The sequence below is a fragment of the Micropterus dolomieu genome, linkage group LG21, assembly GCF_021292245.1.
Source record: "Micropterus dolomieu isolate WLL.071019.BEF.003 ecotype Adirondacks linkage group LG21, ASM2129224v1, whole genome shotgun sequence".
In the NCBI taxonomy this organism is placed as follows: Eukaryota; Metazoa; Chordata; class Actinopteri; order Centrarchiformes; family Centrarchidae; genus Micropterus; species Micropterus dolomieu.
Genome location: NC_060170.1, coordinates 8,410,988 through 8,555,166, shown reverse-complemented (window position 1 = coordinate 8,555,166; position 144,179 = coordinate 8,410,988). Strand labels below are relative to the sequence as shown.

The 144,179-nt window shown below is 40.2% G+C and overlaps 2 protein-coding genes across 3 annotated transcripts in view; one reads left to right on the top strand and one right to left on the bottom strand.

Annotated features, from left to right (window-relative positions):
* Positions 1 to 2,453, bottom strand: part of prdm8b (PR domain containing 8b) — a 5,994-nt gene extending 3,541 nt beyond the window's left edge. Inside the window, exon 1 of the mRNA XM_046035616.1 lies at positions 2,158 to 2,453. The gene's annotated coding sequence lies outside the window, so the exon portion shown is untranslated. The remainder of the gene's footprint in view (positions 1 to 2,157) is intronic.
* Positions 2,454 to 40,978: 38,525 nt separating this feature from the next.
* antxr2a (ANTXR cell adhesion molecule 2a) lies at positions 40,979 to 119,571 on the top strand. 2 transcript variants are annotated; one of them, XM_046035283.1, is made up of 17 exons: positions 40,979 to 41,478; positions 45,942 to 46,013; positions 50,690 to 50,761; positions 52,023 to 52,104; positions 52,222 to 52,326; positions 52,688 to 52,756; positions 54,167 to 54,247; positions 57,626 to 57,686; positions 58,675 to 58,770; positions 61,273 to 61,342; positions 67,760 to 67,838; positions 68,635 to 68,730; positions 73,961 to 74,011; positions 75,012 to 75,101; positions 77,128 to 77,298; positions 77,744 to 77,824; positions 116,867 to 119,571. In XM_046035283.1, exons 1-17 carry the CDS (start codon positions 41,306 to 41,308, stop codon positions 116,903 to 116,905), a joined length of 1,488 nt encoding a protein of 495 aa, XP_045891239.1. In that variant the 5' UTR covers positions 40,979 to 41,305; the 3' UTR covers positions 116,906 to 119,571. The 2 variants fall into 2 exon arrangements, with proteins under 2 accessions (XP_045891239.1, XP_045891238.1); XM_046035282.1 differs by lacking the exon at positions 116,867 to 119,571 and adding an exon at positions 87,518 to 87,679.
* The last annotated feature ends 24,608 nt before the right edge of the window (positions 119,572 to 144,179 follow it).

The window sequence follows — 144,179 nt, the reverse complement described above, 5'->3', positions numbered from 1 at the left end:
ATGAAAATATAATAATATCAAAAACTGTATTTTTTTCATTAATATTAGATGGTTAGACGGTTGATTACCATATAATTAGCTTGTATTTTCCATTATTATACTGAGTATTGGCACTAGTATTAATATTATTAATAATATTAGCATTAGTAGGCCTATACGGGCTCCACTTGCTCTTGTCTGTTCAGCTGTAATTATAATGATTGGCGGCATTCAGAACGAAAAAAATCCATAATATTGTGGTCTCCGAGAGCTATTTACTTTAGCTTTATCGTGCTTTAGGGTATGTTTTTATTATTGTATCTTCTATCATTTTAATAGGCTATTACTCTTATATTAAGGGTTTATGGGTTTGCTGTGACATGTTCATTTGTCTAAAATCGTATTATAGAATTACTACAGGAGCTTTATTCTTTTTTGGGGGGGGTGGGGGAGAATTTAAGAAACCCTCTCAGGAGGAGCTGCTGAGGTCCGTGCATGTCCAATGGAGAGAGCATGTCCAATTGGTTTCAAGCGGACTGTCAAAGTCAGTGATTTCATGTCAACCAACCATTCTCTCCTTTCTACAAGCGGCAGCGTATGCCGCCTCATTACCATAATCCACCACGTTCCCCTCTGAGACTGTAATTAAAGCAGCACGACCAGTTAATTATTTCTTTTCTCCCTTTTCTAACCTCTGAATGTGTGTGTTTAGACGGCTGCGGCTCTTTCACTCTCCTCCCTGTGCTGTTGAATACAGTAGGAACTGTGCGCAGGAAACCTGCACCTGATACACTTGTTCGGCCGTAAATGAGGCTCACAGGACAGTCGTATAACATAAAAATAATAGAGAATAACAATAATGACCAGAAGGCTCTGCTGTAAATGCGAAGAAAACGCATTCCTTAAAAAAGTCATTCCTAAATAGCTGAAATAATCATATTCTAGTCTGTGGGGTAAATTATTGTGGCACCAAATGTTTTTGACATTGAACATTACGAAATAATAAATCACAACTCTTTACTGTTGCTTTTGGGGCCTATTGTGCGAGTTTTGTGTATTATTTCAGCCGCTGCACTATTTTTCTGATAATTTTAAATTTAAAGTTAAATTCTGCTACATTTTAAATATAACATTTATTAACCTAAATCGACGAACCACTCAAAGAACTTCTACCGTGACACAGCTTGTGCAATATAAAGTAACCTAGTAATTGGAAAAATAAATTAAATTAAAGAAATCCACAGTCGGGTCAACAGTTTGTTCCTTTCTGCGCAAAAATCGCTAAGCAACCTGCAATTTGCGCATCTGAACCAATTCAGAAATAAATGCACTCATATTAACAACTGCACTCATGACAAGTAGGCTAGTAGGAACAGATGAGCAGCCTTCTTCCATCTAATATCGGCTGTTGCTGAGTGGCTGCACGCGCAGGAAAAGCGAGGCTCTCCTTTGCTTCTGGTTCTGTTTTTCCTTTCTGATTTTTTAAATACAAAAGAGGGGAATCTGATTAAATAACCAGAGACGCTCATTAATAAAAGTCTTCTTGTTCAATCCCACTGAATTGGAGCATTGCATACCTCCATAAGAAGCTCTACAGCAACAGAAAGCTTCTGTGCAACATTTTGCGCACGGTGCAACAGAGAGCCTTTCCAAAGTGGCTCTTTGCGCTGCCAGGCTAAAGAATTCGTTTCCGGTACCTTACAGAATTATGTTCGGATGATCACAAACTGTCGCTTCACATGGAAGAAAAACACAAAAACTATTAGACGAATGATGTGTATCACGGCCAGGCTCAAATAGGAGATAAGAGATAGGCTAAAGAGCGGAATGTTTGCACATCCATAAACTGGGGGAAAGCAGCCTTCCTCTCATGCAAACCCACTGCGGGTGAGGTAGGGGCGAGAAGAGACGGGGGGTGGTGTGGGGGGGGTGTTTAACCCATCTGCTAAAGCCGTGCCAGCCGGAAAACTGTCCTAAATCAGCGCTGTGACTGAATTGCGGGGTTTGAGCGCGGCGCTGAAACATCTGCGTTTGGCTTAATTTATTTATTTTCATCTCTCTGCGCCGCTTTGCAGGATTTGTGGCTGCATGTGCCGCGCAAAACAAACCCAGAAACCGTCCCCTCGCCTCCTCTGAAACTATCCAAACCACACACAGCTTTGCATTGCACAAACCTACCTTTCCGTCGATGAGGAGGAACAATAATCCACAAACGAATTGCGAGCGATGCTGCGAATCAAAACCCGTGTGCACCCCCGGCTAAAAATAAGGGGAAAAGCCCGAAAACAAGCAGGGGGGTGCGGTGACGGTGATGGAGGTGATGGAGATGGTGATGCGCTCCCGGTCTGGTCCGTTGTGTCAGTACATTTCCCCCCTGGTGTGGTGAAAGTGACAGTGCTGCTGCAGATTCTCGCCGACACTGGAAGTGACCGGGCGGGGTAGAGAGAGCTGGACGGATAAAGGGAGACAGAGAGAGAGAGAGGAGTGCAGATGGGGCCCGATGCTCTGGCTGACTGGCACACCGACACACACTTTTTGTTTGCGGCACATAATCTACCCAATGAGGCGTGTCACTCTCCGTCTCCTCCCTTTAACTCTTCACTGGCCGACTGTCATTTGATGCGATTTATGGACGAGCAGAGGGATAAAGCCCCCCCCCCCCGCGCCCCAACCCACTCCTATTGTTATTGTAATTCTAATCACCATAGTTGGTGGTTGTATTTAGAATAAAGTGGCATTTAAGGAGTCAGATTGTGGAGAAAAGTGGGAATTTTTTGTGGATTTTCAGCTGGATGAGAGTCAAAGCACACCAATGTTTCCACGTCATTATTAGCGTATTATTATAACTACTATACTATTATTATTGTTTGTCATAAAGCTTCACTTTAAACTCCCAAAAGTTGGGGTGACACTCAAGATGTATTTAAATATATGTTAATTAAATGGACTTCCTTTGTGGCTTCAACCTGCACTTGAAGTAGCTACTTTTTGGACTGGGACATGCCGTGGGCTCCCTCCGGTGCCTCCCCGCCGTGCCAGCCGGCTTTCTATGCGGCTAGAGCCGGTCTGCTTCCAGGGTAGTCTCACCGCCGCCGCCGCTGCTGCTGCTGCTGCTGTATGTACTGTGTCCAGGCTCATTTAGGGGGCGCCAGTGGATAATTTGCACTGAGTGAGAGGCTGAAATTTTGATGGAAAGCCTCAGGTCAGGTGCAGGACTGATGTTTGGACTTTTTGTTTAACTACTTTTGTCTTCACAAGGAGGCATACTGAAATGTAGCTAAAAGAAGGTACTTATATTCTTAATACCTAACTCTATGCTTAATTATCATAATTGTGATCTTTTAATTATTAACTTTCATGTATCTGGATGGTAACTTAGATGATTTTAAGACTAAAAATAACGATTTTAAAGATGTTAGCAAGTAGCTACTCTCAAAAAGGGTGCTGTTAAATTGGAATTACCTTTAGCTCCCTATGGATATGGTTACTAACCACAAACGTGTTTTGAGTCAATTTACAATAGGACATATTTGCACCTTTTTTGATGTTATGGATTCTTCATACATGCAATTGTGGGCAAATGATTACCAGGTCTTTTGATGTAAAAAAAAAAAAATTTAAAAAAAATCAATATCGATATTATCAATATGATGTCCCCAATCTCAAATTGCCTAACCACCTTCCTGCGTTAGTTCAGATTGAGCTTTTTATTTCTAAAAAGTTTAGATTTTTGTTTTGACAAATGAACTGCCAGGAAAAGCTAAACACACAAGAAAAGACTTCTAAATAATTTTTATCAGTTATTATGTTCAACTAAGCAGCATGTGCCAACATCGGAATGGACTTAATGTGTCAAGTGTGTGAATCTGTGACACAACTATTTCACCATCATTTCTGCCACAAACGGCACTTGTAATTCTTAAGATCGAGAAATCCAGTTTCAAAAGACAATTGTTAATTTGATAGAAGACTTGTGATGTAATACATGATAAGGGGATGTCAAAGGTCACTGCCAGCTACACAACAGCAATCCTGTAACAGGGATGCAGACAGTGACCTGCTTAAGGGCGTCTCAGAAGGGAAGAAATGAAAGAATGGAAAGTGGTGTGGGCCTAACTGCTCCCCTTCAAATTACACTCTGTTTCACCACTATCTCTTGATCATGGCTGTAAGTCACTTAGCAGCGACAGATGACACTAGACCTGAGCTCATTAAAAGTCATAAAATGGGGCAGCAGCAGGATAGACGAAGTGAAAGTGGTTGGGACGCTCATGGGGCATCAAACAAATCACTTCCTCCTCACTTCCCTCTGCTGAAAGTAAAAACATGCTGAATGATGAACCTTGACACCAAGTGATAGTCCTCAAATGTTAAATTATTTCACAACCTAACCCCCAAAAGACAAAAGTTAAGATAAAATATTTAATATACTGTGTATATTACATTCAGGTTCAGGTCCAGCTGGGCAGATTCACTAAGAGATGTCTTTGTTTTGACACTCTGAAAATGTCTTGTCTGCTTCTTTTGCGTTGCCTTTATTCTGAGACTCCATCCGCAGACAGGGATCCTTAACCTCCCACACTGCCTGGTTGCAAAGAAAAAGACATTTTGCAGATGCTGCGAGATCACGGAAATACTGGTAAATTTGAGGTAAAGTGCAGATTAGCTGAAGCATCCTGTCATAAAGTGAATGATCAGTAGAGCACCAAACATTTTTGGAGATGGAATACATTCACGCAAACACACTCACAATGCAAACCCATGAATGATGAAAGACAGTTGTCACAGCTTGCTGAGAGCTGCCGGTTTCTGGTCTCGCACAGTGTGTTTGTGAAAGATTGTACACTCTTACTTGTTCAGGGTTTTCATCTAGTTTGGCAAAGTAATTAAAAAAAAAATATGTGCAGGCACGTCCATGCAAAATCAAGGAAGTGGTAAGATGCTTTGTAAAATAATAGTCAAAATCATTGGCTCCTTCTTGCCTGTGAAAATGGTTGAAGAGAAAAAATTGCTACAGAATATTTTTAGTTTTTCCCATTTCAAGGCATTTTCTTGAACACTTCTTGAAAGAATTCTAGAAACCTGATTTTACCAGAAAGAAATGTTCATGCAATGTGAACGCGAAAAAGTGTGAAGTGGAAATACACAGAAAAAGAAATACGTTTGATTGATTTAGAGCATTTCTTATTCAAGAACTCAAATTACGGCATAATCAGCTTCCAGTTTTTTTTTTATTCTGATAAATGTAGCCATTTGTGATTATCTGGTCATTATAGATTTTGTATTGAAGTTTTGTTTTTGACCTGGAATATTGAGAAAGAAGAGGAAAAAAATACAATACAAACTGTGCAGTTTCAACAGACATGTTAAAAATGAGAGGATAGATGTGTGTGAGAGTGTGTGTTTAGAGAGAGAGAGGGAGTTTCTTATGTTGCTGGGAGGGTTTGTGTGTGTGCGTGTGTATGTGTGTGTATTTAAGTACAGAAATCAGTTGAGGGAGTAGTGTGACTGTGAATCATCTGGATAATCTGACAGCTGTATTGTTTCCTGAACACGACTCCCTTCAGTCCACATTCAGATTTTAGGCCAATTCCAGTCAAAGACTATGAATTCAATACTCATATTTCATTACTGAGGAATTTGTTCAGATAAAGATGGGAAACCGCAAGAGAGAGGGGCAAAGAACGGCAGAGCGATATATAACAGTCAGATGAAGGTTTTCAGTATAAAACAAATTAAATGCCTTCATTGTGATGATTGAGAATTATTGGATGGAGAGTTTAAAAGAGAAATACTCAAACCATGGAAAGCGACACGTCTAACTGTTTGCACACAGCTTTCATTAGCTGTACCCACACCTTAATCTTAGCTAGATGCTAATGGTACTGCTACCATTTGGATGTTGGCATGTACACGTTAAGAATTACTGGATGATAAAAAAAAGTGGGTATTTAGCTTGTAGTGACTAGCATTTTAGCAGGATAACATCTGGTAGATAACATTAATTTTAAAGTAACATTTTAACACGTTACAATTTAGAATATTAGTGTGAAAGTTTGCACACTCATATTAGCATTACCATTTGAATGGTAGCATGTTAAGGATGTACGAGGTAATAATTCCATCTTGAATCAGTCCCTGATATCTACAGCTTAGACCTCTAAACCGCTGCCCACATCTCCAGTTTTTTCATTGATTCAGGTCTAGTGTCCTGTCTGTTCTCTAAGGTGGAGAAAGAAGAAAGAATCGAGCCAATAAGAGACCTGCAGGATAAAGAATGTGAACATCGTCGTCCTGTGCCAGAGCTCAAATTAATAAACAATTGCCAAGAACATTGCCTTAAGTGTGCTTGAGATCAATATTGTACTTCACAAATTACCTCCAGGGGTGATGTTCAGTGCCACTGCCGGAAGTAGCGCTCCCTTTATTTAGCGTGGCAAAAAGTAAGGGTGTGGATGGACACGTAGCACATGTGATTTTCATGCATCCTGCTATTAATTTTCACCTTCTGAACCTTCATGCAGTGATTTAGTTGTCTAACCCATACCATAACCATAAAGATTGTCGCGAATTTGCATCACACATCTTCCTTTCAGACTGCAAGCCAAGATAGCGCATGGATTCCCCCAATACCTGTTTGTGTATATTCGATACGTACCTAGGAACCTTTTGCAAGCACTGGTTTCTCATTTATGCCTGTTGTCGCTAATTTGCATCATACCTACATCATACCTGAATTTATATATTTTCTCTGTTCTATAGACGAATTATCAATTTTCACTTAACTTACATCAGCTTGAAAGCAAATGAAAACACAAATCTTTTTTTATTTAATTGTAAAAAAATTCAGGCGTCAAGGGGTTAACTGTACCGTAGCTGCCATGAGCAAATTTGAGAAGAATTACATATACAAACAACAATGTCATGAAACGTAACCCAAGGATTTGATCAATTGTCCAACATCGACTCTCTTGTCTGTTGATAGTGATATATGTCTACAAAAATTACTTCAAATCACAGAAATAACAACTCTTACATATTTCATCCATTGTCGTGACAAAAATTAAGTTAACTGCTCCGAGCAGCCAGTAAAACTGTGAACTGTTTCATGTGAAAGTGACTGACGCAGAAGCAGCAGGGACAATGGAAAGAAGAGGTCCAACCAGGACAATGAACACAAAATGTAAAGATGAACACTAACAGTATCAACAGTTGTTCCTGCGTCAACTGTGCAAGTGAAGTTCCCATCAGGTCAAATGACCTGTTGAATGAATACTGTATGAGGAAAGCAGGTTGCCCACACCATGATTAATTCACAGTCATCATGCAACATTTTGTGGGAACAACCTTGTGCTTATTAATGCCCAGCCATCAATAATAGAGAGAGTTTCTGACAAGATCATATTTTTATAATGGATCAACAGGCGTTGAATATCTCCTCACAGAAACCTAAACAACTTCTAAACTAAACTTTATCTTTAATCTTCTTCTTGTGATGCAAAATTCTGATACGTTAATTCCCCTCCTTTTCATTCAACATATCACTGAAACGACAACAAAAGCTTTTCCAAATGGATTTCAGAAGACAGACACTGGCAGTGCTGCGTCCCGGACGTACTGTCACCGCGTCTCATCAAATATTAGGCATGTTTTGTGCTTCGGACGGGGGAAAAAAAGCAGCTCTGGAGACTAATGCATTGATCTTGATGGGTAAACACATCACAGGAAAAACACAGTTATTCACCCAGACGTCAAAGTCCTCAGCTGTGAACATGTTGACAGTTATTGTTTCTTACACAGCTGTTTAATAAATCTCACTCCACTTTGAAACGTGGAGTGAAATATGTTTTTTTACCTGTCCAACATGCACACACACACACACACACACGCACATAAATAAAATAAAATGAAAATAAGCCATTTCTTTTATAAAACAGCCTAAGTACTTACATCAAACTCTTTTTTTTTGCCTGTAATTGGTGCTGGTTTTAATGCCAAGGATCTTCCTCACCTACTGCTACCGAGGGGCCTTTTAGCAAGGTAAACCCCAGGTGAGTCAGTAAAAGTCTGTAGTTCTACATGTAGCCCCCACTGTGTCTGTGTCAAGCAGAGCATTTCTGTATAAGTAGAGTATAATCAAAATCAAATTCATATATTGTTTGTTGTCTTATATTGTTATCAGGATATTGTATTCATTTAGGGACATTCCTTCCGTATTAACTTTATTTGTCTTATTTGTTATGGACTGTATCAGGTTTTATGTGTCAGAAATGTAGGATATGTAGAAAAGGGTTATCTGTCTACATCAAATTCCCTCCATTTCTTTTTTGTTCAACATTTTATAACTGTGCTTGTAATGTGTCGTACCAAAGCTATTTAAGCGTAACTTACTTATATATTTTACTTGTTGAAGGGAAATCATCACAGTGTAAATGTCTTGCAGGAAATTATTTGTCACCTAGTGTACTATAATTGTGTTCTGCCATTTTATTTAAATGTGGTGCCTTTAGCGTGTACTCTTCTTTTTGCAAATGAATGCTTTGTCTTTGATGAGTGTGAGACTGCTGACTGCTGCTGATATGATGCAAATATGTACTATTTGTTTTTTTTTTTGTAGTAATTTAAGTTTTAAAAGTGCTATTGTTCAATTTTGTGTCTTTTTACATTGTCGGACCGTGTTGGAAATAAGTAATACAATGTGTTTCTAGACCCATAAAAAAATCATATTAAAACCATTTATACAGTGTGATGGTAGATGTGAGGAAAGTCTTGATTTATTGCTACCTATAGAATAAACCAGTGTAGTCATCATATCCAGCAGACACCCACCCAATGGTCAGAATATTAATTTAAGAGGTTGCAAGATTGTACAGGTTTTGTCAGACTTTTATTTTAAATCTTTGCATTTTTACTTGTAAAATGTATTTTACACAATTATTGTCTCTTAGTGCCTCTAAACATTATTCAAGTGGCAGCAATCTGAGAAGGAAACATCACTGTGGTTGTCCTGCTCACAGCGCATAACCTATGATCGCTTTCATTTAACGGGTCATAAATCAAAAAGTTTGGGAGCCCACTGCCAATTACTGACTGTTTGTTAACAGTATGTAGTGAACGAGTGAACGCGGGAGTGATTTTGGACGCAGCCCATCAATCTTCTGATTATCTGTTAGTGACATCATCATTGCTCAGATGAATCAGTGAGGCCCTCGCTCTGAGTGGATATGTCGTAAACACACTCCAGATGCAATGAAGAAGAGTTACAGAAGAGAAATAAAAAAAAACCAAGTCACTAACTGACACGGTGATGGACGAGCAGCAGCTCTGAGACAGGACTGTGAATGAAGGAGTCAGCGTAGACCTTCCTGTGTCTTTCCAATGGAGGGCAGAAGAGGAGAGGGAAGAGAGAAGCAGTGACTGAGAGACAAAAGCAAAGAGGAAGTGAGGGCTGTTTGCGTGAATGTCAAAGAAAGACAGAGAGACACATGAGGAGACAATTACTCTGATAGCGGACGAGGAATGTGAAAGCTGTTCGTGTGGGACAGAGAAGAAAGCACAGGCAGTGGTGAAAAGAGTTGTTGGCTCATTTACTAATAAAAAAAAGTTTATATAAATAAAATTCTATCGTGTTACTCAACCCCAGTTGTATGTAACACAACAGTGACGCAACCTTCAGCCAGTTCAGAGTAGCTCTATAATTAACTGTTTAAATTCTCCTCTGTCACACAGGAAGCAGTGTGGTTTTGGATCATGTGACACACTCAAGAAGAACTGGGTGGTTAAGTAAGAGCCAGACCAACAAACAAAGATTTAAAAAACATTATGTTAAAGCACTGCCCACATTGTTTGACTGCAAGTGGATAACACAAAACTAAACGCCAGAACCTGACAGAGGAGCATTTGAAACTACGAGGCTGGTGATATAGATTGATAGTGTGCTTTTATCTTTTCTTTTTATCAGCAAGTCCCACGAAAAACACCAAAACCAACAATGAATGTATCCTACTAACAAGTATTGTCTGTGTCCAAAGCCTGATGTATCATATTCCTCTGTGGCGTAGAGCTCCATTGTTGTCCAAAAACTATTAAAAACACATCAATGAGCCGCACTGTTGCGCTGGGAGACATGTTCCTTCATCTCCACGAACACACTCACTGTAGTTAATTTTGACTTAATCCCACATACACCGCCCTGCTGCCAGAGACACTCACCAGAGCACCATTTTATTAATCCTCCACTGAAAATAATTCCCTAGAAATAGACTATTTAGTCCTGTGTGAACAATGTTTTCTAAAAACTGCACTGACCAGGTATAAATTATTGATAAAAAAAATTAAGCGACATGTTTGTGAGCTGTTTTATATCTTTAGTAGGAATTGATGGACTTGGAGCTGAAAGGGAATAGAAATCAAAAACACATTGTTGATTCTGGTCTTTTTGTGGCGATTTGTCGGCAATCGAAAAATATAGAAGAACCCTAGACCTGTCCTTTAACGAATGATTCATGTTGGCTAAACCCTGCGAGGTGAATCACTTCAAGAAAAATTATAAAATTATTTTCTTTCCAGCCATCAAATGTCACAAGAGTTGCGATTTGTTGTCAGAATAAACAAATTAAGTTCTGATGTAAAGCATTTAAAACCTAATTTGTGCTGTCATGGTGCAGAATACAAACAACATTAATGCATGAAGATGGACTTCCGCATTGGCTGTAATCCCCATATTTAGCTTTGAATTAACCAAATGCTTTAATCCCCACTCTGCACATTAAATTGACTTGTCGTTCCTGTCTTCATAGACATCAAATGGTTCTGGGGGGAAAAAATGAAGGAAAATGAGAAAAAACACAGAGGGGAACTGAAAAAGAAAAAAAACTGGGAAGGAATGAATTAATAATGAGCCACTTTTATACCGGATCCAGCGATTATACAAATGGGGGAAACGGCCAAAAAATATTCTGTATGGCATATGGCACTTCAGCTGCCATATGTGCCAGTTTTCACAAAAATTGGCAATGACGTTCATGATGGTCAGTAGTAACTGCCAAAAACACAGCAAGGCCTGAACAGAGGGAGAGAGAGCGAGAGAGAGAGAGAGAGAGAGAGAGAGAGAGGGTGAGGGAAGGGAGGAGGGGGGAGTAATGCTTCAATAGCTTTGCTGGCTGGCTTGGACTCTTCTCTCCACAGCTTCTGGTGCTCTAACTACAAAGAGAAAGAGACAGAGAGAGAGAAGGAAGAGGGGAAGAAAGTGCGAGAGACAAAGAGAAAGACTGCGTTCAGATCAGGGAACATTTTCTACCTCTGTTCGGTTTGTTTGGTCGAGTGTGAACAATGCCACTCGCTTCCATAGCCTCCAAGCCTCTGAGTGGGCGGGCTGGTGTATGTGTTTGATTGACAGCTGAGCTGGCAGGGGCAGTGAGCCACAATTGTCCCTTTTCGAACGAATAGTTGTAGGTACTACAGACCCACAGGAACTAAAGTCAGGAGCTAAATCGGGAACTCAGATTCACTGCTGCCCATTTCCATTTGTGTTTCACCACATCTGGAGAGCAGTGAAAATAAGGCAAATAATTATGATAATTATTTTTTTTAAATGACAGTATTGTTTAAGTTAAGCAAGAAAAAGAGTGTCCTTTACTGTTGCACAGCTTGGATGTTTGAATGGTTGTATTGAATGGATTTACATGCAGAGGTGGAAATGCAAACTGAGAACACCAGAGTGTTTTTGTCACCGCCCCCCCCACCCACACCCACACACACACCCACACCACCTTAGCCCTTTTACTGATACTAACGAGTTGAATGGCTGTTGTTTCCTCTCCATTTTAATTTGGCGCAAAACAGCACATATCTCTGATGCCAACTTGAAATGACGGCTTTGTTCGGCCACTAAATAAAATATCACATGTACCAACAGCATTGTAATAAACACATCACTGTTGTTAGCTGCTGAATTGAAATGAAAAAGTTTCTGTACTATCACTAAAAAGATCAAAGTAATGTTTTCCACAGCATCCCTCTGCTGCTGTTTGATTATTAGTTGATTCAACATCACAGATGCCACCTTTTTAGTGCACTCCATTTAAGTGAGTTTGGGTGACTGTGCTCAGTTTGGCCGTGCCATTGTGCCGCTTACTACGTATAAACAAAATAGCACAGCCAAACCGAGTGCAGTCACCCAGTGCTACATGAAGGTGTTTTGGGGAACGGTCATATATGTCATTGTACTTTCCAACGGTCTTGTATGTCCTTTTGGGACATTTGAAAATCAACAATTAGTTGTTTAGCTATGTGGACGTGTTGGTACGCAATTTGTAGCAGCCAGTTTGTGTTTGACCATTGAGTGAGAAAGTCCCGAAAGTTCCATTGGAAAGTACAACCACCAGAGATTGGACTTTTGGGGGGCCCAGAACTATAGCTAAGGAGCCTAATTTAAACCCTGCGGTTCCTGTGGTCAAAACACAAGTAAGGTTCCTGAATTCTTTAAATGTTTGGTGGACCAAGGACAGGCCACATTTTGCTGACGCTGACATTGACGGATAACGATCACATCTTGACTTAAGTGCACTCTAAAACCTTAGGCTCAACTGTTAAATGTGCTCCATTCTTACCTGTCGATAAAGATAGAGATATTAGCCTGAGAGCTAACGCCAGGATTCCACTCACTCCGGCTACGGGTACGTTACGGCTGCGCCACGGTTCACGGTTCGGCGTCAAAGTTCACTGGAAGGGTCTCAGAGGCATTTACTTGTTATTAATTTGTCATTTTTGTGCTTCTTCACTGCTACCTTCTCCACAGCTATAAGTGACCCTGTTTTGTTCCGTCAACTTCAGGCTGCATTTCCCACAAGGAGCATTTCAGAATCAGAGCGTTTTGCCTGCCTGATTTTGCTGACATGTTTAGATTTTTTTGATTTGGTTATCAGTGTTTACATTTTGTGCTTCTGCTATGATTAAGTAGGCTACGTAGTTAAATTATTTCTTTTTGTGTCTGTTTTAACCATGTTTATTGTTCTTTTACGATAGGGAGTCTCCACAGGTTGTTTTATTTTTAAAATTGACCGGATTCTCTGTGCCGTTCTGCGTCTGACTTCCTGCCTGGTTCGATCTGCTCTGTACTGCTTGACGCGACTTTAGTCAAAAATAGACATGCTACCTATTCTCTGCCGCGGCGCAGCCATAACGCGCCTTAGCCAGAGTTAGGGGATTTTAGGGGTTAGGATCTTGTTGTGTTGTATATATCAGTATATCAGTAACTCTTATGGGTCTCTAAATGATTTTGTTCTCAAGCTCTGGTTAGCTTTTGAGAATCTAAATGAATCAAACACACACATAACAAAGTCAAGTCTTCCAACAAAATAAAGTGTAGTTGTAATGGCTCTCTAAGGGCGTTTTCACACTCTGGCTGACTGAAAGCTGACAATGTCTTGGTTGGTGAGGATTTCTTTATTGTTATCTCTCCCGATTCTCTAATAAAACAAGTCTCTCATACATCTCCAGTTTGTACCATGAAGCACACAAACACAGTGCCGACCTAGCTTCCTTTTGAAGATTTTCTGTCATGTAAATCCTGTTTGCTTGTTGCTTTTCAGCTCAATTCCCAGGAGCCAAGAACAACCTGGCGCCTGCTCCAATGGTGATTATTTTGTGATGTTTTCAAAGGGACGGTGACACATTTTCTGTGTGCATCGTACAAACTGTCCAGTTGCTGAACACGACCTGGTAATTTGCATCCATCTTCCAAAATGTTTTAATTTTTGCTTCTCTCTGATCTGGATGAACACGCTCAAACAAAGGCCACATAGGCCAACTATCCCTTCTGTGGTGGACGTGATTCCAAAAATAATGTGACTAAAACCTTTCCACTGCCTCGGAAAGAGAGTGGGGTTGTGTGTCCCAGAAGAGTGAAGAGGAGCGAGCTAAGGGGCCTTATCCAAACCTGTGCCACCCCCCCTGCCACCTCTACCCCAGGCAATCTGCCAGAGCAGCTCAAGGCTCAGAGCTGTGTTGAGCCGCCATGGCAAGGCTTAATGTTCCAGGTTCCTCTGCCCTCAGGGCGTCCTCCCATATACAACCCAGCAAACAAAAACACACTTTGGGAAGAGAGCTGCATGTCTGCCTCAGTCTGAGCAGGGCAATGTCCTCCAAACTCTTCAAAGGCACCACTTGGCTTTGCTCTTCTTGTCTCCCAAACTGGGATAATTCAAACAGACTGAATTCAGGTGTGATGTGAGTGTAAATTCCTAATAATATTACAACAGCTCTGTTGTACATAGGACTTTTATTACATGGTTTCGACCACAAATGGTTTCCTCACGTGTCCAGCCATTGTAATAATGACAGAATCACTCAAATCTGTTATCTGTCAAATGAAAATTCTTGCAGTTTTCTTTTCATATACTGGTGCAACCAAATCTGTTTGCAATTACTGTAAAAACAATGAAATTCTGAGAGTAAAATTCTAAAAGATCTTCAACTTTCAATAATGCTTAAAGGAAAAATAGATTGTATGAGCTGTTTGATTTGAAAGTGGAAATCTATTACCATGTTTTTGTATTGGATGTAAAATCTGAAATATTCTAGTGAAAGACTGCAATTAACAATTATAGGTGGTTGTTAGTTTGATGTGTTAAACTTTTCTAACTTTGTTTTGAATTGGACTTATTAGTAAATAACTAAAAATATTTTCTATGTGGCCCCAGTACTGTTTCATAGACAGATGTCCCTTGATGTTAAGTATTTAAATCGCATATTAAAATCTTTACTTTTGTTAGCTTACACTCTTGTAACCCAGGCTCACACTTTTCAGTAAATTCCATTACTCTGTGCACATGCATCATTGAGCACAGGCGTTTGTAGGATAATGTATGAATTGCATGAGGTCTCCACATCATGGCAGTCCTGTGTGAATAAAGCTCTTGTCACTAATTTTAATGATAAACCTCTGTTTGAAAAAAAGTTTGTTCTCTATTTTGATGTAGCAGAGACCAAAAAATAAAAAATAAATGTGTGAGATGAAGATGAAAAATGATGTGGAATGCCTTGAGGAGGGGCTGTCAGCACCACCAACGCCAACCTCCCCCCACACACACACCCATCTCCATCCCTCAGAACCTGCAGTGGCCCGGGACGGCTGCAGGACTGCTGCACAAAACAGCAAATCAAAGCCAGCGGCAGCAAACACACAGCCGGGTCCCTGCGGGCGTCAGCAGGCAGATGCGTGTGTGTGGAGGGGAGGGGCTTCCTTTAAAGCAAACAGTAGGACACAGCTGCTGAGTAGAGGGCATCCGAGGAGTGTGTAGATGTGTGTGTTTGGGGGTGTGTGGCCCCTCTCAGATTCCCTGCACAGGGAGAGCTCTGTGTTCCATAAGTGCATCAAAGTTTCATCTGAGAGAAACAAAAGCACACAGAGACAGAAAAGAGAATGAGAATCCACCCGGGTAGAGAGCTGGCTGACAGACTAAAAAAAAAAACTGAATTAAAAACAAAAACTGAAAACCCATGCAGACTCAGAAGACAGGGTTTTGACAGTGACATGAAAGAGGCCTCACTGAGCAGGACCTCCATCGCGGACATTCAGCAAGTGCAGAGTTGTCATGGAAAACGCACGTGACCACAGAGACGTGCAGCACACATGCAGCTGTGGTAGAAGTGACAATTAATTTGATTTGGGATAAAATAAGATCTGCTTGTTTTTAAGCAGCTGGAAGTTTCCAGAAACTGACTGATAACAAATGAAAAAAAACATCAAGACATAAAATGAGATTACATTGCATCAGCAAACACTAAAAATCCTTATCATGTTATTTTTTAAAACATAATGTTTAACATATTACACATTCTAAAAAGCCGTAAAAACTTTTATAAAAGTAATGATTTTTAGTTAGAGTAATTTTACTTGAAGCCTAAATGCTGCAAATGCTTTTTTTTATCACACAAAAAACTTTTATTACTACATTTGAGCATAATATTTTATATGTATGTATTTTTCCATGTCTTATATTTAATTTTATAACTCTGGAGCATGGGGTGAGATCCAGAATAAGAACCTAACTCACTCCTCTCTTTCAATGATTTGTATGGTGGTATTAATGAAAGAGAAAATAAATCCCTCTGGACTTCCAGTGAAACCTCACAGGGAGCTGGGGGTTGCCATCCTGGGACATGCGGGCAGTCACCAGGGATCCTTTAACTTCTGACCCTGGTAGACATGGATAACCATGTCTGACCATAATCACTTTGAAGCCCCCCTCTCCTTCAAGAAATTTAAGCTGCGGGAAGGATCATGCCCTTAATAAGTGACCCCTGGTTTTAACAAAGCACTCCATCGCCCCCGGCACCTTATTCCCTGGACTTACACGGGGGTCATGCTCTCGGGGTTCATCGACCTCATTCTTGTCACGTTAGGGCTAAGCAGACGGAGTTGTCCTCCGCACTTTCTACATGGGGGAGATTTCACAGCAGATTTACCTCATAACTACCATCATCCTCCCCTCTGCTCTCTGGGGAATCCCCTAATTCCCACTGTGATCTCCTTTGTCTTTGTTGTTGCGTGTCTGAGCCTGGCACTCACCCCGAGCCACCAGTCCCTGTTTGTCTTATGTGGTTTTGGGAAATGGGGCGGGGAGAGCAAGGCTTACTGGAGCAAAGAATGTGCAACGTGTTACCAGGACGCCTGCCAGGAGAGAGGATGGTTGTAGGATCCTGCTCCGAGTTTTAATTGGTCTCATATTCTTGGCCTCAAGCGTGCAGAGATTTAAAGAGAATGTGCGAAAGACAAAAAAGCAGTGTGTGTGGAAGGGGATGTAACACAACCCAGTTCAAATCCTGATTGTTTTGTAAGAGAAATGCAGTTGGCACAAAGGCTTTCGATTAAACCCGACAGATTATCTGGTAAAACAATTATAAAATGTTGACAAATGTCAAAATCAGAGAGGGAGTCCGTCGCTAAATGTGGGGCAAAAAAAACTCCCGCAGAGTAGCTGTTACACAGGCACAAGAGGCTTCCTAATTTCATGTGCAAATTAGGCAATCTGCTGTAATTGCAGCAGGGATGAATGAGTCCCAGGTTATTTAACTCTAGAGTTTAGAAAACTGAAGTGGCACTCAGGTGTATCCACTCAAACTGCCTGAGGAAGTTGGAGCGAAAGACTTTGGGAAGCAGCAAATGTTTCACTGCTAAGCCAAGTATGTGACCCATTGAAATGTTTGGCCTCTGTTCGAGTCTAAGCTTCTAACTGAGTGTCTCACACACACACACACACACACACACGTACACACACCTCCCCACCCCCTTGTACTTGAGTGGCGTTTGGTGTTAAGCTAACATGACTTGAGGCTCAGGCACTGCAGCTCAACGTCCGGCTAAATATTGCAGAGATTGGCCCGAGTTTACTGGTATTGTAACTGCGCCCATTTAATCCCGCAGCCTCGGACCACACATCCGCAACGCTCATTACTGTCACAGCCCTTTAATATTAGATCAGTGACCCTTTGGAAATTAGAGGATGACCAGAGAAGGAGGCTGGAGTGATTGCCAGGAGGGATGTGCAGGGGTATTTGCCCACCATCCATCCAAACCTCTTATGTTCGCTTTGGGAAAACGGACGCCGTGGCCTGGACTCATGTCATCCTATGTGGCCGGTAATCGCATTAAAAGTTCACACAGTAGTCGGAGATGAAAAAACTGTGCTGCGTTGTGGTTGTCCTCAAAGGGATCCCATGTGAAGGGAGATGATGCGGCTCTCTGGTGGACATTACAAAAACATGACTCCAGGCTGAGATGGAGCTTGTTAGCTGATGGTCCTATGAATACTCACAGAGTGATGTAAAGACACTGAGAGGACATTAACAGAAGATACAGCTGCCCGTTGAACTGAAAATGTATCTGACAGCGTCAAAGTTTGAAAATAGGTTTCACTTTCTTTTTCAACTTGGTTCATCGAATGCTGATAAACTAAAATTTGAATTTGAACTCATTTAATACCACACCAATCAATTACAAGTTGAGAAGAATAGACACAATATGATATTTTAAAAAGATATAGTAACATTTTTGTCAAATCTGCTCTTTAGACCTGTTTGAAGTTGTTCTAACTTAACTGAACATAGGTTAGTTCGTTTTTCAAGAGTGAAGGTTATACACAGCATGAACTAGTCTAGTGTTGAGACTCGCAAGTGAGAAAAACCTTTGAGTTTTACGCTTGAATTAATGTTAATACTTTCTATCAGAGCACAACTTTAACATTCAACGTCATTATCGGACAGACGATTTCAGCAACATATATACTTGCTACTAGGTCAGGATACCAATTCAGTGATTAGCCTGCCATCACTATACTATAGTTACTGACAGCTGCTTGTGATAGATGATATTAAAGCTAGGGCAGGCAAGCTATTTCAGAAGCATTTCTAGTTGCATTTGTGTAAATTCTCTTTTCATCCTGGCAGCAATTAATAAATCAAAGGCTCTGACACAAAAATGAAAGAAAGTTGCAAGACTGTTATAAGCATCCAGGCAACTTGCGGAGGCGCTGCAAAGAAGCACTGGACGGATGGATGTTTTGTTTTGTCAATCAAACATGTGACTTACTCTAAATAAAAGTGTTTTCATAGTAATGAGAACCAGGATAGTTACCAATCTTGATTTCACACAAAGCTGATCTTACTGACCTACGCACAAACATGAGAGTGGTATAAATTTTCTAATCTGACTCTTGGACAGAAAGTGCAAAAACATATTTCCCAAAGTTGGAAACTTGTCCTTTTACCAGCGTATGGACCAGGCAGAAGAAGTCCCAGTTTGCAGCAAGAGTCTTTAAAGGTGCAATATGTAAGAATTTTAGTTTGAAAGGGTCAAATTATGTCAAAGATATCTATGTACTGGGTTGCAGAGATATCTACTAAGGATAATACGTCCTCTGATGTTATATTAAGCATGCGTCTGCCAGAACGCATGCTGTCATAAATTGACCCATTTTCCAGTGTTAATTCACAATTTTTAGATATTGGTCATTTTTAACTATATACTTTAACTGGATGAAGGATTCTAGTCATCGGACATCTGGATTGCTGACCAAATTTCGAAAACATTTGTTGTTAGCATTACTGTCTTGTTTTCAGCATAGGACCTAGCTAGCCAACGGGAACTGTCGAAGCGGATGTCCAGATGATGCCATATAAAATAAACTTGCCCTGCCTTACAGAAGTTAGTATGCTAACCTGCTAGCCCCGGCCCATCCTGTGTTGTGATTATGCCTCGAGAGGCACTGTAGCGTCCAGTCTGTCCTCAGTCCAACTTGACAGGACAAAGAAGTAGTGTTAGGTTTGGGGAAGGTAACTTACAGCCCCTGGTTAGTATCACAGAAACACAAAGATGCTCTTGGCAAGCGACCTTTATCACTATCCCAACCACCCGCTCCTGGGAAGAAACCACGTTCCGGGGAAAAGAAAAGAAGTGATATAAAAAGAATCAAAACAAATAAGTAAATATTGTCGTGGTTTTCCACCGTTGGAGATGTGAGTAAAGAGATGCGGTCTGATGCTCAACTTGCAACGTTTCTTTTAGACTGGTAAGTAACCAATGACATTCCGAAACATTGGTAATCTTGTAGAGTGGTGCTCACAGAACAATCTACTGCTCAACGTCAGCAAAACCAAGGAGCTGATCATTGATTTTAGGAAAAAGGAGATAAAGACACACACTCCTGTCAAAATCAGTGGAGCTGAGGTGGAGCAGGTGAATAGTTTCAGGTTCCTGAGAATCAGCATCACAGAGAACCTGACATGGTCATCTCACATCTCCAGGCTGGTGAAGAAAGCTCAGACACGACTTGTCAGTTTTTACAGAGGAGCAATAGAAAGCATCACAAACTGGCATGGGATGTGCACGGGCCAGGACCAGAGGGCTCTGCAGCGGCTGATTAAGTGGCTGCTCAGAAGATCATTGGTACCCATCTCGCGAGCATCAGTGATATCGGTGAGGTGAGGTGTCTACGCAGAGCCCAAAGGATACTAAAGGACAGTACCCACCCCAGCTACAGCCTGTTCACCCTGCTGCCTTCTGGGAAGATATAGAAGTTTCTGCTGCCGCACCACCAGACTGCAAAGCAGCTTTTCCCCCAATATATCAGACTCTTAAACTCTAATTCATCCTCAGCACAGCTCGACAGAATATAGTCTATTTCTGTTTACCATTTTTATAATTGCTTCTACATTAATGTATATTGTCTGCTACGTAGCAGAAGGAAGTTACAAAATCAATTTCACTTTACAACCTGTTGCAAGGTGACAAATAAATCTACCTTGTACCTTGTATAACGTAACTGAATGCCCTGCTGTTAGTTAGTTAGTAGTTGGCTTTTTTTTAAAAATAATTGATCACTGTAAATAGAGATTTTATGACCCAGTAGTCGACTGACAACACGACTGAAAAATGTTGATCAAGCCATATTGTAACCACTTAGATTACTTGCATTACTGTTATGAGATGAGATGAGGCAAGACTGGAAGTTTGGAGCGTTCGCTATACATTTTTGAGGGCATTGCATGGTTTATGGAGCGTGCTCAACTGTAGACAATCTTGAAAAGTGTCATGTGTGCAATTAGCAAATCATGCAATTTTGCACAAGGTGAAATGCCTGTCCCCTATGGAGCATGTGACCAGGAATTACACAGTGTACCTTTAAGACATTTGGTCAGGTCAACACTTTATAAGACATCTAATCAACTACTGGCCAGACTGCCATTACATTTGGCAAGCTGACCAGAGGAAGCATCCTCTGGGAAACCATCAACAGAGGATGTTTTCTTATGATTTTGGTGACCTCTGACCTTCTGCAGAACACCACTGTTAGTTCAAAATTTCAACCTGTCCATCAGTTTGGACAATGGGAAGGTAAGTCTTCGGCTGGAATTCCATGAAATCTTGACATTTTGGACAGTCTTTGTGACATACTGGCTATTCTTCTAATGTCATCATCAGGTCAAAATGAAATAGCTTGCACTTTGTAACACTGAACACATGGCATAGATTCAAAAGATGAAAAATAACTTTAACAACGGCTAATATATATAGGAGCCCAATAAACTGTGAGACCAGATTCTGAGTGGTTTCCTGAAGATCCAGAGAACCCATGGTGAATTCAAGACAGGAATAACAATTTGAAGCTAAAATAAAACAAAAAGCTCCCCAAAGAAACGAACAAGATGATTCCATTCACGCTGCCTCCTCCAAAAGTCTCCAGACGAGGGAAGGTAGAGTTTGTCATTGTGTTTTCTGTTTGTTTAGCTGCTTTCTAGGTTACAAGAGTTGACGTTGGATGAACGTTGTGTTCTCTGTCCTCCAAACAATAAGTTTCCTAAACAACGGCTGAATTCACTTATGCAGCCTGGCCGTGCATGAATTCATGAAGGCTCCGATACTTCTACAATACCTAACATGTGTTTTCTCTCTCTCAGGCTTGGCAAAGAGGGAATGTGCTGATGTTATTGATTACATTTCTGAAACTGCAGGGAGCAGAGATTCACTTGTGTCCCAGCCAGTGTATCTTAGCTCATGTGAGTAGTGACTCTCCTAATCAACACTGTCAGTTTGTCTCAGCAGGGGAATTTTCTGTCAAATTTTGTCCAAGATTACTCTCAGTTCTCAGCTTGGTCTTTTACTTTTGAAAATTGGAATTGAAAATAGAGGAACAAATAGATATTTCCTTTCCAAACTGTATGTTTCCAGCACATTCATCAATTAGACACATCTGTTGCATCGCTTCTTGATCCATGTATAGTTAATCTGCCTTCTTACCAGTCAGGTCGCTTAACTATGGCAGAGGAACCAAACTGTGAAACTTTATTTCCACCAAAGAAACGGCAGAAGTCGGCAGTTTGGGACTACACCCTCTCCTATTTCTCACACACACATGGTAGCTATCCAGTCAACAAGAATGCATTCCTTCACACTATTTATAAAGCATGCTTCCGCCGCAACTTTTTCCTTTATTATTTTCCTTTATTATTTTCCTTCCTAAATTTGTGCTACCTCAAGTTTGTAGGTATTTAATGAGAGGCTACTTCGGACATCGTTCGTCAACACATGTATCGAGAGGTAACTTATTACAATTAAATTTTTATTCTACAAGCTCCCAGTTCCTTTGAACAGACCCGAAAATTCACCTAGTGCCTTTCCAGGATTTGCGGCCCATCTAAGATCGCCTTCAAGGACTTTTGTCCAGATCTGCGGCGTCCTAATCCTTATATTACCTTTTTCCTTATCCTTTTATAATTTTCTTCCTTATCCTTATTAATTTTATTCAAACCAAATGACCCTGCAGGGTTATCTTCCTTTCCTTATTAATTTTATTCAAACCAAATGACCCTGGCCAGGGTTATACTCTCTCTTTCCCTTAATCCAATTTCACTATTCCTTAAAGCCTAGTTTCACGCGACAGTAGTTTCCATCCCACATGACTTACGTTTATAAGAATCTGAGGGCCCATATTCTTGATTTTTGCAAAGTTATGAAAGCTCACTTTCCGTTACTCGTAGGCTATTCCTTTTTCTTCCTTTTATATCTATCTATCTTTCTTCATTATATTCACACACACCCCTTATTGCACCCAACGCAAACAAAATTTAGAACGGAGTCCTCTCACACATCCAACCGCAAACACTCACACAGGATCGAACCGGTGTACCCTTTAACGCACACACAGACACACGAACTGACCAGTGCCCACAGTTTATGAGAAAACTCACCATATATGCTAGCTTGTGGAACGGGAGTCAGCTCGACGGAGCCCGTGATGGAACAATGAATTTAGGCACAACACGGTCCCATCTGGGGTGCCAATTTCTGTGGTGTCCGAACAATAATGCTGTGATGATGTGTTGAGAAGAAACCCGCTCGACACTGTTCTTGATCATAAAAGTTTATTAAATCAAAGAGTTCAGCATCAATTACAAGCTCTGCAGCAGCTTGGAGAGTGACCCAGCCCGATGACCACTCTGTCTCTCTGTACATCAAACATAGCTTATATAGGATATGTTTAGGTATCTGTTAGGTACCATAGAGGGGTTTGAGTCTGCAAAATAAAAGGTCAAACCCATAGAAGGGTACAGTACTATTTTGAAGTAACAAAACAAGGGGTTAGAGGTCAAATTCTATAGAAGGGTTCACTCCCTACTTAACCACCATTCATTGCTCTCCCCGTAGAAGGTCACTGACCCTCTGTCCTGCTGCAACAGTGCTATTTTGTTATGAGTCAAATGCATAAATATTGGATACTACAGGAGCATTTCGGGTTCACCAAGATATATGTTACTGACGATGACAGATCACCTGTTCAAAAACTTGCCGATAAAAGGTTGCTGCTAAAGGAGCAAATAACTACATTAAACTTGATGCAGCACCTGCGGGATCACCACCCAGCTTTGCACACCCAAGTAAATGTACTGAGTTAAATAATGGGGGATGTTGGTAGGGAATTAAATATAAACGTGTCGATGCCGTAGTGGTGAGAGTCCAGCTTTCAGTGCAACATGCACAAACAAAGCAGCATGTAACCTTTCAGACCCACCGCAACAAAAGCACCGCTGCGCTATGAGGCCCATTCTATTCAATGACTTGTGCCACGCCAGGGCATCATCACTTGGCGAGCTTTATGGAGGACAGAACGTAGTCCTCTCAAGACCTTTAATCACTGAACATTTAACGTTACATGCTGTTGGCTCCTCCTGTCTGTGTTGAGAAAATGTTGTCAGGTGTAAAACACTAACATAACATCAGGAGCTTATAGATTTCCAGGACTATACCAATTAACTGCATTTCAGTTATTATCATTTTCACTAAAACTTATGGATGAGAGTTGATGACAATTACAGTTCAGTTCATTCCCCTCCTTAAAACCTATTTCCCCTGGGGGATAAATACAGTTAATATTCGTCTTATATTTATAATGTTACTTAAATATTATAGATGTATAATTTTATCATCCCTAGCCTTGACACAAGGCAGGAGCAGCCGGCTAACGTACTTAAGCATGGCTCTACCACTGTTTGCTTCGTAATGTTCAATTTAGATCTACTGTCGTTTTACCGATATTCAGGTACACAGCTTCTCCACCGTCTCAGTAGTTGTAACTTAACCCTCATAATATACAATAATGCAACATAACTGTGCAGAACAACTGTAGAAGAACCATTCACTACAGTAACGTTAATTACTGTGGTCTAACTGACAGAACAATCTCATTTATACTATTCAGTCTAGCTCACTAACTAACTTATGAATCTGCTTCATGCAACGTACAAAAAGGAGGAGGAAAATAACAGCGCTAAGTGAAAAGAGTTTCTGGTGAACACAAACACATAGACACTGTTGGTCTGGTCAGTGCTAGCTTGCTTACAGCTAACATATAGTTGGTACGTCAGCTGTTTGATGCAAATAAACACAAACAGTCCAGATTCTCCTGAATGATACTTAGTTTTCGGTCTGAACACACATAAAGTTTTAAATTTGAAACTCCATGACAATTGAGAAAATGCCATCAAATGAGGAAGAACTGAAAGCTCCAGAAGAGCAACTGAATGAACCTTGTGGGGTGTAGTTTCTTTTCTTCACTCTGAATATGTGTTAATAGAATTCAGTTTCTTTGAACTCAATTAGAAAGCCCATATCAGTATGAATTTGAGGAGGAATGCGTTCACGTTCATAACATAGGCTAGAAATCGGACATACATGTAATTAGGACTGACCCCCAATAGTCGAAGATTCGATGCTTCGATGGGCAGAGCCTGATTTGACTGTCAATCTCACAGTCGAAGCTTCGCAACAAAACAACAAGTATGTCTGATTTTACATAGATCTACCAGTTTTCTCCCGATAAGTTAATATACAGCCTCTTACAATACACATTTCAACGTTTAATGCTGTAAATAAATATGTAAAAAGAAAAAAAAACTTCCAATAAATAAATCCAAAATTGTAACCCCCAACACTGGGTTGTCAGTGCGCATGTGTAGGCGTAGCGTGTATGTGTGTAGCAGTGGGAGGAAAACTTGCTGAAGAGCTCCACCTTCAGTGTTATGCTGAGTTTTCCACACCTCACGGGACTTTTGGATAATTTATCACCGTTGATGAACCACACAAAGAATTTGATATTGTTTTTAAATAGCCGCTACTTGAAATAGACCTATGAGGAACCGCGACGTGCATGCAGTTGTAGACCGGTGACTATAGTCGACTATAGGCAGGGCTTGACGATTCTGATTCGACTATGTAAATCCTTAGTCGGGGACAGCCCTACATGTAATACAGCATGATAAAAATGTATATAAAAACTTTTCTTCTGCTGTAATATCAGGTTTAGATTTGACAAAAGACATGCACTGTTGCATTTCACTTCTGTAGTCACACAGCTTTTTAATCTCGGCGCCAACCATCATATTAGCATCTATTCAGCATCAGGTAGAACATCCTCTCCATCTTAGCCTCATTTCTTACTCTGCACAAAGTTCAGGATGTTTTTCCTTTCAGTTTTCTATCTTCTCCAGCTATCACTCGGGGGTCGGGCGGAGGCCTGCTGGCCCTCAAGCCCATGTTGCTAATCTCTGGCGACACTGCGGCAACTCCCTCCACTGTCTCCAGTCTGCGCTCTGGAAACCTGAGCTGCAAAAGGCAGCGAGAAAGCAAAGTTGATGGGGACTTGGCAGTCGACTGGCTACAAGGGCGAAGCACGGTACTGAAAATGGCAGCTGTCAAGAGATGTGACGCTGAGGGGCAGCAGGCGAGGTCCGATCCCCCCGCCGCCACCCTGGTCTGTCTGAGGACTTTGTCACATGCGTTAGATACTCCTGGTCGTCAGAGTAAATGCAGACCGGCAAGGTTGTCAAGTTGAGTGAGGAGGTATGTCCGTATGTGAACTCAAGTGTGACTGCTTAGGTAAATCCATTAAAGCACCGAGAACAGGGGGGGATTTCTTCATTGATTCAGCCAAAGCCAGGGGAGCAGATGATCCGAATATCTCATCACATTTAACATCACACTGCATCTATGATATTGTCCAGATTACAAATAAAATAAATTTGCAGACTTGGCAAAAACAGTCTGCCTGCTCTTTCAAACAGCCCCTGTTTGAAAGGTGATTTTTGAAGAAGATGGAAGGCAGATAACTGAGGTCAGAATCTGAGCAATCGTAAAGCAGCATCAGAGACACAAACGATGTAAAATGAGCACACATTTGTGGCTCAACAACAAAATAACACCATTAGAAGAATGTACAGAGTGGTAAAGTCACGAAAGAAAAACATGCATACATACACCAAGACGTATTTCTCTAAAAGTGTTATTTTAATAATACAACATATTTATAATTAGTGGATCTGCATCAAATGCACACAGTAATAAAAATTCATGGAAATCTCCCATGTAGTCCATGTGAAACTAGCAGAAATGCTTAACTGTTAGCCTATGAAATCCCGGGGTTTGCAGCAAAATCAAACCACTTCTTCTTTTTACATATAATAATATAAACTGTATTACCATAAGGTCAAATTTAGTAGCTATTCTGGAGCTTTCAATTACATCACACCATCGTCATCAGAAGATGGGGTTCAAATTTTCGTTTTCTTGTTCATGTTTCAGTTCTATAAGGGGGCTTTCACACCTACCTCGTTTGGTCTGGACTTTCGGACTTTTCAGTTTGGTCCAAATGGTGGCATATATACAAATGTTAAAATTTTCTTTCATTCTTGTCAAAGATACCCACTGTTTAATAAATCAATCAATGTCAAGTATAGGGAGACGCAGCCCACATAGATGATTACGACTAAACGAATGTATCAAAATGTATCAAAACATGAACTTTGGTTCGGACCTTGGTGCGGACTTTCAGGTGTGAAAGCCCCCTAAATTTAATTTAAAGCAAAAAACACCAACAAGATTTTTAGACATTCGAAGTCAGTGAAAATAAATCTTTCCCGCTGAATGTAAAAACTGCTATTTGCTATTCTAGATCAGCAACAAAATGAGCAAAACCAAGCAAAAGGGCTAGAGAAAAGAAAATTCAGTTCAAGATCCAGATTTGCATTCAGATAAACAATAAAAATGATGGCATACATATAGCAGATTTTTAATAATCCAAGTACTCGTACTTCTGCTGCCAAACAAACAAATTGGACTGAAAATATAATCTCTGTGCAAAGAGGAAAAATGGATGATAATCTTACATTTCTAACAATGCAAACTACTCAAAGAAAGAGGACCATGGACGATACAATATGACACAATCCTCAAAAATAAAGGACAGAAGAGAAACTAACATGTTGTTTGGTCACACTGGAAGGTTATGCTCGATCAAAAGGCCTACTATGTTTCCATACTTGAGCCATGCATGCAATCTTTATTGTACACACATTTAACTAATGTAAAGTTTTAATGCAACCATTCATACAGCATGTTGTGCTGCAACACATTCATCAAAGCACATGTCCCTCTGCAAGGTCATGTGAGCTCAAACCCTCTCCTGAGCAACGACAAAACAACAATGTGCCAGCAAGTTTTCTTCTAACGCTGGAAAAGTGCAAAGACTCCCATGACAGGCTGGAAAAAACATCGGCAAGATGAACTGTGAACACAGCGATTGTTCTTCGCTGTCTTGTTCCAAGCGCCCGGGGCTGTTTGAACCGGGGCTGGTGGAACAAAGAGGGGAGAGAATTGTGGGTCACGCTGGAGGTGACGAGGTTGGACGGATTATTTGCTGGCAACTTAAGCGACAGCAAGGCTCATGGACTTCCCTCTTCTTTAAAAAGTGTTTTCCCCCCGAGGGACAGGGTGCTATGGGACAATCATTAAGCTGTAAAGGGATGGCTCTCACCAATCAGCCTCCGTCAGTGTTCAGCAACGCCACAGCCTGACATGCGAAGCAACAGCTAATCGAAAGCCTTGTCCACTTTGGATTCACATCAGCGGCTGCGTTCTTGCTGTTCGTTCTCTTTGTCTTTCTTCGTTCCACTCACTGTTTCTCTTATGTACTCATTCAGTCGAACACACACTTGGAAATTTGTGAAGTAACCCTAATTTTCCAATGACTACTTTTTCTGAACTCACATAGCAACAAACTCTACACATTCCCAGCATGAACCTTCATTTCAGTCATAGTTTTGACTTTGAATCCAAAGAGGCAGCAGCAAGATATTTTCTGCACTATAGTAACAAAACAACATTGAAATTGATCCTCATGGGGAATGTTTTGCACCAATTTCAGGGTTTCAGTGTCGATTTTCCAGCCTGTACTCTCCTTTGGAACACAACAAAAAATATACATAGGTCCATAGGTCCTGCCAATGGAGACTTACATCAGAGAAAATTTTAGTCTCTCACGGTGTTTACCAATAGAAGCTGATAAAGGTCATACATTACTCATTTTACTGTGACCTCAGACTTGTCTAATATGGTGTTTCTCATTATTTAAAGAAGTGAAGCCTATAAATCCACACCAATACAAACACACAATCATCATCCATACAGTTGGGACCAGTGTGAGCCAAACGTACACCAGCAGCTCTTGAAGGAACTTAAAAGTTGAGGAACTACAAATTCTGCCTGAGTGTATTTCTATTTTGTTTTCCCACCACATCTCAAGGACTGTGACGTAGGAGTGAGTGCAACTATTGTCATCACTGTGGTCTTTATTACTGTTTTTTGGAATTTCTTATGACAGTCTAGACCTAATGACTGCTAAATGTGAAGACGTGTTTCAAAGATAACTCAACAAGACAAATCAAGCTTGTACCTCTGTGCATACACCTTAAAATCAGGCCATCTGTCTGTCTATGTTTTCATTTATTTCAGCCCTTCCTCGCTTTTGAACAGTCAGGGACGTTCAGCACTGCTAACCCCACTTGTTCACAAAGACTTCCTTTGGAGTGGGAATGTGGTACAATTCCTGAGTTCTTGAAAAGGTTTGCATCCAACCATTCTGTGCAATATCCTCTAATATCCTAACGACTAAAAGTAAAAGCAGTCTTTTTCTTTTCAACTTCTGGTAGTCTTCTATAGACCTCATTCTGTTTAAATTATTACACTACCAAGGCACTGAGATGCTTATGCCTTCATACCTTTGTAAATGAGGAGGTTTTTCAAGGATAAAAAATTCAACTAAAAGCCCAATATGAATTTTTTTTTTTTATTCTATTTTTGCCAAAAGAAAGACCTTCATCAGGTATTTTACACAAGTGTTCCTGGAGTTCTGACCTTTTCAGACTACTTTTGCTGTCCATGCACCGTGGAAGTAGGTGAAGTTCTGTCAAAAAGAATCGCTCCGATTATGTGCAAAAACGAAGATGCACTTTTATCTCTGATTTGTTACTTTATATATTGATAGAGAAGTTTGATTTCACAAGTCTTGTACCTGGAAGTTCACAGGATGGACTCTGCAATAATAAGCAGTGTGTCAGTCTTGCAACATTACAAAATGTCCTTTAGCAAGACTCTGAATTCTCACACACTAGTGCAAAGAGTCTCAACAAAATACTAATGAAACTCAATGATGAAATTCTGTGTGCATGCCTCAGGATGTCGAGCTGACCTGACACACAGGCGGCCCGTCAGCCTGGGAGACATTTCATCAGAATGGGAAAAATAGGTGGTGAGGGCGAAACGCTGCTGACACTCATCTGCAGCCCTCTGGACTGGAAGGTGAACAAACAATCACCAGGAGCAGGTGCCTTTTGATGGACAAAGCTGCCAGCGCGAAGCATGCATGTCAGCCATGTAAATAAAACACTGAGAAGGGGGAGGAGGGTGGGATGGAAAGGGGAGGCCAGTGGGAGTGTGAGACAGAGGAACGAGATGGATGCAAACTGATTGTTGTGTTTTTTATAGACTAGGGGAGGGGTCTGAACTGAGAGAAGTAGTATATATTCACTTGTTTGTCTGTTTTTGGGGAAAACGGGTTTGAAACCAAGGTGTTGTGGGTAATAATATCTATCAAAATGAAAACATTTACAATTAGAAGATTGTACTCCTTAGAGTGCCAGGTATGTCGGGGGTGATGCACGGATCGGCTCTGACATCATCTAAATCCGCATAGTATAAAAGTAAAAATAAAATGATGGGTTCTATGAAAGAAAATGCACTGAATTTATTTTACCCAAATATACTGTTTCAACAGGAAATACTTCAAATTTTGGCAAATTACATTTTGCCATTGCCTAACAGACAACATCATTTTGCGTCTATCCTGCATTAACTAAAACAACTGGTATCTGGGACAGTTGGGAGTTTTAGAGAATGTCTCTGTTGTTACAATACTCCTAACTTTTCTATATAGTAGGACCAAATTCACATACTGTATCACCAAACGTTGGCTGTTTGTAAGTTCAAATAGCTGGAAAACCTGATTACTTATTCCCCCCCAGATGGTTATTCCAGCATGGAGCCAAAGTGTAGCCAGTTAAACCATCTAACACTGTGATGGGAACCAGGAGTATCATTTGTATTGTTTGACTATGCAATCTGTCCAATATGTTTGGTCTGGCCCTGACCATGAATTCCTGTTTTCAGTCGTGGTCTTTGGAAACTCTGGAAATCTGCTGCCCAACTCTTGTGGTTTTCTGAATCCGCTGAGGAAACAACTCATGTTAAGTATATAAATGCTTTTGCTGCTGCCACAACAATCAATCTACAGTAAATATTTTGAAGTCATTGTTTGCTTTTTTCCTTCCAAAATTATGAAAAATATTCATACCCCCCCAAGACATTTTCCAGGACAGAATGTGTTTATGCATATATGAATAAATTTAAGTTAGATGACATGTATACATTGACGTGAACCCAGTCTAGTAGAGCAATAAACTGCCCTCAAACCTGGATTCCTTTACTTCCTTTTTTTTCTCCCTTCCTTCTTTTCATCTTTTCTTTTTTCTTTAACCCGAACAGGACGAGAGAGAAAAGACTGTCGCTCCATTTTGGCCTTAATAAAGCCTTGATTTCATCTGTCACAGCCAGACAGACATGGAAATAAAAGCCGCAGACGTCATTACCAACAGTGTGTGGGACGAGATCAATAAAATTAATATAATATAAAACCATACATTCATATTTCATCCATCCATCCATCCATCGTCAACCGCTTATCCTGCGTACAGGGTCGCGCGGGGGCTGGAGCCAATCCCAGCTGACATCGGGCGCAAGGCAGGGTACACCCTGGACAGGTCGCAAGTAGATTCATATTTCATTTGCATTTATTTATTTTACCAGTTTATTTAACACAGACATTAATATGAAATTTGATGTGGAGAATGAGAGTTGCCACAGGACACTAATGTTTCTTTTCTTCTGGTAAATGATTATTGTTACATTTATGATGACATAATTACACGTATTTTGCGATCTTGAGGCATGAAAAAGTACAGTGAGCATGCACGCGGGAAGCCTCCCAATCAGGCATAATAAAAAACAACAGTTAATAAAAAACTTGGGTAAAATGGGTTTACTGGGGTAAAATGGGGCAAATCTGCTAACTAGGTGTTGCTCTAAAACTGGAGGGGACTGCAGATTAGAGAGAGTGAGAGCTCACATGGACGAGTGAGGGAGATGGAGCATGTGAACATGGACAGAAGTGGAGACAAGAAAAAAAAACTTAATTTGATCATCTAGCCTACTGTATCTCTAGTTTATAAGTGAAGTATGTGAGCTACACTTCAGACCGTAGTCTCTGCTAACAGTGACGAACAGAGTGAAGGCTGTCTCAAATAAATGGTTGAATGCGCATCAGTATCCAAGTATCTTCACTGCTCTGCATTATTATAAACTTGTGTGATGAACTGGTCTTATGCCGCATCTTTTGCCCGTGTGCATGCAATGTCTTACTTCACTCATCATCTTGTTGCAGTTTTCATGCTTGACTTCACGATTCGTGACTGTATTTGCTATGGCTGCTTTGACATCCAGTTTGCTTTCTGTTCTACTGGAAAATGTACTACAACTGTTGTTGTAGTGAACTATTAGATAAGACGTCATTATTTAGACTCTCTCAGCACCTCCAACTCTGACTTGCAGCTTCCCTGGTTTTTCAAAAGGCAGTTCATAGCTTTGGTGTGATAAATCAACTACACTGAGAAAGTCTGTAACACCTACAGTGGGACATCAGCAAATGTGTCTTCTTTTAAAAACAGTAAAGTTAAGGTCCAGCCAACATAACAGCTGTTTATCATTGAAGGTTTCAATGATTGTCTTAAATGAAAAGTCACAAAAATGTTTTAGAGTTCTATCTTTACCGCATTTTCTTTTAAATCCATCAAAACTAGGGAATTTAAAAGAACCTTGCACTGTCCAATCCCAACTGCTGAACATCAGGAAACCACATAATGCTCCTACTTTGACATTAATCGCTTCAGCCTAATGTTTCCAGAAATTAATCCCTGCGCCCTCACAAAGGCTTTCACTTCTTCCCATGATACTCCACGCCAAAGAAATCCTTGACGTCTCAACAGCACAGTAAAAGAAGTTGAAAGGGTAATTCTGAAACGACTTCATCACCTGTTTTTCCCTCATCTAGCCCTCCCCGACGTCCCGTCTGAGAGTGTATTTATCCCGATTTCCCTCTAATCCAATTAAACATGGGAGCAGAGGTGCTGTCACTGCCAAACATGTTTCTGCAGGAGCCAACTGAAAAAAAGCCTCGAGACAGATTAAGGCAAGGAAGATCCTTCATTTGTTAATCACTGAATTCTGCTGTCACTGATAGGGGGAACGAGCACGTCTTCGTACACGGCCTTGATATGAGTGGGGAGTCAAGCGTGAAACACAAAGGGGGAATCAAGAACAATTACCGGGAGACAATGAGAGGATCAAACGTGGATTTATTTCATTATCTGGACGATGCTGCCTGTCCTTTCCTAAATGCTAACGTCTGCCTCCGAGAGGCATAGAGTCAGTGCAGATGTGTGCTTTAACTGAGGCCCACTGAGCAGGGATGTAGTGGAGGAGGAACCCACAATAAGTCAGTTCAAGCAAACATCTTCATAACGTGAATTTGCAATTAGACACATAGTCTTCAAACTGTTGATCATGATGTCTGGGTCTGATAAGTAAATCAGATAATCAAAGATTATAAATAACCATAATCAAAGCTGGAACATGTAGGCCTTGCATGGCCACACACATTGAACATTTGAATATTAGGTCTAAGCAGTTTTAGTTCAAAATTTCAGCAAAATCTAGTTTGTATCTTCATCCTTGTAAACGGGATTATGGTTATTGCTGGAGTCCCAACAACAAATCAGACTACCAGTAAGTATCCCTCTGCCACCACACAGCAGGGAAACAGAGAGGGAATTCTGAATTAAAAGGACTACTAACTTTGGAAGGCATCCTCTGTGACTGCTGCATCCTGATACTTTTTGTCCCCCATCACTTACAGAATAAACACGCTTTGAAGGGATCACTTCATGTCCAGTATAAACAGGAGGGATGATTATAGCTCCTAGTAGCTTTTTCAACACACACATAGTCTGTAAGTATTGTATTAATTAAAAACACAATACAAAGCTGTCATTGTAGGCATTCAAAGACTTAGTAGAGTAGTAGAGTAGTTTGGCCTGAAAATTGGTGAAGACATGAGAGTTGACTTGGACCTACCCTGAAGGACTTTAAAACAGATATAAGATTCTGTCTACCATCCCATCTAACCATATATCTTCCTGTAATGGGTTGAGTCATATAGCCTCTGAGCTTGTTTTGCCTTTGTCTTTGTTGTCTGGTTAAAGGATGTCTCTTGCAAACATTTGGTGTGGCCAACCTACAAAGTTACCTTGTGCAACTTTCAAAACTTTCAACTGCTTTTTCAAAAATAAAACAGGTCTTTGTTGATAATGGGTTTTGCTAAATTATGTAACACTACATCGCTGCCACAATCAATTGCAAAGGACAAACCACGACGTTCAAAGACTGAGGAAATCTGATCCTGTGTATTTCACAATTTGAATGCAGCCATTTTAGTTGGGATCTTCCAACATGGCGGCGTGTCTTCCATTAACACCAGTAACAGATGAAGCTGATGTGGAGCAGCTGATGAGTTTGCATGTTGCTATGAAACGAAAAAAAAATGGCTTGTTAAAAACAACTAAAGATGGTGACTGTGTTTATAATAACCATTTATACATATCAGGCTGGTGGAGGACCTGTCTAACTCCCACACACACTACATTCATTACACACACACACACACACTTTTGGCTTTTGTGTGTTCTGACACTTGGCCTCAAGTCATGATTGATAGATGCTGTTTACTTGTGGGCAAGGCACTCAATTTCAACTTAAGTTGCCATTAGTGACAAACAATGCCTTCTCAAAGGAGGAAAAACAAGCTAAAATAACAGTTATTAAGGTAATTATGAGTTATAGATGCTATTAGGGCTCGATGGATCTTTGTTATTGTGACTAATATTTCTTTGGTTGGCGCTTTGATTTTCTGACGCCTCTCCAATTATCGATAACCTGTTTTTCTTCTCTTGATGAAGCATCACGAGCATGCAGCAGTTCTGAACTTGAAGGACCTTCAGAGCGTGAAGCAGTACAATCAGCAAAAGCAAAGAAATATTTACTGTACACTAAACCACTCTGAGTAACAGAGAGCAGGAAGCTGATCCAGTTATGCACTCCTCTTGTCTTTCTCTCTTCCTTGTGTGCATGTTGTCCTTTTCTATTCCTCCCTCTATGTGTTTGTTTCCTTTCTGTGTGAATGATGAGCTTGAGCTTTGCCTCTTGTAGTGTTTTTGTAGTCTTTCCAGGTCTCCATTGTGGAGTGGAGGTCATGTGGCTCAGATCTTATTTGTTCGGCGACAGCAGAAGTTGCTCAACATCCTCTCGGATACAAATTCTTCATATATGTTTAAAATCTATCAATAATTTAGTTTTCTGTATACTTCAATTCAATTTTAATTAACCTAACCTAATTAACCTAACAAATGTTATCTCAGAGCACTTTTTATATACAGCAGGTCTAGACCGTACTCTTTATAACTCAAAATTCCCACCATGAGCAAGCAGTTGGTGAAAGTGGCAAGGACAAACTCAGTTTTAACAGGTCGGCCGGTTGCCTCGACATACAATGGTCCATATTTGTATAGCACCTTTAGCATAAGCATAATTTGTATAAAACCAAATTGACAAGTGGTAAATGGACTGTACTTGCAGTCTTCCGACCATTCAAAGTGCTTGACAGTACATGTCACATTCACCCCAGTCACATACTGAGGGCAGAAGCTGTACAAGGTGCCTCTGCCATCAGAAAGAAACCAATCATTTTTCAGTCACAGCCTTTAGGAAGAATTTGGGGTTCAATATCTTGTCCATGGACGCTTCAACAAGCGGGCTACAGGGTCTGGGACCAAACTGCCGATCTTCCGATTAGTGGGTGAGCCGCTCTGCCTCTAAGCCACAGAAGAGATGGAGGAAAAGGAGAGACGCAAAAAAAATACAACAACTCCTCCTACTACAGAAAACACATCACTTTTATCCGCTGTGCTTCTGGAATGATCGCTGGCTTAAAAGTTAAATATCCGTCGAAAAATATCCATAACCATTATAAACAATTGAAAGGATTTTCAACTGCAATATTTTGATAGAGGTAACAAACTACTTCTAAATCCCTAAGATCCTTTACGTTTGAGGGTAAACTATTAACAGATCTTTTGCTAGGCTTCTTTCTTAACTATTAAATATTTGTTTATTCTTGTACTTTTGCATTTTGTCACGGGTTTATCTCTTGATTAGCTTCAACACTTGACTGCTTACATAAATTAGTGTTGCTGTTTTAACTGTCACTTTTGATTTCTCCTCCAGCTAAAAAGCTCTGTGAAAAATTGATGCACTGCAACTATTTTCTCAAGCCACTGCATTCTCATAAACATGTACATTTGCCAAATAATGAGAAATACATGCTTTCTTGTTCTCTTTGTTTCATGGAGCCCTGCTCAGGATACACCAAGTTAAGTAGTATATACTGAAACCAAATGGCGTGCAAAAGAATTAACATTCTAATTAAAATCTAATTAGACTTTGATTTGCCAGATAATTATACTCGTGTGTCGCTGTTCTCTGGACTATTCAGATTTGATGAGGTGTGTTAGTGGTAATTACCTCGCTGTTATGGAGTTGTTTGACAGCACAGCTTTCACACTGAAGCACAACAAAAGAAAATAGATTTAGTTCTTTTGTATAATCCGTGTTTTAGAAGCAGTGGTTTCAGTAATTGGCTCTGACACGTACTTCCTGAAAGAAGAGTAAAATAACAGCTTAAAGCAGCCAGGATTTAAACAAACCGCAGTTTTAGAGGCACATGTGGACACCAATGTTTTTGTCTTAATGTTGTCTATTACCAGTTTTTAATATTCATTATTTCATTTTAAGGTTTTCATGACAAAAATGTGCACACGCATTACTCACAGTACATGTTTCTACAACAGTACTTAGGCCATTTTTGTGCACCAAAGCTCTCCGATGACACACATACAATTCGTCTTTGAAGTTTAAAGGTATGGAGTGCAAGAATTGAGACCATTTTTTCCACCTGTCGAATTCATACTCCAAAAAATAGATGCCAGCATATCACATTTCAGATCATAACTGCAGTTAACTGCCATTAGCGAGTTAGCTCTGTTTGCCGTACAGCTAATGTAGCTGGGTCCTGTAAGCTGACTGAGCAGCCTCCCAGTGAGCCGGGACCGAACACAGCTTCCGAGACCGATGGTGGCCAGTTTGACAACAGGGAATACGGTACAGAGGTGATTTATGATAACGGCTCCGACCAGGACTCTGACTCTGAAGGTGACGATCAACATGGCGGGTTCAGGCGGGGACGAGAGGGATCAAGCAGAAGAGGAAGGAGAGGGAGGTCGGGCATCAGGGAGGCAACGGCAGTGTAGAGCGGGAAAATTTCCGCATCTAACTCTGTGAATTAATGGTCTATTTTGAACAAAACAGTGTTGGTGAATGTTGGATCAGTGGAAAGACTAACCAGGAAAGTTTGGGTGAGTTTTATTTCGTTTCTATTGAATTCATCCAAGCAATCTGTTGGTTTGAATAAAGTGTGTTTCACGATGAGTGAACAAGGCAATTTGTTCTATGAAAGAGAGAAACTTGAATTCAGAAGGTGTAAGGTTGTAATTTTCTGTAGGAAAATAGGTGTAAGGATATTTCCTTTCTTTACATCGCCTCTTGAGCTAAAATTGGTCTTACAAGACAGGTCTCATCTGAATAGAAACTTTATAGTCATCTTTAAATTTGTTGGAATAATACATTCATAAAATCATCTTGAGACCATCTTTGGCTCACAGCTGTCTACTGTATTTTAAGAACGATGTGCAGGAGGAGGACAAGTTCAATGTCAAGCAGACCAAAGTGCGGACTTGAGTCCCATGAATTTGATGACTTTAGACAAAATTAAAAAAGACTTGGAACATGACTTTAACACTAATGACTTGTGACTTCACTTTGAACGTTTAACCGTCCTGTTGTTTTCATTTCATGTTAATTAGTTTTGTGTTCCCAGTCAAAAATGACCGCCCCATTATAGTTGATTGTAAATCCATAATAATACATTTATCATCACCTAATGTTGTTATAGATGTTTTTTTTTTTATCAGCTTAGGGTTTTGTGCACATTACATGTTTTAAACTTCTATTGGCTATTTATGGCCTGTAGGGTCAATGACCTGAGCTCATATAAGTTGTTTTTGAGTAAATCAAAAACAATAATACATAGATAGGCTCTATTAAACATTCAGATAAAACATATTGTTCTATTTATCACAGATATTCTTTCTTAATGTCCAAGTTTTAAAAAAAATGTATTGTTTAATTAATGTGGTAAATCAAAGTGTGCAGCAAATCAACTCTTCTTTTATCTGAATACATACTTGAATCTTGTTTGTATACAGACAGAGAAGTACCTTGCAAAACCAGCAAATATGTCACTTACAGAAATTGCAATAAATATAAAAACCCCTTAAACTCTACCTTAATTGAGAACTTTTGTTGTCAGTAGTTTTACCTAATTCAATAGCCTGAAGTCAAATCTACACACACCTTGTTCAAACAAGAGGCATGAGTCATTCGATAAAACCAAACCTGGAATTTCCTGTATGTCCTGGAAAATACCACTTGAAGAAAGGGATCTTCAGCATTTATTGTTACCTGAGGGAAGGTAGTCAGATATGAAATGTAATTACTCATCTAGAGTCAACAGACACAAACATTTGCATCATCCTTCTTAGTATTCCCTTACAGACTTCTGGTTTTAGAATGCCTTATGGCCACATGTTCATATAGCATTTGGTTAAATGGTGCAGTGTAGCTCAGTGGCTGGAGCATGGCAGCAATAAGATGAGGAAGGCTTCAGTTTTATGCATACAGCTCCATTGTGCATTGCCAGCTTTAGAGGTTCAGCTCCCTGTGTAGATCAATGAGTAGAGAAACGCACACAAGTCTGCCAGGTTTGGTTTTGGGATTTAAACCACACAATGAGCCATCCGTGCCGAAGAGGCACCTGCAGTTTCCACAGTGTGCCTTGAATAAATAAGCAAATTTAATTAAATGTTAAACAGAAAATTTGTTATGCTCCTCTTGCACCGTCACATGTAATATATATGTATTCCACAATGCTTCCAAGGAGGTATACTGTGTTACAATAGCAATTGAAAATCCATGTTTCTAATTGCATAGCAGCAGTGAAAACGTACATCAAGATATAACTCATCAGCTGCTCATGCACTTTTTTCTCCTGCTTAATACAATTTTACCAGTTAGCTTTAAAGCAACATTATGTGAGATATTGCACCCCTTTCAGAGTTTAATTCACCAGGGAAAGCTGTACACATGCATTTGTTATGATTACATTACTTAGGATCAAAAACTGAGCAAGTGGGACAGCACAGCGAGCCAAGCTAAAAATTTATTACTTTCTATTCCATCAGCAAGGAGGCCAGCTAGTCTGTCTTGCCTCCTTTCAGCTCTTTTAGCTCACGCCAGGGGGTAAAAGCCAGTCTGATATTTACTCGTGTCCTGTCTTTCGCTCTGTCACTCTCTTTTTTTCTACCTCGCCTCCTCCTAAAACATCTTCTTCGGTCTCTTCGCAGCCTCTGCCGTGATATCCATACTGAGAATACAGAGCTAGCTTCTTCCAAAGAACTTACACCGCACATTATATATTTTTTGCTTCTTCTTATAGCTTGCTTGCTGAAGAGTCGTGTTGGTGCTGTAAAGCATTACTGCCTGGGATTCCAATGTATATAGCGCAGTAGTAGACACTGTGAGCCTGGAGTGCTAATAAATAAAATAAATAAATAAAATTATTTTGAAGCTGTTAAGATAAAATGACTACATAATGCTGGAAGGAGTTCGTTCAACATTTTCTCAACAGTTTTAGTGTGCTGGGGTCTGTTTCTGTTGTGAGTTATTAATGGAGCACAGGGCAAAGTTATACTTGGGTATTAACTAAAAAAAGGAAAAAATGAACACAAACTGGATTAGAAAAGAAACACAGAGAGGCTTGCAAAAACATGTTCCACCCTCCAAAGGTTTTTTTTTCATGAATACTTTACTGCTACACTTCGGCATTTGTCCTTATGCAACATCTTTTTTTTGTCTGAATCATTTTTTGATTTCACAGACCTCACATCTGCAGCCTCTTCCTGTTCTCTTTTTGCCAACAGACTTTTTTGTTTCCTTGAGAGAGTCACTGTTCTCTCTTCACTGGGAAAAGTGTTTTGGATGCCTGGTTTGTTTGCCACGTGTTCATACTGTTGTAAATGAAGTGTTCTGCAGACATAGTGCAAAGCAAGCTGATACTTATGGTTCAATGAGAGGGTCTCAACCTGCAGTTGTGAAATTATGAGAAAAGAAGACGATACATATTCCCATACCTGAGCAGCTTGTGTGGTTCTTTCAGATTTCAGCAGTCATGCATGAGCCCACTGGAAATCAAAGCCCCAACCCCTGCAATGCAAGTGCCCCATTAAATCTGTACAGTCTGAAGAAAAAAAAACAATACTAAACCCAGGTATCTGACCTCAGCTCTGACCTGTGTGAATCTTGTTAAGCAACATTATTAAGTAGCCTTGTAGAAAAGACGACACAGATGTTGTTGGGTGTGTGCACTGGGACCTTCAGAAGTCTAACAGCTGGAGGCACCTCGGACATGCGCACTGGAAAGGAAACAGATGAGGCCTTTCAGTGCCGTCGGACAATTTGGGTTGAAACGTGGGCAAACATGAAGAGCCAAATAAATTGTGAACACTGTGTCACTTCTTTCGTGATACACTTAGGGACACGTGTTTAGGGCACTGAACATCTGAGCCGCCACTTGGCTTGATGGTGAAGGGATGGGAGGCAGCAGGATGGCCAAGTGGGGCTGACCCTGTGTGCCCCATCAGATAACCCTTTCCCCCTTTTTTCATTATTTATGTGATGCATATCAGACTTACATCATAGCTAACATTAAAGGTGGAAATAAGTTACGAGATACTTGAGTATGTTTATGTTGTGCAACTTAGGGTACATCCTGGACAGGTCGCCAGTCAGTTAAGCTACTTTGTGGTTAAAATTTCATTTAAAAAATATGACCTCATAAAATATGATTCATTGCTTTAGATTAAATTATCTTGAACGACATAAAATACTTCGCCCTAACAAAAAAAAAATGCTGATTACACATTAATGCATCAGTAATTTGACACTCTGAAATGGGCTGTTATTCACAACTAGATACTTAAGTAGGCCTGCATAGCCTATTATACAGCTTTTTAAAATTGATCCAGTAAAACAAATTACCAACAATTCTGGAGTTTTATGCACCAGCATTTATCAAAAAAACACAAGGCATTAAAGTGGTATATTTCATATTAGAACCAGTTGAAACAACGAGAAACGCAGTGGTCAGAAAAACGAGCTGTGGAGGAGCACTTTAAAGCAGCCTAACTTTTCTCCTGAGTGTGGACTTTCAGCGCGAAGAAGTTTTGGCTACTATATTAGTAGTGCTTTAGGTTATCTTCTAATAAACAGAGTGAGTCTTGAGTTTTCTTGAGGATGTGAGTGTGAGAACGGTGAGTCAGGAAGATGAAGAAACTACAAAGTGGATGACGTCGGCGCCGTGATTTCCTTTACTTCACAAGTGAACCAATTAAGTCTGTGTGTTTTGGAGGAACTTTGACATGTAGTTTACCCACACTGCGGCATGTGCACGTCGTCTCCGGTCGTCTCTGCGCTCTGCAAGACTCCATAAAGGTTATTAATTATTTGACACCAGGCTTGACTCTAGCTATTGTGGCAAATATGTTTGAAAAGTTGGCCCGATATTTCACCACGGAGGGTGAACTTTTTGACGGAAAGAGTCGGTGGACTTCGGCGGCGCTTGCTGTGCTCCTCCTGGGTTTGTTTGCTTCGTCTTGCTGCTCAGAGGAAGCGTCCTGTCACGGAGCTTACGACCTCTACTTTGTTTTGGACAAGTAAGTAAGAAAAAAAAAAAAAGTGTTTGTTTCAGACCACTGTCTGCTCTTATTGAGGCTAACCAGGGAAATAATGCTGCCGCTGCACTCGGCAAGAGAAGATAGCATCTTGAAATGTAGCTATTTTTTTATATTTTATAAACTGTTGAGTTTGCCTGTGGAGGGAGAAGATTAAGATGGGAGGGGGGACGCTTGGTCGCAGGACACCGTTTTCTGTGACCCGATTAGTACACGTCTTTGCATGATCACATACTGTATGTTGACAGCTGCTACCAACAATGGGGACATCATAGTATTAGCTTGGGTAACAACCTTGGTCAAAAGTATGTGGACACCCCTCTCCACATATGGCAACCAGGGGTGTCCACATGCTTTTAACCCAAAGAGCCTTTTCTGAATGCTACACTATGACACAACACATGGTAGTGGCTTGGGGAAGGCCCTTTCCTGTTTCAGCATGACGGCATCTAAGTGAACAAAGCCAGGTCCATAAAGAAATGCTTTCCCCCAGTTGGTGTGGTTCCTGACTGGCCTGCACAGAGATCTGATCCAAACAGCACTTTTAGGATGAACTGGAACACCGACTGTGAGCCAGACCTGATCATCCGGCATCAGCTTTGGACCTCACTGATGCTCTTGTGGCTGATATGGGAGCAAATCCCTGCAGCCAGGTTAAAAAATCTGGTGGAAAGACTGAAACCAGAAGACTGGAATAACATGTTCAACGGTCATAAAAAAATATAATAAAAAGTTTGGCTCCCAACATACAGTTTTAGTGTAGCAGATAGTAACATCTAGTGGCTATGTCTGTGAAGGTTGAGTCAGAACTGAAGAAGTCTCTTGGTTGGGGGATGAAACGTTTTCTAGTTTCTTCAACCAAGTCCAGTTTCCCTTGACCTCAACCTATTTTGGATAACTAATGGCCAATTTGTGTCAGTCTGTCTATGGAGGCCTTCCACTCAGTATTTCTTTCCATAGTTGAATGTCTTGTGTTACAAAGGGGTCAGATTTCAGTGTAACATGTCCTGTCTGGGCTTAAGACTGGGTTCACACTATATATATATATATATATATATAATCACTATAGCTTGCTTTTGCAATTTGCAATACAGAGAAGACATATGCAATACACTAAGCACGACGGAGTATAAAATGACTTCAAATGTTTTCATTAATGGTCCCACCACAGTGGATATCTGAATAAGAAGGCAACCACTGGTTTCAGTTCATTTAATTTTGGCATGAAAAGCATCTATGTGAAAGTTATGTTATCCTTCTGTTTTAATGCAGTACAGACCTTTCAGATCTCTCTGCAGCTACAGCAAATTTGGCTAAATAAAAACAGACTCTCATGAAGATGCATAACCAAACACTGTTGAAGGTTTTTAAGTCTCTGAAAGATTTCTTGCAGTTAGTTGGCAACAGTGCCTGCCTAAAACCAAAACACCTGTACAGTCCCTCAAAGTTGGAAAAAGGTTTGCATGTTCATGCCTTACTCGGACAGCTAAAACTTTCTGAAACTTCTCAGGTTGAACCTGGGTTGATCTGGTCCAGAATCCGTCGTACTTGTGACTACTCAGATCTGATGCATAACTGAGGCCTGTCCCGGATTGGCTGGAGTCATGCAATGCTCAGTAGTTACAAATGAAGAGAGCACTACAAACCTCAAGGAACCACACAAGTCTAACCATGACCGCAGCCTTTCTGTAATCCTAACCAAATAGTTTTATCTGCCTAATGTTAACCAGGCCTTAACTACACTGTCTCTAAGAAGCGGTGTTAGTCACACGGCATCATGAGGTTTGTCCGTATATTGTTTCCCATACATGGGACATGCTGACAATGTCTGGGAGTGACCATGAAAGAGGAAGAATGCAGCTTTGTCACCTCTTCCTCCCTCACAATAACTGACCCTAACCCAAACCAGAAGATGCATACTACTTGAAATACTTTTATTAACAATTTCTATGTTGTGAACGGTTACATCATTTCAACATTTATGGAGATGGACGTAGCCATTATCTGTCCTATAGGATCCACTTGCACTTGGAATTTTAGTCACATATTACCTTTAACATGTCACAAAAATAAGACCTTAAACATAATTAGGAAGTCCTTGAATGTTGTGTGTTAATCATGCTTTGCAACTAGCAATAATGAATTGCGCCAATGTTTGGAACAGACTTTGGCAGTGTGCCACTTCCTTTCAAAGTGCTGCTTCAGGTGTCAGACGTACTCGTACTCCACAGCCAGATTCAGTCAGTTCAGCAAAACTTTGCAGCGCTGCAGTAGCGTCATGCAAAAAGGCTTTTAATATATTATGGAGAGTTTACAGCCTTGACAGCAACTGTTTTTTATCCTGTCCTCCCACGGCTTGGAAACGTGCCATTACTCAGGGCCGTTGAGTTGAAACACTGCTCCCCTGACCCATTTTCAAACTACCCCACCCTCATCTTAATTGCAAAATTGCAGGATGATGACTGAGATTGTTGACACAAGTTTTACTAAGTGCATAGATCTTAGTTAATTTTTTTTTTGTATACATTTGTAGGTTATGTGTCTGTTTGATTTACATATGCATGTTTATATTTGTGAAACACAAAAGCCTAATAATATGTGGTGATTGCTCCATCATGAGTTTGTCAGCGTGAAACTGTTGCGTGTCTCTTTGAAGGAAGTTTACTTTTGTCCTTGAAGATAAGTCAGATTTCCTGATTGTACTGATAAGACTGAGGCCCTAATGTCAGCACTTTGTGCTGCAATATTTTTTGCAGCAGTGAACACAAATGCAACACAAAGAACTGTCCATTTTGGTGTTCTAACACCAAGTGATTGTGTTTCAGTCTGAGGCAAATTCATGAATGCTTTGGTTTTCTCTACACTCAGGTAGCTCTTTCCGTAGAAACATCCTGTGAAGTGATGCTGCTAAAGTCACTGAGCAATATTTATTTTCAGTTTCGCTGAGAGCCAAGCTCCATTTTCAGGCTGATCACACACACGTGCACACACACACACTCAGTGACACACATTCACACACCGAGCTGCAGTTGGGCCTTGCTCAAGAGCACCTCAGTGGTGTTAGTGAGGGAGGGTGAAGAATTGCTCTTGCACTCCTTACACCCAGATTTATCCTGCCGGTCCATGGATCTCACTGGCGACATCCAGACACAATAAAGTCTTCTAACGTGGTACAGAATATTTAATATCACAAAAGTAATATACATTTTTACTTTGAAAATTAAATTGAGAAACTGGCATAGATCAAATAATCACATGGACTTTATCACTCAGTGATATCGGCAAACCCAAGTATTGTTATATTTTACAATAAATACCTCAATCAATATAAAGTGTTTCAGTATAATGAGGGTATCACTATTGGTGCCTTTGGAAACACTATCAAAATAATATATGTTGTAATTATGATGAGCAAACAAGTAGAATTATTCCCTCTTCATTTAATTGACCTAGAGCTCTCAAAAAGGCTATCAAAGTTAAATTTAACACCACCACTGCTAATTACACGCCGACACTCCAGTATTGTCAAAGTGCAGCAGAACTTTCCTTTACCCTCACAGTCGTCTCTTCCCTCCTCTGTGTGACCTTGTCTTTGGGCAGCAGGGAGGAGAGAGAGGTGGCATGAAAGATGAGCCTCCTAATGGTCAAACTCTTCTGTTTTATGTTCCCCGCACATACATTGAATTGTAATTATTGGTTTAATTACCTCTTTGTCGTTACATCAAGGGCAGATTTTACACACTGTGTTCATTGTGGTCAGATTGACTTACCGCGGGGTGAGAAGGGCTGCAGGTTGACACCCACCTATCCAACATTGGTTTGTCCTTGGTTACAGTGAGAAATATATGCATCGTCATCGACATCGACAATTACCAAGTCTTAGTTAGCTTTAATGAGACGAAAGACCATGGTGGAAGAAATCCTCAGTGCTTTTACTCAAATAAAGCAATATCTTACAGGAAAAGCCCTCATTTCATTTTTCATGATTTCATACTAGCTGAAGAAAGGAAAGAAGGATTTAAGGAAGAACACATGGAAGGACAGAAGGGAGAAAGGAAAAATAAGATTTAAAAGTTACAAAAATATGAAAGAAAGATAGACAAGAAAGAAGGCCTTTTATTTTCCCTAAATAATATTTCTCAAAAGTCTCACCCCTGTGCGGTTATGTCATATCACTTCGGTGATTTTTCTACCCTTTTTAAAATAAATTCCATCTGTACCAGCCAACTAGATTTGTAGAAAGGCAAAGCTCCTGTGAACATTTGAGGGTTCTAACAGCTGAAGTGGCTGCTATGTAACACAGACTTATCAGCACAATTATCCAGCATGTGGCTGGTGTTAATGTCCAACTGTGGTTGTGGTACAAAGCACAAATACTGTACAGTGTTTTACTCCCCAGCACACAATCTGCTGCCACTGACGAGCTGCTTGTTTTCTTGTTTCAGGTCTGGAAGTGTCTCTGCTGACTGGTTTGAGATTTACTCGTTTGTGAAGAACCTTACTGACAGATTTGTGAGGTGAGTACGATGTCATACATTTTCCTTGGAAACAAACAAACAAAAAGTTTTGATTTGTGTGTAATCACAGCTACAGTCAGGCGGGTTTCATAATAATTATATTTTGAAATAAGAAAAACATGAGATGAAATTATGCTTCCAACACTTGACTGACAATCATATAAGAAGAATATTCTTCTTTAAAATGATATCTGCACTGACTGGATAACTGACACCAGAAAATGAAGTCAACTGAGCTGATTGGTTGGGGAAATAGTTTAGTCCAATCCTTTTATTTTACCTCTGTTCAATGTTATCATGGTTGTTTTGTCAGAAAAGTGTAGAGCTTACGACATTAGTTGCAGCCTGTTGCTCAGATTGAAAGCACTTCCCACCTGTTTTAAAAAACTATCAAATTGCAAAATCAATGACATCCTTTTTGCACATAATTCATTAAAACCACAGAAACCGGCTTGAAACGTTCAGCTTGCATAACGTTTGAGTCAAACGGCGCCTGCCAGCACAGTACAGACGGTAGCGACCCAGCCAGAATGAAGTGGTTGGTTGAAGAAAATAGCAAAGGCACCAGGTGGGAGTGGGTGGCAGAGAGGAGCAGTCTTCTGGGCTGTGAGAATGGCCATTTGCACCGGGGGGGTCCGGCTCCACACTTATCCCCTGCTTCCACCACAGAATGGCTGACAGGCAGACAATGTACAGTAAAGCAAAAGAACACTGGAAGGCGACAAGGACAATCTGCTAAACAATGCTCGCTCACCAAGAGCTCTTCTGTTCCGCCATGTGGAGCAAACTGGACTACTTCATCACCCCCCCCCCTCCCATCCCCCACCAAACCAAAGAAAAATAAATTCCTGCCACCACCCTCTAATATGTCCTTGGCATCGCTGCCTCTTTATCCTTAGTTGAAACTGAAAATATCTCTTTAATGCTTAAGAGGTAACATGTACGGTACAATCTTAAGCTCCACTGAAGGCCTAAAGTTCAACACCCACGATTTATCATCTGTGACTTGAGCGTGGTTAGTTTTTATTCCACATTTGACTCTAAAACTTGCAGACAGGATATGGATGTATACGGCTCCTACTGCTCCCTGCCAAATCTGGCCGTGTGGCTTAAAGATTGTGCTATTTTTGAGGGGGAGGATTGCGACTGGGCCATGTGTCATGTGGGTGAGAAATATCAGCACCTCTCCTTATGCTCCGAAGGCTTCGGATCTCTGAAGGAAACACTTGTGCGCTTAATTATCTGAAGTTTAACTCACTCTGTGGGATGCCATCCGCGTGCTTTGTGTTTGTAACAGAGGTGAGAAGTAGCTGAGTGCATTTTAGGGCTGACCCCTGAATAGTCCAAGATTCGATGATTCGATAGGCAGAGCCTGATTCGAAGCGTCGCAGAGGCATTATGAAATAAGGATCATGCCATTTTGACGATACAGGGGTGCTCAACATCTGATTTTTACATAGAACTACCAGTTTTCTCCCAATAAGTTAATATACAGCCTATTATAATATACATTTCAACTAGGGCTGGACAATAAAACTGTAACTAATTATCGCGATATAATTTTTTTCAATAACAATATAATAAATGTTAAATAATTTTTAAATTTTATTCACTTGAATCGTACACAAATTAGGACTTAAGATGTTTATTTTGTTGAGGAAAAAGGACTGGGGAAAAAAGCTTACTTTTCTTTACTCCATGCATATTTGTTGACAAAGATTTTGGTTTTGAATCTTCTACCTCAGATTTGTGAAGTGATCCACTTTTTGGCATCAAGTGTTGACCATAAAGAAGAGTTTAAACCACAATTAACCATCAGGTTTCTTCAACTTTCACTCACAAGCAGAAATTAGCCTTTAAACTCAAAAGAAATAACGATTTGATACTTATCGTGATAATTATCGATATCGAAAGATATGAAACTTTTTATTTTGTTAACATTTTTGGCCATATCGTCCAGACCTAATTTCAACATATAGCCTAATGCTGCAAAGAAAAATGTGAAAAGAAAGAAGCTTTTAATAAATGTGTGCAAATAAATCCAAAATTGTAACCCTAAGCCTTAAGGAAGGGGATCAGTGCGCTTGTGTGGGCGTAGCGTGTGTGGGTATGTGTGTAGTGGCTGAAGAGACGAAGCCACAGCCTCACCGGTTGTCCGCACTTCGTGGGACATTCGGATCATTTATCACCATTGATGAACATATATTGTTTTTAAATAGTACTTGAATTAGCCCTGTGAGGAGCTGAAACGTGCATGCCTTTGTCAGCCGCACGGCACACAGGCATGCACAACTCTGAAAATTTTTGAGATTTGAGAGGTTAAAGGGGCTGTATGTAAGTTTTTGATTTTAATAAATCAAATTTTCAATGGCTTATTCTCAATGGGCTCAAAACTCACTCAGAAATGAAGACGCCTGTTTTCTCCGTTGCTTACATCAGCCACTATTCTGCTTTTAATGTGAGGTCTCCGGCTCAGATTCAGCTCTGTGCGCGCTCCCGAGCCTCTCGTACTACAGCGACAACACAGCAGCTAACGACATGCAGTCCACTAATACCATAAAACAACCGGGTCACAGCAAAACACAGGCTCCACGTAAGGATACAAAACAACAATAAAGGTTTATGTGCTGAAGCCCATCAGACCAAACGGGTTCAGATGATGTCGAGTAAGAACAAAGTGAGCATTAGTAAAGCTGGAGAAACACAGAGAAAGTCATGTTAGCTCGCCGGCTAACGCCGAGCAGTTGCCAATGTTATCCAATGCAAAGTTGTATCGCTTTCCACATTACTTTACCAACTAACGCGACCCATGTTACTTTCCTGTGTACCACTGGTATTATGTCAAAGTGTCAAAGAAAGGATGTAACGGTAAAAAGCAAATGTGGAGCGATTTGTTTACTAATGTAAGCCTATAGTGATGCAGCCAGCTAATGCTAAATTAGCTCGGACCTGCTGCTGTTTGCTTTGTAACGTTCAGTTTAGGTTTATTGTCATTTTACCAATACACAGGTACACAGCTTCTCCACCTCTCAGTCGCTGTAACTAACGTGACCCACATAACATAAAACACTGCAACAAAACAGTCACAACAACCCAGAGGAAGAGCCATTATCACTAGTTACAGTAAAGTTACTTACTGCGGTTAACTGTTATAAAGTGTGACACAATCTCGTTATTATAATCAGTCCAGCTCGCTACCCTTTTCATTATCATCCAATACATGTAGCTGTGCTGACATTGCTGAGCCTCCGGTGAAAGATGCTCAGATAGTAAAGATAGTTACTGAAAGCAGCAGGCGAGCTAATGCTGTAGCACGTCGGCTAAATGCAGCAAATGTACCGTGATCATGTAACGAGCATGGATTAGTTCAACCTGCAGCTTGATAAAAATATTACTGTAACGTTGCAGTGAGAGTTTACCTGAGTTTCCACGATGTTGTGAGAAGCTGTCTCCCTGCCTGTCTATAGTTGCTCTCACTCCCTTTTCGGGAGAATTGTGCCAATATGCCGGTGTCTTGCTGCGCTGAATGAAAAGTACGGCGCCGGTGTTGAGCTGCCTCTGAGACGGGAACGTTGAAGTAACAGAGCCTGAACGTGTCTGAGTGAAAAGCCGCAGCCTGCATGCAGGTGTTCCTGCGTTTATTGCAGGATTTCTGTATGAAAGTGGTTGTGTTTCGGATTATGCTCGCTCATGAGTTCAAGCGAGCACGCATACGAGCACACGCCTGGTTGCAGTCTTAAAACCGCACCGCTAGTGGCCGCTGAAAACTACATATTGCCTCTTTAAATATAAAAGGCTTTCATTATTTTGAAATATTTTTATGACTATTTTATGAAAGGTTTATACTGCTCCAAGTAAGACATTAGGGGGAAAATGTAATGATAATATTGATAGCAATACTCAGAACATTTCCAATACGGGTGCAAACAGAATAACTAACAAAATGCAGCATTGCTCCCAATAGAGTGAAACTTAAGAGCAATACTCCAAATCGGGAATAAGAAAACCTTGTATCTCAATTTAGTGGATTTCCTTGCATAACATACTCAGTAACCAGTTGTTTGCTAAAAAAACAACCCTGTCCATAATTATTAGACAGCGAGTCTGCCGTAATATGACAGACATACTGAATGTAAACTAGCTGTACAGAAAAGACACGGTCTGTTGCCACATTTTTATGTCAGAGACACATCAGAGTGTCCAGTGTTAGTTCACACCCCTAAAAAGTCACAGGTACGAAGTATATCATTGTGTAACTGAACAGGATGGTTGTGTGTTTGTGTGACTCATCAACATGTTAATCACTTCCTTCAGTCCCACCGAAGCTGCTTTAAGTTGTACACTAAAATAGTTGATGTTAAAAGAGCCCCTTCTGTTTGGCTATTTATTTATGCCTCTTTCTCTCTCCTTAACTGGACTTTTTTCTTGCTTTATATAAAGCTGTCAGTCACACTGACTCATTTATAGCCAGTTTGAGTTTTTTACGTGTCATGCTGTGTGGGTGGTTGATAAAGAGGCTGAAGGCCGGAAGTGATGATTTTATGAAGTAAGGAACAAAATATTACAATAATATAGTATAGCATATTGTCTTAGTCCTACACCATTATAAGAATGAGATATTTGGGAAAACTAAAGATTTCTAATTCCCAATTTTTGATTTTTGTTTTTCTCTTTAGCCCCAGGATGAGGGTCTCATTCATCGTTTTCTCAGGCAAAGCTACAGTCCTGCTGCCCCTGACTGGAGACAGGTACTGAACTCTGTTATAAACTCTGGAATAAATTTATGATTCTGTCATATTATTATCACCGGTTTAAACATAACACTTCTCAGCAACAACCTTGAACTACAACAAGGCTGTCAACACTCACGCATTGGCCGTGAGACTCCAGCAGAGGCAACACTTTTCACACGCTCTCACGCCACATGTCCATTTTCTGATGCAGCGAAAAATGAATTTATAACTTAGTTTATAACTGAGTTTTTGCAATAGAAAAAAAAGTGTCACCAACAACGGCAAGTTTGATGAATTGATCTGTGTCTGTCATTGATATTTGATAAGTTAGGTATTAAGGATTATGTTCCTATATAATCCATTAATTTAAGCCAATGAGATGGTGGTTATACAGTGTTTTTTTTATTTTATACATTTGTTAAAAGCGGAGTAAAAATTACTTTTTTTTTTTTTTGTTGATACATTTATTATATGTTGTAATTGACCAGACCCCCGACCCCCAGCTTTAATGTACTCCCTCTACACACACACACACACACACACACACACACACACACACACACACACACACACACACACACACTTCAAACAAATGTTAAACACTGACTACTAAGGGAGTACTAAACATTTTTAATGAAGTTAAATCACCAATAGCAACCGGTAACAATATATTTACCAAAATTTAATCAATCCGTTCATATATTTAACTTTACAGATTCTCCTGAGAGTCCCATTTTTTCAGTGCCCATGTCCCCCTGTCCTCCTGACTCCATATTATGGCAGCAAAAATATTACATATATTCACTAGAATGTAAGAACAGAGTCTCTGAAATTAACAGTTTTCTTCCCCACATACCCCGGTTAGATTTTGTCTCCTGATTTAGGCTATGATGTCCGGAGGTCGGCAAGTGTATTGAACCATACTTAATTCATTATTTATCCATGCTTTTAAATTGTGAATTTGGCTGCTGAACCTTTTTAAGCAAAATGCTTGGGTATTGTTGTCTAGTTGTTTTTATTCATTAACAGCTTCTCAAATGATTCCCCAATAAGAAATTCACAATTTATCACAATATATAATGATATTGCAGGATAAAAGTACATATACTGTGATAGGCTTTTTTCAGCACGACTGTAATCATGTAGCAATCGGTACAAATGATCATCAATCAGGTGTTAATATGCATTTTTTCCCAGTGGTGGCACAGAAACATTTCAGTACAGTAGAGCACATATGGACCAAAATGTCAACCATTGATTTTATGTGTGCTTTAAGATACGAGATAGAAGAGGGTCTGAAGCGCTTACGGGACGTATCACCAGCAGGTGAAACATATATGCATGAGGGAATAAAAGAGGTCAGTTTACTATCACAAATAAATCAAATTACAGCTCAGTAGCTTTTCACAAATATTGCACAAATGATTGTGATATTGAGATCTGACGAAATGTTTGTCATCCGTTTTAACCTGAAGGCCTCAGCTCAGATACAGACGCAAACAATCAAGTCCTCGAGCATTATCCTGGCTTTGACAGATGGGAAACTCGCAGTTTACGTTCACGAGCTCACAGTGAAAGCGGTGAGATTAATATTCTGAAACAGTTGTACAAGTAAACTGTCAAAATGTTGAAATTGCACTGTCAAAACAATTCATGCCGATTCCCACAAAGCTGATGTTGCACTTAATATTTACTTTGATTTTGTTTAATTTAACTGCAAATACAAATTCTAAATACAAATTACATTTTTATTTCTTCCTTACCTTTTTAAAATATTTAAATTTTATTTACTTTGTGAAATATTTATTTATAATTTTTTTTTTTCTTGAATGTGATTCAGTGCCTGATCATCCTGCATGGATTCAGTTTAATGCTGTAAAATTTTTACTCTCTTTACATTGGACTTGTTGCACATCATCTACGCATTTGTTTAATCTGCAGGCTGAAGAGGCGAGGAAATATGGCGCTCGTGTTTACTGTGTGGGTATCAAGGACTTTGATGAGCAGCAGGTAAGAGAGCTTTAGTCTTAATCTGCAGCAGCCAAACACCCGTGAAGTCTGTTGCTGAACAATTACATTTTATTATAGGAGACATGTTGCCATGTTGGAAGAGTGTCAGGAAAGGTAAACACATGTAATATGAGTGCCATCACTTGTATGGAAAATCCATGTCTTAAAGTGATATTCCGCCTAATAATTTTCTCAGTAGCAAACGTTAACCCCTTGTAGACTTAACAGAAGCCTTGGTCAGCTTGACTTTAATCCATTACAATGGAATTAAATAGTGACAATAAAAACTCTCTTATCCACTCCTGCAGCATAATCTGCTTTTCAGATATACAACTACTTGCTCAGTATGCTCCAAATAGTCATTGTTTTACCAAAATAAGGGGAAATATTCTGTTTCCAGTGGAGTTTTTAGTTTAGTGGTTTTCTTTTTAGCTACAGTGATTAGTGATGGCTGATATAGCTAAGGTTTTATTTTGTTAAATCATTTTTTGTCATTTTCTTAAAAAATATATAGTTCCCGATCAGCTTATAAGACAATAATAAATAAGGAAACATTAATGAAGTAACAAAAATCTAAACTAAAATATACAATTGCATTAATTGTGGAACATTATTTACAAATTACCTGAAAAAATCACAATACTGTAGAGTGTGTGTCTGTGTATTTCTGTGGTAGTTAATATTTCCACTTGGACAGGACAGAATCTGTTTAAACACTGGCGTATAGGGAGTGAGTCACAAATTTGATGACTTTAGACTCTACTTCAGAAAATCCAAAAAAGTCTTGTAACTCGACTTGGACTTCTACTATGACTCGATTTGGGACGTTGTCCAACCTCTGCTGTGGAACCATTGTATGCTGTTTTAAGTAAAAAATGTGAATTACAGGAATCATTTGTGTTGGCTGTTAAATCAGTTATTGACCCATCTCACTGTTCACACTGTTTAGAAATCAGTACATATAATCAGCCGCAGAAAAATCAGATCACAGCTTTATTTATTATTTGTCTCCACAACATCTGGTCTTCACTCAAGAGTTTGTGCTCGTCTCATAAAATCATGAATGCATGTCTGACCTGCACCAAAGTCAGAATCTTTCTTTCTTACGCCAGTGATGTCAGTAGTCGCCTAACATGGTGGCCTGTCCCTTGTAACCATTGGTAACCACCATGTGAGAAACTCTTATTAAGTCAAAAACAAAGGCAACATTGCTCTCAGTTTGTGCTGCAATGTTTTTTTTTATGGTTGAGCAAAGTGTTTGCCACAGTCATGCCATCTGCTATGTCTCCTCCTGCCCATAATATGAAAGGAAAGACAGTGCTCAGTCATAAAGAGGAAAAAGAAAAAGAAGAAAGCAGCGTTAAATCGGCAGTACTTCGTGTTTACTCTACTCTTTCATGATACCAACAGCTTGCTGATATTGCGGACACCAAGGACCATGTGTTTCCTGTCAAAGATGGCTTCCACGCACTCAAAGGCATTGTCAATTCCGTAAGTTTGCCTACTTTCTGTTCGTGTGTGTGTGTGTGTATGTGTGTGCAGTTGGATCCTCAGTTAGCTCAGGTTTGTGGTTGATGCATGAGACTAATAAGTGGAATTTAAGCAAATGTTTTGTTTTCCACAACTAGAAGCTTAGGCAAAAAACTGGCAATTATTTACATTTTTTCCCCTTATTTTTAGAAATAATTTAAGGTGGTAACATCCATTTGGGAATTAGGTGGGTGGATGACCAAAAAAATTGTTTCCTGGTTTGGCTTCATTGAAGTTTGTCACAAATTAAAGCAAAATCTCTGTGAACTTCCTATTAAGCTCCATGGAAAATGTCTGTGGAAATAACTGCTCGTTGTGTCCTCAGTTTGTAGACAGAGAAGGAAATATCTTAGCCACGCTGTAGCAAATTAGACACTGTAATGGAAGCAGCTTGGCAGTTAGTCACTGTCCACATGACATCTTCTTCACAGTGTTTTTATTGTGCTTTGAGTGTCTAAACTCTCAGTGCATCGGCAGTGCAATTTAAGTTGAATTGAAGCGAGTCAAGTCAATTTTATTTATATAGCTCAATATCACAAATCATAATAGCCTCAGGGGGCTTTACAATCTGTACAGCATACGACACCTTCAGTCCTTAGACCCTTGATTCCGATAAGGGGGGAGGGATGGAAGAAAACTCAGGAGGAGCAACAGAGGACAGATCCCTTCCCAGGACGGACAGATGTCCAATCGATAACAGATTGTAAAACATGAGTGAACAGGACTGATCCAGGAGGACAGTTGAGCAGCTTCAGGTGTTGCCTACGAAGTAGGATCTGAGCCACACCACCTCCTCTCCACCATCGAGACCTGTGGCATTCACACAGAGAGGAGAAACAAACACACAAAGGGAGAGAGAGCCATGATAACATAAAACTAAGGAGAGAGGGATGATGAAAAATTCTGAATAAAAGCCATCTTGTCAGTGTAATGCTGTAGTCAGTGAATAGCTGTCAGAGTATAAGAGTCCCTTAAACAGTGTTTATATGAAGTTTCGTATGCAGCCTCTTCGTCCTCTGCCAGCCAATTAGTGATACTTTCCATTAGCTGCAGCTTTTAGCCTGAATGCTGTCAGCCAAGGCGGGGGATTGTATGGCAACATTTTTACATGAATCTGAGCCCGGTGCCCCGCGGAGCTCGCTGACCTGAGCTGGACGTACATCTGTGTCAGAGCCGACAAGGCCAGCAGTGTTTGGGGGGGAAAAGCGCAGAACTAGACGGAGCTGTCAGACATGCAGCTGGAAGGAAGCAAAGCCAAAGGGTGTGTCTTGTTTCTGTTGTGTGGTGCAATGTACAACAACTATGACTGATTATGTTACTTTAAACATGACTCAAGTAAAGGACTGTCGACAAAACTGTGGCTCTCAGTCTGGGGTCTCACGAAATGTAAAAGTGCAAAGACGCCTGGGTGTAGCCATTAACGTGCAGAGTATCTTGGATGTCAAATGTGCCTTTTAAATCTCTTCTCCTCATTTATCTAAAGTGTTTTAAACAAAGTGTCACTGATTTAAAAAAACAAAACAAAAAACAGTTAGTTCAAACCAAGAATATTGTTATCTCTTATAAGCATGTTTAAAAATTGTAATACATTTTAATAATTAACATTAAAATGTTCTTAAAGCCTCTGAAAGGGAGAATTTGATTATTGATAATTAGAAGAAAATGTGTTTCTAATCTGTTCGTGCTGAGCTTAGAAAATCTTTTATCTAGAGAAGAGCATGCACATGTTCTTGTTCACAAGGTCATCCTTCCCATTAAAGTCACGTGTATACTGTATTTCTGTGGTTTCAAGACACTACAGTTAAAGCCTGTACAAGAATGTCCAGCACAACAACAAAGAAAGCTCATCCCCTCAGTCCTCGGAGGCGCTGAGCACAGTGCCGCTTCCAGCATCCAAATGAAATGCGCAGCATTCTTCTCTGATTAGTAATACTGGATTCCTGACTAGTTGGCCTCCTCACTCCTCTGTTGGATTTCGAGGATTTGAGATCATCTGTGCAGCCTTTTGCTGCAGGATCCACGCTGCCTCTGTGACCAGCATGACAAAACTCACAGAAAGAGCTCGGCAAAGTTGTGTTTCTGCACACTGTTAGGCCATTTCTTTTTTACACTATGCCACACTGGGCCTTTGTTGTCTGAGCTGTGGTTACTGGGAAAACCCCAAATTGCAATGTAGCTACATCGTTATCGTTAACTTCCTTTTGGCTACCCATTCATCTGAGTTCAGCAGTTCAGGTGTTATTGTGAATTTCCACCTAATTATTTCCACTAAATGACCAAATAGAGTCATCCCTTCAGAAACGCCACAAGTTACAACGCTGGCGGAGATATTTGGATGACTTTGGTTATTTGGACGACTGTCCCCCTCCCCCCACACCCTTGCCCCCTCCCCCCACACCCTTGCCCCCTCCTTGCAGCCTGTAAATAATGTTTGTCACAAGATCCCAGAGAAATGAATAGCTGCTGTTTGAGTTGAACCAAACTGCCTTAATTTACCCATATTTCTTGAAAAAGTACTATGTTTTGCGATATTTAAAAGAAAGTGCTACTTTTCCAAATGGCAAAAATTCTTATTTTGGAGCAGAACTATTCACATTTCAAGTCACTACTTCACCTAGTGGGACAGCAATGTCTTTCCTTGGGTCCTTCAATCAGTTTAAGCAATCAGTGTTGTTTTTTTATTTTCCTTTTTTCCGTTTTTCTCGGGCACTGCCAAGCGAGTAATTAGACGGGGAAAATAGTGGCACAGAGGAACAGCAGCAGATCCTTTTCCTCCCAGCTGTCATCTAGAACCCTCTCCCCTTTTAACGACTCCATATCAAACCATCATATTTAATAAGGCCGCTGTAAATACTTCCCTCTTCGACTCCTCAGATTGAAGTTTCACCCAACATCAAATGAAAGGTTCAAGTGTCCTATATTGCAGTTAATATGCTTCTTTTACCGACTGTGTACTGGGATTTGCATAGTTTGTCCTTTGTTGATTTATTGAATCATAGCGGATAGTGCAGCTCCATGACAGTGGGCTCACACAGGCCTCTTTATATGATAATGCAGGATCCCCGAGGTTTTTAATAGAACTGAAAAATGTAATAGTCTTGCATAATTTTCCCATAAAGACTGACAAAGCTGCCGTTTATCCCTCCTGTACTCCTCGTCGCTGATATTCGGCGCTCTCCTTTAGCCGCCAGGCTCCGATCATGAGTGAGACATTTTTCAGGTGTTGCGCCCTAATCTGTTTTCTAAACTTGACAGAGCTGATAACAGCCAGGACTTGATGTATTTATTCTGGGCCCTCAAGCAGTAATGTACCCATTTCATTTTTTTCTCATCCTCCAGATATTAAAGCGATCGTGCACAGAGATCCTGAGTGTGGAGCCCTCCACTATCTGTGTGAACGGTGAGTGGATCCTCCTGCTACAGACAGTCTCGAGAGCTGCACACAGGTTCATTCTCCGCAGGGATCCCTCTTTTTACTGCTTGCTTGCCAAACTTGTGACACATTTTCAGGAGGAATTGGAAAGATGTCTCAGTTTTAAGCAGCGGTGATGTAACAAGTCTGCTTAGAGACAAAGAGCATATCACAGTGGGTAGTTGAAAATCATCTGACAGCACTTAGGCCGTAATAGGGCACTCAAACTCCCCACGGAACACCAGAGAATTGAAATGGATTTTGTAGATGTTTCTTAAACAATGGATGGTAAGAGATGGGGAGCAGGGAGGCTCATTAAGGTCCTGAAAAGAGAACTTAATTTACAAGAAATAATTAAAGAAGTATTGATAATCACACGGTTATAAGAGGACACTGATACTCTCCACAGAACCCCAGAAAATTGAAATGATTTCAGATTCTGTCGCTGTTTAGCCCTTTAACTCCCAACCCTTTGGGGGACGGTCCACTTAAACTTTTTTGGCTAGTGCTCCTTTAAATGAAGCAGTGTCTAACTGTGACCCGTGAGCATTCAAAGATTGAAGTTATCCAACTCAGACTGTTACATTCGAAGGAGTTTTAGAGAAAGTATCCATTATTTCATGAGGGGAAAAAAGCAAAAGTCAAAATGTGGGTAACAGAAATTTAGTTTTTCTGTAATATCCCTTTAATCATCTTGTCACCCTGATTTATCGGCCTCATTGAGGAGATTGCAGAGTCAGGGTCTCTGCAGATGATTGAAAGAGATTAGTTTTGCTTAAGCCTATACATAGTTTTCTCCTTTAAGAGGAACCTTCGTCATATCAGAGAGTGACAACATGTTCGCCTGATGTCAGATTATGTCAGGATACTGTTGTTGTGCAGTGGTAATACAGGAGAAATCCCAGAGTTAGACAAGAAGGAGCTATGTGTAGGTTCCTCCTCCCAGTCTTATCTCCTGTTTGTTTACATTCTACAGAGTCTTTTGACATCGTCCTCAGAGGGAATGGCTTCACCATCGGCCGCAGCAATGAAGGCGTCATCTGCAGCTTCATAGTCAACCAGCAAACCTTCAGTAAGTAGTGGAAATCACAGGTAGTGGATACATTCCATATGGTCATATCATATCTGGTCTCTTGACCATGGGGCTCAACTAAGGTCATTTCTTTGGCTGAATTCAAACTGCAGCTTAAAATGTTCCTTTGGCACAGCTCTGGCTAATTATTTTTATTTTTATTATTTTCTAATTGCCATGAACAGCAAAAAAAAAGAGTGGACAGAATCACAAAGTACTTCCTGTCTGGCACTCACCATATGCTCTAAATCGGTATCTCAAAGCATGCACCCAGTAGCGCTAATTAAAGTAGACAAACTGGATTTTTTGAGTGTTGTTTTCTCAATAAATAAATAACAAATCTTACACTAGGCAAGGCCAGCATTAGCATGGAGGACAGAAAAAGACAATAAAGTAAGGGAAGAAAAAAAGCCAACTTACTGGTATTTGTGGAGATGCCTAAATTTGAGCTGAATTAAGACCTTAAGTTAAAGTTTTCTTAAGATTTTGTGTCTATTTATTTAGGAGCACGTTATCTTTTTCACCAGAAAAGATCCACATTGTCCTTGCACAATGCCACACAGCTGATCGTCACGCATGGCCTACGGATCGCGCACAGCCATGATAACTTTGTCTGCAGGAACTAAGATTCATTGATACTAAATTGTCAAACAACAAATTCATCAATGTGTTTCCAATGTTGAGCATTACCCAAACATTCGTGAGAGCTCTCATGTGGACGTTTTCTGCAGAATTTCTGAAGGGGATTACCCACATTTCATACTGTCCTAAACTTAGAAACAGGGGAAGTTTGCGTGTACACAGCAGCACAAGCACCGTGTCATTTTTCTATGTCTACATCATCATGTGCTCTGCCTCTGTCCAGGTAATGTCATTTACACAAAGCTCTGTTTCATTCCACATCCAGTATTCGGACCCGTTGCAACCTTTTTGACTCATCATGTATGTGGTTCAGAGCTGAGGGCCGAAGCCTTACTAGCTTTTTCTGAAGATTTCAACCACATGCGTCACGGTCCAAAGCTGCACCTTCGCTTTCACACCTAAAAATAATTAGCCATCTTTAGCTTTCAGCCCATTAGTTGCACTTACGATGGTCAGTGCAGCCACAAAGACAATAATGAAGGAAAATTCTATGTGTCTCAGCACAAATCTCAGCAAACTGTCCCTGTGAAGGTATACATGGAAGTCTGTACCTCAAATGTAACTGAAGATTTCCCTGGAGCAGAGGTTCCCAAAGTGGCTCCTTGGGGTGTCTTGAGGTCGGGCCACGGCTGCTGCAGGATTTATCATATTGTTTTTATTGCACTTTATGCCCATTTTGTGGACATAGAGTACGTCACATCTCTTGCACCAATCTTATAACTTGACACATCCTCTTATTTAACTTGCTGCCATGTGAACTGCTGGTGAGCATTCAGAGGAAGGACATGGTAAAACAAATCCCTGTCCCGACATATCTGTTATCGCATAGCAGCTCCCTATCTATATGATCTAAATTCAACAGAAGAAAGCAGGCTATGTAGGTCACTGTACTCCTTATTTTGAGCTAGCAGTCTGTTCTGTGGAGAAATCCTTTTTCAGGAAGCAGGAACGGGATTTGGCACCAAAAGCCAATCTTTTCAGGCTCTCATTTGGCCGTTGGATCCGTGGGATCGACGACTGCCAATGACAACACTTCTCTCCTTGACAAGTTATTTTTGATTTTCAACATTTCAACTTGACTAAAGCATATTTTATTCCTTTTAAAAAAGAACTTCACTCCGAATCAGGAAGTGGCCATTAGCAGATGTCTTCCTGTTAGTCCTTTCTCAGTTTAGGCTGTCTCACATTCGCCCACTTGGGGCTATTTATTCCCTTATTGGCTTTTGCATGTGTTCAGCCCAGACCTTTTTAACAGTGGGGCACCTTATAATTATGGACAGGCATCATTGCAACTATGGGACACACACACCACATATGTGGAACAGATGCTACAGTCTTCTCCATCACCAAACCAGTTGGAGCCGCGAGCAGGCAAGCAGGAAAAAAAAAACACAATCCATATTATGAACGACCTCCATGGCGGAAGATGGTTCAGGCCTCTGTCAACCTGTGCTGATGAACACACACACACACACACACACACACACACACACACACACACACACACACACACACACACACACACACAGAGATCATAATCCATACTGTTCACAATATGTCTCATCTTAATATCTTTATTTCATATAAAAGGATGTTTAGGGTTTAAATATTTCAAAATAAACAACATTTTTGCCTGTTGGGATTACCAATCTTGGCTGCCCAGTATCTTGGAACTTTTAATATATAGCCTATGAAATGTTAATGGAAAGTTTTTTTTTTAGTGTTTAATGCTGATGTCATTACAATGTATACCCTAACTTTCTGAAGACAAGCTTGTATACAGAGAAATAAAATGATAGCAAGAGTTTGAGTCATCCAAGAAGTTCATTTAACACAGTTTTGTCATTTGTTTTTTAACAGATCATAAGCCGAGTGCTGTGCGTAATGATTATCTGCTCTGTCCTGCGCCGAAGCTCTATGAAGTTGGACAGTAAGTAACCTGTGGGGTTTTGAACAATCATGCGGTCTACTGCTGATGTGGGGCATGTTTCTCCATCACCAATGCCACAGAATAAAGCACCGTTTATTTTCTTATCAGATTTAATTCAATCTTTGAATTTATTTCATTCAACATTAATTCAGTGTGTTAATTACATCAATTCTTTATTTAAAGGCAGCAGTGTTTTTGTATTGTGTTGTTTCTCCGCCTTAAATATGCAGATGACACTGCTTTGATGAGTCTTAGAAAATGTCCTCCGTGTCCTGCTTTTCCACCCTGACATGTTTTAAATGTTCTCCAGTTTTTGTCATGGACGTGGAGAGAAACGGTGGGAAGACAGTTTTTTCTGGGTTTGAAAGTTAATAATAAATGATAATTATAGTTTTGTCTAGAACCCCATAGACACAAAAAGGATTTTCGAACTGATCACCAGATGTTATGTCAAGATCAACGTCAGGTCTTAGTGTTTGTTTTTCAGCTGCATTTAAAACTCAGGAAGTTATCTCAGTAGAAAAGGGCTGTGAATCCTGTCTTTCTTCTTCTTCTGTAAACCCGGACACACACCGATAACTTCCCCTTTCTTACATTCCACAACATCAGGACTCTTTCAAAACAATTTTATTTCCCCTTTTCTTCAGGCATTTTGTTGTTTTTGTGCAGCTCTCCTCTGTGTGTTTAGTTTTAGAGTCCAGGTTTTATTATGTCTCTTATATTTAGCTAAGATGTTTCAGTCGTTCCTTGCTTTCTCGTCATTTTACTTGAAGTATTTATTTTTTCTGCTCCTTTTTCCATTCCTTTTTGGTGCAAATAAACAACTCCTAAATCTATAAATCAGCTTTATGTTAAAGCAGTAGATGAAGGGATGAAGAGTTTGGTGTAGCGTAAAGTCACAGTAAACATTGTACATGTAACCTGACAGAAAAACACCCTATACATACAACCCACAAAGATTTATGTGAAAACAGTGTAAATATATTCCCGGCTGCATAGCGATTGTTTGATTTTAACGTCATCTCTTATAATCCCAAACCATAACAGATGATCACTAAGGCATGCTAGATGGAACAACAGATTTTAATGTCCTCGAAGACTGCAATCCAATCAAAAATGTATGATTACGAGTGCCGTTGGCTCCTGATGGTCCTTCAGCTCTAAAAAAGATTACTTATCATATGATGGTGACAGTGCTGTAACTACTCCAAATCAACTTTAACCTCACCTCCAGATAATCCTCTCATTTTAATGCCCAAACTGCTCATGATAACATGTTTTTCTGCCAGAAGGTGACCGTTCTTAAAGATGAACGTGAGTTTTTGAAGGCATAAAAAAACATGAAGTTAGACGTGAGTTTCTGTTTTCAGTTCTACTTGTTTGTTTTCTCGTTAGCAGGACATCGCAAAACTTTTCAAAGTTTGTTTAATACACAAATCATATAATGGCTTGAACTACAACAAACCTTTCAACACTGAATACGTTTTACATCGATTCAGTATTGACACAAAGGACACATACATGTAAGCACACAAAACTACAGGTCTGCAAATTAGCTTCAGCTGCAAGTCCATTACATATCTGTGCTCCATTTTATTTGCACGTCTACCTGTTCTGTCCCTGGTCAATCAACAGATAAGGACGTTAGGCTATGGTCAAATTAATAGTGTAGATCTGGATTGTCTTAAAGGATTTCTTAATATTACAAGAAACTTGAAATGAGAATGCACACATTATAAGATGCAGAGTAGTTTTCTGCTAACAAAAGATTGTGCAGCTTCGACGCAGGTACGTGCTCTTTCTGATTTTTCTTATTTATTTTTTATTGTTTGTACAGCAGGTCACTGCTTCTGTTTCTTCAGCTGCTGGAAATTCTAGATTTTACACTTTTTCCAGCTGGCGTCACTTTCAGTCATGTAGGAAATTCACACAGTGGGATTGCAATTTCCTGATTTTCCGGACTTATTAATGAAGAAAGTGACGAAAAAAACATTTTAAATACAACCGGTTGCTTTATCCAGATTTTCCCTCTTCATGAAAGCTAAAGAAAACTGGATGTCTTTCAACCAGTTGACCAAGTACGCAATAAAAAGATGAACTTGAATGACAGCATCTGTAAACCACAGACCTACAGCGCCTGCTTACGACCTTAGCTGATACTGATGCTATGTGTCCGCCATTTGCAAAAGGCCTGCTTAATTAACTCTTGGCTGCCGATGGTGACCCATTAAGTAGTTAGCTGGTACGGGCGGTGAGTAAACACATCTGCTGAAGGGGCTTTAAAAGGATGTGCGACAGATGTAGCCCTTCCCTTTTCCACGCTCCCCATTTAAATAATTCACCATGCACTGACAATCTCCGCACCCAGGACCACCTGCATGGAACGGCAGAGCCTGGAAACTTCCGTCTCTGTCCATCTGTCTGCTTCTGCTCCATCACCGCTCCCGGCGCACAGGGCGCTCCGTTAACACGGCTCTACACAGCCGAATAGGAATCGCGTTTTTGTTACACATTCCTCCTCCCTGTTTCCCCTTTTCAGCCTTGTTGTGTTACACGTGAGGACCTCTCCTCAGCGAACACTGCCTGAATTTCTGTCTTGACCTCGCAGAAATGGATTGCTTGGGAACATATTTCAGATACAGCAGTCGCTCAGCCGAGGTGAGGTGCTCAGCCGCAGCTTCCTGACCCACTGGGAACTCTGCGCAGGCGGATCCACATCCAGCCTCAGTGTCCAGGAATCACAGTGACCTCAGTTGGTCACCGAGCTGTGTAGGAGCACTCATGGTAGAGGCATCATCTGTGCTGACAGCTGCGGCATCAGGCTTGAAACAGTGGCATCTGGTGACACCCTTCCTTCCCTCCCGACCCGTTTGCCTCCTTCCTCCCCCCTCTGTATAGCCCTATTAGGAGACCCAGCATTTCCTGCTGGGATGCCAATTGAGAGGTTAAGTGGCTGCACTCCTGCAGCAGCATGTCCTCACCTGGTGTTTTCACAGCAGTGTTGGAGGACAAAAAAATAACTGAGGGGGAAGTCGACACCCGTTTTACAAAGCAGGTACAGTAGCTAATGTAGCTAACACTTGTCAATAATTAAACAAGCTGTCCCAGGACTGCGGCATCACTTCACCTGCTCCAGTGGGAGTATGAAGATGTTTTGGATGCTGCTGGGTTTTGATTGTTCAGTGCAGACACTGGTATGATCTGAAAATGTATTAATTTGTGCAATTTGTGCATCGTGTGATCTTCTGCAGCGAACACAAAAATAAAATAATAAGACTCTGTGTTTACTGTTAATTGATACAGCAATGAATAGAAGCAAATTGCTCCCTGGATTTTTAAGAAAACTAGATCCAAAAATCAAAAACTGTGGGCTGTGTATTGGAAAACAGTCCAAATAAATTGAAAGATTTGTAGTTGAATGGTTGTACTTGCGCAACACACTGGTATGGTCCGTTAAGCTGCCATGCCAGAAAACCATCACTTTATTTCACTGCTGTACCGCCAGTCAGTTTTAGAGTGCATGTCACTCTTTCCAAATGGTGGACGTCTCACTCTGGAGCACAACTTCTCATCTGGTCCCCAGGCTTTACGAGGCGATCCCTCTTGTCAGCCGAGTTTCCTCTCCTCCGTCAGAACTTCTGCCACACAAATTCGCGCAGAGAGATGACTCCTGGATGCCAAGTGACAGGCCTCGCATATGCTCTACTGTGAATTATTCAGCCTCCTCAATTTTCACATCTTTAAGGGAAGTTTGAAAGCCATTAGCGTCACCATTGTCAGTCAGTCCAGCTGTATCGCATCACCAAAGCTTAGTGTCACAGCGGGAGTACTTTCTGACAGATTACAGCGAGCCCGGGGACAAAGTTTTTCCAATGTGGTGCAAGAGATCCGCAGCGGGAAGAAGCCCTATGCCATTCAACTGGTGTCCCTGGGAGCCTGTGTCTGCTTTCTACCCATATTTTGACTGATCCCTCGGCCCCGTGACAATCTGCCCTCTCATCTCCCATTTATTCAAACATAACCGTCGACCCACCAAGCAGCTGCAGCTCTCTCCTCCATGTCACTCGCTGGCTTTCACCGTGGAAAAGTTAAATGACATGGTTTTAAATTATTCATCTGGCTCTTTTTTTAAAGTCGCAGTTGCTTTTTTTTTTTTCATTCTTTTATATTTTGTGTTTTGCTCGGTGTTGCTTGTGTTTAACATTCAGTAATTGCCACTGCAAAGAATGAGGAGAACAAACTTATCTGTCTAGGTTTTATTTTTAGTTAAGCAATAAATCATTTTGTGTTCACTTTCCAGAGCACAAGGTGACATCTTCCATTTTTTTTTTTTGTCCATCCAACAGCCCCAAATCGAAAGCTTTGTAATTTACAATAATGTAAAACAGAGCAAATCAAAAAATACTCACATTTGAGAAATTGGGGGTATTTTTCTTGATAAATGACTTAAACAATTAGTTGATTAACAAAAAAGCTATACATTAAGTTTCTGATGAGTGACTTATCGACTGACTAATGATTTCAGCACTAATTGCGAGACTGTGGTACAGAATAACCACTTCACTAAATCTTGTCACCCAATTACTAATCGTTCTTTTGTTAATATTCCTGGAAATAAAAGGGTGAAAAAGGGAAGAGCTTATTTGACTTATGCCTCTGTGCTGGAGCAGATTCTGCCTACTCAACAGTAACTCGGAAAATTAGCAGTCAGTGTCTCAGGTAGGGAGAAAAAAGGCCTCTCCGACTGTGTTTGGGTTGTGGTGCGTTAAGGATGTCCAGCGATGTCAGGCGAGGGAGGTGTGGGGGGCGGGCGTTTGTCAGTGTAACTCGCTTGGGAGCTTTTCTCCTTCACACGCCGGGGTCCACACCTCCACCTTGATTAACAACCTGCCCACCATTATCACGGATTGAGGGTGTCAGCTAAATTAGCCTCTCCCCTCACCCATTCAGCGCAAGCACTTAGTTAACATGCAAGGACCTGTAACGGCTTCGCTGAGCTGCAGAGGCGTGCAGCCTTTCAGTGATCCACAATCGGACACAAAGGGATGTTTTCTGAAAGAAGCAAACACTCGAAGTTAAGAGTTCTCAAATCTTTAAGATTGTTCTCATTTGTTGGGTGTTTATGCAGTCATGATTAAAAAGAGTAGGGAGCGCGAACGTGTCTTCTTGCGTGCCCTGTGATTGTCCAGTGTCAAGTTCCATTAATTGTATTTTAAATATTTAGCGTGGATAAATTAGGAAAGGTGCAAAGGAGTCAGTTCAGAATATTTAGAATACACTGCATAGTAATGGACACATGGTCTGGTTGCTCATCTGTTCTGAACCACAGGAGAATTGGTGGCCCAAGGCACTGCCTCAGGCAAAATCCAAAGCAAAGCAAAGAGCTTTCTTGTTATTATTCCACAGCACCAGTTTTTATGCAGGCCTCCCCTGTACGCTACCACACACTCACAGCTGGCCCCTCACACACAATACCGCTCTGCGTATTTCTTTCTCTCCTCTTTTTTTGTGTTGGAGGGAGGATTTCAGGCGTTACACTCGTTCCATATCCTGAATTCTCATTAAACCTGCTGTAATTGGATTGGGTGTAATAGACATATGGAAATTGCGGTGCCGTTCATCATTAGGGTTTTAATTGCGGCCATTTTCTGCGCATTTTTCCGTCTAAATAAGTCTTACGAGTTCACAAGCCTTGTTACTGCTAGTCAAGTTACTTCATCCCCACACGCTGATGGCTGTGATAATGAGAGGATTTCCTCCCTCTGACTGTGACCGTGTAGTTTGCACCCATTGTGTTCTTTCCCGAACGATGTGCTAATGTGAAGGCCGGACTTGTTTCTCATTTTTAGACAGGATTTGCTTGTGAAATAATACAATTTAGCTTTTTATTATTATTATTATTATTATTATTATCACTGGAAGTCATAAGAGATGTTTTGTAGAACCATACCGGCGTATGACCTTTGAGGAAAATACTGATATTGTAATGGAAAAAAAAGTAAATCTAATTCCAATACATCAACCTCTTAACACTTGTTTTTTACCCAAAACTTCATATTTTGGTAGTAAAAGAGTCATGACAAAGGTATATACTGAAAGACAAAACCGGGAAATTCCTTTTTCCGTACAAATTATTTATTTATTTATTTTAATTAATCAATCTATGTGACAACCCTTTATACCTTACCTCCACCAATTATTGTGTCTTTCAGTGCAGATAAAAACACCCAGTAACCCTGTACTATCAAAGATGACAGTAATAGCAAAATTTTTTCACTGTAATCTCTACTTGCATATCTTCACACCTGGGCACCTATAGGAGGAGACTAACAGTGGTTTTCAGTTCACTTAGTATATCGGATATGCTTAATTGAACATATTATTGTGACACTAAAACACTGACTCTTTTCTTTACAGGACTATGGATGTCCTTATCAGCCTAAACAACGGCAAGTCCTTTATCTCCAGCGCCTACACAATCAGTGCTTCCACATGTGTGAGTCTGAATTACCTCCATATATGAAACAAAATGAAAGCATCTGGAAATATACTGAGCTCTGATCTTCTTTCCTGTTATCCCCACCTGTGCATATAGCATGCTTTATGCTTTAAAGCTCTCTTTAACCTTCCCTCACACCTCTCTTTCTTAACCCGAGTCTGATTTCCTCACTTAATGTTTCAGTTAGTGTTGCTCATATTGTGGTTTAAGTATGTGATAGTCACAATTTTCCTGTCCTTATACAACTTCTAGAACTGCCTCTTCCTCTCTTCCATGTTCCTCATATGATAAGATCAGTTTATGTTCCTTTTATTCTCATGCAAACAATATGGAATGAAACTAAAGGCAAGGTAAAACACCTGCAATAAAATAATAATTTTTATATAATAATAATAATAATAAAGGCAAATAAACCTTAAATATAGTATAGTAAAATAATCCGGATCATTTAGTTACCTCTACATATCTACATATCATATCCTTATTAAAAAGAATTTTAATTTTTTTTTTTGGCCTAATGGATGACTTTGGCCAATTAGCATCCCGTGACGATGAGTTGATCTGTGTGGTCAAAATCAAGCCATTGCAGGGGTTTAGCTCTTGTCTCATCTTTGCACTCTACTACGTATTTGTCCAGCCAGTGAATTTCCAGACCTTTGTTTACTATCCAGTAGCAAAAAAGCAGTGATTTGATTCTCGTTTTTGTCTTTGTATTTAAAACCAAAATGTATTTTTAAGAGAAATGAGATAAGTTTAGAATAAACTGATTATTTATTATCATTTTCTCCTCCAGTCAGATGGTTTTGCAGTGGCGATAGTCTTCCTGGTGCTGCTGATCCTCGTAGCTCTGGCCCTCATGTGGTGGTTCTGGCCGCTTTGCTGTACAGTGGTGAGTGTTGCTGCACTGCTCCTAGCCGACTCTGAACATTTCAACTTCAACCTGAGCTGATGATCCATTTTCTCTGGGTTTGTATGAAAGATAACGGCAGCAGTTTCTGTGCTGGCAAAACATAACAAGTAACTCGTATGTTGCCTGTTTTGCCTTGTAGTACTAATTTTGCTTAAATAATCTGTTAAATTAAGAGCAAAGGTCAGTTTTTATAGCAGTTGAAAACATCCTGTTGCTGCAAATGGAGCAAATCAAATTTATAGTTGGCGACATGGTCCAAAGCCTGTGAAGTTTATCCTCACTTAGAAAGCCCAAAGCTGTAACCATAAACCAGTGATAACCAGCAGGCCACTCATACACAGCAAGCATTGTTCACCAGCCAGCTCTGAAGGGCGTTCAACATTTGTTCAACCCCGTCACCTCTCGTTTACCTCATTTGTCCGCGTTGGCTTAGCAACACCGCAGAGGAAGAACCTCAAACAGGAAGTGCCCACATCCTGCAGATTGGTGGCTGATGGCTGCTTGTGATCACACACGAGTTCTGAGAAGAGATGAAGTCACTTTATGTGAACAAACTATGTTAAAAACAAAACAAGCGATAGATTAGTAGGAGAAGGATGTGAGTGGCAGATTGCATGGATCTCTGTTTGCCCAGGACTAACATTAGGCCTACCTGGGGATTGAAGTGATTAATAATAATCACAGAGATTGTTTATGATTTAATCACAGTTGAATCTGCCATGTCCATTCGCCAGCTTAAACTACTTATTCTGTTTTGGTAAACACACAACAGTTCTTAATTACTAATCCTGTTAATCAGAGTGGTTCTTTTCAGATGCACTTTGTTTTGGGTCCTTGGTTTGATTTTCCTCCTGCTCCTCTTTCTCCTAATAATAATATTATTATTATTTTTATTTATTTATTTTTTTTATTTATTCATTCATTCATTTATTTGCTAACTCCATCCCTCATCAAGAATGGAGCCAGTAAATCTGGAGAGGGCAGTGAATGTGTGTTTTGCTTTGCTGAATCAGAGTTGATTGTCGCACACTGTTTCTGGACTACACGGGGGTAGATGTAATAAATATATGTTTTCAGGGCCTTTAAACTATGAAAGCCAGTGAAAAAGGGCCAGCATTGTCTTAAAGAAATCTGTATATCTGCATCCAGATCTGCAAAACACAAATGAACATAAATGCATTTATGGGAAAACCTAGTGTGTTATTATAATTAGGTGAGCCATGGAATTTAGCACCAATATGGCAGAAGGGACAAAACGTGCCTTATAGTCCCAGTGCTGTTTGACTAAAGTCATTCCTAATTGATTAGAACTGTAATACAGATATGTTCCAGGGCAGTCGAGCTGCTATCAGTAGTTTGTTTTCTGCAATCTGCTTTGCACAATTTAATGTTTTTACAACATTTCCACTTCGCATACTGTTTCCTTATGCTTAGCTGTCCACAAATAATGCTGTCATTAGTGTTGCGTCACTGTGTCATGGTTTACATTCTGTTAACAGTGGACAGGTTACAGTGCTCTGGTACAATGGCTACTTAAGATCTGTTCAAGTTATAAAATTAGACTCAGTAGATTCATGGAATATTGAGAGACCACTGGTAAGTATTGATACCATTAAGCAGTTATGATTATATTGATATTGATAAAATCTTAATGATTTCTAACCCTACTTCTGGTGGATCTGAGACCAAATGGTTGTTGTTATTGAGTTCAGGTAAATAGCAGTGTGCAGGAATCTTGAAAGGATACAATATAACCTCTTGGCTAATGCAGCTGTGAGTTCAGAGGCTCTGGTGATTTAAAGAGAATTTCATTAATAAGTGCAAATGTGTTTTTCTGAATGTGGAGATTGGAAGGTTATTCATTAATTCCACACATCACCACATGTTACTGGTCTCATGTGAGCAGGCTGTTTGTTAAGGTGGAACTTGAGGCTGTATTTAATCAACGAATCTTGATTCTGCAGTTCAGTTGTGAGCTCTCCTTTATTGTTTCCCTTTCAACAACTTGATTGTGCTTGATGGAAGGTTTATTTCTTTAATCCGCTGTTTAAACTTCTCTTTAGTCCTGGATAATTATGAAAACTACTATTGTAATCTCATCACCCTGCCCTCACCCCTTTTGGGAAAACGGCCTCACCCACTTAACCATTTACAAAAATCCACAACAGATTATCGTTTGGGGCTATGAGAGAGGGGCCACAGATGGTGCACCCTAGTCTTTTTTTTGTGTCTCTGTTTTTTTCTACTGAGATCTGATAAAGGCAAATTTACCCTCCACCACCGCCCAACCCCCCCCCCCCCCCCCCCCCCCCCCCCCCCCCCCCCCCCCCCCCCCCCCCCTTGCTCCTCCGTTCCCGTTCAATGCCGTACCGCCCCTTAAATGATAGACGTCACCTGGCTTTGTGGACCTGAAGGGAGCCCATCCAGGATGAGATGGAAGCATATTTTGGAAAACCAACAAAGGCATTAAAATGTAAACCCCCTGCAGCATGTCTGGCCGTGGACGTGTTTGTCTTGGTGGAGGGAGCTGCTGTTGCCTTCCATCGAGGGACGCGGCTGAAGAGGAGGGCCATGTGTGGCTTGTTAATATTTAAACCCCCAGTCTGCCAGGTTTCAGCAGTCGGGATAAGGCCACGCGCACACACGCATACACACACACACACACACAGACACGCCCAACCTCTTTCCCACAATCCCTCTCTTTCCCTGCATGGATTGATGCCAGGAGAGAGGTCATACAAGCTGTGGAGTGGTAATTTCTTTGTTTATGATTTGTTTGGAAATTAAACTCAGAATGGCATAGCCTTTAGTTCAAATCAAAGGATTCAGGATTGGAGATGCAGTTTTGAATTACATCGCCAGTTTATCCAAATTACAAATGATTCCCTGCTAAATTGGATGCACTTTTGGACACATTTTCAACTCAGCTGGTGCTTAATATGTTAATAATCTCTGATTATTTCATGCTAGAAGTTGTCAGCGTTGCTCTCCCATGCAGAACTTTTATCTTCCTGTGTGTCTTTTCTCCTCTGAATCAATTTCTACAAACAAAGTTCATTTTTCCGTAGTTAAAAACATAAATCATTTTTAAATATCCAAATATGCTACCTGCCACTGATCCATCATGGTAAGCTTCCCGAAACAGCTTGACACAACATGGTTTGAGGTTAAGGTTGGGAGCAAACAGAGTATTAAGTCCAGTTGGACAGTTACGGAGACAGCCATATGGGGACGATGCCCCGAGTGCCTGTGATTGGTCTGATTCCCCCCGGTGTCGTGGCAGCGGTGGCGAGCCGCTGGGGCTGATGTCAGACGGCTAAGTATCCTGCGGTTTAGTTTTTAATTACGTCGCTGAACGTTCCTCTTCACATCTGTCAGTCAGGTAGCTGGGAAAGAGCAGCAGAGTCCTGTCATTTGTATAATGCTTTATTTATCCCACAATATGTCCACAAAATCTGCTGCATAATTACTTAATAAAAAAGAGATAATCCTGTCAACGTAAGGTGTGGCTGAAATGATGTTAATCAGCGTATGGAGAGGCTACCAATAGACCTTTTACTGGATTTGCTTACAGCCAGTTGTGTGTCAGAGAGCAATTAATTAACCCTAATTGATTATTTTTCATTATTCTAATGACAACAGTATGTGGAGAGTGTGACGTATCCCTGCGCTTAAAAGTGAATGAAGCAGCTGTTAGGATCTATGATATGCCATAATTATATCCCCCCCCCCCCCCACCCCCATAGCAATTTAGCAAATGCATAACCAGTGGTGACAATGAAGTATCTGTCTTTGATGACTAATGGACAAAGCTCTGCCTTCCACTTTGCCTCACACCTCAAGTTGAGATATGTCCTCACTGTAATTATATGTACAGTATTTATAGGCCAGCTACTGTACTGCGGTGTTAACATCCACTGTTGTGTAAGAGGGGGACAATGAAATAAGGCAGTCTCTCACACCAACCCTGGGAATATCTGGGTGGATGAACCCCTGCTGACGAGCCTTTAGGCAGAGTACTAATCCTTATTTTAGTTATCTTTAGATATTAAATAAATATTATCAAAAAACTGGGGAAAATGCCAATCGTAAGTTCTAGTCTTCAAATGGCAAGCTTTGTTCAACAAACAGTCCAAAAACCCAGACTTTTAGTTTGCAATTATATCAAACAGAGAATAGGAGCAAACTCACATATGTGAAGCAGGAAACCGATAATGTCCCACAATATCACAACAGGAGCTATGCGTTTTTGGAGTTACAGGCCTTCTCTCTGTAGTGACCATTTACCACACAACGACTTACAACTCCTGAAACCTGAAACACAAAAGCCTGAATGCCGTCTTTCGAGAGTGATCCCTCTCACAGACAGTGAGTGGCAGTGGTGTCTTCAGCAATCTTGCAGTAAAAAAGTTGGACGTCAGTATGTGAGGCGTCTGACTGACACCTGACAAATGTCACTGTCGGGCTGCTCTTTGCTTTGCGGTGCACATCTGAAAAACACAGTAGAGGCATCTTGTCCTTGAGTGGAATCGCATTGTGGACAACCTGCTCCTCAGGTGCCATGTCACCCAGTGTTGTCATGAACAATGCCGCTGGGCTGGTCACTCTGCTGAGGGAGAGGTGTGTCGTCGTCGTCGTCGTCGTCGTCGTGTGTGTGTGTGTGTGTGTGTGTGTGTGTGTGTGTGTGTGTGGTTTGTCTATTTTTTTCTATGTGTGTATGCTGCCACTCATCTTCCACGCAGACGGTGCTTGGAGCTGAGCCCGAGCCTCCTCCTCTGTATCTCATTGGAGCTAATTAACTCCTTAGGACTTTATGATTGGGGGGGATTGCTTGGGAGCACTGAACCCTATCCAATTAATTAAGAGCTAAACGGGCAGCAGCGCTCGCCCCAAAGACTCCCCTGTCAACAAGTTGATTTTCAGCTTTTCTTTATTTTGCACGGGGGGCCCCTGATGTTGGTTTACAAGCAGAATCCTTGTAATCAGTAGTCAGCGAGGCGATGGGGTGCCAGTTGCAGTTACAAAGCAGCCTGGCAGCGGCAGCGTCTCCGCCGTGCGATGAGCTGAGGGACGTCTCTGTTTGACTCAGTCACCTGTCACGAATCACCTCCGTCAGCCTCGTCTGTGCTTGTCTTGACAAGGTTTGAGCGCGTGTGTTTGTGTACGTCCCCTGATGGACTTTGTGCTGACACTCTTTTGCTTTATCCAGGTCATCAAAGACCCGCCGCCACCTCCTCCACCTTCCCGTCCTCCACCACCTGTGAGTAAATCACTATAGTGTTGCCACAATACCAGTTTATATGAGATACCAATGACATTTTTAAAATATGTATGTGCCTTTTGAAGTGTTATAGATGAAAATAAAAATCATCAAGTAAAGTTGCAGAACAAATACTGCACTTCATTATACCACACGATAGCTTAAATAACAAGAATATCATTGACCAACATGGAGCTTTTACATTTTGCTTTAAGGAATATTTTCACATTTTGGCAAGTGGGCTTAGTGGCTTTCTTTCCAAGAGTTAAATGAGAAGATTGAGACCACTCTTATGTCTTTGTGTTAAGTATGAAGCTAGAGCCAAGAGGTGATTAGCCTAGCTTAGCATAAATGCTGCCAAAGCTCTTAACTGGCACTAAATCCATAATGTGTCCCTTTTTGTATTTGTGTTTGTGTACAGACTTAACCAGCAACATATTATGTGTTAATTAGTCAACTTTAGAGGTGCTCGTAGGTGGAACTTTTTAACTTTGGACAGGGCCAGGTTAGATGTTTCCCTGTGCTTTCTGTCTTAATGCTAAGCTAGACTAATCACCTCCTGGCCCACGCTCTGTACTTAATGCACAGACATGAGAGGAGATCTTATGTGTTAATGTATGTTGAATAAACTATTTGTTATTAGTGGATAATGATTAATTAACATTTTTTTTAGTTGAAAAAATCCTTGAAATTCCTTGTAGAAAGTATTTATGTATTAATAATTGATGGCTGTAGCAGAAGTAAGGACACAAGTGTCTCTTCCTTCCTGATGAAATGATGTAAATGAGTCTTTCCTGTTAAGAGGAAGTGCATTCAAATCTTGTATAAATGGGATTGAAAGAAAATAGAACAATAACCACCACCACCTTCCTTGTGTCAATGCAGTGGAGTTGATGGATGTAATCGATGACAGGAAAAAAACATTTGCACATCTTGGGTCCAACTGCAGTACACACATTTATTCTGTACATGAGTATAAGTGTCCTAATTTCTTTTCAAGGAGCCAGAGCAGCTGCCCAAGAAGAAGTGGCCGACTGTGGACGCCTCCTACTACGGCGGAAGAGGAGCTGGAGGAATCAAGCGCATGGAGGTGAGAGCCTAACTGTCATCTTCTAACATATTGCTTTCAGGAGCATGAAACACTCTCATCACAGTCACAAAGTCACGTCTCTTTCATTATGTTTGACACATGAATCTCCATAAAGTTGTCTTGATGTAAAATGATTTGAGCAGCAAATTAGGACAGTCATAAAAGAACTGGAATCTCACAAAGACAAAACCCTACTCAGCAGGAAGTGACGCATTCCTGACAGCTGGTATCCTGTAAACCGGCATCAGGTTCAGAGAAAACTGCTGACATTCAGTCTTTTCTCTGAAGCTACAAGTTTGTCGAGTTACACAGGCAGCAGGAGGGGGGATTGGCTGCCTGACCAGCCGGGCCGCTGTCCTCGTCAGTCCACTGATGCCTCCGACGTGACAGGCCCTGCCATCTCGTCCTTGGCCGTCCGGGCCTGATTGGATCAAGTCATTGTGAGGATGAAGGATTGAGCGCTGCTGTCAACTTGAGATATCCACCTCACCCAACCCTCCTCTCCACCTCCCCTTTCTCACCTCCCAAACCTTGGCATCTCCTTTGTTATCGGCCTCCTCCAAAGGGAATCCAGGTTTAAAGGCGAGCGCCCCTCCAATCCCCCCCCCCCCCCCCCCCCCCTCGCTGTCGTACCCCCTGCCGCTTCACAGCCCCGAGGAAGTTAGTGGCATTGCAGGGATTACCCAGAATCCTCAGGGATCTCCTACCTCTTAACTTCTTCCCCCAAGAGAGTTGGTGAGCAGCGAGCCCGGCTATCCTGTCGTTCTCTTCTTCCTGTAGCAGGTTGATTCCCACCGACAGGCCCGTCTCCACTTCTGAAGCTTTCCCCCTGCGGACGGAGAATGAGGTGCTTGTTAAGTTCAACCTGGTCCCTCCTCTGCATTCGCATTTAAGACGCCACACTGAGAAAACCACCTCCATCGCTTTGGTGCTGCCAGTATTTCAAATGCGCGTTGAGGTGGTTGAGATGACAGCGTTATCTTTTATTCATCGCAGCCCTCTCTTTTCTTGATGCAGCAGGCCAGGGATGTATCCCAGAGATGATTCTGAAAAGCTGTTCTATATTGTCACGGCTTAACCTACAGCTTGAAAACTGTGTCGCTAATTAATCACCTCTTCCCATTCATGTGACGGTGGATTTTTTTGTCTCCTCCTTGCAACAGATGTGATGAATTCAATTAAAAAGCAGGACAGCTTAACTAACACACAGGCCTACATATTCTCTCTCTCTCACTCTCACTCTCACTCTCACTTACACACACACACATTATGCCACATGTTAATGTCCTTATAACAGGTTTTCAGGTCATTCTATTTTCTTATGGATATAAAGTGATAGCAGTTATCTTCCTTCTTATTGTTATCAGGTTTTTCCTTCCTGTACTGGTTAGCTCCTCAGTGGCTGAAAGTGTGTTCTGAAAATACTTGTATGATGTCTTCTCTGGCTCTGAAGGATGTTTGTTGAGGGTTAGGGTTATGGGTTAGTTTTATACACAGGGGGAAGCCCTTTAGCGCAATTGTTCAATCCTAAAAGTACTACTATATATAACCAGGAAAGTCCAGGTAAGAAGGTGGTTGGGGTGGACGGCTGGGACAAAAACCCGGACTTTTCCCAGGAGACCAGTGTTTGTTTCCTTTGTGAAACAAAAAGTCAATGTCGATTCCTTTTAGTGTTGTTATGTAACTTACCTGACCAAGTAGTTTTGTTGCGTTAACCACGTTCTGTTTCACAACTTCTACCACTAGTTTTATTTTGAAAATCTAACCGGACGTTGCAAAGTTATTCTTGCTAAGTTGACCTCGGAGCCCTATATGTATAAAAACAACGCTAAAGGGTAACCAGGGCGTTAAAAAAAGACGCCAAGCTGTCTTGACAAAGTGGTTATATGTGATGCCCAACACTACCATTGGCAATTCAATTACTCGACTAATAGTTTCAACGCTAATGTAATTTTGTTATTTTGTCAATCGTGAATGTTAAAAATATACTCTTCAAGTGGTGCTGTGTGTGGTTTTATCTGTCCAGGTACGCTGGGGTGAGAAGGGCTCGACAGAGGAGGGGGCCAGGCTGGAGAAAGCCAAAAACGCCGTAGTGTCCATACCAGAGGATTCAGAGGAGCCGATGATCAAACGTCCCACCCCTAAGGCTGCCCCCACCTACCATCGAAATGAGAACAAATGGTACACTCCCATCAAGGTGAGCGCTACAGCCATCTACCTGCAACTGTGACTGAATATGTTTGGGTTTTTTGTCTTGCAGTATAAATCTTTTTGGGTTCTCTTCCCTTTAACTAACGATGTTAGTCATGTGACAAAATCATCTCAGGTTAAAGATCCATTTACTAGCTCTTTAAAGCTTTTAACAACCTCCCATGGCCTTCATTTAGCAAGTGAAGCTGGCTCAGTAGTCATCACGTAACCCAAGTGGAGGGAAAGCTAAACCCATAGATCATTCTTATATCGAGACATATGTCATTCCACACTAAGGTCACTTGATGACCCTAGAGCCGGCTCCTTTAAAGACCAGCAGGATAAAGACGAAGCTCAGAAAAGATAGTAGCTTGGTGCCCTTCCACATATTTTTTTTCCTTACCATTTCTGCAAATAAGCTGAACTAAAATCCCATTTTTCTCATTAATCAGGGTCGTCTTGACGCTTTGTGGGCTCTGCTGGGGCGTCAGTATGACCGAGTTTCCCTCATGCGACCCACATCTGCAGAGAAGGTAAGTCAGTGCAAAGAACCTTAGCATTTTCCAGCTCTTGACACCTTTGTTCCCCACGTGGAAAATGGATTTGCAGAGAGGCCTAAAATACAGACGCTGCTCATGATGAAGAAAATATGCAGAGGCATGCAAGACTGAATAAACAGTGAAGTGTATGTGGGTGTTCTACTGTAGGGTGTGTGTGGGATACAGTAAATCAGTGTCTGAGCATTGTGGTGGGTTTTCAGCCTGAGTGGTCATCTGTGCAGTTTATTGTGTTCAGGGATATAAATACAGAATTTCTTGCATTAGTCAGCTATGTGGATGGCCTTCTTTTTTTTACTATAATAAAAAACCCAATCCCCAGTATGACTTAATCTGACTATTTTTATCCATAGGAATCTTTTGAGTCAGCACGATTACAGTTAAGAAGTCATTGTTTTATTGCAGTATTACAGCTGTGGATGTACAGTGATCTGGAGTTCTACCACTTAGTAGAGGTAGTTGCTGGTACGCATTTAGCATTGTGGTGTTGTTTCCTAACTGGGCCGATGTGAGCTGCAGCTGCAAAGGCTCACTGAAGGAAGCATGACAGGGACAACCTAATATGGTCATGCTCTGGACTTCTCTCAACCTCCGTCAGAGAAAGAGGAAACATATCTGCTCTGCAAACCGAAACACAGAAACCTGACGCCCTACAGGCGGTTAAGAGAGCACGCGGCTTGCAAACCGCCACCAAGTTAGAGTTAACCAGATGTTTTGATATGTTCTTAGCTTTCTAAGGCAGCCGTTAATCCAACAAACCACACCATCTGCTGTTGACACTGAGATATATGCCTAGTCTCAAAATGAATAGCATAGATTAGAATCAGTTTGCTGACGGATGTAGAGGGATGGAGCATTTCTTGACCAGGTTTTCCAGAAAGGTTTCATTGGCCTCTTCATATGAAGTCCCTACAAACCTTTGTACAGTGGTAGTCAGTGCAGCCCCCCCCCCCGCCGCATACAGCTCTTTTTTGAATGTCACGAGGTAGAACAGCATTTAGCTCATTTGCATATAAACAACACTTTTGAGTAAAGCAAAATATCGCATAAGCTGTACAGGCAACTTTGTCCGCTGTGGTGGGTACTTTTGATCATCTCTCTCTTCTCAGAGGTCTGAGAACAGGAAGCATAAGAGTTTTTTAATGGTTCACGGAATGATGTCAGACTGCAAATGTCTCAAGTGGAATAACATTTGCTGCTCTGAAAAACCGAGGCGGGGAGCCAGCTGTGAGCCTGCCAGTTGCTACTCAGGGCATCACAGTCCTATTTAGCAGAACTCAGAATGCCTGAAGAGGCACCATGAAAAATAAACATCATCAACATCTTGACATCCAAATATCATAAAACTAAGCTGAATTTGGATGAAATGTCATTTTTTTCAATGACTATATTTCAACATTTAGTCAGGCTCTGCTACACGTTAACTATAGTGACTGAAGTGCTGTCAGCAGTTGCATGAAACATAGACTATAACTTTTTAACCAAATTATTGTATAGTCTCAGGCAAAACCATTGCTGGCCAGTCGTTACTGCTCAAAATGACTGTCTTCTTTAACAGTTGTGTGTGCACTTTCGAGGTATCTTTGTGCTACACTTTTCTCTGTACGGCCAACAAGGACTTGAGTATGATGTGAGTTGGTTTCACTGCAGTGATAAATTGTGGATGTGGAAGTTCATAGAAGAGGACATGGAAGAAAAGCTTCCAGTGGAGTCCCCGGCACCGCTGGCTCACTTCATTCACATGCCGATCACTGCGCCAAACTCCGCTTTTAAGTCTTTGATCAAGACTGTACACAGCAGACACAGGAGAGAATCAAACAGAGGCCACAGATGCTGTGCATGTTAAGAGTTACGTCTCAGCACTAATTGAGAGTGAATGGAAATCATTTATTTTTAATTGAGGTATGCTATTTTTAATTTACATGTCCCAATGTTTGTCTTTTCAGAGCCTTTTAAGGACTTCTTGATGAAAGATCTTTCTTAGTTCCAAGGTTGTCGATCTTACCTCAAGGTCCTTTTAGTGGCTGTTCTGGAGCTTTTGACTGTGTCACTAGATAATACTTGCCATCTGAGGTAAAATAGTTTCATTTAGTGCTTCCAAGGTCAAGAATGAATTTAGTACTTTCTTTAGTAAGAAACACCTTACTGTAATATTAATATTAACCTAGTTTGCTTTCTACAATTTTTTTTAATTCAACACAGTCCGATTAAGTGATTAATTTTATACCCCAATAAAATCCATGTCAATCATTCACAACTCTGTGTGGTTTAAATAGCAGAGTATCAAACAAAGACTAGAATACATGGAGACTTGGCATCAAGATATTTAAGACTGCTACTTTTGTTAGCATGTTACCTCTTTTTTTTTTTTTTTTTTTTTTATTTTTTTAGTGGACTGGCTAAAGGCTTTGTTCACTAACAAATTTTCCACGTACTAGTGATATCACATACATGATGGTAGACTTTCTTAGGACACATTTCACTGGACACTTTTTTTTTTTTTACCTGGACCTATTCCCAGCATTTTCACTGGACTTTTTGAATTTAGAACATTAGTGTTACACCTTTCAGTTTTAGTAATTGTAATTTTCCCACCTCTTGTTGCATCCTCGGCTGAAGATTTCCATCATATATTCTTTTCTTACAGTATATACTTTACTTTTTTTTATTGTTCCTTGCTTTCTTAGAGAGCTCATGTTGAGTGGGTAACTGCTGATGTTGTTGGCCTTCTCTCACTTGGCTCTCAGTGAGAAACGCGTTTGATATTGGGATGGACAGATAAACTTGACTTAATCAGAGTGAGAGGAGTGTGAATTGTCCAGTGGGAGGCTAGCTGTAGACGGCAGCGCGGGCAGTGGTGGCATGGAGAAGAAAGAGGAGGGGAGGAGCAGCTGACGGAGGGGAGGCAACAGGGAGCGAGGGAAAAGGGGAGGGAGGGCAGCGGTCTTTGATGGCAGACAGGAAACCTCCAGGGTCATGAATTTTTCAGCGGGCTGCATCCGTGGGGTTACAAGGACTCGTACAGGTGTAAGGAAGCAGGTTGTCGCAGACATCTGTTCAGCACGGGGACCCGGGTGTCCATGCCACCCCCTCCCCTCTCCTTGCAGAGCTTCCATCCTCGCCCCGCTTCCCTCCCTCAGTGGTCTCCTTTCCTGTCCCCCACCATCCCTCCCTCAGTGCTGCCGCCCGGAGCCAGGCTGCTGGATTGTCAGCAGATGCAGAAGAGAGACAGAGAGACAGAAAATGAGAGTAAAACAGTTTTTTTCTTCTTTTTTTTGTGGTCTCACATTTAGCGCCCGAGGGCCTTCAACACCAAAGGTAGAGCGGGGGTGGACACAGCTGCAGTGCCGAACTTGCCCCAGGCACAAATAAAGAGATCTAATGTGGTTTGACTGTGTTGTCGGTGAGACCGGGGAGCCGGGGAGGCACTTCAGAGCCAACTTAGCAAAGCAACATCTGCCGCCAAGTTTTGCTGGGGATCGACTGGGGACAGCAGGTAGAGGAAGGTGGCAGAGAGCGGGAGGGAGGTTGGCCTTATTCCGGTGCTCACTCAGGCGCTTTTAGAAGAGGCGGTCGGTGTGCATGCATGTTTTTTTCCTTTTTTCTTTTTCTGAAATGTCTTCTCTTTTTTTCTTCATCGCCCCCGCCACCTTCACACTCTAGGTATTGTTTTCTAAAAGCAGCTGTCCACAAAATGTTTAAACAAGGTGTGCAATGAATGATGCATTACTATACATTAAACCCTCTGTGTCCTCTTACAGAAGAAGACATGAGAGACTAGGCAAGCCACAACAGAGAACAGGTGTTACAGTTCTTCTGAGTCTGTGTGGATTTCCAGTTGGATTTCCATTTGTTCATCTTGCTCTCATCTGTTCCTCACCAGGGGGACATGTGGGCTGAGTATGCTGGTGTGTGTGGAGGTTAATGGTATTATCTGACAGACCTTAATACTACCGCTGAAGCATATTTGCCATTGAGTTTATGTTATATATTTTTATCTTTTTTTTTTGTCAGTGGACAGTTCCTCCTGGAATCTTGACATTTTTGGTTAAAAGAACCAATGAGATGATAAGTACTGATCCCTCGGGTGGGGGGGGGGAGTGTTTGTGTGTCTCCTCCCACAAGCATCTTGGATATTGCAACATCAGTTTAGCACAACCTCACAAAGAAATTCCTTCCACCTGTCCCTGTATCAAATGAGTCCATCAGCAGAAAGAATGTAAATCCCTGCACTGTACTATATAAACAACTCTGGAAGAGAGTGCAGGATTTAAAGATGCAGCACTTTGACATAGTGCTGAAACAATGTTGTTGATTAATTGATTAGCTTAAACTTAAAACTTTAACTTAAAATTAAATTTTTATAATTGATAAATCTTTAAAATCATATTCCAAGCAATAACACATTCACCATTGCAACTTCTCTTGAGGATTAGCTGCTTTTCTCTCAGTCCTTTGGGTTTGGGCCGAAATACAAGCAATCTACAAGCAAAAAGACATTACTTCAGGTTGTAGGAGCTTGTGATACAGATATTTTATTATTTGTAACATTTATTACTACATTATGACATAAACATAAAAAACAAGAAATTAATGAATAATGAAAATAAGCAGACTTACTCTCATATTAGAACCAACAAAGTATTCCCATGACAATGAAATTATTATCAGGAAGGATTGGAAGACCTTTTTTTTTCACATCAGGAGAGAAGTCCGAGCAGGTAGGGAGGAGAACAACAATAAGGCAGACTGGATTTAGGAGTAAGACCGTTGAGATTTCCCTCCTAAATTGCTTCTAAGAATCTGTACAGATGAAGAACAAACGTGAGACAGTAAACTACAGTTGTAGGAGGCAGCTTCACACCTCTCTTCTCCCTCCTCTCCCTCTGCTGGTTTATCTGTCCGTCACCCTGCTAGTGCTCGGAGCCCCGGCTGTGACAGCGTCTTAAATTAACATCCGTCGGTCACATCGTAGACGGTGCTGTGGGAGCATTTAATTAAGTGACTGTGAGCAGAGGGACTCCACGGACCTGCTCTGGAAGAGTCCCGTCAGATGGAGGGAGGAGAGAGAGAGAAAGGGATGGATGTAAAAGGGAGGTGTAAAAAAAAAAAAAGAAAAACGAGGACAAGGCTGGCATAAGCCGAGGGCCACCGAGGGTATAGGTGACAGTCTGCTTGCTTGGCGTAGCCTGGCATGGCACGGCATGGCATGGCAGAGCTGTCCTTGGAGGTCACAGCAATACATGCTTGGGTTTATTTTCTCCTTCCTCAGCAGCTCGGTGTACTGCCTGTCGGTTTCTCAGGGCTCAATTAGGATGCTGCAAGGTGCCTCGAGGTGATTGTTTGCATGGAAATAGAGCCAAGTGAAACATTACACAGTAAATTGGACGATGATATTTGCTTTTCAGTTTCAATATTTGACTGTCATGAAGGTGCTGCCTGTAGCATTTTAACATCAGTAAGTCATCAGCGATTACCACATTCATTTTGAGACATGATTATAATTACTGTAAACAAACAAGACTGTGTCTGTGAGGATTGGCATCCTTTCTCTGGCCTCTACACTGCATTTTTACATTGTGAGCCACCGGGTCACATTTTGTAAGAAATGCTCCTCCATCGCAAATGGAAATCAAGTTTCTCTCAGAGTTTCTCTCAATGGCAGATGGTGGGAGAGTGGATGGCTGAAGGTGGGGGGTGGGGGGTAATTTCCAATATGTTTGCCATTTTCATAAAACCACAGAGAAAAGCTTTGATCAGAACACCATCTTTGCGAGAAGAACTGAAGGGGATTCATGGTAAATTCTGGATTTTAGGAGCAATAGCAAAAGCAAGGCATCTTTTTAGATTGACTTCCTACCTTTTACGTAGCCTTTGTTCTTTTAATTAATTAATTAATTTGTAATCAATTACTGAACAAGTAGTCACTTTTAAGTTATGCTAGTTGTTATGGATTTGCAACTTCCTGTCATGTATCTTAGTACACAGAGACACCTGTCTTTTTGTTTTCAATTTCAGCAGCTCTTGACGGCAGCCAGTTGTGAAACTACCGGGAGCAAAATAGCTTAAACTAGTTGCACGCGAACGTAAAATGAAAAAATAAAGTAAAAATATTGACTAAGTACGTTTGAGACTTCAAACATTGTTCACAGTTCAGCTAAATGTATTCCTGTACAAGCTTTTACTAAACCGAAAACCAAATCAATTTACATAGTACATGCTAAACTAACTAAGTTGCTGTAGTGGAAAATAGGACTTAAAATGTATGGTTGGCTTTTGAAAATCATCAGGAATAATGTCAGTGTGTATTTATTGTGGACTGAATAATTACTTTAGAGAAATGCTAATAATGCCAGTTGTGTGAGGAGGTAGAGCATGGTGTCATCTGTCAATTGAAATTTTACCAAGATATCAAAATTAATATCGCCATGATAGAATAACTTTTAAACCATCCCATTTGTTCAGAATGAATAGGCTGAAATTGATCTACAAGCAAAAAGAAATGCCATTTTAAAAAACTAGAAAGATTATATAAATTTTAGATGTTAGGGTTTTAGCAAGGCAAAATTTTGGCCATTTAGCATCTATAAGTCTAGTAGACTTGATAATAAACCCAACTCACTACAACACTGAATCAGATTTAAATATTGGCCTATAACCATGCCATAGGATCAGCAGTAAACTGGGTGCCATACTGGTTGTACTGGTGTATCAGTATGTACTGGGCAAGCTGGTCACATGGAAAGGATCCAAGAGAGGAAATGGCTGCCTCACAGGGTATTAGGCAGGCTTCTTATGGCCTGAGAGATACACAATGACCCATTTAGATTATAAGAGGGGAAATAGCTGTGATGGTTACAACATCTTATACAGAAACATCAATATACAAAACAGTGAGAATTGATGGTATTGAAAATCTTACGCTTTAGTCAGCAGTGAAATTCATTCAACAGACTGTTTATCCAGACTTGTACATAAAGGATTAATTTAGCAGCTTCTTTCTTTGCATCTTTTGTCACTTGATCTCAGTAGTATGTAAAGCAGGGCAAACATTTGGTATTGTTAAAAAAAAAAAAAACAACGTAAACAGATGCACACATACTCATCCTTTCACGCTTCCCGTTTGTTGCTTTTATCTTGTTGCATCACAATGCCACACTGAATATGGTGAGAACATCTTTCTTGAAGCTAATAAAAGCCGTCAAACTGTATTGTTCAGTGTTAAAATAAATGCCTGAGAAGAGCCAAAAGATGACACATCTTTGAAGGTTTTCTGCATTGCAGAAGGCCCACGTTTTGCTCTCCCTACAGCCGTTGAAAGGAATAATTTGGTACCTAAATGTCTGATAAGACAATATGCTAATGTGGTACTAAAACATGCCTAAAGAAAGAGTTGACAGCAATAGTGCAGAATAAACACAGGGTAATGCATGCGAGAGGACTTTCTCCTGTTGACATCAATCTGGATGTTTACCATCACACAGATAAATACCTCATTGTAACACTTAATTTCACAATAAAGGGCTTTTAATCGGAAGTAAACAACCTGGCAAATGACATTAAGTTGAAAGGAACCCCTAGATCAGAGAGCATGAGATTTCCTAATTAACAAGGGTAATTGGAATTAAACCAGAGTGTCACAAATAATGAAGCGGGAGAAGAGACGAGACTTCATTGGAAAAGGCTGGAGTTGACTCTGAAAAAGAAAGCTCAAAATAACAATCAGACTATACTCATGCTTGACATGCTTGACCCCCAACCATCATCACATTTATCTCCTGATGTTGAATTTATTTAGTTTATTTTTTGTTTTCTTTGTTGCACTGCGTATCTGTTGTGAGGTTTTTACTCAAGGGAGTTGGACAACAGAGTTGAAAGCTGGCCACCACTGTAAAACATTACAGTTGACTGACACCTGCTGGGGTTCGTCACTCAGTAGCCACAGGGTCATCCCTAAGATGTTTCACTCAATCAAGAGTTTATAAACTCTAAAGTATATTATATCTGCCTTCCAAGAAAAATATTTTCAGTTAAATAGTCTGGGCATTTTACGGCTAGATTTTCTGATGTTTATGTTTCAAAAGTTGCTCATTGGCCCTGATGGCTCACTGCTAATTCAAACAACCCAGTTGTTTTGTCTTTTTAAATACATCTCCACTGCTGTGGCCAGCTAACATAAGATCAACTCGTATGCACCAGCAGAGATCAGTACTTTAAAATACTTAATTAATTCTGGGTATTTACAACAATGAATATACTGAATATCTTACAGATTAAAGATATTAAAACGTTTTTATTGCACATTTCATTGCATATCAAGGTGTTGAGTGCTTAAGAAAGTAAAAAAAGTCAGTCTCCAGTGACATCTAGTGGTGAGGATTGCGAATTGCAACCAATGTCTCAGTCACCGCTCACCCCTCCCTTTGCAAGCATGTAGCTACTGTGGCCAACACGCTCTGTTGGCTCTTGTGCTAAATAATACGTGTGGTCCTTTATAACTCCTGCTTCCCCTTCTTCTTCTTTGAATGCATTCACTGTAGTGATGAAACACTCTCTGTAGAGACTTTTGTCCGTTTGGGCAACTGTAGAAACATGGCGGTGCAACATGGCGACTTTCATGTAAGAGGACCTGCGGTCTTATGTAGATAGAAATGGCTCATTCTATGGTAATAAAAACATAATGGTTCATTATTTAAGGTCTTTTATACACCACTGTAAACATAGTTTTATATACTATTGCATTTCTGTCAACACATCCTCCTAAATATTACCCACTGAACCTTTAAGTATGAAACAATTTTTATCTGGCCTTCTTGTTCTGTGATGCTGTTTAAAGTCATGTGTTGCAGATTGTTCTAAGGTGTGCTTGTAACATAAAGCTGCGAAGCATCATTTTCATAACTGATTTACTCTACAGTATTTTTGATATGAAAATCTGAACGCAAACTCTCTGTCAGTAGCGTGACACTATCTCCCCCTAGTCTAATAAAAATTTTAACTTAAACATCAGGTGCCATTTTTTTGATACCACCAGCAGTGCAGTGATCAGATTTATATTGTTGTGTTTCAAGACACTGATGTAAGTCAAAGTAATGAAATTTACTGAAACAAGGGAAACTGCGCTGAAACACCATAGCGACATTTTGGTTAGAAGAGATATTTTTCTTTTCAACTAAGACTTGTTAAGATGGATGTTTTTGGTGTGTGTTTTTATTTATTTTGTTCTCCGTTTGTCCCTAATAATCAAGGCTGATCTGTGTTCTGTCTCGCAACTTGAAGCTCTCTATACACTGTATAGCACATAATACAGCAGCAGTAGTGGTGGCGGTGGGCTGTGTGGGGTAGCGGCGAGCCCTGGGCCTCATTAGTCCTATCAGTGGACGGCCTTGTTAGCCCTAACAAGTAGCCAGCTGACAGCTCCATTCAGCCGCCGCTCCCCCACAAGAGAAGTGACAGCTTTAACTATGGCGGAGAGCGTAGCCGATTTATGAGCCGCGCCCGTGCTCTCTTAACCAGATTAGTTCTTTTTACATTAACCAAGGAAAAGTAGGGCAGATGTCTGTATGACTGGTTGTAAATTTGATAATGACCGCCATGTTAATCCCCCCTCTCCTCTCCTTCCTCCCCTCCCTTCCCATCCTCATCCATGCCCCTACACGGCAAGTCCAGGCTGGGACCTGGCTGGTAACAGGATTACCAATGAGGGGAACCTCCCCATGTGTGTCTGTGTGTGTGTGTGTGTGTACGTGTGTTTCTTGGACCAAGAAAAAGGAAGCTAATTGTTGTTGGTGGCAGCTGGTTGGAGGAGTAAAGTGAAAAGTAACCTAATGTGAGAAAAAGAGAGAAATCATGAGAAAATGATGAGACATCAGGACCAAATCCCTTCTTGTTCTTCCCAAGTTTCAGCAAAGGTTTATTTCACTATAAATTTTTTTTTTGTTTTAACATTTTAATTTCACAGTGCATTAAAATTTACACTTACCTTTTGTGATCAGGAGTGTTTGTTTTAAAGAGCAGCTTGAGCTTTACTATTTGTCAAACACATACAGTAAATGTAATTTAGAGTTCTTGCTTTTATTTATTTGTATACATTGAATTCTTGCAGTGTTTGTGAGGTCATTAAATAAAGACAAATGACAAAACTGAAATGGTCATTTTGAAGGTTTTTTAAAATGATCATTATTACAGAGATAGATTTCCAACAACAAAAAAACACAAAGCAAAACAGTTTCTCAAGCAGCAGGTTACCCAAAATATAGAAAACAAAAGAAACAAAACAAGCTGTTTGTTAGAAATTTTAATATCCTTCCAGATTTAATGTCATTTATCTGCATGTAAAGATTCTGACTCTGATCTCTTCTTGGCCAGTTTTGGATTAGCGCTTGTTTTTTCCATCCCTTTAAATCTCATTCTGCAGTGAAAGCCACTTTAAACACAGCTTTATTCCCATCGGCTACAAAAGTATTTTGCGATTCAATCAAGTATTTTACAGTGTTGTTGTTCTTGATGTTGTTTTTTGGAGTGTCCAGACCCCCTCCCCTCGTTGGAGGTCACCCCTTTTCCTCTCCATTAGCTGATCGGTGTTGTTGTATTTGGGTGGCCGGGGCTGGTACCTGCACCCACTGGCCCCTCTGCCTGATACGATCTAAACTGATGTCCTGCCGGTGCCTTTTTTCCCAGAACCACTCAGACTGGTTGGAGCGGTGGCGGTGTCGCCGTGTGCTGAGCCTTTTCTTCATCACCTATTAAAATCAAAGCCCCGTCGTTTGGCAAGGACCGCTGGGATCTTGGCTTTAATTAAATTACATTATTGTTAACGTCAGCTTTGCAGAGGCCGGCTCTGTCGCTTGCACTTTAACCCCCCCCTCCTCCTTGGCTCACCTCCTGAGAGACATATCGAGGAGGGAAGAGAATGGGGGGGGGGGGAATCAGACATACATGCAGTAATGTATTCTAATGCTTCCCTCCTCTCTCCTCCCATCGATTTGAATTTTTAAAAAGATGGAAGCGAGGAGTAATGTTATGTAGGGAATATGTTCACAGTGAATATTCAATTAGCCTGCATGTATTTTGTATACATAAATGTAATGGTGCGTCGGTGCCGACTAATATGTAGTGAAGGGCCCTCGTATGAAGCTACGTGTAATATGATCCGCTCCAAAATGTTTGCGCTTGATAACAGACTTGCGTCATGAATAAACATGTGCCGCTGAACCTCAGATGGTAATTCTCATACTGAATGTACGACATGACAGTTTTGAAGCTTTAATTTATACTTGTTTAATCCTCAAGCTTGACCATCATTGATGATAATGTATTCGTTTTCACAAACATTATCCCTCAAAAGTCTCTGTAATTACTTCTTAAAATGGAATTATCATTATCTTGTGAAAATCTGATTTTGCCAGCAAAAAACTGTGATGCAGGCTTATTATGAAAATTATTATTATTACTATTTTAGATCTGTTTTCGTATGGAAATAAACTGAATGGCCCTGAACGTCTCCCCACTGAGCCTCTCTCCTCCGTTGTGAATAGAGCAGTGAAGTGTAACTAATGTGGCTCTATTCATTGGCTTGCAGGTCTGAGTCTTGTCTTCATGACCATCCTAACACACACACACACACACACACACACACACACACACACACACACACACACACACACACACACACACACACACACACACACACACACACACACACACACACACACACCTCCTCGCTCCTCTGTCTCTCTCTCTGCTCTCATCCTGTTGCTCCACTGAAGCTGGTAGCTGATAAAACGCTGACAGGTCTGTATGGTTGACTTCTATATTGCAATATTAATTTGGACTTGGGATCGATATTGAAACATCACTGTGTGGCAAATGAATGCTAAATAAATCATACAGAAATCAAAGTAAAGCAAACAATGGTGCAGGTCTCCACTATTACACTTTATAACAAAACTCTAATTTGGTACGATCACTGGTAAAGTTGAATTGTCACCCAGGCCTAGATTGCACCCATATGGGAGCCACAACAGCCACGCTCAAGGCACATGGACCACGCACAGAAACATATATTTATAACTTACATCCGCTAATCACACATTTCCAACTGTTTGCTGCACTTCAATTATGGTGTAACTGTGATTCTGTGATGCTACACAGCTTTGCAGGGTCTCCTCATAGAAACAGTTTAGCTGAGGTGGTGTGCCACCTTTGTCTTGATGCATCTATGTGATCAATTTAGTTAGTAGATGATTGTCTATACAAAAGCCACACTCATTAAAAATACAACATTTGCTGCGTGAAATAACGCCTGGACTCCTTTCCTTAAAGCTGTTTTTATGAAATCTGATTTATTTTTAGTTTGTTAGTGGAAGAACTTAAGGCAAAATGGCTCACCTGCGCTGAAATACAGCTTTATAAGTTTGTGTTCTGATGTACTACTAATCAACAGACTCTTTCCAAGTGTGAAGAGCACAGATTATTTTAACACAAACGTTTTACAGTAAGTAGATACTTAAAAGTTGTCCTATTAGATGTGCATGTGGTTTAAACTGTAGATCACAGATCAGCTCTTTAACAGTGAAATACCCCATGATGCTAATTCTCTCTGTTTGGATCGGCCTCTAGTGACCATTTAAGTGAATTAGCCGTGTCCCCGTCGCCGACTGTGAAAGGGTCACTCCTCGTCCAATTACTGGCTCCACCTCGTTAACTCCTTCAATGCCAGCCCTTTGCCATTTTTTAAACATGAGCTTAATTATGCTAATGAGCTTAAGCATGCAAAAGGCCCAAGCGCCTTCATTCTAAAATGTAGGCTCAACAGCTATGTGAAGACGTTTTAATTCGTATTTGACACTAATTCCTTTTGTTTATTTATTTTTTTTGCTGCTTGTGTTAAGTGATCTCAGCAGAGAGGATGACACCTCTGAGAGATTTCCTTGTTTCCAACCTGGTTTTATCTGAACACATGATTGATAGCACATGCAGATGTCTTTCTGTATGTGTATTGTATAAAAGGACTATAAAGTACCAAGTAACTATTTCCCTGTTATGTCCTGTGGTTGAAAAGGAAGTCAACATCCGACCTTTCTGATATTAATGCATCAGCAGCTGTGTGGTCACACAGTTAAAAGGGGTTTTATTTTCTGGAAACAATCTCTGTGCGACTCTTCACTGTACGTCTTGTGATTTAAACAGATGTCGTCTTTAAGGATGCTGCTGAAAGCTTTTTTTTATAATTTTTTTTAGACTTGTCATTCTCACAACTGAACCCTGAGTATCCCATGAATAAATTACAGTGTTTCATAATTGATGGACAAAAAAGATGCAGATGTGAAAATAGTTGGCAAAACGGCACAGTGGCTAATTGAAAACATTCTTGAAGGGGTTCCAGATGCAGTTGTCATTTCTTTTCTCTGTCCCACCTCATGAGATATCCTCATTACGGTTATTTTTAGTATTTTCCTATAGTATCAAGCATTCATCTTGAGAAGACTTTGTTTCACTTGTCTCTCAGTCTCATTTGTCTCACCTAGCCCATGCCACTGTACTGTGTCTTCAAAGAAGACGCCAATTTTACCACCTATTTTATCAATATGTCGTTTATCATTATAATAGATGTATCTGATGTTAATGACGATAGTTTATAAAACAGCTTATTAACCTTAATGACAGTGTGATCTTTTACAATTGATAGCTTGTCTCACCTTCAATTATCCTGAGCAATGATGATACAGATTTAATTAATGCTTAAGTGCTCTAATGGCTTTTTTCATGGCTACACAGCAGCTCGCCACTGCCGCTTCACTTGGGGTTTCCTTTATTGGTTGTTGTTTATTTCTGTTGCCGTTTGTTTGGACCACACTAGCAGTTATTCACCCAAGGGCCGTCAAGAAACATGGACTTTATTGTAGGTTTCAGATGTAAAGGGCACAAATAAGCACAAGGCGTAATACTGTACATTCAATCAAAATGCGAATAAAAACAAAAATTTAATTAATCGTAAATAATCAAAATAAGAAAGGGCTTTATTGCCAAGTAGTATTTTACACGTACGAGGAATTTGCTTTGGTGATAAGTTGCTACATGCAGACAAACATACAGTTGACATAAATAAATGTACAAATATATACATATGGAATAAACAAATGCAAATTATATAAGAATAATAAAGGAATAGAGAAAAATAATACAACTATTTGCAGAGAGAGAACAACGTGGCCCGTATTTACATGTGCATTACTCCAGTTTGGCTTGTGCAGATGTAATAGTAAAGCTGTGTTTGCTTATGAACTCCCAAAAATGATAAAGCCATGATAGAAGTGTAGTGACAAAAAAACAAAAAACAGAAAGACTCTGTGTTCCTGAGTTGCTTCTCTGCGGCCCGTCTGTGTATCTGTGTCTGAGTGAATGCCTCGAAAGCGGCGTTGAATCCCACTGTTTGGTAGCACAGATGCACATTCAGTCCTGTGTTCTCTGCAGTCTTAATAGTGTTAACCCATCAGCTGTCCCCAAACCGAGGACACAAGCGTCTCCAGTGTTTTCGCCGCTAAGCCGGATTTTCACTCTTTCTCGCTGAGCAAGTAGCCAACACAACTTCCACTCTCTTCTGCTCGTCTTCCACTGCAAATCATTGTCCTCCTCCTCCTTTTCTCTCTCTCTCTGTACTCTCCTGCTGACTGTTGCTGTCTTTGATAAAAACATACATGCAAATATTTTCTAAGGAACTCCAGATGAAATGAGGTTATTTGTTGTGTTTTTGTAGTTTTCAAGGTTGTTGGTTTTGTTTTTTTTACACTCTTAGCCAGAGCAAGTAGAAAGCCTTTATTTAGTTGAGCATAATGGTTGAAAACACCCACTGCTTTCAACCTCATCTTCAAGGGCACCTTATGGTTCCTGGGCTGCATTTGAAACTGACTAAACACCTGGCCTCTGCATTGTTTTGCGTTTGGAGGAATTTTAGACGATTCGGTTTTATGTGTTTTTGCATTATTGGCTGGCAATCAAACCTCAATATTTTGTTGGTACTGACCGAAATGTACTTGTTGTAGCAAGTGGAAAGGTACGGACATAGAACTCCTGATCAGAGCTATAATCTTGTTTGTATATTCTTTGATTCCCGACTGAACGTTTTGCCAGTTTTAGACAAACTTGTGTTTAGACAACATTTAAGAACTTTGCCTGATTTTGTAGAAAAGCATTTTAATATCTAAGAAGTAAGGTATACAGGATAACAAGAAATGTTCCAGTGTTGTGCCAAAATTCAGGTATTGTATTGGCATAACTATCAAAAAAATTATTTCCATACTTACTTATGTAGTAAATATCCTGTTTTTGTGTTTTGTATGTCTGCATCACAAGATGCTGTATATTTGTATACAGCAGCCTGAGCATTATCATTTGTTTTGAGTGATGAAACTTTGCTTCACGCAAAGTTCTTTACCTACTTCCTCTTGTCTCTTTCACTGCACACTGTCGCAACTTCTAGTCTCGTCTCTTCACCCTCTAAACCCTCCTTCTCTTCCCCCTCCTTGCCCTGCCTGCCCCTCTCTCTTTCTTCTCCACTGTACATCTTTTCCTTCCTTCTCTCTCACCGCCTTTGTCTGCTGCCTTCGTGTCTGACTTTGTCCTCCGCTGCGTCTTTCACACTCCCTCTCCGTCTTCATCCCTCTCTGTCCGCACACATCGGGACGAGGGGCGCTGGGCGCCTCTGACAGTGCTCCTAATTAAGACGTAAAACTGTGGGCAGCAGGTTTCTGAAGGTTACACTGTCTATACCGCAGGAAGTGATAAAGAATGGAGTCACTGATGACATGTGACGTTTTCACCAGGGATGATGCAAACCGCTGCTAATGAAGCCAGGGCTATGGAGGAGAAAGTGAAGGGGACAGGGGGCCTCTGTGCGCGTGTGTGTGTGTGTGTGTGTGTGTGTGTGTGTGTGTGTGTCTGTGCAGGTTTTGCTCCAGAGGCCTTTCAGGGCAGAATATTTGAGTCAATTAGACAGATCGAGTACGTGAGAGTTTGCTGCCCTGCACTTGGACTGATAAGTCCATTTTCTCATACACTATATGTGATTGTCCTGCTCTGTGTTGGATCATTGTAATGGCTGCGTGATAATTCACTATTTTCATTTGTTGGCTTACAGTGGAGTCATATTACGATGATGTGAATTGTATTATTTTTTTTTTTTTTCACAATTCAATTATTCAGATTCATGATTCCAATTAAATTTAGCAAAAATTGTTTGCAAAGTGCATGTGTGAATTGTTTAGACTGACTCATTGCATATGTTGATATTAGAAAAATAGTCTTACAATTACTGTGAATAAAGCTGGTATTAAGTCGAAAGTTGCCCATAAATACTTCATGAATCTCAGAATCTTACTTTTTTTTTGAACTGAGATTTCCTGATCTAAACTAGGAACTTTTCTAACTTTTTGATACATTTAAGCAGGTTTCAGAGCTGATTGGGGTGGAAACGTTTCAAAAATCCTTTTAAATAAATACATTTCTGGTTTGGAGTCAGTGTGCAGGCGTTACTCTATTCAATCACGCTAATTGATTGGCTTTGCATTTACATGTAATACATCTAAAAAAACATGTTTATATTCCCACAATTAAGCTATTAAATAAGCAGTACAGGGTATAGTTTAAAATGTTTGGAAACCGATGTGATGTTAATACTTGAATTTTGGTACAGATATCAAAACAATACTTTTTAAATATAAATAATAAATAAACATGTTTTACTTGTACTTTTTAAGAAAACATCCAAACTTCTCTTTACTGTTTCTCTCTGCACTCATGCAAGAACTTTTCAGAAATAAAATGGCAAAAAATTGGCAAAGTTCCGAGTTAAATCAGGAAATATTTCATTCAAGAATATGTAAAGAAGACCTGACAAAGTCTTTACTGCCAGATTACTGTGCTCAATTGTTTTGATACTCGCTGCTACATAGTACGAGTGTTTCCAGTGTTTTGCTATCAATACTGAAACTCATATGTTGTACTGGCTTTTCATCAGTATGTTTTATGGCATTGTCACATGTAAAGATATGGAAAACTGCCACAGATATTGGCTGCGGGAATATTTGTATTCTACTTTAAGCATAGACAGTTCAATTGTCCAGGTATTAGACTACACAACAATAGTATCTGAATCTAGAAAGTTTGAATGAGTGACTATGTAAGTGTGTGCTCTGTCAGAACAGAACGGAGAGACCTTGGGGTTAAAACATTTTATCAGTGATTCAGTTTCCTCTTGCAATCAACAGTCCAACATTTTGACACACTTGTTGCCATTCTGTATTCTTTGTTGGTATTGTATTGTTTTTAATTATGAAGTTACCCAGAAAGGCATCTGTGCTTTACCCGTTCAGGAAACATGAACTGTTAAGTCATGATTGTTTAAACGAGATATAGTGGAAATGAAGCTGTATCTCAACACACTCCCTTCCAGACTCTACATTGGTGTCATATTCCATCACTGCTGCATGGAGTCTAGCTGGCTGGCATGCAATCAAGGCCTAAGCATCTGCAGTGAATGTATGAAACCTGTGTGCTGTAAAATATAAAAGCTGAAGCACAAGTCAAGCTGCGTTTTCCAACAACAGCGTGCAAAGACAAATTGAACTGAAAAGCGAATGCATTAAACATGACAGCTGGCGTTTTCCTTCAAATAATCTTGACACGCTGTGTTAAAAAGCGCATAATGAAAGACTAGAGGATGAGGCGTTGCTGATTAGCATGCATGTCACCCTAACAGTACAGCTTGACTCCCCAAAAAACTTGGAAACTTGCAACGAAATGCTCTCGGCCAGTTAATGTAATATCATATGTGGGTCCTCCTGGTGAAATATCCTCTGAGACTTGCAGTATGCACATAGTAATGAATTACATGGCCACCAACCTCGCCATTAGGAAAACAGCAGTGATATTAGCCTTTTTAATGCCGTGCAATAGAGAACGGAGCTGCACCACACTGTTGAATAATTACATTTACCACTGAGTATTTGAGATGAAGCTTCGGGCAACCGTGAATGTCTGTAGTTCCAAGCATATGCAAATAAATTAACATAATATAGATCGCACTCAGATTTGTGCTCATGGCAGCGGCAGAAGTTGAAATGTGTGTTGCCCCACTGCAGAGCTTCAAAATTAAATAAACAGTGCAATCAGTGCTACTGCATGGATTTAAAGTGACATTTAGAGATTTTGAGTTGCTAACTAGACACCGACTGATTTATCAGACAATATTGGCTTATTATAGATGTTTCAGTGTTGACATATATGCAAAAAAAAGTTGCAAGGCTGCTACTGAAGCATGTTTTTGTTATGAACTAATCTGTTGATCAGTGGTTATTTTTTATTAATTGATATGTTGATGATTATGAACACAGGTGTTGAGTGATTTACTGACTGAGTGACTTATTCTCAAATTGACTGATAGTTCAAGCACTATGGCACACATTTTGACATGTTATAGCAGGAAAAGCACCGGTGCAAAAAGACTACATTTACACGAAAAACGACAACATTAGGTTTGTTGAAATACCTTAAACAACCTGTGTTTACAGTATGCACCTAAATAAGATCTAGTGGCTGTGAGGATTTTGACTCTTGGAAGGAGCTTGGTATTGTTATTAGTGCCGCAAAACCTCTTAGGGAGGAGGTTGACACCTAAATGGAACATTATAACCACACATGCCCAGTTTGGCTGCACACTGAGACAAACTCTGCAACATCCCTCTCTTCTTCTTTACCAGGCTCTACTGGAAGTTTAAATTTTTTTTTAAATATACCCCACCTATTACTAATCAAAATAACTTAGCTAGCCAGATTCCAAGAGTTAATAAAACACACATGTGCACTCTGCCGTCCAGTGAGGCCGTGGCATGCAGTCATTTGTTATAGCAGAATAATAATAATTCACATTTTTAAAAAGAAAATCAGACATGTTGGAGAGTGTGAACAGACCAATTTGCATATATTTGAAACTATACAGGCAAGGTGACAGAGGCTGCATCACCTGAGAAATCAAACCGTGTTTGGTTGATGTATTAAGTTGACACTGATCTGGAAAGGATCCCAGCTTGATTATTGATAGACAGGAATACTACTTCCTTCCAGTCATCCGGCATAACTGAGTGGTACATAAAAATGTGAGTAAAGTGTGACCTGTTGAAGCTTTACACAAGGAGATGTAAACAAAAAGATTTTGTACCTTCACAGGAAATCACATGTATACTTGTTTTTGCATGCAAAATCCTAAACCTCAGACAACCTCTCATTTTGCAGGTACTATAATTTATATAGTTCACTTTATAACTGTTTGCAGCACCTGCATTTCTTCTCTTTTTCTTAAACTGTGCTGATTCTTTGGAAATGTACTCAGAAAATGTATTAATCTTAAATTCATCCTGCATAAATACTTAATACAGAATACTATTTGTTACATTTCTACAGAATAGTAGAAACTTGCTATTTCTACTCTGTAGTTAAGAGCAAGTACAAAGTCAAGTTTTTCTCACTATACCAATTTAAAAGGGGAGGGTCGGCTCTTCTTCAGAGGTAAGTTAATTTCTTTTACAATATAAGATTCAACCATAAAGCATAAACACTGTCTGCAGTACTAGTTAAGGATAAAACAGGCGGATAAGTGCATGCAGTTGGACATAAACAGCGGATGTCGGTGTACATACAGTACAGTTTTCTACCCATCGCTTCTAAGCTGGTAAATCTCGCCCTCAAACACAACCGTAGTGCTGCAGCTCGACAATCCTCACGAGTTCATTGGTGTGAGCATCTGAGCCCAATGTGAACTCTAGCCCAAATGTGACACACTGGCTCTGGCCATATGCAAGCTTTTCACCCCTCCTCTCTCCGCTCATACTGGTGTTGTGAGTACACAAGTCACGACTGTTGGCTGTGGCAACACTCTGACTCGCATAGCCCCTCACAAAAGATCGGGCCAAGCTCCTTCAGCCCAGGCCAAACCAGGCCGTCTCTGCATAAGACTCTAATTAATTTGATGGACTTGTGCTCCGTTCACACCCCTTCCCCAAACAAACAGTCCGCCCAAGATTTGTCTCCATTGAGACAAAGAGGCAGCGCCCAACCTCGTCTTGCTAAGCAACACTCTGCGACCGCCTGAGAGGGCAGCGTCAGCCTGCCAAACTTGTTAATTTCACTGCTGGGCCTCGGGGAAGGTTTGAGCATGCTGTGCGACGATTTATCATACTGCAAAGCAAGGCTCCCACCCCCATTCTTCTACCAACTCCCAGGTCAACTAGAGTTGACTCAAGTTCAGAGTCTTTTTTTTATTTTTTTTTTCTTTCAACATCGTAGCCAAGAGTGATGACTAAGGACAGTCATGAGAACTGCAGTGCAGCATAAGAGGGCGGCCTCCTTCAAAAAGCAGATGTACCACAGAGGCACACAACAGTTGCTTTTTATCTGCATTGATTTAGGTGTAGCACCATGTGGATGTCTGGAAGATACATTTCCTGATTTTTGCAGTAAGTTTTAACCGTGAGCTTGGAGCAAATAAAGGGATTTGAAAGAGCTATTGGGTATAGTAAAAAATAAATAAATGTGGTGGGTCTTTTTTTTCATGAAACAATCTCAGAAACTAAGGAGCCTCGGGAACTAAACACAGAACTTAAACCAGTGCCTTGGAGTCCAGTCAAGCATATACGCATAACCATAAAGATGAGGCAAATAAGACCTTTAACAGGTTGAAATATGGCGGCTTCCTAACCTAATCAAGTATGTTTTTAATGCAGGCAATAAAGTTGCTATAAAGGTGTCCATGTTCCAAGAAAAGTTTTTTTAAAATATCAAGCAAATTGGACAGTGGAAAAGGTAACATGCAGATGTGGATCGGAAGATTGCAGGTAAAGTTCCTGAGCTCTGAAAAGGTCCCTGGATATGTTCCTGCAGTCATCCAAGGTCATGTCTGTCACCTGTGTGTTTCTGAGTATGGAGGAATGATGGGACCTAAATGAGAAGCCCTGACATTTATTTCAAAAATAAAGTATTGCACATAGGTGCGTTATTGTCTTGATGTATCCAGACCCTGATGATATTTGCCTGTGTGCCTTAACTGTTGATGGGCACTTTTGAGAAGCTTCTAAGAAGCTCGCAAGGAAAGACTATTCCTCCTAGGGAGTATTTACTTGCCGTATTCGATTTGTTATAATCAAAACTAAAGACCTCCAGTCTGTTCATTTGTTTTCTATTCTTTTGTCTTTCCCGCTTTAATGAGACTTTAGGAAAGCTGAGAGGATGACAGCATGATGGAAACACTCTGGAGTGGAAAAGTTTTTAATGCAGGATTTTCTCTGATGCCAATAGGGGCATGTGTAGTTAAAGGAACAGAGATCAGGCCTTATTCAGTTCCCCTGCTAATCTATAACAATCACTTGTGGTGCCGAACTCTTTGAGAAGTAAAGTCAATCAGCAGCTAGCTGTTAGCTCAAAGTTAGCGACTAGCTGGTGAAGAAAGAAGAACACTGAGCAGCTAAAGAGTTCGATATGTTTCTCAGGAGTTGATGGAGACTAAACCAGCGATAAGCGATACAGTGTTGTGTTTCTGTAAGATGTAGTATTACTTACAAATACATGTCATAAAAAGAAAAGGTAGTAGTGTCAGTTGTAAAAAATAGTGCGCACATGGTGTCCTCCAGGATAATTATAACTTATGCAACTTACTGCATTATGCAAACATGGATAGTCTGAGGCATAAATAACCATTTATTTATTAAAGAAAACATGTACAAAGAGAAGACACGATAATAGGGCCAGATCATGTCATCTTGATACGATTCCCCTCAAACATGATAAACAATTACATTGATTTTTTTAAATTATAGTCTAAACATGCATATATCCTAAATGTGTCCCACAGCTGAACATTAGATAATTCAGTTCAAGAAATTACTTTGTCTTGTGCGTTGGTTTGTAATGTTACATTTTTGTTCATGTATCTTGCCTTTACACAGCTGTGTGAGATTTTGTGTGGGTTTGGTGAAATGCTTGTTGTCGGTCCACCCAGTGTGTGTTGCTGCTAATGTCTTCACTGCTCAGGTCACATTAACCCAGTTCTCACAGTTTGTAGTCCATGTTTTTAAAAAAAAAAAAAGACACGCACAACACCTCCCTGTAGTCAGCATGGCTTCAGGCTCCTTCACGCTGTTATATTTCCAGCATCGCTGGCCGATGATCGCATTATTTACTGCTTATATTAACATGCGGCTTGATAAGCATATTTTCCTCAGTGGAGCTAACAAGATGCTTTATCACCGAGTCTTTCCACACGGCGTAGTAGGCCACCGTCGCTCGCTTGTATTTCCACCCTGTTAGTTTACAGCCTCATAAATAACAACTTTTTTCCTGTTGAGATTTAAAGCTGGAGTTTTTGCTGTAAAATCAGATTTAACTTTGAACATGAAGATAGATTTTGGTTGTGAATTATGAACCCAGACCCTTCAGTGTAAATCAGCTATGAGCTCTGCTAACTAAGCATAACACCTTTGGAATATACAGCACAACAACACAGATTTAAAATTCAAAAAATGCAAAAAAGAAAATCTCAAACAAATATGAGAGAGAGAGAGAGAGAGAGAGAGAGAGAGAATATGTAGGCCTGTGTGTTAGTTAAGCTGTCCTGCTTTTTAATGGAATTCATCACATCTGTTGCAAGGAGGAGAGAGAGATCATTGAATTTGTGTTTTGCTTTAAACCTAAACTCTTTTCCAGCCATTAATTTATTTTTCAAGACAAGATACAAACAAAATCTCATTTGTGGGTCAAAACACTTGATGGTTGAAGCAGACCTTTCACAGATATTATGTAATTTTTAAGATTTTTCACACTAATACCAAAAGATGGTTACGACTGGTTATAATTGGCTTTACTTCACAGCCACACAAATTAAAGTCTTATATTATGGTTCAAAAATGGAAAAAAACAAACACCAGTTTATTGTAGAACTTGAATATTTTTATGTTATGTTGTTTTATGTTATAATTATGACAAGACAAAATAATAAGAATGAGAAAACCTAAAATATACTCTAAATAAAACAGACTAATTAATTAAACAATTTAAAAAATGACTTGATGTGTTTCAGAAGAAACTTTTCTGTCTGTCAGAGCCAAACACAAATAAGGCAGCTACAGATGTTCATGTACTGACAGAGATAAAATAAACCACAATTGTCAGAGAAACTAATAACTAATTCATCAACCCACAACGTAATTATCTCCTTTGTGTCTGTGATTAGACACAATTTTCCATTAATTCTTTTGTTTTACCTTTTTTTGTAATTGTAGTTAATCATGTCAACTGCAGGAAAGCGTTTTGGCAGTTCTCATCGGCACGTCATTAGCTGTAAATCTGCATCTTTAATTTGTTGATTAACTCTTAAAAGAGAAACGAGGGCTGTGATCTCTCTCGCAAATTGCGTCTGAAGGATCAATGATTCTGTAATGATACAAATATGAGATGTTGCTTCTTTAGACTTGGGGAAACAGAAAATTGTTTCGTTTTTTTTAAAGAATTACTTGGAAAAATATATGAATATTCATTGCAAATCAAATCCAGTGGAACAATTAAAACTTAACAATTCAGAATTACACACATGAAAGAGAAACGCATACAAATCAACCTTATCGTCTGCTTTTTTTTTTCCTTCTTCCCACACTTGCTCCAGATTCATTTCAGGTCATGGTTGACCCAGACCAGCCTTCCTTTTCACCTCTCGACCGGGCACAATGCCAAACCCATTTCCTCCTGCATTAGTCTCATCAGGGACTTTAATATGTGCCACCCTGTAGGAGGGGAGTCTCCCTGGCACGTGCACAACACACACACGCAAACACACCGCCCCGTCTTGACAGCTCACTCCAATTACTGGCCCTCCCTGTCGCATGGCCTGCATCTCCGCTCAGAGCAGATCACATGTGACCCCGTCCAGCATGCCGCTGGTGGAGGGGGAAGAGGGGGAACCATGCAGGGAACAGGAGTAGTAACACACACCCACTCACACATTTACACACATTGAAGGGACACTTTCCAAAAATTGAGGCCAATCAAAGAGTTTCATTCCAAAATGAGATCTTCAGCACAGAAAATATATCTGCCTACTCTGACAAAAACACGACTGGCATCAAAGTAAAGCACATTGCTGGTAATGAGTCATCTTAAAACCTTTGTTTACAAATAGGTTTTTGAAGATTGAATCATCTGTGTTTTTGAAATATTGACAGATGAATTTAAGGCAGCAAAGTTTAGCCCAAATGGATAATCAGCATATTTATTTTTTGGAAGAAACTGTTTTTTTCCTTTTTAAGAACTAGATTGAATGGTTAATATTATAGGCTGCCTGCTTAAGGATGCAGACAGTGAAGGCTGCTGTGATTGAAGGTCCTGTATTAAAAAATGGTGTCCAGTGGTAAAAGGTCAGACAGTTACATTGAAGCAACATTAGTTGCATTCACTCACTGAACAGGGCTGGAGCCATGAGTAGAAGCCAGAGTAGCAGCTCGATGTTTCTGAAAAATTCTAATGGTTTTTAAAACATTTTGGCCAGAAATGCGACTGGAAAGCAAATACCAAAATTTTATTCTTTCAACTTCAATAATTCTCACATCTCTGTCCCTGTATATAAAGACAAACATTTTTAACAAAGAGGCGTCAACATCTCAGTAATTGATTCTTAATATTATATGTTGCTTTAATTGAATACATTCCCTTTACATGGTGATTTTTTTTTTTGTCCCCTCCAACATGTCCATTGTTTTTGTTTATGTGGACCTCAGGGATAGAAAATCAACAGGAGTACAATTATTATAACTAAAAACACAGTTCTGAAATATAATATCTTCTGCAGCAGTGAGCAAAGATTACCATCAGCACATTGTTGAATGCTTTCATCACAGGGAGAGGCCTTGGAGTTCACATTTTACAGAGAAATAATTGAGTTGATCCACATAGATTAATGTCTACTGTTAGTGTGTTACTATTAGATAGTACTTACACTTGACGCTGAAATCACGGAGGCCTTTAATAATCGGTGGTGTTTTGTACTGTAAATATTTAGCATAAAACAGACACATTTTATGGTGAAGTATTAATCTCATTTATTTGACCAAATACAAGAGCCCTTTGTTGATAGGGTCGTGGCCTGGAGACATGATGCGAGCTTATGTTTTGAGTGCAGTTCTGAGTGTTTGTGGCGTCTCTCCTGGCCTCTCCGGGAGGACAGTTGTGGCGATGACACGTAATTTAAAAGTACAGATGAGCCCACTGGCTCTCTGTGGATGCTGATACTCTGTGGCAACCAGAGGAAAAATTAACAAATGGCCCCCACTTTATTTTTGGTTTGTGTTTGGAATACTTGTTCAGAAGGGCTGCACATGTTGTCTAAGCGTGTTGTACGGCAGATCTGAGCTTTTGGGACAGTGAACAGCTGTGTGTCCACTACAGAACTGGCTTTCTTTTTCTTTTTTTCCCTTTTTTTGGGGGGGGGGGGCTGCTCTAGTTTGCTTGTTTTTCTTCAATGTGTGGTCTAACCTGTTATCTTTTGTGAATCATCTTCTAAGGTTCTAATGCTTTTACTGTATTTTCTATTGCCAACAAGCACCAGAGAAACTTTTATCTATATAGTGCTGTATTGGTGGTTTGCAGAATTTTAAAATGTCATGCTACAATTTTTCCAATCTGCCCACCTATCTGCTTTTCTTCTCAGCTCCGAAGGCTGCTTGCATTTTTAGAAACCACACAGAAGGCTGAAAAAGGCTCAAACTTAAGGTATCGTGACCCTTCAGAAGTATTTAAACTTTTATCAAAAGAACACAGAGCTCCAAACAGGTTTTCAGAGGCCTCTTAGCACCACTTAAAGCTGTGACTAGTTCTTCCTACAAGCATCTGCTTAGCACTACTAGCTCAAAAAGAGACTGGTGGACTCGGGAATGTTTTTGTCAATGCTTTACACAACAAATGTTAAGATTTGCCGCATGTGGGCATCACATGGGAAATGGAGGGAAGGATTTAGGTGACAAAAAAAGTCTAAATGTAAGTCTATCGCCTCACAGGTCGTAAAACAGGCTATCAGCTGGCTCACACGTTGTATAGAAGTACCATTGTACCAGGAGAAGGTGCAGTCTATAAACTGGCTCTTCCTTGATAGACAGAGTGTCTCAGTCAGTCCATTAGCTGTAAACCCAGTTGTCTGGCTGGAGTGGGTTGACTTGGACGAGGTCTCACTTCAGCACATATCAGCCCAAGAACAATCTCTCCTCTGTCTGATCCTCCTGGCACCGCTCCACGCCGATCCTCCCACGATCTCCCTCTCTTATGATTATTTTATCATTTTAAATTCTTTATGCCGCATTGCCGTGGCATCGTCCCCGCTTGAGCAGAGCGGCGCGTTGGCCATACAGTACATTCACACTACAGTTATTTGGACGCCGCTCCGGTGTGGCTCTGTCCCGGTCCCTCGGTTGGATTCTGCTCGTCCATTAGTGCCATCTGTGCCTTCCTGCACCGTCTGTGAGGGCCCCGTCGACGCCAAAACGATTGGCATTTCTCTGGAACAACCAGAGGGAAGGTGCCCAGAGCTTTTAGCTGCCAATGATGTGCACTTACTCTGACAAAACCAGAGAGGGTTTGGGGGTGGGGGGGGGCCCAGGCAGGAAACAGCTGCACCTACAGTTCTGTGGCGTCCATCTTCAGGCTTCAGGAGATACCACTTATCCCTGCAATAACAGACAGCTGATACAGAGTCAAGAACTGTTTCATTTTAGACATTTAGCTGGCAGTATTATGCACAATCACTGGGTGCATGAGTGAACAGGTACAGGTTGACAGATGCTGCAACAGGAAACCGGATAGAACCTGCAAACCACCAGATCAACCTGCATTCATAAATATAAACTCATGTCTTATCACAGTCTTATTATTATGTCCTTATGTTTGGAGGAGATTTGCAAAGCAACAATTTTCCCTTTTCAAATTGAGTTCTAGCATAAGGTGTGTAGTTCTATGCTGAAAATAGGAGGCACAGCAGAAAGGCCTGTCCGTAAGAAGACTTCAGGTCAAAACAACATGGAGTCAACATGCAGTCCCTTGCTGAAGTACATATTAGCGGAAGCTCACGGAAGCCCTAAAATCTCTAGAATCTCTTATATGTAGCTGAACCTGACCTTTCAGCAGCAAACATGAACATCATGACAGAAACAGGTTTATCTAAGTAATTTACCTATTTTTACTTGCAATATTTGGTCTTCAGTACCACAATAGTTATGCCAAAAAGACAAAGTCTGGCTCTTCATGATTCAGCACCATAAAAATTAGGGGGAAACTTGCATTGTGATATATGACATGACATTGTTATATATATATATATATATATATATATATCTCAAAATGAAAAATACAATTTCACCAGATGACATGCAGTGTGTTATTCATGTGCAGATCTACAATTACCAATCAGAATTTTCATCATTTGGATATTATGCAAATCTATCCTCTTCCTAAAAAGATAAAACCCTCTTACATCTGACATACTTGGTTCAGCCCTCTGCTACTTCTCCAGAAATCATCTTGGACTCGACTTTCTGTTTTGTATGTGCCTCTGAGACCAGCATGGATAAGAGAGAAAGAACAGGTGGAGATGTATTGGGGGGGAAACAAAACATGTTTCTTAATAAACCTTATGAATGGACTTCACAGTTGTGTTAATTACATTTAATATACTATTTCTAACGATGTTCAAATGTTTGCTTAATCCGCGTGGTAAAAGATAAACAGACCTCCCTGCGCGGCTGATTGTAGTAAAACTCTCAACCTTAAGTAGCAAGCACATTGGGAACTGATCAAACTCCATGGATCCAAGGTCCAAGGTCAGACTAAATTATGTAATATTTGTCTCTTGTGAGTGTTCATTTTGTATCAAGTAGAAAAAAAGTTGTAGCATGACATATTTGAGTTAATTTGAGTAAATTACTTGACATTGAACATGTGCACATTGCGATGGCGATACTCAAACGATATATTGTGAAGACCTAATAAAAATGTTATGAGATGTTTGAAGCATCCTAATCTTCCTTAACTCCTATTTTGCAACAGAAGACAACTTGCTGTCACCATTAATATACTGCCATTGTGGCTTGGTCATATTTACCAGAATCATCCTCTTTCTCTGGCAACCTGCTGTTGCTGCACAATACCTAAGATAGAGAGTGGACAGTTAAATCAGCTTTAATATATTATTTAGGCTTAGATTTTAGGCTTTCAGCTGATGCTTTTTTGCATATCTGTTTACAGGAAGTGCTGTGCTCAATGAAGCAAATATTAGAGGCAATGCCACAGCTCAGTAGTATCTGAGTAATATAGAATATGTCATCAAGATGTAAAAATGGAAGATAGGAGTGACATAGTTCTCCGTGCCTGAAAACCTGAGCATAACAAAATAAATTAAAGGCAAAAATCACTTAGTTCATTGTGCGGTTTAGACTGATATTAACAAACAAGAACAGCAACTAAAACAAAGAGTGCTGCACCACTAAACTAAAGTTAGTTGGACTGAAGTCTGATCAACATTGTTTCCAAATGGCAGAGAAAAACAAAAAAAGCATAAATGCTGACACTAGCATGATTCAGACCAAAGAACCTGACCTTTTTCATAACCGTCAGTTTATCTTTTCTCCACTCAGTGAGAGATTCTCCTGCCTGTAGGAAACGGGAGCCAGCGATGCTCGACAGTCGGCAGACCATATGCTGCTGCCTGCTAGCATAACTTTTTACTGCAAGCTGTCTCTCACTCCCTCTCTGCTCCCTGGGTCAGTCAATAGCCATCAGAGCCTGATTGCCCATCAACCACCACTTTATCCACACTGAGACGGCTGAAGGGAGTGTTGCTGTTTGAAAGGCCTGAGATATAAATATGGTGCCAGAGCTTGTTTTTTTAAATCCTCATAAGTTTTATGTTAAAGCTTTGTATTGCTATTTGATTTAATTTTTGAAACCTACTCTTGTGTCTGAATCAACACTAACATTATATATGGGTGTAAGACAGCTGTGGTGCACAATGATACATTTAGTTGAGTAAACTGTTTAGTAACCTTTCCATCCCTGTTGCAGTAATATGCATCTTAGACCACCAAGAAATGAATTCGAGACAGTGGATTTTTTTCTTTCTGTTTTCTTTTCATTAAGGACTTTTATGTAGCGCGTTTGTAGCATTGATAAAGGCTTTTACTATGAGAGACTGATTTTCATAATAACAGCAGATTACCCTCTGTGCTATCTGTGCATAGCGTTATTTTGCTTTGCTTAATAAGAACTTAATACTGCTGTTGTTGGGGAATCTGGAATGGCACACCTAAAGTATCATATGATACACTATAAGTATGTTGACATCTCTGTCCACTGTCGGTCTGGGTTTTTTTTTCATGGTTTGGGCTATGCCCCTTAGTTCCCAGTCAATGGAAATCTTTAGCAAACAATGATATTTCAGACAATATTGCAGTTCCAATTTTGTGTCAACAGTTTGTGTTTGTCTCTCTCCTGTTTAAACATGACAATGTCCCACTCACAAAACACAGACCATAAAGAAATGGTTTTACCAACTTGTTGTGGAAGACCTTCACTGGCCTGCACAGAACCCTGATTTTAATCCCATGTAACACATTTGGGATGAAGTGGAACGCCGACTGTGAGACAGACCTTATCGCCCAACGTCAGTGTTGTACCTCACTGATGCTCTTGTGCAGCCAGCTCTGGAACTCTAGTGGAAAGCCTCCAACCAGAAAAATGGAGGCCGTTATAGCAGCAGATTAATGTCCATGGTTTTTGAAGTTGTTCGGCTCTCACACATGGGTGTAATGTTGTTGATGGATTCCCACATACTTTTGGCCATGTAGTATGTGTTTTTGGTAAGGATACAGAAGCTTAGGTTGGTTCTTCACTATACGATTTAGTACAATCATATTACAAAGAGAATGGTCTAAACCTGCTCTATGAAAAGTGCAATGAGAATGAAATTTTATGGAATTCCTAGTCTTGTTCAAATGTGTAACAGTCCTATGTACTAGTGTTTACATGTAAAGATGGAGGCAATTATAGCATGGATATTAAGTATAGAAGGATTGTTTTTTTCCTGTAAACTTGGGAACAGGAAAAAAATGTCATTCTGAAGGCATCACTTTTTTTCCAGCATCTTCCAGGATATCTGCTAAACGTCACAGTGAAAGGAGTCTTTATTTATTTATTTATTTATTTTTTTAATGTCCTACCTTATGTGCTTGTGTAATTTTTATTCATCTCTTTACAATAAGAATAAATGCCTGAGTTGTCAGCAAGCATCATGTATTTGGCCGAGTCTCAGGTGGCTCTGATTTCCCAGCAGGCCAGATGGCAGAGCTGTGTGGGCAGTGTGCGTGTGGACGAGGGGCTGTGAGAAGAGGGCCAGCAGCCTCGTGGAGGGAGGATTGCTCACACCCTGGCTCTCTCCTCTGTCCCTGTGCAGCTGTGCTTCTCCCTCCAACTTGAACTTTTAATTTGTTCAATATGTGGCAGAGGACACAGAGTAAAACAGAACACATGTCTGGTGGCTGAGGCCCGACAGGCGGGGACAGTTCACACGTCTATTTTGTTCATTTTTCTTTTTTTTTGACAAGTTGATTTCTTGTACTCGGGGTACTTGGGGTGGATAGCACCAACAGGGATGAGTTTAAGAAAAAATGTGTTTTTCAGTTTTTATTTGATTCAACAGATTTACAATAAACCTTTAAAATTAAACCCAGGATTGTTAAAACAGTTGATGGATTTAAAGTTAAATGGCACCTTTGCTGCTATAGTCTCCAGGATTTTGACCTTTGTTTGTAACTCTACGTCACACGTGATGGTGAACCAGAACGTTTGCTTTTTTTGCTTTGCTTTTTGGCCATCTTTTTCTTTAATTGGTAGTGTATATAAAGTGTGAGAGGGAGGCAGAGAGAGAGGGAGGATATGTAACAACATGGTACACATCATAGCCCGTTAACCACATTGACACCCAGAAAGACTTTATTTTTATTTTTTTTTAAAAAGCCCTCTATGACAGAAAAAATTAAAAAAAAACTATTCCTTTATTTTTTATTTCGCTCAGTCCATCTAAAAAATGCCGCCATTTTTAAGTGATTTAACTTTAAATGATCTCAGTTGTTAATTTAAAGTTAAACAGAGATCAGAGTTGAAACTGAAGTTTAAAGCTTTGGAGAAACTTGCTGCAACACGCAGAATCAACAACATGTCACAAGATTTGTGTTACTGATTGTTTAACACAAAGGAGTTCACAGTAAGTCCTCGGTGTCCAAGGATAATTTCCTTTAATATATTTTTGTACTTTTATTTAAATGGTCACAGAATGCATTTAGTAGTCATTATGGAAAATGGTCTGTCCTGAAGGAGATACAGTAGTCCATCTTTTTACAAACCTTATAGAACAGTACCACTAAAATGTATGATGTTCCTAATATTACTGTACACATAGAGCAATGATTATTTTTGTGTATTATTACCAGAATGTTACTTCTGAAACCTGATGAGAAACCAAAACCAAACCTTTTCAGGTGAAAGTGAAGAAGCAGTGCATACTGTAGGTAGTTAATGCAGTAAAAAGTGGAACATCTACAACCAGATGAATACTTTGCAGTGTAAATATGCAGTTCAGCTCATTAACATTTTGTCACAACAACAGACAAGTGTTATAATGTGAGTGTTGCAGTCATCCTGTTGCTGTTGGATTAAGTAAGCCTTAGATGAACTAAGCTACTGTATAGGCTGCAAAGCTCTAATGTGGAAAAAAGTCTCAGTTCTGGTAATAAAATCTTTCAAAGCCTGTAGCTTATCACTGCAAAATAAGCATCTTGCAACTGGATTACAACTCTCATGCTTGCAAGTGTTTTCACACTACAGTCCAGATGGGAGATTCTATCTGTAACCTAAATGGATTCCTTCTTTCGTGCATTTTCTTGTCTTTGATATTGTAAATGTGACAAACTATACAATCAATTAATAGAAAAATCCAATTCAAACATTTGGAAGGGAGCTAACTCACCATCATCTGTGTTTCCTTATTTGTCTCCCAAAAATTGTTCTGGAGACTCTCTTCAAACTCGTTCTGAGCGTCATGAAGAGACAAACACATGGCAACATAATTTATCCGTTGTAATTTTGTTTAATTTATATACCACAGAAGATTTCTAGATTCTTTTCTGAATTTTAGAAGGAAAGTCAAGAAAAAAGTAGATACTACAACCTACGAGTTTCATAAGTGTGTTGATGTTATGATTTTAAGATCAACTGACAGTTTAGGTTCCATCCACCATTGAGACGCTGTGCTACAAACCCTCAGATTCAATATCTGCGCACGATGAATGGATTCAGCTGTGAACAAAAACGTTCACTGTCCATTTCTTTGGTGAGTTGGAAGACCTGTCCAGTTGCAACCTACAGTTGAGCCCGCCCACTTAGAGCTTCTCATGTAGAACCACAACCAGCAGAAAAAATTGAACTGGATCCGTGTCAGTAATAATCACTTTAGGTCATTTCTTGGATGTCAAATGATTGGTTGCTTTAAACAGGCGCTCCCATGTGAATCAGTGCAGTTCAGTTTGGAACTGATTGCAGTTTCCACACACTTTATGAAAATCATGAAGCTAACCAGCATTTCCTGTTTGTTTGACATCTTTTGAAACGTTTACACAACCTACCAGCCTTTGTTGACTCAGCCGACCTTTTCCCAGGTCTCACCTTGTCTGGAAATGAGAAAGTTGCCCTATAACCCTTTTTGGACACTAGACAAAATGCGCGGACATTGTCACCTCCTGTAATGTAATGACGTTAAGGAGCTAAATAGTAACCGGTTGTTTAATGTATCTTGGTGTATAGGTCTTAAAACCCCACCCATGTGGCAACCGATTTGTAGTTAGATTTGACAAACATTGTTATGCATATTTGACTCAACTCTTACACGACTAGAAACAAAAATACTCACAGGACCATCACAATCCTTTGCCAAAGAATATTTTAAAGACCATAATGAATATTAGTCATAATCTTTGTGTGTCTTGCCGTATGTCACAGCAAGACATATTGCAGGAGAACAAACGCACATAAAATGGCACAGAGTTTGGTCTGAGCTCTAAGTTGCTGCAGTCTGTTTCCTGAATCTCACCATGTCGTGCAGCAGAGCTCCTCAGAGAGTTGCAGCTCTGGGGGACTCAAGCTGCTCAGGGTGCGAACACTGCGAGAGATGAGAATCAAAATCAAACACATTCACTCACACTCTCTCCACTTCACTCCTGGAGCTCTGCCTCAAGTTACAAGCCAACAGTCCAAGTGACAAACATGTTGTCTGAGGACTGGGCAAATGTGGACCTCTGCAGCTCCTGTCAACACGCTGCGAGAGCCCGCTAACAAGACTTCAGTGTAGGTGGCTGCAACTCCTGTTAGAATAGCAAAGAATTCCACAACACGCAGAGTTGGGAATGGGACTTGAGGAGGATGGCTTCAGATGCTGAGATTATTGACTACTCAAGACAATTTTACAGAACAGAATTTGGAATAAACATTGCAAGGATCCTGTAATTTTTGGCAGCATTTTAGCTCTTTGTTGTGTTTGATGTGAGTGCGTTTAAAAACAGGAAATGATTGTATTAGTGTTGCTGTGGGCAGTCAGTGAATTGATGAGAAAATGAGCTTTAATAATTGATCATTTTAAGTAGTTCAATCAATTAAAATGCCGAACATTTGTGCAGTATGTTCCACCTTCGTCAGTCTGACAATTTCTAACTTATTTCTGCCTTACATCATCATACACTCAATGTTTTTCCACTTTAAACTGTTATTTTAACAAATTAGACAACTAGGAGACGACACTTGGGGCTGTTTAAAGTTCCAATGGGTATTACTTTATTTTCTGACAAGTTACAGACTGAAATATACTCCATTAATCATCAGTAGTTTGATAGATTGATTGATAATGAAGATAATCAGTTTAAGCAATGACTTTCTTTCATTCATTCTTTTGTTGCAAACAATCTACTCTCAACAATGGAATTTATAATCAATTTATAATCCATTATAATCACCATTCAATATATTATATCCATTTTAACAGAAACCCAGTGGATTGTCTGAAATGAACGTTATTATAAAGTCGTTATTTGGAAGTCGGTGACTCTCTCTGACCCTCCACCTCACCCCTCCTCTTGTCTCTTCACCTCTCCATCTACTTGCACCTGACTCATCCACCTGTCCATCTGCAGTCACGCTCCCGTCCGTCTGATGAGATTTCACTGACATTTCATGCTGACATATTCAGACTATTGTTCTGCCGCTCCGGGTGGCACAGGTGGGCCTCCATCTCTCCAACATGGCCCAGTTACAAGGCGGCGCTCCCTGCCAAGTCAGGCCCCGCTCATCCGGGAACAGGGGAGCTGGAATGGGTTTGACCGTATTGTGCTGCACCTGCTTCGCCCTCGCAGCAGATCCCCCTGCTTCGCCTGCCATTCTGCCGCCGCAGAGAGCACTTCTTCCCTCACCGAGCCCCCGCGCTGTAAAACCCGTAAAATCCACTGAACTTAGCCGCTCTGATGGCCGCGGCCAAAACAGCATCTGATGTGCCTTATTTGTTGACTGTGTGAGATTAGCTGCAGAGGGTACACGTCGAGGGGCTTACCATGCAGAGATGGAGCGAAGCCCCCACCCCTCCACCAAACACCCACCAGCCCTGCCAAATAATGAGAAATGGAAGATTCTCCAGCTTGTCTAAAGCCCTCGTCACAGTCGGCCCATGCACACTTCTGCTCCTGAGCCAGACTGTAGTGCAGATACTGTAAGAGCTCCCACACCAGGAAACTGGCTGCTGACTTCTGCATTCACCCTGCAGCTCAGGAGACAATGTCCTGGTTATTTCTGTCTATAATACCTCAATGGGCAGCATCCACCTGGACTGTGTGAGGCCTGTATGTGCAAGAATGTGCTTTTGTTTTCTCCAGCAGAGAGAAGGAAAGAGATGTGCAGCTCAAACATGTGCACATTTTAATGCAAATTAAGCTCAGTACGTGAATGGAAATCAAATTTCTGTGCTAATTCCAAACTTTCCACTCACACTTTTAGGTCACACCCCTGAAATTAATTTTATTAATGTAGTCATGCAGAGGGATCCTGTAAAACTAAAACCGTGTTAATGCTTTAGTAATAATTAAGGACAGAACACTCATTCCCTTAAAAAGTCTTAAGTGGACTAATGGACTAAAAATGTCTTAGTCAACTAACAGTATAACAATAATTGTGTAGTTGACTTATTCTGACTCCACACTAGAGGATAATTAGGCCAATTTTGTGTCAGATTCGTTCCTCCCGACAATTGCAGGGGTGTTCCTGATTTGAGGCTGGTCATCACATCTTATCTATTCAAATTATCCTGTAGTGTGAGGGGCTTACAGACATAATCTTAGGGTTACCGACAAGATCAGAGGCACCCCAATTGAGCGCTGACATTTACAATTTGAAATCAGGGAGCCTCCGATTATTTCCTGTAGTGTGAAAGGAACAGCGATGGAATAGTGAGAAGAAACCCGCAATAGCTATTGAGAGCGAGCTGACCAGAAAGCGTCACCAACCGGATGTTGTGTATAAGCCATGCTCATTCCGTCTTCTCAGGCATGACTTCATCCACAGTTTTATTCTCTTTTTTTGTGCAAAACATAGCACGCACAAGTGCAACCAGCTGGCGACGGCAGTCTGCCTCCATGCTTGATTTTATCCGAAGTCACGTTTCATCAGTCAAGTTTTTGCGAGATCCCAAGTTCCTGGACTTGCCACTCTGAGATCGCTTAGTAAACGGCAAGTGTGTGGTCTTGCGTCTTGACTAAACCGTCTGGTGTGTGCGTTCTTATGATTAAAATAATAAGTATCGGTTCAATCTGTCATTATGTCTGTGGTATCCCATGTTTTGAAAATCCGTTAAGATTTGAAAATCCTCCAGTGAGCAGCAGGCATTAGAGGGGGGGGCAGCCATAAATTCAATAAAGTAGTTGAAGTCATCTGTTGGGACAAGATGAGCAGATAACAGCAGTGTCTGGATGCCCGTAATGTGTCAAGATCTGCACTGATACTATGACAACCAAAGTAGTACTGTCAGCAAATGCTCATACTTGTCTAAACATGGTGAGTCTTTGGAGATCACGCCTGGACAATCAGAAGTTATCAATTTGTAAAGCCAGAGAGTAAGAGGCACAGTGCATGCACATCAACATTCACAAGAAGCGAGGTTACAGGGAGCTATCAGGTCAGGCGCTGCAGGAAATCAGAAAACATATTTACTTGTTTTGGATTTTCTTGTTTACTTTTTATTCTACTGTCCATGCGGTTTGTCACTAACCATTACATTAGATTTACTCATTTGGCAGACACTTTTATCCAAAGCGACTCATTTGAGGAACAACATACAGGCATCAACAAAGCATCAAATACAGCACGAGATCTACAGAGCACTAATGAAAACTAGTAAGAGCTAATAGCATAAATCGCATCAATGGGGTAGATACCTAGGGAAAGAAGTAAGAGTTAACAAAAAGTGCAATCAATACAAGATAATTGTAAGGGGGATAGACGAAGAAGAGCACAGGAAGTGCATGTTAGAGGTTAGGAGTTAGAGGTGTTATAAGAGGAAGTGTTCTCGGAAGAGATGAGTCTTCAAGAGCTTCTTGAAGTTAGAGAGGGACGCCCCTGCTCTGATGGCGTGTGGTAGTTCGTTCCACCATCGTGGTGTCACAGATGAGAACAGCCGGGACTGGGATTGCTTTGTGTGTAGGGATGGCAGAGCCAGGCGGCGTTCGTTGGAGGAGCGTAGCGGCCGAGAAGGAATGTAAACATGTATTATAGAGTTTAGGTAGATGGGTGCAGACCCAGTAGTCACTCTGTATGCAGGCATTAGAGACTTGAACCTGAGTCTGGAGGCCACGGGGAGCCAGTGGAGGTCACTGAGTAATGGAGTGACATGAGTTCTTTGGGCTGAACAATAACCACACACGCTGCTGCGTTCTAAACCATTTGTAAGGGTTTCACCGCACAAGCTGGAAGACCTGCTAGGAGGGCATTGCAGTAGTCGAGGCGAGAGATAACCATGGCCTGTACCAGAAGCTGGGTGGCGTACTGAGTGAGAAAGGGCCTGATTTTTCTGATGTTAGACATGAAGTTAGTCCTTGTAGCTGTGTTTCTCTCCTTCTTTTATCCTATTTTTGAACCACAATCAGGATATGTTCAGTCTATCAAAGGTCTATTCTGTATGAGAGGCCTGCGTTTGTGATCTGATGCTGCAGCTTGATCTTTTTTTGATCTGAACATTTGGACTGACCACACAATGAGAGGACAGTCGAGCACACACAATTTCTTTCATATTGGATTTCTTATGTTTTGAACTGCGGAAACAGTTTTATTCAGACTGATTTATTTCAGTCTCAGTGGGACTTTCTGTCTCAAGTCTTTATTGTGTATGTGCATGTGCAAAACACGGGGCAGAAATATAGTTATGCATCTGCATGGCCAAGAAAATATGTTTCTCCTGCAGAAATGTGTTGGCGTGATTGTGTGCCTTCCCTCTTCCCTAAAAGGACATTTATGTTGCATATTAAAGGGTTAGTTCACCGAAATTGCAAGAAAATTCCATCTTGCTTATCACTTGTGATTTTAACCTTTTAAGGAGCTACTTTCTAACCAAGAAATTGTCCTAGTGAAAACAGTCTACAGTGAGGCATTAGGATTATTTGGCATAACAGAGACGTTGTTTATGGTAAAACATGTTGCTGTTGAGTCATGTTTCACTGCTCTGAGTGCAGCACAAACAAAATTCTATTCACCCTCATTGCACTGGTAATGTGCATGGATAGATACTGGTGTGAGTGTTTGTGTGGGGGGGTGTTAGTGTTTTGGGTGAACCTATCCTTTAGGAATACTCCTGCTGTTGCTGTTGAGCAGGACTCCGGCCTCGGACATGGAGTTAGTCCTTGTTTGTTGCACTGATGCGGCTCAAAGCCTCTAAATATTTATAACTAGTCAAAGGATGCAGTGGACAAATTTCCCAACACGGATGAATGAATAAAGTATTACTAACTACCTTTTATGACGTTGGAATCAGGTTACAGTAAGCACATGTAAACAGACTGACAGAGCCAGAGAGTCAGCGTTGTGTGTGAGTGTGAGGTTGGAGGCCTGCTGGCTGCTGGGGATTCGCTGTGCGAGAGCTCCCTCTTGGTGCCAGTCGGCCTACTGTTGGTGAACAGGCTGCTGCTGCTCTGAGAGGCTCAGACAGCTGCCCACACACACACGCACACGCACACGCACACGTGCACGTGTTGGGTAAGACCATGCAAAGTGAGATCTCTTTTTTTTTTTTTTTTGTCAGTATTCTCAGAAAGGTAGCGAGGGAACAGGGATGTTTGCTGCTGGTTCACCAGATGATGCTTCGTTTGATTGTATTTAAATACATTTTCAGCTGACTGGATAAGTGTGTTACTTTAATTGTCCTGAAATAATACTGTCAGGAATGTTCTCCATATGTTTTATATATGTATTTCTGTATGACCTCTTCTTTATTAGTACACTGATTACTGTTTATTGAATATTGCCACCTTTGCTTTGTTTTCTTGGTTTGTTTTTACTTCTTCATCAGAAGAATTAATAATAATAATATGAAAAATAGACACATCCATATATTTTATTTTTATCTTTACATTATCTTTAGTATTGTGGACACCATTGTATATATATATTATTTTAATATAAATATCAAACAGTCAATTTTGAAATACTGTTTTTCTGTGAATTCGATGGTAAGGAAATAATTTACTGATTAGAAATATCAGCAAATTAGCAAAAAAAAGTCTTGTCTTGAAAAAGTGCAGTGAATTATGTGGTGGTTTTTAATTATAAAAGTTGTTATACTCTCTCTCTGTGTGTGCTTTTCAGGGTCGGTGTATTAATTTCAACCGTGTGCAGCATCAGTAGAAGAGAAGGACCACTGGATGAAAACCAACATGTGCTGATCGTCATGGACAAGAGAAGAATTTCAGGTTGTTTTGTTTTTTTTTTGAAGATCTGTAATCCTGCAGCTGAAACCACTATCTGTTCACTTTACTTAATGCACAGTTTCCCCTCTGTTTCTCTGCCCTTAGAACTTTGAAGCACATGGTGTGAAATGTTAATATTAAGTCTTATTCAGTAAGTTATTTACTATTATATATATATATATTTTCTATTACCAAGTAGTTTTTAATTTAAGAAAAAAAAAGTCGAGTTAGATACACAGGACGCCCCAGAACTTAGCACTCAGACTCGGTTAGCTTTTCGTGCGCACCAAAGGCTTAACATATTCAGACCATATTGTGCCGTCTGTGAAAAACCTAATTTCATGAACACAGACGGAAGCTATCTTTAAAAAAAAAAAAAAAAAAAACACAGAGAAAGGGGCTGTTTGCCTTTGGCGTGGAAGTCGGAATAATCCCAGTGGGCCTCACAAGTGCAGAAGTCCGTTGCCTTTTGGCAATGTCTCATCACAAACCCTCTCCAACTTCAGCAGTGCTGGATGCCTGGCGGCTGCCCTTTGACTGGCTTATCTTGTCATTTTAACACTGAGAAGTGCACACGCATGACAAATTGTAGACAGGATGCCCCAAGGTACTGGAAGGCTCCAAGACTTTGCCTTTAGTTTTTTTTATCTTTTTCCTTTTTTTTTTTAAAGACACCTTCCTTTCATTATGCACTCGGGACAAGGAAATTAATAGAGCGTTATTCGACCGCAGGACAGCCTCCTGACCAGGATGATCTCCAGCCAGCTTTGAGGGATTGATGCCTTTAAAACCTTGACATGGCGCTTGGTGTTTTTTGCCCCTGTTTTCAGTGCAGTCTGCTCTCTGCTCAGCAAGGCGTAGCACATCACAGTCCATAAACAGGCCTATCAGTTAAGACTTTTAAGATATAGATACAGCTGCCTCGACACTCATCTGCCCACCGTCCCAATCCTCCGAGGGCTTCTCGGCTGCGTCACAACTCACTAGTTCTCTCAGCACCAGAATATCAAACTTTAATTAAAATAATTAAAGGCAACAGCAAGCAGCAGCCTGTGAAGACTTGGCTGTCTCTTTTTTATGCCTTTTGACATTGAATGACCTATTACCGCGTTATTCACAGGAAAAAGGAGGACACAGCACCGCGGTAACGGTGTACCATGTCCAAAACGCAAACCCAAAGCAACGGATGCGATGGACGGATAAGTATTGTTCATTTCCAGAAATTATGTCCCCCCACACCCCCCGCCCCCAACTCCCTCACCCCAAAAAAGCAGGGGATATATACTTATATATATTGTGGATTTCTCAAGCACGCTGTCATGACGCCAATCCCAAATGATGTTAGTGTGAGCGGAAACACTGTGGGGGAGGAAAGGGGGCATCAGCTGAAGAAAAAGGCTCGAATGATCCAGTCACTTCGGATACCGTACTTCAGATGCAAAATGGATATTCGAGTCGAAACCTGACAAAGCACGCCGGCTTTGACGGGAAGCGGTATAGACAATGACCAGTGGCTGGGTCAGTGGGATGTCTCTGTGCAAGCAGGGAAGCTTATCAAATGACACTAAAAATAAGTTCAACAACCATCAAGTTTGAGGGGAAATGGGTGAGCGTCTCACATTCGGTGGGCATGAGCGCGCGCAAGACGGGCAGTGCGCAACACGCCAGGCTAATTATTCCTTTGTTTCCTTTTTGTCCCGATCGGAGGGACATAAATAATTCCAAATCAAATCCTCGGGGTGTGCTGGTATTTATGTCCGACTTAAACGCTTTTAGCCTCTTGCATAATTTTGCAGGCTGACATTTAATAGGCTCATCAGCCTCTTTCTGGACGGATGGTGGACGAGGAAATTTTAGCACTTAGATCTTGTCTTTTTTATGTTACAACCAAGAGCACGGGAATGTTATTAACCCGAACTAATGAGATATTTACATAGCAGTCACAACACGAGCCGCCCTGCAAAAAACACGTCACATGTCCCCTCAGTGTCCTCTCCACACATCATTACACACCATGGTATTCATAACACCTATTGTTGATGAAAAAAAAAAAGATACAATTCTTGAATTTCTTTGTGCCTTCTTGTAAATTGATGCCTTTGAGGGGGAAAAAAATATTTTTGTATTTCTGCAGTAAGGGTTGACATTGTTTCATGTTATTCACATCCACTTTTTAAACTTCATCACTTTAAAATCAACTTAAGCTTTAAAAAAGTAGATCACCACAATTGCTGATATATCTTCATTGTCTTTTATCAACATGCATGTCAAATTTTGGATTTAATTTGATTTGCATGTACTACTCTCTGCTTGGCACATTATTATCAGCTCATTTAAGGTGCAAGAATTGTAATTTATCATTTTCTTTTATCTTTAACATTGTACAGTTTTTGTCTTTCATACTGCCTTTTTATAGTGACGTAGCACCTTCCAGGTTCAAGTCACACAAGCTGCAAATATGTGTGTGGGTTGTAACCAAAATACCAAAAACATCTTTTTTTTTAAAAGCCTTTTTATGAGTTTTACACTGTTTTTATTTTCAGTCAGACTATTCCTGTTGTTGTTTTACGCTGTTATGTCAAATATACATACATGAAAAGCGAACAGTGTTTTTGTTTTTTCTCTCTTTTTAACACGTGTGTGCGCTGGTAGGGGTGGACATGCTAAAGGCGATCTTTAATTGGGCCCTTACAGATTTATAGGGCCCGACAGGGAACGTGATTATACAGAGTGTGTGTGGACAGAGGAGTGGACAGTGTGCAGCCTCTCCCCCTGTGAAGTCAGTCACCGGAGGCAACACGCACACACACACACACACACACACACACACACAGAATCCCTCCAAGGTTTTAAACGCCCCAAAAATGAGGTCTTGCATTTAGTAAAAAAAATGCGCTCATACACCTTCTGCTTTATCCATGTCTGCATGCTGTGACAAGATTGCCAGCTAAGGTGTGTGTGTGTGTGTGTGTGTGTGTGTGTGTGTGTGTGTGTGCGTGTTTACATGCAATAACCCCTCCTCCATGTTGGAAGATGAAGAAGGAAAGTGTTGTCTCCTTGTTTGATGTTTAGATATCATAAATATCCCTCTATCTAAACTAAACAGTCTCTCTCCTCTCTTGACGCAGGTTTTAGACCTTTCTGTAGACTCCATTCTGAGTTGTTATCAAAATTATACTTTTTTCCAAAACTTACAGTGCTGAGCATGACCATATTTTTCTTTTTACTAAAACTACCTTTTCTATAAATTTGCAAAGTGCTCAGTCAGTTTCAGAAATCAAAACCCACGTGGCCTTAAAGTGCTCCTGAATATGAGAAAAAGCTGATCCCAGTCAATAAAAAGTTTTTTGGGTCTTCAGAATCAGAAGAGGACAATAAGAACCCGTAATTTAATCAGATATGTTATTGTTACAAGTGGTTAAAACCATTTGGGACGGAAGAAGAATTATATAATACTCACCTACATAAAGGTACTGGATTATTAAGTGTACTTAAAATGTCAAAAGTTATCAAAAAACTACAAACATATGTTAAAAGATTATAAAATATTGTTAGTTTTGGCCTTAATACAGACAAAAAAGCATTGATCATCAATTCATTGTTTACTGTGTGTTTGTTTACCGAAGTCTTTATTATAAATATTTCACTCAAACTTCTGCATGAAACCAAAAAAACTTGTCTGTGACCCCACTGTATATTCAAAGTTTCCTAAGCTTCAACTGCTGATTCTATATAATTTGGACTAAATACATCCTCCGTGTGTCCACAGACGGCACGGCATCACCATAAGCTGATTACTGCTTTCAGCTGACCAGTTCACACAGCTTTTAAAAGACCAAAACCAGCTATTGGAGACATTAGCTTAAATTATCAGAGTTTTATAAACTGCTTTATTGAAATATCTGCTTATGTGCTGTGTGTACAGTTGTGCTTATGATTAGCAGCAGCAGTTACAGGCTGTTGCTTTAAACACAGCCGGCTGCAGGAAACACTCGTGGTAATCTGAGTTAAATAATTCATCCTGCAAGAGCTGAATCCTCGTGCACGAACGCTGCTCAGACAGAACATAACCTGTCCTTTGCTTCTTTTCTTTTTTATGTTATTGGCAACACTGTTAGTTGATGTTTGCCTTCATGAATGGTAGAAGTTCATCTCTGTGGTTTTGGCTGTAACACTGCACACATTTATATCCTAAACACTGACTACTTAAAGATCAATTTGATTACTTTTTGCTAGTAAAAGATAAACTTTTATATTTACAGTGCCAGTGTTGACTCAATAAACTCCATAAACTTTACTTAATAACAAAATCAAATTCATAAAGAAATCAATTAATAAATAAACTAAATAAATGCATACAAAATGCTGAAGTAACTAAATAATACTAAATAAATAAATGTGCTGAACATCAGAACTCTCCCTCCAGAGTTACATGAGAACATTGGATGTGGATTGTATTTTAATCCAAACAATGCTTTTTGCAAAAGATACAAATTGTACATTTACATTTATTCATTTTAGCTGACGCTTTTATCCAAAGCAACTTACAATTGCTGTATATGTCAGAGGTCGCACGCCTCTGGAGTGACTAGGGGCTAAGTATCTTGCTCGGAGACATATTGGTGGACATGTCAAGGTGGCGAACTGAACCCGGGTCTCTAACACCAAAGGCACGCGTGTTATCCACTGCATCTCTACCCCACAAAATTGTATATTTAAACACAGGACAGGATTTAAACCCACAACGTCACTCTTCATTCTTTATTTGGATCCCCATTATGCCCAGATTGGGAACATGTCTAATTATTTTACTCTGTATGCTGCTATATTTAACTTTTTAACAGTTTAACTTTCAGTCTAAATCAATTTCAAAGCTTAGGACTTAGGACAACTTAGGACTTTCTGGAAACTTTTTTTTTAAATCACTCTCTAGGTTTGTGAAATCTATTTTTCTTCTGTCAGTCTGATTGGTTGTTTTGTGAGCACGGGATCCAGAGCAAGAACAGGAAAATGATGGGATCAGGTCCAATTAACTGAAACCGAAGACATCTGTAGACAACTAAAAGAACCTCAAATCAATCGTCGTTAAAAAGGACCTCCAAAACAACCTAGAGTAGAACTCTGAAGAAAAAAGCTCAACATTAAAATGAACTTAAATCAAGATGCTATGTTTTCCAGACTCCAAACACACTTTGTGACAAATTTTTATTTTGTTCTGTAATGAAGTGCCATTTCCTCCATACCATAATACCATGCCGCCATTCAAGCTTATACATCGTGTGATATGTAAACGGGCTCAGCACACAGTAACATACTGCCATACTTGAACAAACAAAATAGTTTGGAGATGCAAAGACATCTGAAAGGAGAATAAAGCAGCTGAATTACCCAAAAGATGTTGTGTGTTTAAAGAAGCTTAGACGCTGCAAATATTCTTTATTTCTGCTGCAAAGAAATTTTACCAAAATGATACAAAAGAGATACATGATGATCAATTTGTAGAATAGAAACTGATTTCGCGGATCATTTTCATCACTAAAGTTGGAGAAATTCACGTTCCGTTACACGACAGGCATCACTGCAGTAATTTGTGGGTTTAAACGAGAATTTTTGTGATTTCGAGAAGAAAATAGTTCACTATTGTATTTGGTTGATCTCTAGTCTAACATACTGATTGGAATGAAAGTGGCACATGAGGACAGCAGCATCCGAAGGTCTTTGCATTCTTCTATTTTTATATTAACGCTCACAGCCAAGAAAACACAGAGCAAACTCCTAAATCCATCCTGAGCTGTGCCACAAGGTTCTGTTTTCGCAATTTGATGGAGGGGGCTTAGCTGCCATAAAATTTCAACCTCCACTTCCCCTGATAAAGTTTCTCTGGCAGGCAGGGTACGGACTTAAGCAGCTGTTGCCCCCCGAAAGCCCGTCTGGCTTCCCAGGTTATTCAGATTTGCACAGTTGTCTTCGAAATTTAGGTAACTGGGGGATCAAATGCTGCAACTCTGTATGGCCACTAACCTTTCAAAGCCAGAGCCCAGACCCTGTCGGATCCAGAGGGCAGCCCATCCGCCCTAAGAACAGCTTGTTAGAGTTGACACTTGATTTTATGCATTGTATTTCTGAGAGCATTACAACTAAATCCCCTTCTCAGGCGATATAGAAGGCTGCTGTTCAGCCACGGCTGTGGAAAATGCAGGTGGAGGGATTAGGAGAGCTTGACGGTTCGGGATTTCAGAGCTTTATCTTGATGCTCTTTTCTGTGAGCTCCCTGTGAATTTTAAAGCCCAATATACTATATATGCTGATAAAGATTTAGGACTCCTGTAAGATGATTAGACTGTTATGCCAGTGATGGTGTAGAATTATTTCAAGAGAGCAGGAAGGCAGCGGAAGCCCACATATGTATATGTAATATAAGTCCAATCATATTACATGCAAGATTTGGGCAGTTGTGTGCACTACAGTAAAAAGTAGTCATAATGAACCATGAGACGGTAACATTTGTATCTCCAAAAGCTTTAAACCTACTTAGAAAACAGACTTGGGTAATTTACTCAATTATTGTACTTATATGCAGTTTGTCCTTGTACTTTCCTTTTACTTTTTTTAATCACTACTGTACTAAAACAAAGAGATGAAAAAATATAAAAGTGAAAAGTTGTACTTTTAAATAAATGTAGTGGTACATATCTACTATCTTGCCAAATAAAGATTTTAGATCCAACAACAGTGCTGAGCATTGGTACTAACCAAAGTATTAAAACTGCCAACCGCAGAAAGTTGACATCAAACACCAGATCATATCCACAGCCCAACCTAAGTAGTCTATTAAGTAGTTAAAATTGTTAAAATTAAAATTAGCTATCTTGACCATTAAAATTCTGCTTATGTATTTGTAATAATTTTTAAATTATATACTGTACATAATGTAACAGTCTGAAAGGGGCCATGGTGTATGACGAATACCTTTTAGACTTGATGCAATACTTGTGATTAAAGTACATTATGCTGATAATACTTAATCATAGGTACTGCACTTACAGGACTTCTTACTTTTCGGTATCAAAAAGGCAAAACTTGACATGACATGTGACATATTAAATTTCAGGGTAGATGCAGTGTGTATTCTGTCTGTTTTTAAACAGTGTTAATATTGAAAGACTTTGAAGTGAAAGAATGGAGTCTAACCACAGTATTCTACCAGCTAAGACCATAAAAACCAAAAGCCACAACACCAGCTTTTGATTTGGACATTGAACACCGAACCCATGCCCTAAGAAGAGAAAAACTGGCAGAAAAAAATGAATAACTCTTTTCACAGCAACCTGCTTTTGCATCTAAATCTGGGCTGCGCTCAGAGATGCTCCTGCTAGGTATGAAATAATGATGGCACAATATGTGTGTTGAAGCTCCGCGGGGGCATATGTTGAGTCAGACGGCCGAGCGAGATCACCTGTCCAGCCGGAGGGGTCGTCGGGCCGTCTGGAGCCTGCTAATGATAAACCTCCAACATACTGACTGTCAGCTCATGGCAGGCCTTCTCCGAGCAGCAGATCCGTGCAGGCAGCCGCGGTCGCTTCTGCTCCGCGTCTGAACCCATACTGACCCAGCACGGCAGCTGACGGAAGGCCCTCTGAGCCAATCGCGTGGGGCTGTGTGAGCCTGGGCCGGCCCGGTGGGGGTGGGGCCGTGGCAGAGCCGGGTCGAGTCACCTTGCCAGCAGCGCTCTGCGTCGCGCTTTAATGAAGGCAGAGGGAAACTTTGGCTGGAGGTGTTTGTATGTAATCATGTCACATTTCCAAAGAGGCCCGGGCAGAGGAGGCAGCAGATCGCTTCTGACTCCACCAGCAGATGTTTGGAAATGGTGCTAATGTTGTGGATCATGTCTGTGGGTGAACAAGCAGCGAGAAACGCTGATACTAAAAACAACTGAGTTAACTTTTTAACAGACACTAACATAAAAAAGATTCACTACAATTACATTATACATACATTTTCAAATGAATTACACTGCAGCATAGTAAATTATTTGACCTTGGCTCATTGCTCCTTTTGGGTGTCAGAATGTGTGTGTGCAGGAGGGGAGAAAGCGGAGGTATATAATTTTTAGTATTTACAGAATGTCATATAAGTGTAGGAATACCAGTGTAAAATCCAGGTCCTAATCATCTGTCCACAGCAACAAGCTCTACCAGCTAAATTTTAAAGCTAAAGATCCTGAGGGGCCCCCAAAAGCAAAATGTTTCTTTTTGTTAAATGTGTTTGTTGCAATTTGACAAATTAGTCTGAGCTAGATGCACCAATAAATGTGTAATTCAAAATGAAATGATGAGGGCCTTGCAGCAGGTTACCTGTTATTGAAGCTTTTGTGTGACCGCTTTGTAGGGGATCATTACTGGTTTCTAAAAGGAACCGGTTCCAAAATTTCTCAAACCCGAGAATCAATAAGGTCTGAGCTTATCGATACTGCTATCGAGACTAGCGGTTCCTATAATGTAACGTTATGTCTCAAGCGTCAAATCTGATTTAACTTGAAACGCAATGGATAGGAAAACAAATGTTTTTTAGTGATGGCACCGAAACGCGGTATTAAACGGGCCCGGGACTGTTTATCATCAGGCTGCAGCCTCTGCTGCTCTCTGTCGGCTCCTACATACACACACACACGGCGTCCAGCAGAGAGAGAGGCTGCTCAGTCGCGGTGGAGACGGTGAATTTAAGTGAGCTCCAAACTACTCGAGTTGGCGACCGCTCCGCTCGTGACTGTTAGTACGTGCAATAAAACCTTCGCAAGTAAAAATACATTACTATATCAGTACACCTGTGGGTAGAGTAAACATGTAGAATGTTTAATACAAGCACGGCTAGTCTGAAGCACAGACTGGTCTGTAGTCTTAAAATATGGCACATTGTTGTGAACTCAGCTGCTGGCTGAGACAAAACAGCCGCTCCTCCTTTGACCAGGTAAAGTTACCTGCAGGCAGTGAATAACAGCAGAGAGGAGGAGGAGGAAGCACCGATGTTTGAGTTTTTATTCTTTTTAAACGTCACTCACTATTGTGATGTTGCTCTAGAAATTACATTTAGCAGTATTTAAAATATTCAATTCTAATCCTATAAATAATTTCAAAAACAACCAGGCAGTTAATATGTAAACTTCAATATGTGTTTATTTATCACAAGTCATATGTCATCTCAATATATAACAATGTTACTGCACATTAAATATTTTCCTCATACCGTGCAGGCCTACCTCATGCCTGTTGGGCCTGGTCTTACCAAATAATCGTCACCTAATAATAGTAAAGTATCGATAGTAGTATTGATAAAGAATCGGATCTTTAAGCAGTTAATTAATGGAATCAATAAAAAATAACAGTCCCCATCCCTACCGCTGCGTGTTTATATTCTTTCATTCATTGTGAGAGCGAGTTTGCAGTAACCCTTATCAGAAACATGTTGAAGCAGCCCAAGCTGACCAATCACAGTTCTCGGTTTCGCAACCACAGCCCTGATGGGTATTTCCCTTTTGAGGAGATGCATCAGACACAGTGGCTAAGTGGGTGAAAAGCCTTTAAACACAGGAATCTGTTACTCAAATAGACTTCCTGTTTTGTATTTAATCATCTCACCAGTTCCTTAAACAACGCACCCTAACCTAAACAGCCCCCTGCGCTGATTTAACACAGGGATGTTTTTGGTCTGAATCCCAGCTAATACACGCAATGCCAGAGCGGCTGTGGCTCAGGGGGTCAAACGGTTTACCCACTGCTCACAGAGTTGGAGGTTTGATCCCCAGCTCCTCCTGTCCAAATGTTGAAGTGATCTAGGGCAAGACACCGAACCCCAAACTGCACTCGATGGTCAGGTTTATACATCAGGTTATCTTACATCGTAGCACACTGTTATATTTCGATATTTCTTTGTTCTGCTTGTCCTTGCTAATGACAGTAATGTTTATTAATTGCTTGTTGGAATTAGCTTCTGCTGCTGCTGCTTCTGCAAGTACTGGTATAATAAGTGAGGTATTGGATTTCTTTCTTCATTGATTAAAGTCATCTTATTACACTTTAAGAAGAGATATTCCCATTAAGCTCATTAAGCTCCTAAAGAGTAAAAATAGAAGGTTCCTGAAAATGTTTTTCAGCTGTCTGACCTGTTGAAATTCATTATATAACATTCATGAATCTCCAAACCAGAAAACTCAGCCCATACCTATGTGATCTTTAAGATCTTGCTATTAATCACCTAATAAACCTTCAGCCTTTTACATAATGGTTATAAAAAACACTAATTTTTATTTAATCTTAAATGAATATGAAGTTAATGCATTATGAATCTACAACTTTTTCATCTTCCTACAACTAGGGACAACATTTTGACATTTCCAATTAAACACTGGTGTTTTGGGGTTTTGCGTTTGAGACATATTCAGGCTGCGTGTCCCATTCTCTGTGTCTCTCTATATCTTCTCCTCCCTTTGGATATTCTTCTTGGAGCGTCCGCTCCCAGCGCCAGTCTCTAATCTAGCCTGGACTGCAGGAGGGGCGACAGATCCGAAACGCTGTTTACAACCTCAGCTGCTGCGCTCGCTGGGCTGAACAAACACAGCCCTCCCACACGCCCGGTGCCACTTCTCTCCATGGCTGGCATCGTTTAACATTATGATATTTTCCTGGTGTTTGCCCACGGATGATGAGGCTCTCATTGCTATGCATGTGCCAGATGAATCATAAACCTATACCATATGCCATCGCAATTTGCTGATGGGCCCAAGCTGTTTTGGTGGATATAAAATCCAGGGATTATGGAGGCTTGATCCTCAGTGAATGAAGGGAGAGAAGGACAGAGAGTCAGAGAGAGTGCAGGGGGGAAAGGTGGAGGGTGATCCATCCCCTCTTCTTTTATATTGGTCCACAGGTCAGTGACTCTGGGAAGGTAGGGCTGCTGACTGACACCTCCAAAACTAACTAATCTACCAAATGCTGTGAGGTATTAGATCAACCTGGTGGTTTGTGAAAACAAACAAACAATTTCATGTGCACACAGACAACAACATGTTTGTTACCTTCTCCCCAGTGTCATATGGTGGTAATTGAAGTAGCTGTCAAAAACAAAGGGACAAAAGCCTTCAGGGAATTACTGTTGTTGTTCTCCTCTCTGAAATCGAGAGTATTACATATGGGCCAATCATCAGTTGTGTTAGCGCTAAAGCTCTTATTTTAGATCAGGCATGTTTATTGACAAAAGGTGAGGAATTCCTCATTGCAGGGAGATCATTTTGATTGTCAACCAAAAACAGGAATTACAAGCTTAGTTTGCATTAGTGAGAGTGAATGTTTTTCTTTTTCACAACACCATACCTGAAACATATCTGCATTCAACCTGAGGTGCTTCCCAAATTCTGCCTTAGCATTTGTTGTAGAAGGTCCTCATAATGTAGAACATGTAGTTATATGTCTCTAATATTTTGACTTTGAAGAATGAATAAAATTGAAACCCAAATTTTTTTTCTCCTGAGGGACTGAACAAATATGCAGCAGGTATATATTGAGGCTGCGGCAAAGAGTGAAATTTCTAATGTGGAAATATGGGATGACTTTTATTAATGAGGCAGTGTTATGTGTTTCTATCATCAAAGTAAATCAAGTTCATCATGTATTCAGTCAGTGGTGTTTGTATTTGCAAAATAGTAATGACAGTCATAAATTGCTGAGGTCTCATTAGATATTAGTTTGCGCTATTGAATAATAATAATGAATGTATGGATTTTACTATTTATTTTTTATGACAAAAGCAGAATAGTTAACTGTGTTTTTTAAATATAATATTAAAAATTATAATAATAATAAAATTCATTCATAAAGCACTTATCAAAACAACATTAAAATAAGCAGGATAAAAGAAGAAACAAAAAGGGAATAAAAACAATAAAATTAACAGGCAGCTAAGATAAAATAAGAAAATGATTTCCGTGTTTGTAGAAGAGGCTTAAAAGAAGACACCTATGATGACTATGCTAATTTCCTTGGGCAGGTTGTTCCAGAGCCTCGGGTCCCTGAGAGCAAAAGTCCGCTTTAAATTTCAGCCTGGACTCAGGAAGGGACAGGAGACCCCTGCCTGAAGATCTCAGGCGATGCAAAAGCTTATAAAGAAAGAAAAGAAAAAAAGATTTAATATATAAAATATAATCTGGAGCCAAGTAATGGAGAGCCTTCAAAGTAATCGTTAAGACCTTAAAATCAATCCTAAATCAAACAGGGATTTTCATATAGCACGGTATTTGAGTTGAGCTAAAAAAAATTGTATTGTAGGTTGTATTGTTTACACTTGGAAAATCACTTCTCCAAATAACCACAACATCCTGAACCATGTTGCCCAATTTTAACAGGAAATGTTTTTATAGATTTATAAGCAAACTTGTGACTTGAAAATCAAGGTTTGATTTTGGACTTGGGCCACAAATAACACATAATGGAAAACGTTTAACTAACAAGAATATAAATAAAATTGTTCAAACACTTGTTCAAACTGCAGTAATGTTGTCTGTGTTCATCAATCAATCAATTCTGAAGTTTTTTTAGTTTTGCTCTGACTTTAACCCCATAGTAATTCCCATGTATGTATACTGTGAAGAGAAAATCAGTTTAAAATGTTGATGTTGAATGTAAAACAATTACTAATTTTAAATTACGTTTTACTGTGACTGTTAACAATGAACATATAAATCCTCAGTATTTACATTGTGCAGATCAGAACATTCAAGTCTGAATGAGGCCAGTAGGAAACAATGTGCCTTAGCACTGGATATTCATCCTGGTGTTAAAGGTCAAAAACAAACTGATAAACAAGTAAAGAGGCTTAATTCATTTTCAGGGGTTGATTAATATCAATATTTGGATTAGGGACTAAGAATTCATGTCACGCTACTGACAGAGGAGGGAGGCTTAAGGATTATGTTTCGCAGCAGCATCTGAGCAGTTTTAATAGAAAAACCCTTACAGTCCAACTTTCTATTTAACTTTAACTTTACTGCACTTTCTAAAGGTCACCTAAACTTAAACCTGTGATACTTTTTAAAGGTTTAATGAATAATTTCTTAAGTAATTGCACAATAGACTTAGGAGCACCAGTGACGAGAAACTGTGCTAACCACCATAACTCAAACTAACAGCATGTATAAGCGATTACCTCGTACTTTTTAATTGAGTGGGTTCAGAGAAGCCCTAACTTCAGAGTTTTACGAGTCATGGGTCTTTTAACGGCTCGGCCACAGTAATTCGATAATCATTTTCATTTGGTAGAATGCTGGCGATCAATCTGATGGATGACTTCATCAATCCTTCTAACACACTCGTATAGGCTGCAGAGTCTGAGTGTAAGTCGAGAGGCCATGAATCGTCCCTTTATGAATCACATTCCAACTAAAACTTGATTAGTGAGCTATTGCAGCAGGGAAATACAGCCGCACTTGATATTCATTAAGATAAGGTGTTACTGCCAGCGTTACACGGTTTGTGACAATAAATGTCCCATTTGCATGAAAATGGGCTCAGAAATTTAAATGGCAAAAATACAGTCTAGCTCATTGTAGCACAGTTTGGCAGTGAGGAGTGAAATAATTTATTCATGAGGCTGGCAGGATGTTGGGTGCTACCATCTGAAGTGTGTGATGATGAAGATTGCTGATACTGAATTTCACTCTGTTTTGGAGTATGTGTTATTTCTTTAGAATGTATAGAGGAATCAATTTAATTTCACATTTAAATCAACATTTCACTAAAATCCAGGAAAAGTACCTTAAATCAAACATGTCAAGGTCAAATTCCAAGATCAACAACATAACAATCGACCAATAGAGTGCGAGAGCCAGAGCCTTAAATGCCCAAACAAATCACACTGTTGATCCCAGACCGATCATGTACATGATAATTCCCTGGCTGCCTCCTCTTCTAACCCCGCTGGCCTGCCTTTGTTTTGCCTCAGCTCTGTTGTGTGTTTAAACAATCGCTCAGTGAATCATTTGTACCATCCTTTTAATAATTGAGGTTATCCTCATGATTATCCTGTTTTGCAGACAAGCTCCCCAAACCACCAGATTACGAGGCACTAGTTAGCCTACAGAGGACTTGGGTATGCTCGTAAACATAGGTAAATATTAAAAAATTGTGTTTCTCGGCTAATTCAGTTTTTCAGCTTTTGGTCACCCCAAGACTCAAAAATAAAGATCAAAAACCCTGTGCTCATCAACTGTATAGCAAGAGACACTCCACATTAGCACTCACCCAAAAACCACAAAATGGAACTTTTACTTTTCTTTTGTTTACGGCTGAAAAAACAAGATACAACATGTTCATTTGTGAGCTTTGTGAGGTGCTGGCAGGCAAATTTAGTTTGAGCTTTTTTAGCTTTTGGAAGCATGTTTTCCCCTGCTTCCAGGCTTAATGTTAAGTTAGGCTAACCATGTTCTGACCAGACATTAAAGTGCTACAGGTAACAATTTTGAAATGTTCCCTTTATTCACTAGGGGCTTTGCTATTAGAAAATGCAACATTAGATCCATGATCATCAAAATCTCCGAGATTGATTTCTGTTATTTTTGTGAAAGACCAGACAGTTCCTGTTTGTCACTGTAAAACAATCAATTGTCTTTTTCCTCAAGGCAACAAATATACCTTTACTCTACATCTGTCATCAAACTGTCACGATCCCAGTGACTGTAAATATTTCCCTCTGCCTGTATATTACAGTATGTTTCTCCTCCTCATTGACTTGCTCTTCAAATCCTTTTCGGGCAATTGGCTAGGACAGCCTCAATCATCTCACCCGCTTGGATGGATGAAAGAGAATGACATTAAGATAAAGTGAGAGTGGCCCCCGGGGGTCCGTATAACTCTGCGTTGCAGAAATCCATCTCCAGCTCTAGATTCCCTTGACATCTTCTCACCTGAGGAAGCCCCTGGGCACAGGCTGACCTCATCCACAACCCACCACTTGTTTCACTACCAAACCTTTGCTGCAAATAAACACAGTCACTGATATTAAGTCTCTGCTATAGTCCGGGGGAAAAGGCCTGTCAAGATCTGACAGTAGCAGTATCGCTATGTCTCCTCTATTCATTATGGAGATGTTAATTTAACTCGGTCAGTGATAAGGAAAAACAAATTTTGCCAATTTTGTACCCCTAAAAGAAGCAGATATCAAGTAGAAATGACACTTTTTATTGTTATCAGGTGCCATGTGTAACATTTCAATATCATCACATTAAATTTGAAGCTTTGGTACAACTGCATAAATAAACTACCAGCCTTCCTTTCTTCATTGCTTTAATGCTCAAAAACACAAGTAATTGTTTATTACAGTTCACCTGATATGAGTACTTAGACTCACTATTACCACAATGATGCTGGTCAAGGGCAGTAAACAGTGGATGTGTTACTTAGTGACTTTCTGGTACTTCTGAAACATTCAACAATCTACTCAGTTGCCCAAACATTACAATTAGTTGTTGAGCCAGGAAAATAACATGATTAAATTCTTTCTTATAAGATAGATTTTAAAACTGTGAGGAGCTTGGAGTAAGACAGCCCTTTAGTGTTGAAAATTGCCCATTGAAGTGGTTCACGGCCTGATCAGGATGTCTCACTGTGGAGCTATTGTGGACAGATTCAAGACTTGCTGGGGAAATATATATATATTCATCTGGCCAGAGGAGATTTGTCTGGGGCAGTGGTTCCCAACCTGGGGTCTGCACACCAAAGCGTGCCAAAGATCAAAGCAAAGTTTTAACTGGTTTGAGTTTGTCAAAAAAATTTGATTTGCACATGTTAAATAAATCATGATAACACACTAGATAATTTATTCAACAGTCTGTATAAAAACTATTTTAAAAGTTTTTAAAAAATTAGCTTGCTGTCCATTAGTTTTGCTAGTTCAGTTAGCTGCTCCTTGTTTTTCCTGCAGCCAGAGCATCACATGAATGAAACATGTCTGAGAAACGTAAAAGTGGTGATGACTCCTCAGAATAAAAAAGAAAGTAAGGCTATATCTCAAGAGTTTCCTTAACTTAGGTTTAATTTAAGAACAGGAAAAGTCTCGGCCACTTGAGGCGAGGAGCTAATGACCGCATGAAACCAAGCTAAATGAAACGACAGTAAAAGCAAAACACCAGGAGACTATCGGTGAAGGCCAGGACTTTTTTGAGATTAAAAAGCAGTGGCCACTATCAAAAAGGTCCATGGGCATCAGAAAAGCATTTGAAAGAGATATGTACACAGAGCTACAGAGGTGTCATTTGAGTGTTCGCTATTAGTAATTACTTAATCTTTTTGTGTGTTTTCCGGCTGTTAAGGGGGCTCAGCTTTTCTTAGATACAAGTGGGGGAATTACTTAATCTTTTTGTGTGTGTGTTTTCCGGCTGTTAAGGGGGCTCAGCTTTTCTTAGATACAAGTGGGGGAAGGAAAAAATGTTGGGAACCGCTGGTCTGGGGACTCAGCAGATGTTTAGACCTAAAATAGCTCTGTGTTAAAAATGTAAGGTTCTGCGTTGGTGTAATTGGTGATGCTGTAGACGTGAGACCTTGAATTAACATCCACCAAGTCCAGTTTGACTAATAGGTAAGTGGGTTTCAAGGGTCATCGAATCCCAAAACACCTAACAATACCTAATTTTATCATGTGGAAAATAGCATTTAATTTGATTTGCTCTAGTGAGTATTTGGGATAGCAGGAGCAGGTGTATGAAGAGTTGAGACAAAATAAACGGCAGTGTGTGTGCTCATGGTAATGAAGGAACATGTCACCCAGTGCAACAATGTGGCTTATTGATGTGTTTTTACAACACGTTCTCACTCCCAACTCATCAAATATGTTAAGATACGTAACTTAAGTTTGTTAAGGTAGAAGAAGTCAGAGTTGACTACTGCTTTCACACAAAAAGCAGTCATGTGAAAGTCGTGTGTTTGAGTTACGTAACTTAAGAGGAGGTCAACATTGACAGTGGTCTCCTAGGTGAAAGTTCTGTGTCTGACTCATTCCACCACGCCAAACTCCTTCCTACACAGACTTGTCTCGCTCTTTATACTATGTCACCTGACTCTTACGGCACATCATAACATTATGCTGAAGGTGCACCTCCAGAACTGCAGGGGTATCTACAGCATCATAGTCTGAAGCGTACGGCCACTGACCAAGTGTTGGGAGTGAGAACTGGTTGGATTTTAGTAGTTTCTGCACAATAATGGAGCTCTATGGCACCAAGGCATAAGATATATCAGGCTTTGGATATACTCACAATACTTGTTAGTGGGATCAATTTATTGTTGGTTGGTTTTCATCAGATTTGTTAATAACAGAAACAGAATATCACTTTGTCCTTTATTAATGACAAAATCAAATTCCATACAATATACATTGATGCTTTTGGCTTTAACATGTAATAAAGTAATGGGTATTAAAACCATGTCTTAATGTCACTGGATTACAGACATCTCTCTTGTACACACAATTACAGGAAGCCTCGGGGAGAGATAAGATTGAACTTTTTCGCTATCACAACTGGGAGTTCATTTAATTTAAATAAAAAGATTATTCATAATACATATCAATTATGTGTAGTACATGTCAAAACTAACTTTTGTAGAAATATACTTCTTTGTGGATGCTCTGTGTGCATACATAAACCAGTACATGTAGATAATTAAGTACATAAATATAAAATGTAATGTCTAACTGCAACACCTCAAGCTCTTATCAGATGATCCCTCAGTAATCTCGTGTCTTTAAAGCAATGCATATTAACTACAAACCTCACTCAGACGCCAGTATTAACACAGCATGTCGTTAATAAGGAACGGAGAGTGACATGTGAAGGTCTCACATTGTGACTAATTGAAAAGGCATCAATCATCCTGGGTCGTTTTACTTGCCTCAGCACCTGTTACTGTATGGAGGAGGTCACACTTTGAACAGGATCAAGACAACTTAATCTAGATAAATTAACGCTGCAGACTGTGCCAGGAGCAGGCCTGCCATGTCCCTGATCTTATCCTGCTCTTTCATACAGGCTTTTATCTTATGGGATCAGGTCCATGTTGTTTCTTGCTTCTCCAAGAATATTTTAGAAGAATGTAGAGTGGTTTTCTTTGTTTTTACCCCTTGCTGTAGCCATCGTGAGTTCTACACAACACATGTTCCCAACTGGAGGTTTCTAATTTTTCAAAGAGTACAGCTACTCTGCTAAAATCATGTGACGTGTGATTTGACACTAAGTCACACAAGAATCTTATCTGCTCATGTAAATGTACTGCATTGTGGTCATTTTCTGTAAAGAAAGTGGACAGAGATTTAGAACTCAATGGCCTAATGATTTTTCATAAACAATGCTGTTTGACTGAGCATTTAAGGCTTTTTGAGCTGTATCACAGGTATCCAACTCTCAACTTCAAATCATCCCTTTAAGCAATTGGCAAAAGATTCTTGCCCTGGAATTTAAAAGCTGAGCTTGGTAGATCAAGTTGGAAAAATTCAGTCCCTTTTGGATCAATTCAATAGCTTTAAAATGGTATTTTGTTTGGGATTACGGTGATGAAGAATACCAAATATCCCAGCTTGGTTTATCTTCTCCATTGCAACAGCTGGTTGGGCTTAGGGTTTCTGAAGTTTACATTTAACACACCAAACTTAAAAAAGTATGATTTTTCAAGATCAAACTTGAAATCTATAGTCAACAAATCACAGCACAGATTAGGCAGTCCCATACTGTTTCGTTATTTCTGCTGAGGGCTGGTAGTTAGTTATATGTCTTGTCTCATCATCCATTATCCTTTCCCTGTCTTGTGTACATTGTAAATGATCAACATACTGTACATATATACACTTTGAAATATTCATAGCACCATAATACCACCATTAGCTACCGCTTGATTTACCAAATACATTTTGATGGATAAGTAATAATACAGACATTTTGTACTATGCGCAAATAATAGGTAGCAGGTCAGGATGGGTCCATACAAAATGGAAGACTTTAATACATCCTGAGTCCCACACAGGTTTAGGAAAGATTGTTGTTTTGGTTAATTGTTAATAAAGTAAACATGCCTTGTGGGGTCCTGGAATCAGTTTTAACTTTTTCATTATGTAACCAAGACCCATAGACTGTATGAAAGAAATGATGTAGCAGCCACTTTGATGTCACCCATTGGTTTGTGGACTAGTTTCAAGTTTGTCATTTTGGCTGTCTCCATCTTGTTTTATTTAACTAGAAGTGACCATATTCAGATAAGATGTTGGAGCTAGCTAGCTTGGTTAGTAAAGTTACTAATTTGCATTAGCTGTGTTGGGATGCTAATTTTGGCTAGAGACAAACAGGCTTAAAACAGAATGTACTTACAGGACAAAATTAACAGCTGACTCCTTAGAGTGTCTTTTAGTACAACCACTGAACAAGACATTTTTAGGTGACCAAAATGTTACAATTAACTTTCATGAACTGAAAACACACTGTGAAAGGTTCAAGGTTTTTAGCCCCCTGCCGGCTATTCAGACCCGGAGATTGCAGCTTGCCAAGACCACGATCTTCCTCTAAATGAACCAACATAACCATAAAAAACGTCATGCAATGAGCACGTATGCAACATTGCATGCAACCAATATAGTTAAAAGAAATGTATGCAAGACCCTCTTGAACAATTATGTAATATGGAGAAGTTCTCGGAGTCAAAATAAGAAAGATAGCAGCCCAAGAGACAGGATGGAGCAATCATCAATAACCCACAGCCATGAACTCCCTTCTGGGTTTTCTTTTCTGTACTTGCCATGTATTTTTCATCCTCATGTCCCAGCGGCTCAGGCTAGGTCACTACTGAGCAGCACTCCACAGAAGCTGTGGCTAAACAGATGTTTGGAATGGCAGATGAACACAACTTAGGCCTCACATATGCTGCACAATCAAGAGTTCGGAGTGATTTATTCATACCAGTGAATAATGTAAACACACTTTTTAAGAGAGCAGGGTCTGGTTTGAGTGTGTGCGATTCACGACAAACTGATGTTCATGTCAAAGGAAATATCAATCATGTTTCACTGTGAGGTTAACTATGGATGATCGTACAGATGCTGATTACATTAGTCTCTTTTTAGCCATTGAAGTTCAGTCTTTTTACTGTGTTTTTACTTACCTTTGAAAGTCTGGGACAAGTCATTCAGTGCTGAGATCCACTCCGGGCTGAGTCCCACTGGGGGTTGAGTCCAAGGAAAGACAAAGACCCGCCCCCAACCAAACAAAACACAGTGCCCACTCAAAATTCTTTGTTCTTTTGTTCATAGTTCCCTCCCTGGCAACTTTATTATGTACACCTATATAATTTAATACAATCCAATACAGCAGATTTGCCACAAATTCTATATTTAGGCAGATTATATCCTTCAACTATACAGTATATACTGATGTAGCCGTGGTGTAAATCAGGCCCTTTCTCACTCAGTACGCCACCCAGCTTCTGGTACAGGCCATGGTTATCTCTCGCCTCAACTATTGCAATGCCCTCCTAGCAGGTCTTCCAGCTTGAGGGGTGAAACCCTTACAAATGGTTCAGAACACAGCAGCGTGTGTGCTTATTGATCAGCCCAAAAGGGCTCATGTCACTCCATTACTCAGTGACCTCCACTGGCTCCCCGTGGCCTCCAGACTCCGGTTCAAGTCTCTAATGCCTGCATACAGAGTGACTACTGGGTCTGCACCCATCTACCTAAACTCCATAATACATGTTTACATTCCTTCTCGGCCACTACGCTCCTCCAACGAACGCCGCCTGGCTCTGCCATCCCTACACACAAAGCAATCCCAGTCCCGGCTGTTCTCATCTGTGACACCACGATGGTGGAACGAACTACCACACGCCATCAGAGCAGGGGCGTCCCTCTCTAACTTCAAGAAGCTCTTGAAGACTCATCTCTTCCGAGAACACTTCCTCTTATAACACCTCTAACTCCTAACCTCTAACATGCACTTCCTGTGCTCTTCTTCGTCTATCCCCCTTACAATTATCTTGTATTGATTGCACTTTTTTGTTTTGATTGCACTTTTTGTTAACTCTTACTTCCTTCCCTTAGGTATTTACCCCATTGATGTGCTATTAGCTCTTACTAGTATTTATTGCTGCTCTTACTAGTATTGTATTGTCAGCTATAGATCTGTATTTGATCCTCTGTTGATGCTTGTATGTTGTTCCTCAAATGTAAGTCGCTTTGGATAAAAGCGTCTGCCAAATTAGTAAATGTAAATGTACTGGAATGGATTCTGATGAAATGTGTTTTCTACTGAAGTATTCTTATTGGGGAAAGCACAATATTAAGAACACCTCTCGAAGCAGCCTCTCCTATCAGCTACAAGAGAAATCAGCAACACAGTGCGGACAGGAAAGACAACAAAAACATCACCTTCACTTGGTCAAGATCAAAGACTTTGAATCAGGTCCGAGTCAAGGCACACACATTGCAGTATATAGACTGAGCCAAGTCCAAGATAATTAGAAAAAGTTTCCTCTCTTGCCACTGGAATGAGGCTAATGCAATATAACAGTGTCTAAGTGATGGACTGCGTTTTGTACCAAACATTAGTAAAAATAGATGGAACAAATGATTTTATAGTCCTTTTGTGTATTCCTAAACTATCGTTTAATTGTTATCTTAAGGGAAGAAATCTGAGAACTAGAATAGACATTTTTAACCTGTTCAGCTAATAAAAAAAAAATCACAGGCTGTATCAGAGGCAGAAAATGGTTGAGCCTATAATGCTGTATCAATGGCCAAATGGTGGCGATATCTGCACCCAAACCTTTTGTTCCTTGTTGCATGCTTTGACGAAATTACCATGACAAGATTGCTTGGTTGAAACTCCTTGTTTCACATATGCCTGTGTATCAATAGGATAGAAATTCTTCACAGAGGTAATCGGGACTGAATTTGTTAATTTTCTGCCTACCCATCTAGTTAAGAAGATGTGATGGTGAATGGTGAATTAGATCTTTAAAATGACCAGTGTGATTGTAATGACAGCTCTCTGTAAGAATCATTTCATCTGCCTACATTACTTTGGAAGACGTGATTAATGAAGTGCAGCGTCCTTCACATTTCACCTCCGCTCTCCCTCTTATTCCCAGATATACTGATCTGCTGACATTTACTTAAGTTTGGGCTAATGCATTAATTCCAAAGATAATTATTCAATATACTTTTGTCACTGTTGATATAGCTCAGCGTCACCCTGCGAGCTCTGCTCTGAGAGGCTCTATATGACTTTGCCAGATGGGAAATCAGCTCCAACAGAGATCTTGTTCTTTGAAGAAGGCCATATGTGAGAAGTAGCATGGAGAGATAACCAGATGTGAGACAAATGGTTCACAGACTTCAGTGTACTCACATCTCTGACATACTGGGCAGCTTGCATGCACAATATATATACTATGAAATATGTATTAATAACATGCCGTCAAAATATTTGTTTTGAAACCTTCCATGAAGTTATATAGTTAGATCAGAAATCACATTTACCATGGATGGAGTCCTAGTAGGTTCCAGACTTAACTGTGTGTTACCTAATTTCATACCAAGATGTCCATTATTTTCTTGAAATTACAAGAAATAAACAGGTATGCGATTATACTGTATTACAAGTTGTAATAGAATATAATCACATACCTGTTGTTATTTCCCATCTAAATAAGTGTGCTAGTTATAAACTATAGGTAATAATAACAGTGAGGATTCTGCTGTTTAGCTAAAGAGCCGAATCTGTTAAATGTGTGTAAGCACGTATACAGCAGGAATTCTAAGGTGTAGGACTCACAGTATATGTCATGATATTTACACCAAATATGTGAGATTTAAAATTAATCTATCTTAATCTAGTAGTAATTTCGATTTAGTGGTATTGGATGCTTTTTGGCTGTATTGAATATGACAGCCTTTTATTGCATTACACCTTATAGTTTTTATCTTTTGTCTGTTTTTATTGTTTTTGGCATATTCTGTTTTAGAAGGGTTTTATTCGGCTATTTATTATGCTTTTTATCTTGTGCTGTTCTCTGTATCTGTACAGCACTTTGGGGCAGTAGTGACTGTTTGTAAACGTGCTATATAAATAAACTTTGACCGTGACCTTGACCTTTTAAATATAGTTAATATAGACAATCTCACAGCACAGCTGCTGTAATTAACCTATATTTTTTTATTTTTGTTTACTTATTTGTCTGATAATGTTGTGATTGTTAAATAATGACTTTATCTGCAGCTCAGCAGCTTGGCAATGACTGCTAGTCAACAAAGTATTTATGAGCCGCGATCAAATTTTATACTCATTCTGCTGTCTGTAAAAAAAAAAATACAGAAAAATATGTAAATGAGAACAACAACATTGTGAATACGACTGCATTAAAAACCATATAGGTCATCACAGTGAGCAGTGTGAAGACAACATCAGAAACAAAAGAGCATCAAATTAATCTTAATTTTAATACAAGCATTTATATACATTCATAAGTGAATTTTACGTGTGACACAAGCTGTTCCTGCAAAAATATACCTGGTGTGTAGAGATAGAGGGGGTGAAAGACCTGGTGGACACCCTCATTGTGGCTAGAATGGATTGTCTCTGGCAGCAGTGGAGCCGGATGCTGTACATATTGCTCATAAGCTAGATAGTTAGATAGATAGATAGATAGATGCTTTGTTGTAAAACAACTACTAGACCATAGGGTGAGCAAGTCGCATTGTAACTCAGTGGTTGGCACTTAAACTATCAATGGGCCACAAACCTAAGACCTCCAATATTCCTGCCAGAGACAGATTACATTAAACTACATCTCCGACTGCTCATTCAGCTGGAAATCGTGCTTATACCCAGTTTAGAAACTCTAATGTAGATTTAGATTTGCGGCATCCTTGTACCAGCCCCAAGACAAAAGAAGTTTCAAGTTATTTCACAGATTCTTTGATGTAAATCCATGAATGGCAGCGTGAAAGACCACTTAAGAGCAGCTTTCTCAGACAGAAAAGAGAGGGCCCTGCCAGAAGTGAGAGGAACTTTAATGCATGGAAAGGCACTGAAGATCACTTAAGTCGTTGGCTTGAATGGACCGTGGGGTCATCTGTCAAATACCACACTCCACCTTTCAGCATGTTGGATTGCCAAAACATCTGGTTGAGCTCAATTCCGCCAGAGCTGCTAAAATAGGATCCATATGTCGGTGACTTTTCTTTACTGTCTTTTTTTATGTCTCATAATTGTCAGCAGTATGGCACATCCCCCAAGGAGCTATAACGCAACAGGTGCAAGGATGTATGGAACGTATATGACAAATAACTTCTCAGAGGTTCCTGTTTCCCTTGAAAGTATGATAAGATGGTATTATGAAAGCTGAAAGACTCCAGGAACCTAAAACCCCCACTGAGAATTAAACAGCTGATGAGGTAAAAAAACTTTTTTATATCTGGTCTATAATATTGTGTAATGGAACATGAATCATTAACTGACACTAACCAGATGTTTGGTGATACAGTGTTCTTTCTTATTCTTACTCTTCTGGGGTCACAATTCCAACAACCAGATATAAGCAGACTATCATTAAAGGCAACCCATTGAGTTTTAATTGTAATCAAATTTGGGTTTTGTGTACGTTCAGTGTTTCTCACCAAATCATATGTACAAAAACTATGTACAAAACGCTGAATCTAGCTAAGTTCAATGTACCTCAAAAAACATTTGCTAAAATCTGTCTTTTCTTTCAGTGGAAAATATGTCCATTTGTCCATTTGCATAATCTGCATTATTTTTTAATCATGAGTGAAGTGAGTCAATTTGTAGTTTGTTCAAGTCAACCGTGTGTTGTTTGTACTTTCGCCTGGAAATGAATGACTAAACAAAGCAGTGACTTACATATTTATTTTTTTGAAATTTTTGATTGATAAATTCAGGAGAATTTGTACCATATTTAAAACTGTAACATCCACTGGTCTACTGTGATTGAGATCAAGATTGGTTGATTTATTGGTTTTGAAAAAGTGTATTGAGAGTGACCTGGAGATTGTTGGAAAACCTACTCAGCTCAAACTATATGGAAAAGGAACAGCACTTCTGCTTTTTCTGTTTACTGACATTTGAATTCAGCTTACGCTCTTATCGGGAGTATTGTTTGGTGTGTGTGATGGTACCTAGGGTGTCATTTGTGTTGAAAAGTGGTGGGGACATAAGGGATCAGATCAGCGGCGTGACGATACACTTCGATCACGAGACGTGACGATGCACAAGAACATGATGAGAAGATTTTGAACACTAATTTGAAGAAACAGGAAATGCTGAAAGATATGAGCAGGGGGGTCTGGGAGTCCTCCCCCACAAATTATGGAGCATTAAACACTTAATTTCCTGCATTCTGGAGGCATTTTCTGCTCCAATTTATTGTAGAAATGTATTTATTTATATAAAGAGAAACAACGAATTCAGCTGGCAGGTGACAATTCATTAATATATAAATATAACAGTAGCAGTTATCAGCAGCTTGTTTTTTAGCTTACTTTTCTTGGACATTACACATTTGTTTCTTCTATATTTAAATTTATTATTGTGCAAATAAACCTTCTCAAAACATTTTTATTTGTTAGTTAACAGTCCTTGGTGTAAGCAATTTTTAACAAATGCCTTCAAAAAGTGAAGCTTGTTGTAAAAAGACTTTGACTGAAATTATGAACTCTATATTAATGTCAAAATGCATCTGTACAATAACTAATCCTGAATTCCACAGCTCATGCCTAAGCACCAGTGCTAACAATTAGATAAAATACGACATTTTATAGTGGTAATGAAATGCTAATCCAGCACTGGAAATGATTGGGCAGGATATCAGCTAGCTAACATGGCTTTTTACTCTAAAGAAATGCTAATTACAAAACTCTGAAGTAAGGAAAGTTAAGTGCATTAAACTAGCTGGATAGCTAACTACTGAAATTAATCTACAGTGTCTCCATCAGCGTGTGATGCTCTGGACTTACATTAGCAGAAATGCTCAATGCATGCAAAGAAATGCTTCTTTGCTGCACACCATGTGGTCAAGATTAGCTCCAAGGATTTAAAAGGCTTGTATTTAAACTCAAGATGTAAACACATTTGAACTGCAGTGACATCTCCTAGAACACCTGGCCAAACCAAAGCAGAAAGGATAAGGACAAGAACCAGAGTGACCATCAAAGGCCTGGACCATCCTTGAACCAGACAAAGATGCAGCATCAGAAATGCCTCTTCGTGCTTCAAACAAAGACTCTGAACAGAATTTTCCGTTTGCGTGTCAGTCTTTCACCATACAACAAAAAAGAAAACAGCAGGAGTGAGATAAAGCCCGGAGAAGAGCACATCACAGCGGCGCGCTTCTCATCCACCCAGAGAAGACGACATCACAGCAGTGCACACATCAGTGGGGTTGTGTGTCCGAGGCCATCTTGCAGATGTCTTTGCTGTGTCTTCTCTCTCCAGGCTGAGCTGGCCACTGTGTTTGTGTGATAGATACTAGGAGACACGGGGAGGCCGCCTGTGATATTTCAGCAGCTGTTTCCTTTATGCAGCTGCACCGCCGCAGACAGGACACTTCAAATCATGCTCATCGCTGGCACCACTGTGTGTGTGTGGCAGTCCAAAGGGATCTAGTGCCCGACGTTGCACTGAGACACAACAGAGGGTCGAGGGGCACCCTACATCTATCACTATGGATATTATCAGCACAGAGGAAACACAGGTCTACAACACAGGTCATGTGTAGGTCTATGGGAAGTGCCTGGCACTAGCTGTGTTGACATGGATGCTGTTTTTCCACATATATCCAGAATAAAGGCTTAGTCGCATCAAGATATACCTCACCACTTGGATAATAATAACCTGGCTCTTTCCTTCAGAAATTTCATTCTGTTTAACAGAAGAAATGTAGTAATCAGTTCAAAAGCCCCAACTTTGTTTTCTTTTAGTTTTTAGATTATCTAATTTTCCTGTCCATAAGAGATTGTGAATCACAGGAGCTTAGAAGTAACATTCTTCTTCTCTTTTTATTGTGTAAAGAAGTAAACGCATAGGGTACTCATTAGCAGGTTAATGATAACTGCTCTCCTTTCTGGTCTACCTAAGAAAGCTATAATTAAGCATTACAGATCATTCAGAATGCAGC

What these genes read in the sequence shown, in the direction of transcription:
- antxr2a (XM_046035282.1), top strand. Translation starts at nt 41,306, where the DNA reads ATGTTTGAAAAGTTGGCCCGATATTTCACCACGGAGGGTGAACTTTTT. An exon ending in CAATCAGTGCTTCCACATGT is followed by an intron (nt 67,839 to 68,634) that starts GTGAGTCTGAAT and finishes TTTCTCCTCCAG; the next exon opens with TCAGATGGTTTTGCAGTGGC. An exon ending in GGCCGCTTTGCTGTACAGTG is followed by an intron (nt 68,731 to 73,960) that starts GTGAGTGTTGCT and finishes TGCTTTATCCAG; the next exon opens with GTCATCAAAGACCCGCCGCC.